This window comes from Calypte anna, chromosome 6, assembly GCF_003957555.1.
Source record: "Calypte anna isolate BGI_N300 chromosome 6, bCalAnn1_v1.p, whole genome shotgun sequence".
NCBI classification, from domain to species: domain Eukaryota; kingdom Metazoa; phylum Chordata; class Aves; order Apodiformes; family Trochilidae; genus Calypte; species Calypte anna.
Window position 1 is genome coordinate 10,369,839 of NC_044252.1, and position 144,179 is coordinate 10,514,017.

The following is a 144,179-nucleotide window of genomic DNA, read 5'->3' on the forward strand; positions in this document are numbered from 1 at the left end:
GGCACAGCCCTTGGCAGGCAACACACCCTGTCCTGGTGCACACCATGAGTTTGGTTTGCACCATGAGCTGTGTTTGGGAGCAATCATTGCTCGCTGAACTGCATTAACCACTACTGATAACTCTGCTGCCATTTAATAACTGATGATATGTAATGCAAGAAACTCTTGTAAACTGAGGGCGTTGCATCATGACTTAGGAATTACCTTCTTCATGAAGGTCTCCCTTTGCAGGGCTTACTAAAACCTGCTGGGGACAGTATTTCAGTGTCCAGGTACAAATATTTTGGGAAGAAAAAAACCAGACAGGAAAGTAAAGCACAGCAAGTGTGCAACAATGTTATTGTGAGCTCAGACGATGTTAAATGAATTAACTCAATTCATTCTTAAATTTAACTGGCAAGATTTAATGGTTCACATTGAAAGCATGAATAACTATTTTGTTCTGTGAATGACCATAGTTTAGTGACTCTTGATGTCACTGTATTTTGCCCAGGGTAAAACTTGCTATATGAATTATTCACTGCTGGGTGGATGGAATGAATGGGGCCATGCTCATAGACAGGATGCCAACTATGGTTATTTGACTTGACAGGGCACACTCGATGCTGACAAAGGACAATAGTTAATTTACAGTGTGGTACTAGGGCTCAGTCATTCTCCTTAAGATCTTTATAGAAAGCATGGCACTTTTTGTCATGTACTCCACATTAAGATGGATTCCGTGTGCCAAAAACACTGAAGCATAGCTCACTTTTAAAAATGTTCAGTCGTTTAAAGGCAAAAACCTCCTCTACCTTCCTGTCCTGTTTGGCTGAAACATTGCTCCAAAGAAAATGTGTTTAAGAGCAACTTAAAAACGAATGGAGGAACACATCTATATATCACTTGAGCATCTTGTCATAGATGCAGTAGTTGATAGCTGCTAGGACCTCTCTTTGATAGAAAGGATTTGGCAGGCTCTCACAGAACGGGGTCTCAGGCTGGAAATAATAGCACTTTTACCTAAGCTTTTCGTTCCAAAGCTGAGAGAGAAGAGACTGGGCAAAGTTTCTGCACTAAAGTATTTACAATGAGCAATTGGAGTAGGACATTTTCCCAGCCTTCTTAAAAAGCTTTTGCTTTAATGCAAGCCATTTGTAATCTGGAAAGACAGGATGCAATTCAGCTTCATCTGACAAATGGGCAACAAAAGTTACTTATGCATAATAATGATTCATTCATCTTTACTTTACACTTCCCAACTGCAAGCTTATTGCAAACATCTGTGTTGCTGAAACGACTGGCATTACAACTCATTTGTATGATTTAAAAATAGTGATATGTGAAAGCCAGGAGGGGGAGGGGCATGAGGCACTTTTCCACCTGAATTTCACAAATATTTAGTTTCATCTTTGAGCATTTTTCTGTGAATGGACTGAGTCAGTGCCCTGGTGTGTGCAGAAATAACTTCATGGGTAACTTTCAAACTATCAACACAGCACAAACTTTGTGTTCATCAGTACTGCACTGATACTACACCTAAGATTTAGAAAAAAAGGATAAAGGAAAGATGATGAAAAGGTGATTTTGATTTGCACTCCATGTCACATGTGTCGTACCATCCACTGGCAGGAGAGGCTCTGTAGGGCAGCAGCTCTCTTCAGACAGCAGCTCAGTAGGTAGGTCTTACCCACCTACATCACTAGTAAAGCAGCTCAGTTCTTAATGCTATCCCCAAATTCAAGTATTTTCTTGCCTTTTTCAAAAAACAGCATACTTGCTGTCAGATTAGTGTGCTAGAGATGGTGCCTACCTCAGACACAAGCCTGCCTGAACCTTTTATTCCCTCCTGGCATAAATACTGCCTAAAAGGCAGCTTGCACAGTAAACAATGAAATGGGATATTTCTCCTTGGCTCCCAGCTTTGTCGAGTACTGCATGTATTTGCTTTTTGACCAGATGGCACCTTCACTTTGTATCTGAAAAGTATTGAATTTCTATGCTCGCATTTGGCAAGCACGTAACTTCTCTGGTGATCCCAGATACAGGTTGGCATACCAAAATGGCTCCCAAGTAGTCATAAGTGGCTTTCTGCCCTCAGACACCTCAGTATTAGTATTTCAGTGCCTTTATTTAGTATCTCAGTACACATGATATTGTGTACTCTTCATAGTAATGTGGAACATCCATGTTGGCTGATGGGCAGCTACATGTGAGCATTTGAAGCCCTTGCCATAAACCACTACATAGCTAAGTTCTTTAAATCAGCTCATGTCTGGCTCGATTGTTTTGGTGAATCTCATAATTTACAGAAAAATTGGCAGCTCTGGGTATTCATACCAAGATAATAGAAGATGGTAAGTCAATTTCAATCACTATATATGATCTCTCTTTCTAATAGTGTTTGCAGGCTACTCTGACACAACACTCCCAGTAAGGTGAACTGGAGATGCTGAGATCACATGCTAAGCAGGGTAAAAAAATCTCCAGTGGCTTATAAATGATTCCCATTTACACAATTCCCTTTCTCAAAAACACAGGTCAGACTTTTCACCTGAACCATTCTACAAGGAATTTCACTTCATCACTTCTTTGCTTAATTTGCTAAGGATTTAGCACCAAACTAAGGGCCATCTCTGCCTGAAGCAGCAATGCCTTGAGTCTCACAGGACTGTGCTGCTTGCTGTGGGGGCTACTCTCCAGCTAATAGACCAGCTTCATACCAAACTCGTGCTGATTTGGCACCACTCCTCTGTGCTCTGTATCTATTAGTGCCACATGAATCATCAAGAAACTTGGATAAACTTGGCCAAGTGAATTTCATATCCCAAGAGCAGGCAAACTGAGTTCTTATTTTCACATGTGGGTACTTGGTGATTGATTTTGTGCATTGGGTGTTGGCTCATAGGGGAAAACCAAGCACTTCACCAAAGCTACTGCAGCAATTTCTTCCCTGCACATCAGCTCCTGAACTAACAAGACCAGTCTCCCAGGCTGGACCTGTGGTCATCTCAATTATACACTTATGTTTGACATGATTGCATTACACTCATGTATAGCTTTATTAACTAAAACAACGAGAATAAAGAAATAAAGAAATAAATTAATCACTACGAAAAGTAAGAAGTGGGAGCATATTTTGCAGATAACTGTTCTGGCAGCCTCAGATACACTCCTCAGCTCAGCATGTCAGACAGCACATGGGGCTTACCAGCTCAGTTCTGAGTTGCCATATTTCACTCATCATTTCCTTGCACATCCTCCTTCTAGGTATGGGGGTGGAAATAAGGAGAAAGACATTCGTACACTTGGAATACCACTGCCCACCCTCCTAGCTCCAGTAGGCATCAGCCAGTCAGGATGGTGCCTGAGGCTGAGCGTACCACCCCAGGGAGAGAGGCACTTCACAGGGACACTGAAAGGACTGCAGGTACCTACAGCAGCCCCAGCAGCCCCCAGGCCCAGGGCACACTGAGCTCCCCCTCCAGCACTTTTCTGCCTATAGGTTTGAAGAAGGCAAGGGGGAAGGAAAAAGGAAAAAAAAAAGGCAAAGAACTAAGAGTAAGCAAAGTAAAAAATTCCAGCCCATTCCCCTGATTATTCCTGGTCTTTGCAGTCTCCAGAAAAGGCTGGATGGTGTAGCAAAGCAGGGTGTGTGGCTGCATTGGAAGGAATATGTGAATGAAATTTTGTCTCACTGCCACCTTCTTATGAACATGCTCTGCAAATACATCTCACTTGTAAAAGAGATGAACAAGTGCAACCTGTTGTGGCACTCACACAATGGCACGACTGGAGGGTGCACAAGGAGAACTGGCTCTGCTTAGCCCTATCAAAAAGCAGAGCCTATGTTGTGATGAAGCCTACAGTTCAGAAGCTACTAACTTGAGGTATGCTTTGTTATTTTCAGGGCTCACTGCTGCAGCCTGGAGAATGTTTCCTAAATCTTCTCTCTTTCTGTACATTCTGAATGTTTATTTCGCGTAGGCATTTGTCCAATTTCAAATAATTTCATGTATAGAATGTCCACATAAGTCAGTGTGTGGGACTGTCATAAAGTAAAAACAAGCATTGCAGAAATTGCATCTTCATCCTGAGGACTTTTCACAGAGAAGATTTGTGTCTTGGTGTATGCATGCTACTGACAAAGATTTACTGCAAGCAATAGATCTGGATTTTGTTTGTTTGTTACAATTTCTATCAAGTGTACAATCTGTCATGCACAGAAAATTCATCTCATTAGGAAAAATGAGAGTGACAGAGTTCTTCACTGCTTGCTTTATCATCCCTCTGGTTTCAGGTACATTACCAATGAATAATATCCTATAATAAAACACAAAGATTGCAGTAATTGGACATGCTAAATATTGGTGATGTATTTGGCCTCTAGATTGCTAAGCAGTAATTCAACAGCACCCTCTTGAAGCAGAAGCATGCTGAACTATGCCATTCCCTGATGCTTCGACTCCTACTGCCATTGACTATCTCTCTACAAAGCACAGTTGGATGAAATGTAAAGAAAAAGGTTAAAAAGTGCCCCTTGCCATCTGTGCACACTCAAGTACCAATCAGCTAAAGGCCATTTATGAACAGAAGGACATATCTATAATATTCCACAGTCCATGCTGCCATTGCTACGAAGGGATTTTTTGAAAACACACATGCAAAATGCATCCTGTCACTTAAACTGGCTTTGTTTTTATTCACCAAATTAAAAATGAACACTGCCCTTTCCATACACAGCTCCATTAGGTCTGAGCAGGCAGATAATCAAACCAGAACTGGTTTTTCTTTAGAGGTTTGCTGAATTAATGGACACATCAAGCTAAGAGTGGGTTACCACCCGCCTTGCTCATAGCACCCTCTGCTTGCCCCTCTGGCACAGCTGCAGTGAGCGAGTCCTTCCTTGCAGCAAGAGCTGGGGCCTGCCTGCCTCTGGCTCATAGCTTTTCCATTTGTTGGCAATTCAATTCCAGCTACAATCCTTGCAAAAGTACCAGGCTCCAATCTGAGGATCAGACAAGCTCTTTTGAAGTTTTCATCATGCTAAGAAGTTCCTCTAAATAATAAAGGAATGAATATCCAACATGTGATGTTTTACTCAATGGAAAGCTCATAGGATAATTGAATTAAAAACCAAAATACTCTTGAGAATTCCTCCTCTTTGATCCCCATATGACATTCCCCTATTAAGTGCACTATTGCCCACATCCCTTAGGAAAAGATCCTTGGCTAAGCAGGAGCCAAATACCTGGGCATAGACAGCATCTCCTCCTTGCTATCATTCTCCATGGAGGAGTTTGGCTTCAGCTGTTAGCAAAGCACTCAGAGACGTGCCTCTGCACATCCTTATTCTAGCACTGGGATGTCTGTTTATTTTGGAGAAATGACCCCCATGGGGCCAGTGCTGCAATTCTGTGTATCCTTGGCCTGCCTCTGGTCACTGTGAAAGTCATCAGCTGAGCTGCGTACCAAGAGGGCAGAGAAGCCTATGGAGGTGCCAAAGCAAAGGTCCTGGAGCTGAAGTCCTGTGTATGCACACAAACCCCCCAAAATACATCTATTCCTGTCACCCAGATTTGGCGTTTCACTTGCTTTTCTATGAGATGAGAAGACTGAGAGAGGGGACCTGCTTTTCACAAGTGTCTCAGTTTTCCTTATTTGTCTGCAAGTGCCACAAGTCCCTTGGATAACCATCACCACCTTTCTCCATGCATCTGCCTGGAGCATGAATGCCAAAACAAACATTCTAGATATGGAGGCATTTCTCAGGCTATTACAGAGCCTGTTTTAACAGATGACTTATGTCTGTGGAGTAATGCATGTGGGAAACAGATACACTTCACACTTTTATGAAGCTTAGAAAATTGTGATACTTCTAGGAATACAAATGGCATAGGTTTAAGTACATTGAAGAATCTCTATTATCAGCATGTTTAATTTCCTAGCTCCTGGATTTCAATTCAGTTTATATACTAGTACCACTTAAATGGCTAATTGAAAAAAAAAAAATCTTCAATTATATTCATGAACATAGATCATCCCCGGATTCTGTTGCACAGGATTTTGTTTACACAGGCAATGGAAAGTTTGTTGTGGTTCACATACACAGAAAATATTTCAGCTGTAAACACCAGTTGGTGAAGTTGTGCATCACTCATTCAGTATGGTCTTTGGGTGCAATGGTTATGTTTAAGCACCCACAGCCTCTCTCAGGAAAATCTACCAGCTAGTTTTCCATTATTTTTTATTTAACAGGAGGTAAGTGATCAGCTATAGAAGGGAGATTTGCAAGTGTGAAAGCAGATGAAACTGTGGGGGAGGGAAAAGCAGGGAGGATGACAAATGCTTTACTGAAGATCTCAGCAAAATATTGTTACTAGATAGCATTTGTCTCAACAAAACAACTCAAACAGAAGGGCCACATCAGGGAAGACATAGACAAAGCCCCGGGATGTTGTGGATCTGGGCTGCTTGGGAGTACCACACAATGGGCAGTACAATCATGGTCTACTTTTCGACACCCACAAATCAACATACTGCCCACATTTGGTGAAATCTAATAATCTAGTTCTTGTCACTTGTAACTATTGGAGTTCAGGAACTGAAATAATATTTGGTTAAATGAGCACTATCTATTTCTATAGAAGTCCTTCTCCACTCTTGCTACTTTGAGACCAAAATTTGAAGTCTGCCTGTACAGACAGATGACACTCAGCTCCACTGTATCTTATAGCCATAGGCAGAGATGACCTATACTGAAAAGCCATCAAAATAGAAAGAATAAGTCTCTGGAACAGCCTGAAAGAGAAAAAGCAGCCAGGGTTGTTCTCTCCTATAAATGAGGGGTGCAACATAAAAAAAAAATCAAATGTCACATGGGTTGAGACTTGCAGGAGGTGAAAAGAAGTATTCTCCAAAGGACATATTTTTGGACCTGCTGCTGGAAATCTCTCTGCAGGCAGATCTTGCTGTGGGGGAAGCTCACACACTGCCATGAGGGAGGACTGGCCCATTTGGAGCACAGGATAAACACTTGGCAGGAAAACAAGCTCCATCAAGGATCTGTATCAGGACTGGGCACGTCAGTCCTGCAAAGATTAACACATATGCTGGGCTCTCTGCACATGAACGCTCCCACTCTAATTCATGGGTGCAAACATATGTATGTGCATAGAATCAGGACCTTGGTGCCTTTCTTCGCTACATCACATGGAGGTTTTTCTGACTATAAGCATGTAGCAATGCTTCTGAGCAGAGTTAACTGAACAGCCTCTGCTGCTGGTTGGAATGGTTGGTGGCCATGCAGTCAGAAATATGAGTGGTCCCTACAGCTTATTGCTGTGAGATTCCCTCAGCAGAAGTGCCCCTGATAACCAAGACCTATTTGGTTTATTTTTTTGATCTAATTTTTTGATGGCTGCCAAACTTGTTTCTCATCTTAAATGTACCTTTACATAATGGTGAATTAGCATTCATCTAGGATCAGCTGCAGGTTAGTTTGTGGTGTATGTGAGCCACATAAAGCTAATCTGAGTAGTTATTTATTTTATTACAGGTTTTTTTCCAAATTACTTAGGATTGTTCACACTTTCAAGGGAGCTCTTGTCTATGTATTCCTCAGTAAGCCAGTTCTTCAACACTGGATCAGATTTATCAGTGATCTTCTCCAGAAGATTCAGGACAGTTAAAATCAGTGGACTGTTACATCTATTATGAGCTTTTTTATTTGTATTCTTCTGATTATGACATTAACTTGTCTAACCCCATTTTGTTATACCCTGTCTTATCTGCTGATGAGGTGCTGGAACTGGACTTTTGAAGCAAAATTATTAAATGAGATGTAGTCAGAACAGTCAGCTCTTTAAGCAGCAATCGTCGTGATATTCAGATCAAATATTTACTGTAGTTCACCAAAGGCTTTCCTTTATAAAAGGATAAATTGTATGCTATTGGACCAATGCATTGTCTGCAATCATAAAAGGAAAAGCAGTTAATGTACAGCAGGAATTAATCCTTCTGGGTCTCAGCTGACCAAAAGCATTTCTATGGTGTTGGGAAACTGAGGTTTCTTCATCAATTACTGCTGCCTTTTTGTAATCAAAGGTGGGGGAGAACTTTTAGCCTTGGATTCTACTGATTATTTGATTGAATCATGAGTAAATCAAATGGGAAGATGAAAAGAATTCCTGAGAAAGTATTTATAAACCCACAGGACTGAACGACAAGCATCCAAGATTGCTAACAGAGCTAATAGAGGGAAGAGCAATACCTTGAGCAGTGATTTTTGAAAGTTCATGGAGAACAGATGCCAGAGGATTTCAGAGCCACAAATTACAGCACTCAACTGAGTTATAAAAAGGGACATCCAGGAATTTACTAAGCAATTAATTTAGCTTCAATAGCAAGTAAACTACGTAAGGAGTCATAAAGGAGCCATTATGAGAACTTAGAGCAACCCAGAATCATAAATAATTGGGTGGGAAAGGGCTTTAAGAGGTCATCTAGTAATCTCATCAGAAATCTCATAAGAGTAAACATTCAGCAAAATATGGTTCTCAGCTACACACATTTCAGCTGTCCTTTTCTACAGATCCAAGAATATTCAACCCTTGCCTGGGAAGGGGGAACATTCCTTGAACACAGCCCATTTTAAACAAGGTCTTTCTTGCTTTTTCTGTATGGTTTTATCTCAGTATTGAGTGAAAATCCCCAGAGGTGACAGGAGAAATTACAGCAGCTGGCACAGGAAAGGAAAGCTGTTAAACTTGATGATCCTCTTTTTCAAATTAATATATCCTGGACAGAGACTCAAGTAACAGATTATCTGGGGGGCAAACTGATAACATAGGTAGCTAATGCCAGGGCAGAGGGGCTGTGAGGGAGAGCACTCTGGTGAAGGCAGGTTGTACAAGAAAGCCTCTCCTGCTGACACTGTAGGGCAACGGAGAGGTCAGGCTGCCTTGCTGGAGAAGCAGGAATGGTCACAGCCAGCACCAGGGGGTGCTTCCAAAACCCCCACCTCAGCCCGGGGTAAGGAGCTAGACATAGAAGGGTGGATTCATGATCAGCTTTCCCTTGCCTTAAGCTGGGTATTTTCTAAGCTGCCTGGGGCAATGGATGGAGGGCCTCATGGACAAAGCATGGTTCCCACAGCAGGGAGGTGTCCACACCTTAGGGATGGGCATCACCGGGGCAACCAAGGCACTTGCCAGCAACTGGGGTTGTGGATAGACCAGGTCCATCACCACCTCAGGGCGGCCAGCAAGGGGACCTCTGATATCAATAGGGACAAGGGCAAAAGTTATTTGCCTTTAGGACTTGGAAGGCTCTTTATCCATTAATTGGAAACTTTAAAAAACTTTTTTTTCAACTCCTCCTTCTGTGAATTTTATGTAGTTTAAATCCTTCACTACAAGGTTAAATGGTGACTTCTAGGTACTGAGTGCTGTTCTGAGTTTAACAGACCAGCCCAGGATATCCAGGGAAATACTGAGTGACATGGATTAGGAAACCAGGATGACGCCTCTGGCATTCACCTTAGAATGCTGAATTGCAACCCGATCTTGACAGAAAACCACTAACCCTGAAGTACCAATCTGCTGGCTTAGTACAAGAGCTTCACCTCCAATCCTGGGCCCTTTCTTTAGCTCACACACAGCTACTCAGCAAAGACAACCATCCAACCTGGCTGAATTCAGGCTGAAGTAGTGATCTGCAACAGCAAAACTTACCTAGGACTTTGCCCAGACATGTATATTTTCCCCTTAAATGCAAAATGACATGAGGGCATTTAGAAAGGAATGGAAAAACAAAAAAGAACCACAGAAGTTTACTTACCATTAGATATAGATAGTAATAAGCAAAAGCAATAACCAAACCATGTAAGGAAACTGAATACAGACAAACTGCTATGCTAGATGAGAGAGGAGCACCAATTATGTGCAACAGAGCTCTTATTATATGGCATTCTGATTACCTTAAATTATATTTTTAACAGACATCCGTTTTTATTTTTGCTTCTAAAATAGGTGAAGTTCTTTTCAAGTATTGACGTCAGCTAGCCTCATCAATTGTTCCTGTAATAGCTCAACTACCACTACAGCCACAAATGCTATGAAAGAGCTAAGTACTCCTTGCACAAAGGGTTCGGTTCGGTCACTGCCACAGTGTGTATGCATGGCCTCATCTTTTACAGTGTAGTAATTGATACTGATTTTGTGTGGTAGAGGACCCTCCCTCTATGCACTAGTCTTTATTTAAAATAATAATAAGAAAGAAAAGTAAGTTAAAGACATCACAATCCATCTTAAAAATAACTCCAATTTTTTTCTTCTTTAAAAAATGCAGTGAATTTAGTAGTCATCAGATGTGCTGGACTGAGTCCATGGCAAACCTCCAGCATGGTCTGTAGAAGAGCAATCTCCACGTGGGCCTGCCTGTGCCTCTTGCCTGTGCTTTTGAGTGCCCTGTTGGGCCAGCATAGCAGCACAACATGGACCCCCCACTCAGAGGCTGTGTGACAATCCATGCTCTTTCAGACATCAGCTGGCAAGGTGCTGCCAGTTTGATGTCCCTGGTCACATCCAACCCCTACTGTGTCCTGTCTCCTCTCCACCATTATTTCCTGTTAGGCTTTGCTTTATGTTTTGACCCTTAATTATTCCTAAGGCTGCATCCTTTTCTCTCACGGGAGTCCTGGATTGGACTATTTATTTATGGTTGCTCTTATTTTGGTTTCAAAAGGCATCCACAACTTAGCAGGGAGGGAGACTGTGGAAGCTACAATGAACGCCTGGTGATGGTTCAATAGAAAACACTTCAAGCTGTGCCAGGCTAAACAAAGACGACCACAAGAGCTGCAGAGGACAGCTGAGTCCAAGGGAGCACTTGAACCGTCCAGGGAAGGATGGAAATCTACTGAAAACACCAAAATGACACTTCTGCTTCCTTCCTGTTAATCAAATGAAACACTGGGGTTTTACTTCCAGATGTGAACAAGGTTTCTACCAACAGGTGATTTCACACAGCACCATGGAGGGAAGGCAGGAGGCTGCCAGCCCGCTGGCCACCACCCTCTGAATCCCAAGGGCCAGCAGCATGGGGTGCCAAGTGTTTGCTGCACTGCAGCTCCCCAAAGCCACACAGAACCACTTCTAACAAACTGCACATGGCTGCTGCTGAAACCTGAACCCCTGGGTTCATTCACTCCTCCTCTGAACCTTGAGGAGGATTTCACATTCACTGAAACACCTTCAGTGGTACAGATTTCAAGTGCCTTTGGGTGCAGTTTTTGTTTAGCTACCACGTACCTTTCACAAGCACAAGCATTCCTGTTTCAGCTAACTGAAGGACAAACACCAGTGTCAGAAACTCAGAAGGCAGCTGACTTCTACCAAAGTCTATGTCTAAAAACAAATGGTTTTGAATGTCTGTGGAAGTGTGCTGTCCTAAAAGATGTCCAGCACCTCTTGCTGCAGCCTGGGCTAAAAATACTACAAGTATAGTTTGGGCTTTTGTCGTTCCCACTGCCCATGGGAGCAGGATGTGCAGAGGCAGATGATCAGAGGATGTAGAAAGTTGATTCAGGAGTCCATGTTTTTTATATTCTTAAAGTGACCCCAAGCACTGTAAGCTTCCCATTCAGTTTTGACTGTAAAGTTTAGCTTTTTCCTGACCTTCCACCAGCCAGTTGGAAGCAGGAGTCAGAGACCAGGCCATCACTTTGAAGCTGCTTTTCTGCAACTGTGAGAGCTCTCCTGATTCCTGAGCTCTCCCTTGTTTCTGTCCAGCAGAGTTGAACATCCCTACAGCACCTGTGCACCAAGCTCAGCAGCAGGGCCACTGCTGGCTGAGACTCACAGCAGCCTTCATCCACCTCTTGCTAGTGCCGTGTTCTCTGCCAGAGCAAGGCTAGCACAGAATGAACTCCCAGCTGCACCTGGTGGTAGCAGCATAGTTTGTGTCCCACAACATAAATAGTCAGGCAAACTGGACCTATTGCATCTTCCCAGGATCTCTCAGATTTAGGTCAGTCTATGAACTGAGCCTAGCTCCTCTGAGAAGGCTATAAAGATTTTACAGTTCTTCTTCCTGCTCATTTTTCTCTATCTATGATTAAGTGTTACTTTCTGAAACCAGAAATCTTGCTGATAACCCTAAAGTCCTAATAGAAGTGGTGGTGTGATTTGGAAAGAAGTGGTCACCATGTATATGAGATGGAGAAGATACAGAGGTTTCATTTCCTACAAACTAATTCTCCACAAGCTGTGTAAACTTTCCCTAATATAAACAAAGTCTTTGCAGACCAAGATGTTAGGGTTTTTTCCCCTTTCAGTTATTTAGAGAAAAAACAGAAATGTGATTTTGCTGTCCAGGCATTCAGCACAGCACCAGCAGATTGAGAGCTGCTCTTGTTGCCTTCCGCAGTGCACTTCCTCATGCTTCTGACTATAAAACAAATGTAAATAAACTTGCAATGAAACAACCTTGTGCAGCCGGATATTACTAAGCAGTTTCAGGTTTCTACACTAGACTGACACCAATTTGTAGTTACCCTCCAATACAAATGCCACAATCTCTTACTACAAATGAGCAACATGTTATGAAGCCAACACAACTGCACAGTGTCACCTTCTGTGCCGTTTCTTTGGGGAGACTCAAAAATTCAACTCTAAAATTGCATAAAACAGTAATTCTGCAAAAGAGGGAGTAATCAACAGAACCAGTTTGGTGGCCCAGCTGTGGTTTATGTGTTTGTTCTCCACTGCCTGTATGTGCACAGCATGTTCCATCCTGCCATGCAGGGAGGGAGGGGAGCAGCCCATTTGCTCTGTTCTCACTGTTACACCTTGGGTCTGATGGAGCCTCCTGGGAGGAGAGGGAAGTTGTCCCTCTTAACAGAGCTCAGGACACCCTCAGTTTGTGGGGGAATGTGAGAGGGGCAGAGAGGACTGCAATGCCCAGGAGCTTGTCATGCCTCCTGGGAAGTGGGGGCAGCATCCTGGAGCCAGTCTTGGTGATGGTAGAGAGATGATGGCTTGGCTGGGGACATGGGGGAGCTGGTTTGGGGATGTAACACAAGAAGCACTGGGGTCAAAAAACAAAACTTGGGGAAGGACTTGCCTTCCAAGGGCACAAAAAGAGCCCTTTGCTTTAACCTGAGATTTTGTTTCTGCTTCAGTAAGTTACCCTATTGAAGCCTACTTTCTCAGAAAATACAGAGCTGGGGTGTCCCTGGGAGTCTCCTCACAGGCACACTTTCAGGAGACAAACAGAGGGTCTACCAAGGGGCCTGACTGGCAGGCCCATTAGACATGGGTTTGACAAATAGATAAACAAGTCATTATGGACAAATATAAAAGTACCATTAGAAAGCAGCAGCCGTCTTTTAAAAATATACCAGAGCACTTCATTCCCACACGTATTCAAATTTATGTAGGACCAATTAGAAATGTTATTTGCTGTTATTTGTTTTCCTTCATTGTATTCTTTCACATTAGTACATCACATATCATTTAAGAGGAAGAGTGCTTTCATACATCAGAAAGACATTTTTGTCTCATTAATGCCCCATGCCTAAAAATAAATCCAGAAGATTTAAAATGAATGCTAGTGATATTTGCCTACCCTTCAAAAAAATGATCTCCATGCCTAAAGATGCAAGTTCCTGCAGAAGAAGTGGACACCTCCTCAGAATGATACTATTTTGCACAAATAAGGCAAAGAACAGTTGCTGTTACTCATGGCTCCCCACGTGGATATAATCTGTACCTTCCAATGTTTTTGCACAATCCTCTGGGGAGCTTCCCTGCTGTGTTGCCCAGGGCTGAGCAGTCAGGCTCAGGTGCTGTGAGTAGCAATGCTGCAGGAAGGCCCTGCTTCTGCCTGCAGGACTGACCAGGGGCGGTCATGGGTACGGACATTACATGGTAATGTCATGCTTCTCTCTGCCTTGTTCTGGAGCACTTGATTCTTTCTGGAGGGAACAATTTCAGAGCAGCAACTTCTAGAGAAGATGGTTAGCATTCAGAATAAAATAACCAGGATATTTTAAGTAAGCCCATCTGTACTTCTCTAAAACAATCTCATCTGAAATTACTGTTACCCTGTCCTCCCTCTGCTGCTGCTGTGTGTGTCATGCCTCACGTGAAGGCAGGGCTACCTCCTTCTGTCACTGCTGCCTGCAGCCACTGCTTCTCAGGACAGATACAAACATTCTGCAGCAGTGCACAACAGTTTTCTTTTTCCCCCTGTCTCTCCCCAGTGACTGTACTACCTGTTCCTGACAGTACCAGTGGTCTGACTTTGCGGCTTCCACTGGAAAAAAAATACTAGCAGGGAGAATAGATGCCTTGGTACTGCTGCTCCTTAAGTTAATAAAGCCAAATACGTATTCAAATCTGATTTCTCACTTTCTTAGGTATTTTATCATTTTAACCATTCTCCAGTCTGATTTGTTTTGACAAGATAAAGCAATTATATGCTCAAACATGATTGCACTGTAAAACTCCTGCCTGTGATACCATGGCCCCATGACAGACAGGGCTTTGTGATACTGTGGCTAGGAAAAACAGAGCTGTTGCTGTTACGCATGACACCTGAGGAAGGCAGTGACTGAGGGCCTGTACTATCCCTCTGGTCTGCTGCTTCCCAAATCTTCCCAGAGCAGCACAGCACCCAAAACAGGGAGAGACTGCCACTAGGTCTGCCACAGAAGGAGGCTGAGTCACAGGTCCAAATATTATTCAGATAGAATTGACTGTGTTGGAAAGGACCTCTCTGAGATCATCAAGTCCAACCCTTAATCCACTACCAATGTGGTTACCAGACCATGGCACTGAGTGCCACATCAGTCTCTTCTTAAAAACTTCCAGGGATGGAGAATCCACCTGGGCAGCCCATTCCAATGCCCGATCATCCCCTCTGTAAACAATTTCTTCCTAATACCCAACCCAAACCTCCCCTAGCAGAGCTTAAGTCCATGCCCTCTTGTCTTACTGGGAGAAGAGGCTGACACACACACAACCCCTCCCCAGCTCCAACCTCCTTTCAGGGAGTTGTAGAGAGTGATGAGGTCTCCCCTGAGCCTCCTCTTCTCCAGACTGAACACCCCCAGCTCCCTCAGCCTCACCTCACAGGACTTGTGCTGGATCCCTTCACAGCCTCCTTGCTCTTCTCTGGACCTGCTCCAGCACCTCAATCTCCTTCCTGAACTGAGGGGCCCAGAACTGGACACAGGACTTGAGGTGTGGCCTCACCAGGGCTGAGTACAGGGGCAGAATCCCTTCCCTGGACCTGTTGGCCACCCTCTTCCTGATCCAGGCCAGGATGCCATTGGCCTTCTTGGCCACCTGGGCACACTGCTGGCTCATGTTCAGCTTCCTGTCAATCCAGACTCCCAGGTCCCTTTCTGCCTGGCTGCTCTCAGCCACTCTGTGCCCAGCCTGGAGCTCCCCATGGGGTTGTTGTGGCCAAAGTGCAGGACCCGGCACTTGGCTGTGTTGAACCTCATCCCACTGGAATCAGCCCAACTCTCCAGGCTGTCCAGGTCCCTCTGCAGAGCCCTCCTGCCTTCCAGCTGATCCACACTCCCCCCCAGCTTGGTGTTGTCTGCGAATATGCTAATGGTGGACTCAATCCCCTCATCTGAATCATCAATGAAGATATTAAACAGAACTGGGCCCAGCACTGATCCCTGGGGGACACCACTGGTGAGCGGCCGCCAATTGGATCAGCACCATTCAGCACCATTCTCTGGGCCTGGCCCTCCAGCAGTTCCTAACCCAGCACAGAGTGCTCCTGTCTGAGCCCTGGGCTGACAGCTTTTCCAGGAGAATGCTGTGGGAGATGGTGTCAAAGGCTTTGCTGAAGTCCAGGCAGCTGCAGGCAAGAAAAGGGGGAGGATGGTAAGCCTTGAGGAAAACAGGTGAGAAAAAGGAAAGCAAATTTTTCCTTCAGGAGCTGCAAAGAGTTTTACCTGACAAAGGGAGAAGCCAGGGAGCATAGCTGCTCCCCAAATCACTATTCTGATGTGCCGCATGGCATCAACTTGCAGCCACCTGGATGCTGCAATGCACTGACCAGTTTACTGGTCCTTCAGCCAGGCCAGTGGGCTCAGGCTGTTTTCACTCAGGGTGGAGGCAGATAAACCTCCTCAGGACCCCAGCCACCAGTTCCTCACCCCAAGTGCCAGAGATAGACAGGAGGAAAGGTAGCCACTGGCCACTTGCCAGCACATCTTGCTTTGCCTTAAATATTGTGTTCCAACTACACATCCTGTCCAGTATGAAACAAACCTACAGGAGGAAATTAACAGGATTTTGCTTTTAAAAGTACTGTGTCAGGTACACTAACAGCTCTAACATACATATTACCCAGCTTGTCAGAGCGCTTGTGTTTCACTCCTGCTGTAATTGTATCAGCATCTTGCTTCAAGCATCCCCCTTGGCTTTCCTGCTACTTAATATACTTTTCTTTGCAGCCACATATTAAGCCACTACGGTGCTCTGCTGGCTGCTGAACTTCTGGAAACACATCACACTGAAGTGTTTTAGTGAGTCACCTATGGCTCTTCTTTGCAGTTTTTACCCGCACAGCAAATACCACCTCTGTGTTTATGAACTATTACTTCAGTGATTGCTCATTTTTAGCTTAGTTGCTGAGCACAGATAGTCAAGACTTCTGTGGTAGAAAAGCAGTCATTTGTCAGATTTGAACAAAATCTCTGACAGGGAGGTGGCTCGCAGAAAGCCAGGAACTACTGTCTAGTTATTAATACAATAAAGGTGAACACAAACTCAGTTGACATCCAGGGAGCAGTGAGTCATTAAGTGGGTGCTGCAGCAGGCCAGTGAGTGGTATCAGTTCAGTTCCTCCATCACCAGTGCTGGTGTGAATGTTGTTCAGGCTTTTTATCAGGAACATTATTTATTCTGTGTTATTTAATGGTGGAGTATGTGAATTTGACAGCAATCTGTGGGTGACAAGGAGCTATATCAAGTGCAGGAGCCATAAGTCATAAATGTAGATGATTTAAACAACTCAGAGATTTGTCAGAACAATAGATGTGAGCTTTAATGGACAGGGAAGGGGATGTCAGAGTGCAACGGGGGTAGGCATACGCAGGATGCAGACAACCCTGGCTCAGTTCTATGGAGCAGAAGTTGAAGGAGGATGTTGGCCACCTGTCAGTTGTGTCACAGGGACCGTGCTCTCCTGGATACGCCAGCTTCAAGAGAATGATTCTTGATTGGAGCTGGGGGATATTCAAAGTCAAGGAAGATTGAATTCTACAGCTTCAGGGAAGAGGCTGTGTAGGCCAGAGCCACATGGCCTGGACAGTACTGCTGCTGCCCCAAGGAAGAAAGCAGGGGTATATTTTTGGGTAGTTTGTAGCTTCCCTTACCTGTAGCCACTGCCATATGTGCCCTGATCCCTTCTCACAAGGCAGCTGTTACTCTGGCTCTCTACAGTACTAGCAAAGTAGGCAGCCAAGCTATAGCTCTAACTTGGGCACTCCTCTGCATTTGCCAGTGTTCAGAACTAGGCAGAAAGAGACTCTAAAGAGTAATTATTGATCCCAGAGGCTCATTACACCTGCCTTTACTCCCTCTGCAGTGATTATGAGCAGATAGAGTGTCTTAAACATCAGGATTGTGTCTACATGTCTACCAGGTGACATTTAAATGAGTTGACTAGAACTTGTGAGATGATGCATTTTTTCATTGATGGCCTTTTTTCCCTCTTTGGTAAAGAGAAAAGCAGCAAGCAGAGTTCTTCCCTCTAATATGAGTGGGTTTGTAAAAATCCCGTATCTCCCTAGTGGTCCCTCTGCACCTCACTTGTCTCCCCACCCTTGGCACATTCTGCATGGAAGTCCTCATGCAGAAAGAGAGCTGCAAGGAGAAGAGAAAGCATCCTGTTTCCTTCAAGGCTCAAAACATCTTTTTCTGACCAGTGATAATGCCAGGATCCCTGGAGGATGAACTTCCACAACCAAAATGCAAAATTCAGAACAAATTTAAACTAGCTCAAGTTTTGGGGTAAAACTGTCTACCCCGAAATCAATAATCATCCTTTAAAATGTATAAATGGCTCTTGGCCAAAGTTGGGGGACCTGACACACTTGTATCACAAGCACCCTCCATTTAGTGCTTTGAGAGTCCTCGGTGTGACAACTGGAAGAAAAAATACTCCCAGGAGCCACACTTGGTGGCACAAAACCAGCCATCTTACTGGGGAGAGATATTAAAAGTTAACCACCCCAGGGAGCCAACAGATGTTAAATAGAGTAATTAATTTAGTTTGAAATGGGAGAGCCCTGTCATCAGAGAACTCCTGTCCTGTAAGGAGGGGACAGACATCAGCTTGATGAGGTGTCTAAGAAAATGCTTTTCATCAGGAGAAGATGCATGAGAATTAAAGAAGAGGTGAGAATATCACTCAGGAAAGACAGTCATCTCTAGCTGCACTCAATGCTGTTTACAACAAGCAAATCCCTGGAAAGAGGTAAATGCAGTCTCAGTTGGAATGACTGCAAGGGGTCCAGTTATGAACCCAAAAAGCAAGCAGGATGCATGGGGGGGAGCGGGGAGGAACATATGTACAGCAATGATCCTTGTAGCTAAATGAGGGAAGGTGAACTGTGCCAATAGGCTGTGACAGACAAGTATGGAGCCAGGAGCCCGTTGCTGCCTCCATGCAGCCTGCCCATCACACAGGCAGGTGCTGCCCACTACTGCTGGTCACCTGGTGCCAAAAAGACATTGCTTCAACCCAGCCCCATCCATGAGATGTGATTCACACCCTGCACTAATCTTTACCAATGGTAGGGACCACAGATGGGAATGCTCCCTGGGGTCTGTCCCAAGGGATGGGTGGGAAAGCATCTGGGAATAGACCCTGTGTGGGTTCTTGAGGGCCAATTCATAGTAACAAAACATCTCATGAGAATCTCGTGGAAAAAAAATAAGGAGCCCTTCCCCCCTCAATTCTGGCAGTTTCCAGACGGGAAACTGAAATGAAACTTGTTTTGAAATGTTCAGAAACCTTTTGAACCTCATTAGTTTTCATTTCGTGTGGCTCTGCACAGAAAAAGTATATAAACCTGCAGCTCTTTTAGATGAAATGATGTAATGTTCAGATTATATCAATGAGTGGGGAGGGGAGCATTCATCAGTAATATTTTAACAAAAGAAGTCATTTTATGCAGCCTTTACAATGCTTTCTTATTTCAAGGGTCATGGGAGCTGCATAACACCAGGTCTTCACAGCCTCAGAAACCAAATTACTTAATTCTGAGGAAACAATACCTGCATGCAATTAAGCTCTTAACTTTACTCATGTGAGTAGTTTGAATTAGTGCATGGAGAATACTTGCAGGTTTTCAATTGCACACATATAAGTTTTGCCAGGGCTTGGCTCTTAACAGTGTTAATCTTGAAGCCTTGCTTTCTTTGTTTTCAGCAGCAAACCTAGCAAAACTATAAATACACTACCCACTTTGAAAGTCCTGTAAAATCGATTTTGGAGACTTCAAGGAAATCAAAGGAACTGTGATAAAATTAAAATGCTCCCACATAAATAAAATTTTATTTCCCTTCCAGTAACATAGAATATTTAACTAAGAGTTTTAATACATTCAGTAAAATATGAGCTTATTATTAACCTCTTCAAAACGACATGATTCACTGTAAAGTCATTACCATTCTGTTCACTCATGTCTGGCCTCTTTGTTTCAAGTCTGTTTTCCCAGCTTACAGTATCAGGTCAACGGACTCCAACATAAATGAGTAATACATCTGGAATTCTTCATTGCAACACCAAACCTCAAACCAAGTGCAGGCAGAAGGGCCACGCTGTGAATAGGATGAGAAGTGGCTTCAGCTGTACCTCTTCTCTCCTTCTCCATCCCATCCTGCTTTCCCTTGCAAGAGACTCCTACATGGGCTGCTGTCTGTCCCTGACTTAATTTCCTCCTCTAACAGCTCTCAGAAACAGCATCTGGACTTCTGGAAGTCCAAAAGCACCCTTTCTCAGGGTAGAGTAGACAAAAATATTTCTGCATTTCCTATGTCCTCTTTCAAAATCTGCAACAGTGACCTTGGAAGTCCAGAGACAAAATTGTTTCTTCAAGGTGGGACTGTCAGAGGGGATGGGCTCAGAAAAAAGTATTCATGGTCATTTCTGAAGTGCTGCCCAAGGTTAAACCAGTGAAGCAAAGCTGTGCTCTGCTTCATTCTGCTATGTGCCCCAGCTGGAAATGAGCACCATGCAATCAGCCAAACTTTGTTGACAGTGCAGAAAGTGTCACAGCACAGGCCAGGGATGTTTCTTTCCTCAGCACTTGAAATTTCTATAGCCTTCAGGTTTAGGGGAAGCGAGGTGTCCTCCTGAAACTTTGTCAGTATATCTGGGTGTTTTATATGGATATAAGCAAACAAAAATTAAGTTGTATAAAAAATGTCAGTTCAATTTTTTGCCAACTAAAATATTACAGGAAATTGTATGCCTAACATATGTGGAGAACTGCAAAACTGAATCACAGATATGTAACCACTGTTATTATGAATAGTAAATACAGCTGCGGAAGTGAAACGGATTATGCCGCTGGATATTTCCTTTAATATGAATTCCAGCTACAGTGTTGCTTTGCATATGAAGGTGAATAGAAGATCCTTAGACAACTTGGATTGCAGAATTGCATTCTTACAAATCATTTACGTATTTTATTTATCTAGTTTCTCAGTACACTAATGGGAAAACAAATATATTATGGTACTTGGTTTCTAAACTAACAGTTTCTGAATGCAGCAATTCCATAAACGCACCAAGAGCTTTCATAGGAAGGACTCTAATACACAAACCAAGCAAGAAAAAAAAATAGAGCTGCTAATTCCATAAGCCTGGAATCCAGATGAACTGAAGCCAGTCACACCCCAGATCTGAATCATAAGCTCAGGTCTCCCTTGGGATGCTCTGGAAAGCCCCGTGCAGAAATGGCAGCTCTGCTGAGCTGTGTCCAGAAGCTGCTGTGCTAGGAAGGTGGGACACTGAGGACTCCAAACACATCCACACAGCCCCCTCCTCTGTCTGAGTAATCTTGCAAGAAGGGAGTCTTAAAAACAGTTGCCAATATTTTTATTTATTTGAAGAGTTCTGGAAGCTTTCTGTTTGTTCTTAGAAACCATTCATTTTCCTAAACAGCCCTAAAGAAACATCAGGCTTCTTTCCACAATTCTGAGGCTCAGTGTAAATATTTTTCACGCTTTTTCCCAGGAAATGCTGCAGTTATTCCAACAGGTAAACCTCCCCTTTCCAGTTACCAGTTCTGCCAAGGCCAGCAGAGAGGTTTCATGTGGAACAGATCACTCGCCTGGGAGACAGGCAAGCCACTCAACCCTTCCACTGTCTTTTAAACAAGGTAGAACAAATTAGAAGCAAATACTATTTATACCTCAGAGTTCAATCAAACCAGCATCCCAAGTGAAGGGAGTACCACTCTTAGATTCCCTGCCAAAAACACACTGTATGACATGGACCCATAGGGGTGAATTTCTTTATGAGTTTCAATTTTTTAAGCAAAGAAATACTAACTCTCTGCAAAAGCAGGGTTTCAAGCATCTTTAAGAGGAGGGAGAAAGGGGAATGGAGGCAGTATATACCAATAGTTATCTACAAAGATTTTCCTTCCAAGTTCCAATTACCCTATTCACAGGGATGGAGCAATGCCAAGTGCTGATAGCACACAGGCAGTGACCACAGCTGGGAATTGGCTACTCCTCATGGCCAGCCTACAGTCTTTGCTCTTTTGGTATTAAGCTCATACTCAAACTGATGATCACACAAAAGAACCTACCTGTGCAAAACCAGAGTGCCCAGAAACCTGTCAGCCACCACTGACACCAGCACCTCAGTAAGCCTCCAGCCCACAAAACGCTGCCAAGTCTGTGGGTATCCACATGGTGCTGGGACAAGGACACTCTCTCCAAAATACATCTAGGGGAAGGCTCCCAACATACTCAAGGTGGAGGGCTACTAATCTAATTTCTTCTCAGACTGGTAATTTGTGACTCACAGGCACACATCTATTTTTAGGGATGGATTCAGCCAGCTCCAGATGGAAGCACAACAGACTGCAGCCTCCAGTGATCGCAGTGGCTGCCCCAGCCCAGCTCCCACACGGGGCCCTGCAGAGCTCTGGCCCGTGCCACACACCAGGGCTGGGCAGGATTGTAATTACAAATTTCACCCAGCGGGTCCCCCACCACACAGGTTATTTTGAACTATGTGAGGAGTGCCTTGGCTTTGCACTGTTTTTCCTTTCCCTGCCCCCTCAAAAACAAGCCGGGAGCCTTTCTCAAACCACCCGTCCCCACGCAGTGTCTTCCAGCACGAACTGTCTGATATCCTCTGAGTCAGCCATGTCCGACGAGCCACAGCTGGCCTGGAGCTGGGCCAAAGACTTTTCCCTTCAGTCTTGTTGCACAATGTGATCTAAATAACCGGTCCCATCTAATTTGTTTCCTCCATGGATCTAAGGAAACTGTATTTCACCTCATGAGGTCTGAAGTTGGGGAAACATTGTAAGGTCAGTGTCCAAAACCAATTCAGACAGCAATACAAATAAACATCAAATGGAAAAAGAGACACAGCCAGGGGAAAAAATTAAAAAAAAAAACAAAAACAAACCAAACGAAACTTTTGTGACTAGACTATCACTTTCATTATCATCATGCTTTGGAATTTAAGTGTCATTTGCTTCTATGAAAAATATGAACAAAGCAATGTATAACCAGGGAATGAATTCCCCTTGACCGAGTAACCTTTTCCTTCTTTTAAATTTGTCAAGTCTTTTACACAAACTGGTTTTCAAAAAATACAAAATTTTTGGAGTGAAACTGAGTGACAAACTCTTTAAAGGGCGCACTGGTAACATTTAGAAGTCAGTTGCAGCAGAGACTGCATTAAGAAGTAGCCCAATATATATTTTTGGTTATCTTTATTTTTACTTTATCCAGACAAATAGTCAAACAGCACTTCTTTGAAAAAGCTAGTATACTTAAATAATGTCTATTTTAAAACTTTAAAAACTGTAGGGTAGTCTAAAAATGAAATTTGATTATCCAGTGACAATTTTTTAAAAAAATCAGCTCAGCCAAAGAAAGAAAAAACTATAGGATGATAAATTAATTTCCTTTTTGGATCAAAATTTTGAGGCAAGTTTTTAATGCATGCATGTATATATGTGTATGTTTATTTTCTAGTATTCTGTTCATAGTCTAACAATGTCTTGCATTTTGGGGGACAGTATCTAAATTATTTTTAGATGTAAATTTTATTAGAAGGGGGGGATCTATGGTGTGATTCTGGTAATAGAACAAGCAATTCACATTGTTTTGAAGTTCATGTGCTTGCAAACATCCCTGAAATTACACCCAAATACAGGGTAGAAAACAAACAAAAGGTCTGGGTTCTGACATCACACATCTGCAGGATAGCTGCACCTGTCCTGAGTGGCAGAAATGTCCCCCTAACAAAAAGGCCCCTGCCTCAGCTTGCTGCCCTCATGCCTAGCAGCCCAAACATGAGCAAAGGCCAGAGGAGTATGCAAGGCTGCTGCATGGTATCAGTGTTTCTCATCGTTTTCTGGAGTGCTCTCATCTGGTTTTTGGCGCCTACGTCCTGCCCAGTACACTCCTGCTCCATAGCTGGGTGTGGGAGCACACTGTCTGCACGGAGTGACCCAGAGCTGCTGTCCATAAGATGCCCTGTGCAGCATCCCAGCCCACAGGGCAGGTCCTCTCTGTCCCACTCCATAGGACTTAAATGACACCATCTAAATTGTCTATTTTACTTTATGCCCCCTTTCCAAGATGCCCTTTGGAAACTGTTAATTAATGCAACAAACAACTTGTGGCCTTAAAACTGGTGTCCCTGGTGTGAGGAGAACAGCACTACGGAGAGATGCTCTGATGGCAGAGCACTAGATGGCAGCTTCTGATGCAAGATAAAGGCTACAAACTGAGCACACCTTCCTCATCTTGAGCAGCCTTGTGAATACCCACAAGGAGCTGGGTGAGAACTTCTATGACTCTGTGAAGGCTCTCTGCCTGTCTCCATCTTCCTTTTCTGCTCAACTTGGAAGCTTTTATGTGAGCTGCCCTCAAAGGAGCAGATACCATCCCCTTTCTCCAGGATTACTGCTGAACCATAGCCATCAGGGTAAGAGGTTTCCATCCAGCACAGATCTTCAACCAATGGCCAGAAAGAGAAGAAATGCTAACAGCAAATCCTCCTACCAGGAGTTTCAAAACCCAGCAGATTCCACACCAGGGTGGAGAGCTAGTTTGCAGTCTGACTGGTCCTTATTTATTTGTTTAAGGGCTACCCCAGCAGTGAGCAGGGAAGAATTCCTTACCCATGTAGGAGTGTTCTGCCAAGTTCCTCTGACTTGAAATAAGATTCACAAACATTTCCTGGTTCTCTCCATTCCTGAATGCTAGCAAGAAGCCTATTCAATGCCTCACAGCAAACAACAAGGTCTTTTATATCTCAAAGGCATAATTTAAATATGGGAAACAAATTTACCTTTTTATTGAAAGCCCTATTTTGAGTATAGCCAGCTGAACATATTTCCACATATACTGGCAATAAATGGAGAGGAGGAACTCACAAAGAAAGAGAAGTACTAATTTGCCTGTGCTCAAATCAAAGCCATTACTGGCTGCTAGCACTGGGGCAGCAGCATGCACAGACACACGTTGTTCAAATGGCATCCCTATCACAAAAATAAAAGCTTGCACACGGTGAAAATGAGGTACAAAATCTAACATTCTCTTCTTCATTAGCACAGTGGGACAATAATATCAGAGGTGTTAACTGGCAGGTGTGTTTGTAGATAATCACACACACCTGTTGCACAGTACAGCAGAGACCAGAAATCAGGTTTAAAAGCTATCAGGTACCTGGTTGCTTTTCACTGAGGTTGGGTCCTATGGTCATAAGGTATTAATGTGGATAATACATGTTGTTCAATAGCTCTGCAAAGCCTTTCCTCATGGATTTTAACTCTTGCAGAGGCACAATATGATTTCTAGAGGTGAAATTCAGTCTTCAGAATAAGGGGCAAAGGTGACAAAGTCACCACAGCTTGAAGCACCATGTTTACTATGCAGAGTAGCAGTCAGTACACACATGCAGCAGGTCTCACTCACACCCCCAGGACTTCCTATCACATCCCCAGGCTGTACTGAAAACATGGGTGTGCACTGCCAAATCCAGAACCTTGCATCCCAACAACAGAAATAAGGCAAGAAACAATTTAAGAAGTTCCTGGAGATTTCTCCAGGACTGCGGGCGTTGAAAACCTTAGGATCCAAAGGCTCAGAGTTCAGAGGCTCCACAGCACCCAGTGGAGATAACCATGGTGATCTCATCACTCTTGGTAACCTGTCTCAAGGGCTGGCCCATTTGATTTTCCCTCTGGATGAATCACTTTTCAGACAGCCCATCAAACACAAATCTGTCTTGTTTACCTGAGTCCAGAATTTACCAATTAATAAAAATAACAAGAAATTAACAAGCCCAGTGACCAGCCCCAGAAACAATCAGGTACACTGACTGTGGCTTTTCCTCTTTCATCCATTTGTGGATAAGGTGTGACTATTCCAAGTAGTAAACACCAGCCTTGCAGATGCTGCCATGGTCAGGCTTATTTCAAACTATTTTCCTTACAATATACAACTTTTCATCCCTTGTTCCCACCTTAATAAGTTTTTCTCTTCAAACAGGAAATAATCTACTATATTATAAAAAGAATATTAACTATTACATAATAATATAATAATTATTATATAGATATATTATAAAAAGAAATTATATAAAAGAATATTGCTTTCACAACCTATATGTGCTCAGCATTGAGTGGATAGAGTGCTTCATCTTAAAGCACTTTTACTGTCTATTTTGTTGCAGACCTTTGAAAGCAACCAGTTCTTCAAATAGTGTAACAGAAATTGTTGCCAAATTGGGAGTCCCTGACACCAGCAGCAGAGCCTGACTCCAGAGCTTTAAAGAAAATTGGCAGGGGTGCAGTGGGGACTACCTTGGATTTCTAAATGTCAGGATCACACCAAGCAGCAGGCTGTTGTCACCCACCTTCAGCCAGCTCCTGCCCTGCCTGAGATGGGTCACTGCTCACATCAGGAGCTGAACTGGACCTTATGCTCTCTCCTTCACATTTTGGCCGAGTGAGGAATGTTTTCAATCAGGGTGGGATGGGAAAAAATTAAGAGGCTTTTAAAAATGGCATATCCTGAGTTTCCAGAAGCTGTCTAGGTCAGCCCAAAGTCTAGCCAACCAGTGCACTCATCCCCAGTATTTACACTGACAGTGGAAACCAACCTGGAACAGCTGCAAACGATTACACCTCTGACCCTCTCACAGCAAAGCCCTGTAACGCAGGATACTTCCCCTCACCCTGTACATGGCAGCAGCTAATTTTCACTTCCGTATGAAAACATCCACACTAACCTTATTTCATTATGGTTAATTGGTACCCAATTGAATTCTTTTAAAAGGTGTGCTTTGCAATATCTGTCATCTGAAAGCTTCCCTTACCAAGAGGAAACATCTGTCTTCCTTGCAGTGGGCTGAAAGTGAAGGTTTTGTTTCGACATTGTATCTGCCCCAGAGAGCGTCAGAAAAGATTAAACCAGGGGTTGAAATTGCAGTGTGCTCTACTACTGCCCACAGCTCTGAATACTATTGCCAAGGGGCTCTCACCCATCTCCAAGCTCTTTTCCCACCACTCTCATCCTCCCAAAATCCACCCCTAGACCTGTGTCTACCCTCACTACAGCATCTGCCCAAACCAAAGTTCCAACCTCAAGTCATACCCACACGCTGGGACCTCTGCCTCCTTCCTCTCCTTCCTTATCCCCATCCCATCTCTGCTCCCACAGAACCTACTTCTGCATTACTACCCCAGGACTCCTCACTTGCTCTCAGCACAACCTGGTTGCTCACTGCCCAAATCTGCTTCTGTCCTGGGCCAGGAAGTTCACACCCTGCCAATGCCCACAGGCATAGCTGCAGGCAGCAGTGAGAGCTTCTCCCAGCTGTACCACTTTGAAAAAACCTGCAGACACTTCTGGAGTGAAAACCACTAAGGCCCAGGCCTGGCATCCACTTCTGATCTCTTTCTCCCTCCTCTACTACTCTAGCTGTGCAAACCAAAGAAAGTACTGTCATGAATTCCCTCAGCATGAGTGGATTCTCAACTGTCATGGAAAGGATTGCTTTCATCTCAAAATAATTCCAGGCCATGGAGCGTACAGCAAGGTGTTTTAGGAACAGAAAAACAGAAACCCGCAGCCCTGCTGGAATGACAGAAGGCATCAAATGCCAAGTTTTTTCATATTTATGGACTCATACAGTTTATGGGCTTAACCAAATATTTCAGTAAGAAAAAAGGAATAAATAGTGGAGTGATCAATTTACAGTCCTTGAGACTAATGGAAAGAATGACTGGACCGCAACAGTGAAGCTGTGCTCTGATCTTTCTGGCCTAATTTTTGGATCTTTCCCTCTTTTTAAAGCAGCGTTTAGATTAAACTATCTCACACAGAGAAAGCCTGAAGCACTGCTTGTAAAAATACATGGAATTGAACAGTCCAATAGCCCTGGACTTTGCCTGAGCCAGCAATTGGGCAGCCACCATTTCACCGTGGTCCTTGATGGGCAGAGAACAGACATTCATACAAGTGCTATTGTTTGCCCTTCCTGGAAGAGAATCGAGTAATGAAAAAAGAAACAGCACATAAAGCAACTTTGGCTCTTCTGATGACTGAACTGAAAAGTTTTCTTCCGAGGGATTTGATAATTGAGAAAGCAGATTACAAAAAAAGTGGCATAAAATATTACTGTAATCTCTCTGAGACTACAAAATGTATTACACTGACTAATAGGCAACAGGAAGAGACTTTACATTTCCCTTAACACTTGCATTCCCAAATGCAATTTCTTCTTACAGAAGAAATTATTAGGAGGTTATTTTCTTTCTGGACTCTCAATGGAGAAGACAGAAAACAGAAGAATGCAGAGAGTTTGAACATGAGGATAAAATACAGGAAAAGATGCCATTTTGCCAATGGCAGAATGGGAGGCCAAGATCACACTTCACTGCCCTCTACCATGTGAGGGAAACTCACTGCAAATTGTTATTCCCCTTCAAGGACATTGTTTGTGAGGTGAGCAGCAGACAGGCACAGTCATTGAAACAGCAATGAGCAAGAGCTGTGTAGCACAAATTCACACCTGCCAGGTCACCTTTTGACCGTGGGTTTTCTGAACAGAGTCTTTGTAAGGGCCTGGGCTACTGCTCCATATTATTCAGAAATACAAACAGCATACCTCTTAGCAAAATGTCACTGGAATAACAAGTAGTAAGTACCCCAGCAAAACAGTTCATTCTGGTACTAAAAGAGCAAATGCAAACCCCTTAAAGGCAATAAAAGCACTCATTTAGCTGGGGCAAAATACTATCCCCCGGCACTTATTGGAGATACAGCTTCTTCCCCACCAGATTACAGTGGAAAGGTTGTGAATCCCAGAGTAGTGGGTAAGCAGTCCAGGGTGTACTGCAAAGGCACACTGCAGTGCCTTTTATGTTCAGTGTGAATTCCTTGCGTGGCAGGCTTTCCCTGAGCCTAGCAGGAGCCTAGCCAGCTTGTGATTAATTAGTTAAAAGAAACTGTACCAATTTCACGCAATAGATTGAAAAGAACAAATGTCAGTGTGTCAAATGTCTGCAAAGTGAAGTTTTGAATTCACACTAGACTACCTGTTTGAATCAAAACATATACCTAGTTTTGGTATTAGTGAAAAGGGCAACTGATTTGTCATTCAGTTGATTGTTCTGGTGTTTAACCACTGATATTGGGATTTTACATGCAAGTTCAGGTCCTGCTGCTCATGAGGTTTGAGCTTTTGGGTGTATTAAGTGAAAGACTGCTGAGTCCTGCTCATTTTCACCCATTACTCATCAAAATTAATGACAGCTAGATCAATATTACTTGGCTTGACACTATGACAAGCAAACTCTCTTCAGGCTGTAGTTTGCTGCTCAGGCTTTGCATTAAGGATAGAAAAATACAAACAGGTGGAAAAAATGAGACACTGGCCTTTCAAGGCATCAAGAGCCAGGAGGCAAGACAGATGCGACTGTCAGTATCTTGGAGGATAGGTTTGGACTTAACTTTTTTGACTGCTTGCAGAAATGCTCTGGGAAAAAAAATCAATAGGGAAAATTGAAAGATGACTCTGCCAGGAAGGAAGAATCAGCTTCCCAACTATGGAAGGAAAATAACTTGTCCAGACGGTAGCTCTGCAGAGAAGAATCTGAAGGTGGATGGGTCACAGGACTCAGTTGCATCACCATACTGCAGAAATTCAGGCACATCACTGCCACAAATAGAGCGATCTAGAAGACTGCACTGCTCATGAAGTCACCCATCTAGCACACACAGCACTGTTCCCAAGGTCCCATCTTGTCCACACTGCTTTTTAGGCATAATATGGGAAGAACTGGAAAGGACCCAGAGAGCAAGAATAATTTTCTACACATAATGAAAATGTGCACGTATTGCTTTTAAAAAGTAGCCAAATGCCATAGCTAGATGTGTAAATAAAATGTCACTTGCCTTGCACAGACACAGGACACAGCACAAAGGTACCCACAAAAATCACAAAAAGTGAAAAGAGTGATCTGCTGCTGCTAGAGAAGGAACTCTGTTTTAGAATTATTTTTCACTGGCACACAAATCATCTGAGACCTAATATATCAAGCCACCCTTTCACTTTTGGCATACACACAATAGGAGCTGAGACACACATGGCTGAGACTCAACAACACTACCCCCAAGAGATACCACTTAGCTCTCACAACTGCCTTTTCTCTAGCATACCATGTGCTAAAGTCTGAGGCATTCCCACTACAGACTTGTGCAGCAGTGCAAGGTTACTGGTTTAGTTTTGATCCAAAGGTGTTTACATTTTTCCTGCACAGTCCACTGGTTTCTTAAAAACATACCCTGAGCTTGTATTTGCCAAAAAAATAGATTCAGCCTTGTTTTCATTTATGTTTTATTTGTGAAGCATTTAGTTAAGAAAAATTTGCATAATGATTTAGGAAGAGGTAAATGTAGGCAATAAGAAAATACTGAACATGCTAAATGTGCATATTATTGCCTTTTACAGAGCAATTTACCTTGGTAAAATACTGTGTTATCTTGAAAGAAATGGAGCTGAATCACAAACTCTTACAGTGTTATCTTCTACACACTTCCACACTTCTGTTCCTAAGCACTTAATTTTCCTACAGTATGAGCTCAGAGAAAGTTGGAATTACTTGGAGTGCTGTCAGCTGGGCTGGAAGTATCACACTGAATGACAGCAGCCAACACATCTGGATCTACTGCTGTGCATCACGTTTAGTGAACACCTCCCCCCGTGTATTATACTGATGCTTCTCATCACATCTGCAAACTGCTAAATGCACTACAGACTAGAGCATACAGCATGTAGGAACAATTAAATACATAGTGCCACAAGATAGCAAGATAGAGCTACTCATGTCACTTTGGCCCCTTTTCACTAGAGTTATTCAGATTTTTATTTAAAGTCATCTCTAGTGTATCACCAATACAATAACAACTGTTCCATACATGGTATGCATGGTCTTAGCTTTAAGCTTTTTTCTTTTCATTTTTTTGTTTGTTTTGGTTTTTTGGTTGGTTGGTTTTTGGTGGTTTTTTGGTGGTTTTTTTTTTGGTAAGTACAAATGCCTTGTATTTGAAAAATGAAAAATAAGTAACATAATGAAGCTGTGTTAATATTAGGAGTTGTGCATCAGAGGTTCATATTGAATGGGTATCGGCATTATGTTCACTGGTGCTAGGATACCATGGTGATGGGCCCTGAAGAATTACCAAAAATAGATTAAATGCATGTGGCAAGTGATAATAAGCACAAAATGTTTTCCATACAGTAAAAATACTGCAGGGAGGCAGAATAACACACTCTATAAATCAGCTCAACAGATCAACTTTCCAGCAGAATACTTGGATATTCTGAATACGTAGTCAGAGCTGAACTCCTAAACCCAAAATTGCCAAGAAACAAAGTTTGGCAATAGTGTCTGCACCTAAAGATATTCAGACCAAGAAGACTGGCACGGGATCTGCTGTTGCTAGCAAAAATGTATGAAAGGAGATGAAAGGCTTGGATTTGAAGTAAGAAACATTTATCACTAGGTAACACCTACGACAGTAACTGTATCTATGCAAGCTGCTGGAGTCTCATCCTTTTTTTGAACTGAGTCAATCAAAATATAAAAAATGTCATTCTTTGAAGCTGTCCTGAGCCAGGCTGCTTGTTAACTGCTGTACAAAACAGATCACTCAAAAGAGTCTCACTGAAACTGCCCACTGATTCAGCAGTATGCTTGTACACAGACTGACACGTGCAAGTACCAGCAGCCTTCGTCCAGAAGTGACAGGAGGTGGCACAACCACACCCCAATTCCTCATCAGCAACCCCTGCGCTGCATTACCACAAAGCCAGTGACATCAAAGGGACACAAAACATCTGAAAAGGCACCAATGCATGCTCACAAGTGTCAGCACCACTTTCCCCAAACCATTCCTTATGGAGATACATGCACAGCAGAAACAGTTGTTTAGGAAAACAACAGCTACCTAAAAGCCACACTGAAAATTCATTAACTGGGATGAATTCCTTAACTACCGCTATGCAGGCAACTCTCTGTATGCAGACATGTATATAAATATTTGGGTTGCTACTCCAGATGTTAAGCCACCATCAACCCCAAGTGACAAGAGTTTCTAAAGCAAAATTTCTCACTATTCACAGCTTGCAAGAGCTCCCACTGAAGGGTGGGTCACAAGCAAGAGGTACCAGAAAGCCATTGGGAAGGGATACCCCATCACATAGCAGCACTCCAGACGCATTCAGATGAAAGTATGTGAAGCTGCCTGACAAACACTGGAGGAAAGGATGCCAAATACAGCTACTTGGGGAGAACACATGTGGGATTTCCACAGCTCTGGAACACTGGTGTTATTGGTGTCAATACAAAACACTCCGTTCTAATCAGCAGAGCAGCTCCTCTAAGAGAGACAACAGAGGTCAGTAAGATTTTTTTTAATGTGCACAAGCAACAGAGAGATTTAATTGCAAAGACTGTTACTAGGTGATACACCAAGTCCTGACAGACCATACTGGATGCTAATTTGATATACTGGCAAACTCTGCGTCAGAAATCCATCTTCCACCATCTCTACCCTCTGATTCCTTGGGGGGGCTGAGAAACAGGGGGCTTCAGAGCACATATACTGAGAGAACTCTTCCAAAGGCCAACAGGTTAAGGACTCAAAACCTCCTGGTCCTCTCAGGCTTTTCTGTAGGAAATGAATTAAAACCATGAAAACTGCTAAGATATTTTTCTCCAAAAGCATTTCCACCTCCTGCTAGCAAACAGGAAAAGAGACTGAAGTATGTGCAGCAAAAACAACCCCCCAAAACCCACCCAAAAGCCAGGCTATCATATAGGAAATTAATTTGTCCCATTAAAAAGATGGCCCACAGCACTTCATGTATCTTTTTGGAGCATGGAAACACTGAGATGATAAGCATCATGAGCCATCAATGTGCACTTGCAGCCTAGAAAGCCAACTAGGTCCTGGTATGAATCAGAAGCATAGCCAGCCAGTCGAGAGAGGTGATTCTCCCCCTCTACTCTGTTCTTGTGAGACCCCACCTGGAGCACTGTGTCCAGTTCTGGAGTCCCCAACGTAAGAAGGACACAGAGCTCCTTGAGTGTGTCCAGAGGAGAGCCACAGAAGTGATCAGGGGGCTGGAGCACATCCCCTGTGAAGACAGGCTGAGGAAGTTGGGGTTGTTCAGCCTGGAGAAGGGGAGGCTCCAAGGTGACCTTAGAGCAACCTTCCAGTATCTGAAGGGGGCCTACAAGAAAGCTGGGGTAGGGCTTTTTGTACAGGCATATAGCATAAGGACAAGGGGCACTGGTTTAAAACTTGAAGAGGGGGGATTTAGATTAGATATTAGGAGAAAATTCTTTACTATGATGGTGGTGAGACACTGAAACAAGCTGCCCAGGGTAATTATGGATGCTCCTACCCTCGAAGTGTTCAAGGCCAGGCTGAATGGGGCTTTGAGCAACCTTATCTAGTGGGAGGTGTCCCTGCCTCTGACAGGAGGGTTAGAACTAGGAGGTCTTTAGGGTCCCTTCCAACCTTAGCCCTTCTGTGATTCTACTCTGAGCAAAGCCTTCCACATTGTGTCTTTAAAACACATGTGTGTTGACTGAAAGCTTCCACAAATACTGAAGTATATCAAAATATCAGCAAAAAACACAGGACTGCAACCAAGTCAGGGCCTCTAGCTGTATCACTTGATGTTCAGGACCTCTTTTCTTCCCTTGCCCCTGCTGACCCAGCACTGCCACACAGTTCAGCCAGGGATGCTGCAGCAGAGCACATCACCACAATATTTTTCTCTGGTGCAACAGAAGTATTTGATATCACAGATGAGGTAGTACCCACTTATAAGTCTTCTCTTGGGCCTGCAAGTTACCTTCATGTGCTGCTGTACTAGTGGTCTGTTCACAGTATCAGTGTCCTTGTAGTACAGCAAGTACAGTGAAAGTACAAGTGCCCAACACATGAAGCTACACCTGGCAGCTGCAGCTCCAGACCACCAAATGCATTGGTGAATAATGGACAGATGATTAGTGCAGTGCTATAGAAATGCACCAACATTGCTTTATGATAAGCTCTGAAGGGGATGTTCGACTTGGGCTTCCAAATTCCCCCACACTTGGGCCTTAATATGCTCAAGATAGTGTTTCACAAAGTAAAAGTCGTTTACTTTTGTTATCACAAAACACTGCTGAGGTGATAGGACTTGGTTTCACTTTCTTATAATCTTCAGAAGCATAAAAGATTACACATGCAAATTTTGGTATTCGACATTAAAGTTAAATTTGGAGACATTAAAAGAAGAAAAGATTTCAGAAAATCAGTGTGAAAAATACTCCCGACCACATGCTACCTAAATTAGCAAATCCAGAATTTTGGGATAGGTAGAAGAGTGGTTTGCAGTAAGGAATTTAGATCATTCGTTATTGTTCAGCCAGGCCTGACCTGCTCACTTGCAGTATGCGATGTCTCCTGAGAGCTCTCTAGGACTCTCCTTCCATTGGTTTATCTTTACAGGAATTTGAGGTTTCAGGGTGCTGTTTCCTTACTAGAGGAAAGCTCTCTGCTGACAGGATTTGATTCTGAGTTGCTGGGGGCAAGGAGCCATCCAGCAAAGGGGTTTCGACTGAAATCCCACTACCCAGCAGTGGCCTCTCTTTGTTGTCCGGAGCGATTTAACCGAGATTTAAAATTTCAGCCGGTTTCTATCCCTTCCCGCACACCCGAAGCCTCAACGTGAGGGCTCGGGGCCGAGAGAGGGCGCTGGAGCCTCGGGCAGCGGCGGAGCCGGGATGTCCCGGGTGGCTCCGACCCGGGACCCTCGCTGCCTTACCTGCCTGTCTGTCTGTCTGCCTACCTACTCGCCTGCCTGCCTGCCCGCCTACCTGCCTGCCCGCTGCCACCTGTGGAGGACCAAAGAGCGGCCACACACTCGGAAGCATCTCGCATGCCCCTGCTCTGAAAGATTCCCGGGGCCAGGTGTGTTCACAGCTCCTCCTGGGTTTCAGATCCTCGGGGAAATAGCCAGAGATGGGAAAGTGGAAGTTGGAGAAGTAGCTCTGCTGTTTTGTTTTAAAAAAAAAAAAAAAAAAATGTGTACACAAAAGTCTTTCAGGGCTTTGAAGAGCTAAATTCTCATAGGAAATTGCACATATTGTAAAAAAAAAAAAAAAAAAAAAAAAAAATTGGGTAAAAATCCAAGATGTATAGGAAAAGACAACAAAAAAGTCATTTTCAAAGCACAGTTGTTCACCATTTGTTTACATCTAGTCTTGAGACACTGAAAACAGTTTCCAAAAGAATTTTCTCCTTCTGCGTAACGTGCTCTCTTGCAACTAGAAAGCTGTCAGCCAGCTCTGCCTGCTCAAGGCCTCTCCCTTCAGCCAAGGGGATTCAGAGAAGGCAGCTCCTCGGGCAGGACACACACCTCCTGCCACAGTGGGTCACAGTCTGTGGGTCCTAGATGGCACTGTTGGTGAAATGGACATCCATTTGGAGATAAGGAAGACACCATAGAAGTAGAGATTTCCAAGCCACACTGCAGAGTTCATCTTTTCTATTGAGTTAGTCTCTTCAGTTTCACATGAAGAACATTCAATAGTTTTTACTTCATATAATACATGTATAGCTATCATGTATAGATAATGAACTGATTTTAGGAAGTTCTGCAAGCTAAAAAGAAGTCTGTTCTCCATACACTAACCTTACTACTTACTATTGCACATGAAAAGCATTGTTTGTTCTGCTCTGTTGTCTAATTTGCAATCAGGAGTTCTCCTCACACAGGTCTCCAACGGAGGTGACAGAGGCAGGACTGTATCTCACATTAGCAAATATTTCATAGCTGAATCAAGAACGGATGGATTTCAGTAGTCTGCAATAATTCTTTTGAAATTTTCCCAATATCTCTAGATCACAACCTAAACAAAATGTTATGATGGCTTCCAAGTAATTTTTGGCTGAAATATATTGCTGATGTGGTGTTCAGAGCAGGATCAGATTTGTTACTCAATTTCAAAATAATCAAGATTAATTAAGGCTTTCACCACAAAACTGATACTGTAGGATCAAAAACCATTGAAAGGTGTTGAATATCCCCTGAGACAAGATTAGGTGCCTGCTCTCTCAGTCATCTTCTGTCCTCCATCCCAAGACATATTCCTAGGCTGATTCCAGATTAGGGATAGAGCTAGAGTTTTGTTGAGGAGAACCAAGACTTACCAAATTTTACATGTCCCACAGGAAACATGAAGGGCTGGTGGCAGTAGACTTTCCCTCAAATTTTTCAACTGAAACACTTTTCTACTTCATTGCCTACATTAGCATGAGGGTTCCCAGAAACAGAGGCTACAAGAGTCATGATCAGACTGAAAATTATCAGTAGATTCAATCATCGTATGCTTCATTTTAGCCTCAGCTGCCCTCCTTATCTACCTGGATAAGACTCATGATGGGTTACAAACAAGAAGCACAGCTGGAATTGTTCCTGAACTTCACACACCCCAAAGAGGTAACCTCAGGGAAACAACAGCCAACTCTTATGTATCAGTGCTTTCTAATGAGTACAGATACTTTTCCCAGCCCACAGACCTGCCGTGGTTTGACAGGAGTTGAAAGAATCACAGAAAGCTGAAGATGGCCTTTGGTAAACTAAAGTATTTTCCACTTAGCTTTGCCCTGGACTCCTATCTGTTTTCAGTCTCCCAGATTCACTCCTCCTGAACAGATACAGCAGAGCCATGATTATTACTCCAAGAGTTCAGAAGCAACCTAAAATTTCCAGTGAAGATGGGCTCCTAGTCCACAGAGTATACAATGCTTAAGTTCAGCCAAATAGAAAGCACAAAGCCAAAATTAAGAAATACTTCTGCCATTCTAGAAGATTGGCTTATGGCCATCACTTGAAAATTCAAAAGTCTGTGGTCTAAAGCAAGTTTCCAGGGTGCTGTTCAGAGGTGTAGGACTCGGGGTCTGCAGAGGAGAAGCTGTGGAGCCAAGACAACTGCATTGTCTTAGCAAATCTGTGAGAGTTAAACTGACATTGATACGTGAAGACTTTAAAGTCTTTTTCTTAACTTTGGCTCTGCCCTTTAGCTCTGTTGTCCAGACTGAATGGCTAAATAGGTTCAGAAGCCACAGTCAGGACTATGAGTAGGTTTTTACATTTTCTGTAGGGATGGTGGAGGGCTGACACTCTGGTTGTAAGGGAACAGCCTCCTGGTTCCTCACTGACCTAACCCTGAGCCAGTGCTTCATGCTGGCTCAGACATCTCTATCTATATGCTGGAGTGTTTCACTCCAGGCTCCTGGGAAGACCTCAAAGCTTGGTGACAATTGACAGGAATAAACATCAGTAGCTGCTTCTTAGCATTGGGGCAAGGGGGCCTTGTGACAGCAAGGCCACAGGGCACAATTAGGACCATTTCCACACAAGTGGGTCTTGCCATTGTCTTACTTTATCACTCATTATCTCATCTGTGGAGGTTTCAAAAACTAGTAAGTGGGTTCACCACCAGGTTGTACCCAATCTTGCAGCCAACTTTTACTCCAACCTTACCCACAGACCATACCCAGCTCAGACTATATAAAAAACAGTCAATCACTGGCATTGAAGGCTCAGCAAGATAGCTGCAGTGGAGAGGAGGATGTAAAGAGGTTTGATCTGGAGAACAGAAAAGCCCCAGTGAGGGGAAAAAACCAGGGAGGAAATGAGCTCAGTACTTCCCAGCATTATCAGCAGGCCTAGACACCATCAGTAGGAGCAAGAAGGAAAGTAAGATTTGGTAAGACATGTATGAAAGGGAAACTTGGTGGATAAGGGGACTGAAAGGAACAGAAAAAGCAAGAGCAGGTTGATTTGGTGGTTTGGTTTTTAAAAAAAAAGAAAAAAAATAAAAAAGTAAAAAGAAAAAATAAAAAGAAGGAAAAAAAAATGAGAAAAAAAGAAAGGAAAAAAAGAAGAAAAAGAAAAAAGAAAAGAAAAAGAAAAGGGGGAGCAAGAGGAAGGGCAGGAACCAGGACTATATCTGTCACTTGCCTCTCCCCACCCACTCAGATGCTTCAAAAGAGATATGGAAAGAGAAAGGAAAAAAAAAAACGGCTGTCAGATATTACTGTTCCAGCCACTGAGTCATGGCAGGAAACTACTGATACTGTAAACTACTGCTGTAAGGTCAGAGACTAGTTGATTTTTACCAAGGCTCACTGCAAAAGGAACAAATATTCAGTGGTTAGGATTTGTCTCTTTTGAGAGTCTTGGTGTCCCTGTAGAACCACTTCAGCAAGTATGTTAATAAAAAAAAAAAAAAAAAAAAAGCTGCCTTTTATTTTAACATTTCACATGAGTGCAGACGGTTCTTCTCCTCCTGCATCTTTGTTTTTATTGCAACAGAAGCTTATTAAGAGAAGGATGTAAAGAAAGAGAAGAAAAAAACTCCAGTCTTTGGGTGCTACTGGATATTTGGCCTACTCCAACTCCCCTAATTGCTGTGCCACAGAAAAATCATTTTATTATGATCGTCTTATTGTTCCATCAAATTAGTCACTGACAGTTGTCACCATCCATGTGGCCTTTTCTGACACTCACCAGTATCATCTGTGCAGCAAAAGTGCAATTGATGGAATTACTTCCATCAGGATGGCACAGCCATCCTCATTTCCACAGGAACATAGTAAACACAAAAAGTGGGAATTTGGTGTTGTGGGGAGGGTGCAGCAGCCTGTAGGATAGCACCCTTACACTCCTTGCACTGCCTGCTCCTAGCAGCCTTTTTGCTCTCCACCAAGAAGTGAGAGCCCCACAGGATTCCCAGCTGCTAATCTAGAGGTTGGCCATCCAGACAAATTACATTTTTCCGCTGAGAAGCCCTTTGGAAATATAAGATGCCACCTAGCCCCAAAGTGCTTTAGAAAGGAAGCAGCAGGCTCCGGGCTTAGAGGTAACAGGAGAAGGGGCAATACAGCATGAAAAATGGATTACTGTGAAACTGCTTGCTCTGTCCAGTTATTTGCTAATTAAAGTTTTAATGACCCACGTCAGTTTTGCTCCTGTTGCCTGGGCAAACCCTCTGTGGCTCTGCAGCCACCCATGACAGCAGACACTGCTAAGAGGCTCTTGTCCCACTTCAGGGGTTAAGGCACTACGCAACCAACTAAGCAACCTTCCAACTTGGTCATCCTAAGCTAATTGTTTCCATAATTCCTGAGGGTCTGCATCCAGCTCATCTGAGTCACGAAACCAAGCCGGAACCAACCTCAGTCCAGTACAGTTCAGCAGCAGGACACGTTCTCAAAAATAGCCCAGTGCTAGTAAAGCCTGCCAAATCAGGGAAGTTGGTCATACTAGGGAAAGACACTGGTGACCCTGGCAACCTGTTCCCTTCTTCCTCCACCAAGAAAACAAAGCAAAGCAGAACTTGCCACACGAGGCTGGAGGCATTTAATCTAGTACTGCACAGAATAAGGGGATGTAGCAAAGTTGTAGGGCAACATCCTGCACAATCCTATAATAAACTGGGAAGTCATGACTGGAAGCAATACATCTGCAGGCACCTGTTATTGACAGAAGCACTGAAGAGACTCAAGTGTGGAATCCCTCCACCTTTTCCTGACAGTAGCTTTAAGGACTGCTTAATAGCTTTGCTATTTTAACAAATAAAATAATTTGTGACATTACAGAGACTACCCAGATAATATATGTGGTGCATCACCAGCATGGCTGAACTTCACCATCAGAGATCACTGGCAAAACAAAACAGAACAAAAAAATTTCCCTTCTCATCTGGGCTTACAGGTACTGATAAATTTGATGACAATTTCCAGCAGGGGAACAGTATTTGTCTCAGTTTCCACACCAAAAACAGCCATAGAAAAGGGCAAATAATATGACTCAGTATTACAGGGTGGAGGCTAATTAGCAGCAGATCAGGAGCAGAGAGTGGTCTCTGGAAGAAGGTGTTTTCATGAGCAGAGCTCAATCTCACTCATCACCTGTCTTGATCAGCTGCAGAGGTTTCCATGAAACAAATGCTGAGGCTCCCATCATTGTCTAACAGTGAAAAAACGTTGGTGTTTTTTGTTTGTTTGTTTTAACAGAAGCACCCCTGTTTGGAACTTTTGCTATTCTTTCCTTCCATTTTATCCTGGCAGGGAGGAAGCCCCCCATAGTAAGCAAAATCCCACTGTACTGCAGGAGTGCTTATCCATCAGTGACTCCATCAGCTCCCTTAGTTCAGTGAAGACAGATAAAAATATTACAATTACGAAGGCAGAGCCATTCTTTCACTCAATGCAAATGAGCAATAGGGTCATTTCAGCAATTGCTTCCTAAAGGACATGCCAGTGCCCTCAGTGATTTCAGGCAACCAGTGAACTGAGAGTGCCTCACTTCTCACAGGATCAAAAACACTATAAAAACATTTTATCTAACTAGTTATCACATTACCCCATCAGCAAGGTGAATTGTATTCCTGCTGTAACTGACTTGTCATTGCTCTGTTTATCAGAAAAGCATACAGATTAAACATAAAGATAATTCTTGTCTTATAAATGGCTTAGATTTTTTTCCTCAGAATACATTGGGAAAAGCTGGCAAAACTCAGATTTTAATCTGAGTCTTCTAGTGCTCCTGCCTGTTCTTAATGAGACTCACTGAACTGCCTCCTAGTAAATTTTTTTTCTTCTGAAAAATCTGTTGCTTACTTAAGGAAGTTTAAATGCTCAAAAGCCCAAGAATTGATTTGTTTATTTTTAACTAAAATAGCAAGTGCATTTTTCAGGAGCTGATGTATGCACATCCTTATTGAAAAAGGCTTTAGCAATTAACATTTGTCTTTAGTTTTGCAGGGTTGATGGAAGGCATTGACTTCATGAAATTTGAAGCCTCCATTCCTCAGAATAAAACTAAAGGTGGGGAGAGGAACAGGGCACTTCCTGCCATACTCTGCCCTTAGCTCAGCTGGGACCACAGGAGGGTCAGTCAGGATGCCCTATGAACTAAGAGAAACTGAGATGCCCAGTGAGAACTGACCTCCCCACCAGCACAGGAGGAACCATGCAGCTCCTCAGGGGCTGGAAGGGACTCTCTCTTGAGAGTACAGACACTGCCTCAACATGATTGCTTTAAAAAAAATAAAATCAACCTAAGCAAATGTATGCCCTGTAAAATATTTTTAAGGGTTTTTACCATCATCTTGTTATTTGGTGACCAGGAGTTTGACAAGCAAAGGTACCACCCACTCACCCCAGCTGAGGTCTGAACCATGATGTCAACATGACAGTGACAAGGCCCTCTGGCTCTCTCTTGCCTTGCTGGCCCTGTCATTATAGCATTTCCTTAAGGCAGCAGGAACTCCAGAATCCCATAAATCCTCCTCTCCTAGGCAACAAGCTGGCTGACTCTCAATTTCCTACATTTCTTTGTTATTTCATTTTAAACTGCATAACTGGTAACTCCATCCACCGGGTTTTTTACTTTTGCAGCTAATGACTTTTTGACACAGCCAAGGATTTGGGAACTTAAATTTCCCTGTAAGCACTGGTTGGGTGGATTGTGACCAAAATCTGCAAGGCAAAGGCATAGAAAGCACTCACTCTGACACACCATAGCCTGGGTGAAACCCTTGAATACTCAGACAAGCTGAGATGTGCAGCAATCTGGTGGGATGGAAACAGTGATGCGCATGGAGAGATCCCTTAATTTGCCTTGAAAATACCATCCACAGTAAGCTAAACTTATTTCCTGGGCAGCCAGAACATTCATGGGACTGCAGTTTTATACTCCTGGAAGGACATGTCAGCAACAGCATCCATGAGCAGAGGCACAAACAAGAGGCAGTGGTCCCATACAGAGGACGTGCTCCCCTGAGGCAGCCCCTGTACCTCTCCTCAGAAGGTATGGCTGGTGAGAAGCATCCAAGAGCTGCTCACACTACATTGTTAGACCCATGTCCTTCAGACAGGCCTGCCAGAATTTCACACCGTGTCCAATGCTGTGCAATGACCACACAAATGTTGTCCCCATTGGTGCCTTCAGATTTTTCTCCGGGGCATGAAATCTGCTAGCTAGCTACCAAAAAATTCTCTCAGACAGATAATCTCACAATCTCAAAATGGTAATTCTGCTCTTGTAACAGCTGCAGAAATTACTATAGAGCAAACCAGTACAGTACTGAGAAAGCACCACAAGAAATGAGACACTTTCTCTCCCTGCAGTTCATCAGAAGCAAGGAGACATATAAGAGACCAAACAGCTTTCTTGGCCCTCACAGTAACCTCCCCCAGCCCACCACTGCTTGTCAAACCAGAGCCCACACACCTCTGCACAGTACCTCTTGTCAGCCTCAAACCAATGGATATTGTTGATTTGTAGATAAATTTCAATTATGTATAAAAAGCCAAAGTCATTACACCTTAAAGCATGGCACATTCAACTTAAAGTTTTCAGGCTTTTCCCTACCTTCTGCTGGCAAGAGCACTGTATTTTCTCATACATGTGAGGAAATCAGAGGGAAACGGTATTATACACATCTCTTTCTCTAGGCTGGCCAAACCTCCAAGATTGCAGCAAGTGATGCAGTAGCTAGGAAGTAGCTAAGAGACTGAGCCTGTGCTGGCTCAGTGGGAGGTACAAGAATTTCCTTGCAAGGTGTCAGCAGATGGCTGAAGGTATTTCCCTAATGACACCTGTGGGATACAGCTGGCAGAATCCTAGAATGAGGAGTAGTTGCCTAAACAATATGTCCAATGCAATTTACCCATTTCTGGACATCTGCAAGGTCTGCATGGGGCTGAGGCTGGGGCACAGGACATTTGGGAGGCCACTTCTCTTCAGCAGTAGCTGGAGTTCTGCATGCATGGGCACCTCGAATGGCACTGCTCCTCTGCATTTACACACCTGAAGCATTTCTCTAGAAATCAGGCTAGAAGCAACTGGAAAAGCTGACAGCCACATGAAAACAATTATAGCTCTCCTGTCTTGCACTGTTACAATTAGAGTTTAGGGTCTGATGTGTGAATATCATGATCTAATAATGATTACCAGGAAAATACCAACCTAAAGGGCAGTGACACACCCTCCCTGCTCTGTTTACAAATGTCATGGTCATATGAGATACTAGTCAAACACACTAGGAGACTAAAAATAAACCACAATAGGATATGTTGATAAATACTTATTTCAAAACAGCATAGCCTTTTACATGACTAATGTTAATGTGATTTCAGACTGAGAAGAAAATAACCCATGTTGGTTGCATGCTAACTGTATTCAGAGGGGTGAAACAGGTAACTACCATCAGCCTTTGCATTTTATTCTATTAGGAAATGTCTGCAGGTATCTCAGTCAGTGCTATTATTCTTTTTAATATCCCAGTGAGCACTAGCACAGGACACAACCATAAGGCCCACGGATATCATCTTAGAAGAGGACCAACCTTTTGCAAGGAACAGGGTTCATTCTTTCAGGACTGTGAGGGCTGGTTTCATGCACCAGCCAACAGATTCTGTATCACAAAGAGGTTAGAAAATGTTTGCCTGGACCTTTAAGAGGATTTTTTAGCCAATTAGAACACCACCAAACCATTTTCACAATAACATCTGCCAGTGAACTGTTGCTAATTAGTCAGTCCCTCCTTCAGTGAGGGAGGAAGATATGACAGCAAAGATGGAATTATTTTTTAAAAATGGCCCAAAAAGCCCCAATAAGGATTGCAGCATTTTGTGGCCTACAGCATGTTTGTCACAGGGTAGAGAGAGGCAATCTGCATATCACAGCATGTTGCAATCACTGCGGAAACATCTCTCTCCTTGCTTCCTCTCCACCCTTGCTCAGAAAGTTAAGGTAAGATGGAAAAGCAGCTGGAGTTTTCAGGACATCCCACCCAGGGACCCAGGACAGCAGTGACAGTGCTCCTTCAGTATGCTCTGTAGCCTCAGTTGCTCTCTTTGGCTTTTTTACTGTCATCTCTGTGAGCATCACTTCTCTAACTGTTGTTAGCAGCACAAAGAAAGTTAATGTAAGACACTGAACTGGATGGTGTTGTAATAGGAGCTGCACAACAGAGCATGCAGCCCAAGATCTCTGAAGCAAATGGTTATGTGTTGGGAGAGAGCAAGGCAGCAAGAGAGAACTGGACGAAGTGACTTGACTTGGGAAGAGGGATTCACAGCTCTATGGAAGATGATTATTCTAACACTTAAATAAAGTGTGTTTTCTACTCTGTGCACCACAACCTCCAAGTGGAAAAGCAGAGCTCTTCCAGGAATGAGTTTAGCAGCTGAAATGTCCATAGGGAGAAGTGCTGGAGCTCTGGGAGTGCTGAAGTCTGCATTTGGCTCTTTGACCTCACAGAGATGTCTGGACTGATAAAGGCTCTTTATCTAAGTGTATGAACAGCTTCATTGGAATTGCTTGCCCACTGTTCTCCCAAGAATATGGGCAGGGAAAGCGATTGTGTGGTTGGGTATTTCTGCAGTTCCTCAGTGAGGACTGGAACATGTGATTTGAGAACCTTGGACAGAGTTTTCCAAAGAGCAAGAGAGGTGAGTTTCAAATGAAACTCCCACCTTCTCTGGGATGATGGCACAGTGCAAGGGGCTGCTCTGCTGGTTCCCTGGAGACAGGAAAGCCTGGGTGTGAATGGCAGGGACTCTGTCTCCTCCCTCGTGCCTCCTTCCAAACAGAGAAGGCTCTGCAGCACTAAGGGGGACTGCTCCTTGTAGTAACAACCCACACACTATGGCAGCCTCATCCATCTGGAGATCCACAGAGTATTACTCAGGCTACTTGCCCTCTGCAGCATCTGCCCATTCCTCACACTACAAGGGTGTCCTAGAAACACTGAGCATACTGATCCAAGAGATAATTTTTGTTCCATCTCAGACCACAATGACACCAGCACTGTGTCCACTCTCCTAAATGCACCAAGCTCAGCAATCCTCCAAAAACACTTGGAATTTGAAGGGCCAACAATGAAATAGGGTACCAATGCTAAAAACCCAAATTTTTGCTGTCAAAGATGAGAGCTACAGAAAGTGAAACATCTCAGCACACCTACTTATTCTACTGTTCTGTCACCCATCTAAGTTGCTCTAATCTGCAAATTTTCTCTACAATTAGCCACTTTCATAAAATAAATATTATTTCATAAAATAAATATGTATAATATAGATATATATAATATATATATATATTACTTTTCATGCCCAACACTGTGCATCATTCACACAGAATGGTAAAGCAGCTAGAGGAGTTGGAAAGGGTCCTCTTATGAATGCTGAAGAACCCATGATCAGATAAAAGTTACATTCACTTCCTAAGTATTAAGAAATAAACATAAAAAGGAGACGTCCCACCAGTATGTCAGAAAGCTCAAACTAATGGGGGAGGGAATGGGCAGCCATGGATATTCTTGCATATATTTCTTGAGAGCTCTTCCAAGAGGATGTAATGTCAAACATTACCCCCATGCCAGGACTTTGCCTGATCCACAAATAAATTTCTTATTCTTTGACAAAGCTATGCACTTTGGAGAGACTGTCTGGTGGGCAGCCTGCTAATATTTTATTATTCAGTACTCTTTTTACACAGAACATGTGAAAAAAACCACAGCTGTACAGTAAGGTAGACTGAACCAAAACCAGCAGCAGAAAACCTTTCAGAAAAAGACATTCTTTCCACACACTTTTTATTCTCTTAGTAATTGTACAAGTTCAGAAATTATCGTACCACTGTGAAGCATTACCTCGAGAAATACACATACCTTGGCACTTGTGCTGTTTCTGTATAGAGGATTGCTGAAAGCTCATGCACTTCCTGAAATGTGCCAGCAAACCCACAGCATAAATCTCTGCTTCATTTGTGTTCCATTTTTCAGTATGGGAAACTAAACCCAAGATTTAGCACCCTACAAAGCTGAGTATATGATAATCACCAAGTGGAAACTTTCCATGTTTGGGAATCCAAGACATATCCCTTCCTTCCTAAGACATCCTTTGCTTGATACTGGCCAGACATGGAATCTCAGAGAAATGTATATGGTCTCACTTGTCAACCAGTCAATAACCACACAAAAAAGTCAACGTCCTTTTTTGCCTCATTTGTTTCCCACAAGCTTCTTTTATAACCTTTCCCTTCCACACACCAAATATGGAAAACCACAGACTTCCTGTGCTGTTGGACTTTTTGGGGTTTGCAATGTCCTCTAGTGTGAAAATGTTTCATAATATTCTAAAATAAATTAACAGCTTTGGCCAGTTCCCTTCAGTATGTGTTTGCTTTCCTTGTGTCACTGACATTAATTTAAATAGACGATTCAACAAAATGGGAAAAATTATTTCCTAGTAAGGCATTAAAAAGCTGGTAGAAGCAGAGTTACCATAGCATGTTGATTTTTAGTTACATTCTGTATGTGTTCATTTCAGACATGCTGGGAACAGAGGAATTACTCAATATTTCAACTTTGGCAAATATATTCCAGCAAATATATTCCTAAGAAAGTGCCACAAATGTATACCTCAGAATCAAAGCCATCAGCTAAAAGGGAGGCAGTAGATACTAAGCCACCTATTTCAAAATAGCTATTATAACCCTAGCTATTTCAAAATGTGACCCCAACTATGTCATCCTTAGTATGAGCTTATAAACATTCAATATAGTCTTCCTGAATCTGTAGAAAGCCTAACCAAACACTCCAAAGAAGCAGATAAATACTATTTCATACAAAAAAAAAAAAAGGCTCACTTTGAAAACCAGCTATAATAATTTGAACATTAACACTGACAACTATATTCACATTCTGGAACTGATTTGTGCTCACAGTTTCCAGATTCAGCATAAAGGCTGCAGGAGGATCACCATTGCTTTGGAACAGCAAAGTGCAGGAATTAATAATCCAAGCCCTTGGGCTTCAGGATTTAGACTTCAAGTCCCACCAGCCCAAGAGCACCAAGACAAAAGGAAAAGAAAGAGAAGACACACTGGAAACTTCTTTCAAATCTTGAATTTAACAACTGCAACCCAACTCAAATGTTTTCCAGAATGGCAGATCCATCTAACCACATCCACCACACTTGCTCATCCAGCTCCAAAACACAAAGTCAGTTCTGTTCAATGAACCTGCATAACACTTAGCCTCTGGAAAAGACTGTATCTGCGTATAGCATAAAACTGAATTCACTGTCAAGTATACAGACATAGGAGCAAGATGCTTCCAAGTTCTGTGCTTTCCATGGCAAAATATTAACTTCTGTGCTTACCTGTAGCTGCCATACAGCCTGGAACTCATTGCAGATTCGTAATTGTCCTCACATTTCCATTACAGAGGTTGACAGGTACAAATGCTGCTCTTTCTGGGGGAAGACGAAAGACAGAGACAATTTGTACCAATTTATTGAACATACATTTCAATTATTTAACTGAAAACCAGAGGAAAGGAGAAGGAAATGGGAAAACAAAGCCAGTTTCAAACCAGCTTAATTATCTCCTAGCCCATCTGTCCACACTTATGCATACGTAAGGAAGCCATGCTGGCAGTAAGTGGTGGACAAATCAATATACAGTCCACATCTACATGAGTAAAGTCTCAAGGAACCGGCCTGCTTGTCTCAAATGTTTTGTTGCCCTGATAAAACAGCTGACACTCAAGACTACAATGACATGGAAAACATCTGACCTAGTTTGGGTTTAGCCTTGGTAATAGACCTTTATCAGCAGCACAGCAAGCCATAATAAAAGATCCATATTTAAGGGAGAAAACAAGTATATTCCTGCTGGTCTGTTTAGCAGTTTCTTTATGATGGCACTAAGTTTAAACTTAGGATTTTCATGTGCTAAAAACAAGTCTTGTTCATTGAGGTTGCTGCAGAGCACTGAGGAGCCAGTGACACCAGAGGTTTGCAAGGCCCAGCACCACACCCCACGTCTGGAGCTCACTGCTGGGTTGTTTATCCAAAGGCAGAATCCCTCCCTTTTATGCTCATGTGCAACTCTGGGAGCTCTTTTCCACCCCTCTGCAAGTGAACTTGCATTCAGAAACACAGTTTATGCTATTTTAGCTCCCAGTGTCTCCTCAGCAAGGTCCCTGTGGGAAGGAAATGCTGGTGAGGCACTCAGACTCTGCCTCATGCCAGCAGCCTGCCTAAGGTGAAGAGAAGGGGCAAGCATCTCCTCAGCAACCCCCCCAGGGCAGGCAGAAGGACAGCCAAAAGCTCATTAAGAGAATCAAACCTACATTTTCAGAACGAAGGGTTGGGAAGAGTCACAGATCCACGTACACTGCGGGGCCTCCACCTGTGCCACACCTACCCAGTACTCTGAGCTCTGCCAGCGGCCCCGAGGTAGCTGCAGCCCGGCAGCCATTTCCCCACTGCCCCCCCAGTCGCCATTTTTCACGAACAGCTCCGCCTACGGGGCAGACGCAGCCGCACACATCCCACGGCAGCGGGGCAGGAGGCCCAGAGCCAGCTCACCATGAGCCTGCCGTTCCCCAGCCCACTGTGGCCCGGCAGCCACGGAGCTGCAGAATTCTGCCCCCCACATTCCTTCTGGGAGTGATCAAAGTCAGGTTGGATGGGCCTTTGAGCAACCTGGTCTGGTGAGAGGTATTCCAGCCCACACTGGGGTGTTGGAGCTAGATGATTTTTGAGATCCTTTCCAGCTCAAACCGTTCTGTCACTGAAAATAGAAATTAACTGCTCTGCAAGTGCTTCAGGGAATAAAACAGTCCGTGTATTAACTGGAAAAGGGGCATTGCCCAAATACACAGGAGACACTGCTAGGAACATCTCAGCTCCAACTGAACACTGGCAGGGGAAAAAAATTATATATATATATATATATGCTTTTATATATATATATATATATATGTATAAAATGGAACCTGCAAAAATGTGAAGGTTTGGTCCCAAGCCAGTCTCTGGCAAGTGGACCCCTCCTGGCTGTAGGAGAAGTGGGGAGACCGCAGCACAGCAGCTCCATCTGTGATAAAATGGCTGTGCTCAGGCTGTGGTGGTGCTGGCAGAGCCCGGTGGTGCTGCAGAAACAGAGGCCAGAAAAGAGAATTGATAGCCATGGAGGGGCTCTGCAAAGCTGCCTTCCCCACAGGCTGGCAGCCTCCAGCTGCTGGCTCAGCCTGGCACAACTGCTCCCTGCGGCTGAAACACCCAGAAAGGGTGACAAGGACCTGACATGGGCAGGGGCTGTGTGGGCACAGAGTCAACCGTGGACCCAGGGCACCCGCCCTTCTCCACAGCCCTCAGAATGCCTCAGTTGAAGCTTTCACCCCATCCTCCCTGCCAGCACTAGGCTGCCCCTGCAGTGCACCCTCCCAGCGGGCTGGGGGAGCCTGGGGGCCATGACCACCCTTCCTTGTTGACATTCCCATCCCTAGGTAGGTTTTCACCACAGAGGCCATATCTCTCATTCATCTCTCATCACAGGAGAAGCAACTTTATGAGGCTCCAACTTCTGCCTATTAGCTCAAGCCAAAGTGTATTCATATAAACTCGGAATAAATACTAATTAACCTGAATCTTTCTTTATATCATCATCTGAAACAGCCACTATATCTATCTTTAACTTTAGGCTGCTTTGAGATGCACCCTCTATCCACAGCAGGAAAAATAAGATTCTTTCTTTTGATAAAGTTATCTGTGGGCCTCAACAGGACACAATTCTTGACAATGCTGTGCTCTTACCTTTAGTTACTGCGACCTCAGAGGAGTGTATACTCAGGCCGTATATTTTGAGTGTCTCCAATAAAACAAGCTTCATGATCAAGGAGAATTTAATGCAGCAACTTCCCCACGTTCTGCTGGAAGAGGAGGTGCAGTGAAGGTGAGTTACTTCTCCCAGCAAGGACAGCTTTGGCAGCTTACACAGCACTGAAAGGAGGCTGTCCCACAAAACCCAGCTGAAGGTCCCAGGGAAGGATGGCCAAGATTTACCCACCCAGCACAGGGCAGACTGAAGGGTGGAAGCCCCATGCCATCTCCTGTTGAGCTGGCTGAAATCAATAGTGCTTTATATGGGTTTTAGTATCAGAGAGAGGGAATAATAGAACTGGATTAAAAATGAATATTTATTTCCCTGAATATATCAACATTTTCAAAGCTGCTTTGTTTTGCTATTTTCCTTTGTTGGAAGTAGCTCCAATATTTTCTAACTCACGGAAAAACCACTGTTGAAAGCTTATGTAACAAAATTGTTTCTCATTATGACTGCTGGTAATTATGCAGGGAACATACATACAGGGAGGAAACGATACAAAGGAGACTTACTATAAAAGCTAAGACCTTTCATACATGAAGCTGTGTTGTCTTGTAGGAAAATAGGTTATTCTGGGGAAAATATTTTTGGATGTCAAAAACAGTGACAGGGATACCAAGCAACTCTTGCCAAGAGCTTTGCAAACCCTGCAGAGTTCCACCTCCCAAGCACCTTCTGCCCAACGTAGTCTCACACCAGCAAGGCTGGTAGCAATATTAGTGATATTGTCTTCATATCATTTCAGTGTGGACACACAAGTTTTACTAAATCTGCAGATTAAGTCATAAAATTAAGCCTCTGCCATTTTAAACTGTATAAACACTGTTTAAGTGGTTTAATAATGTGATTTATTTGTACAGCATGAACGTCACCTATATATAGCAGCACAGTGAGTCCAAAGATGTGTCCACCTGTGCCAGCTGCTCAGGTGATACCTTTCCATCCCCAGACCTTCTGCTGCAGAATACCAGGGTCCTCTCCATCTGTAGGAGACAGATCTCACTTGTGAGGCTGGAGGTTACCCACCCCTTTCTTACACAGGCATCTGAGGAACTCCTTCTGTGTCAGCACACCTGGTTAGCAATGGTGTCCTCTGAAATAGGCTGCTACTGGCTGCCCTTTGTACTTGACTACGAGTGCCACATCCACCAGCACCTACCATTGCCCCACACGGACGGCAGCACTGCAAGGCAAGGGATCTGGGTCGTGCTCATCTCCAGAAATAATTTTGTCATCTGCCAAGGGACAGATGGAGAGGCAAATGCTCTTTCTACACAGCGAGAAAGCCTTGGAGGGCTAATCCCTAATAATTTAAGTTTATTGGCTCTTGCCTGGAAATGAGAGGAAACAGTGTGCAGCTGTGAAGAGCTGGTCCAACAATAATAGTTACTTCTGATCTCCCAGAAAAAAAGGCCACAAATCTATGCTGAAGAGAAGAACTGCAACTCCATTCCAGCTGGAGAGCTGGAATAGGTATTATGGTAGCCAAAAACACTAAGGATGACAGTAGTGTTTCCATCATCTTAGTGATTCAATCACCATTTACCTCCTCTCTGTGTCTTGCGAACTGTTGTCTTGTGTTTCCAGAGGTAGTAAGGTACTAAGTGTGCAGAGAGAAGCATAAGGAATAAGTACAAGTTACCTCGTTCTTACCAAAACTGATGGGAATTATATAATCAATTTTAAAAGAACCCTGCTAAATTTAATGCCTATATTGCTCTTAAGTGTTTTTTATTTTGTCTGGCTGTAAGTCTCCAAAGGTAGTCACTAGGAACCGCTGGACAGAATTTAGGCTCCCTGAACAGAGTACCAGGTGGTCTTGTGTATTTTAGGCACATAAAACATTTAAAAGCCTGGTCAAAAGTTCTTCCCTTGAACTGAAGGCTCATATTCTTAGATGAGTCCCATAACTAAAACTGCTATCATAACAAATTGCACAGGCATCTTCTTTCCTGGATGTGGGTGGCTTTGATGCCTGTGCTGCTTATAAGAAGCAATATCCTAGAGAACATGAAATTTAGGAAGATGAGTAATGTATGAAGTGTGGAGGCAGTGAGAGATGATCCACATATTATGTGATTCTACTTAATAATTTATAAATAAATATCAGCTTTCCCCAAACTGCCCCTCAGCTTAGCAATTATATGCTAGCTGATTTCTTGTTAGTGATGTTCTTTTATAATAACTGTTCCTAAAGCCTCACAGAGAGTTAGACAATCAAAGTACTGTGAGCAATTTTCCATTTATTCATGCAGTTAACTGCAATTAAAACAACTCAAAGCCTTGTGTGTTTCTCTGAAAAAAATCCAAAAGTTTAGCTGCTACTATTAATATATACAACCTACAATAAAGAGTTAACAAAGCCCCTTTGTCTTCCTTCTTGTAGTATAGTAATTTTCTTATCCTTTTCTGTAGATATCCCGGTAGTTATCCTGTTAGTTCTTCAAAAGGCACACACTTTTCATTCAGCTGCACAGAAAGTGAAGAAATTCAGTGGGCCAGAGTCCCTCAGTGGTCAGATCCATTCATCACAGCTGCCCAGGGAAGAATCAAGGTGAAGATGCAGTGGTCTCATCAAACCTATTTAGGAGAGAAACCACCATTATAGTGGGCAGGAAAAAAATTCTGTTCAAATTTTACTGAGATATTTTACCTAAATATTTCGTATTTCTGGAAAAGCAGTGTTCTCATAGCTCTTAATATAAATTACATACCAGGTTTTATCACCATTCCTTTTTTGGTTCATGGGGTTTCACTAATGAAACCTGATGATGATCTAAATATGCCAGTTTCACAGATGAAAAAGAGAACAGAGGCTGTGTCCTGTTTCATAAGAAATTATTAGGCTATCCTAACAGAGCAGCTGTGACTGACTTCCATATGACCAAACTCTCCCAACACTGATACCCATCAGTCCAGAGCACCCTCAGAGTGTGCAGTGCTCAGAGAGCAGCAACATCTCTTCAGACCCAGGATGCCCTGTGTTTGTCCAAGTCTCACAACATTTCCAAAGCTTATGTGACCGAAGTACATCCCAACACCATCCTGAATAAAAGACTACACTACTGAAGTGCTACTATTCAGTATGTCAGTTCAGTATTTCAGCTGTAATTGTTGAGAGAGGCTTTGATTCAGCCTGTTCCTGCAACAGAATAGGAAGCCACTGACTTGGATCTGCAGTTTTAATGATTATCCCATCCACAGAAATAAGCATTTCATTTAAGCTCAGTTCCTTAAGAAAGAACTATTGTCCCTACTTTGATAAAATGGTATGAAATGTATCCAAACATTTCTCAAACTGTATGAAATCTTACTGGAGGAATATGTTCTGGCATTTTGAGAATAATGTACCAGGAAAAAGTAACACTGAAATGTGTGGCAGAGCAGAGATTCCCAAAGTCTGGTCGAAATGGAATTCACAGCTCACCTTAATTCTTTTATTCCAGTACATCACAGTACAAAAAAACCCAAAAAAACAAACAAAAAACCCAAAACAACCAAACAAACAAACAAAATGGGGATGGTAAAGCAAAAACCTAAACCCAGAATTTTTTAAAATAAATGCAGAACTCTCTGACAAACATAGCTCCAATTACAGAAACACTTCCCAGTATTTTCCTACCAGTTACTGGAGTTCTACAAATACTGTACACAGCAATGAATGACAAGGATGGCAAATCAGCAGGCAAGGTATTTATTCCAAAGTTATTCTTATTAAAAGAAATGCTAATATCATATTCCTGGCATATGACATTATGCTTGAAGAATCTTGCAATTTGCATATAATCTGGGTGAAAGAAATGTAGTTAAAAGACCATATCTTTCACTGTTGAGGAATGTTTCCAGCAAGTCTAAGGAAAAAAAAAACAAAAACCCAACCATCTCTGCTTGGCACATGTTTTACCCAATGTGTTTTCTTAGATTTAGTTACTATAACAGAGATAACAGAAGGCAGATAGCAACTGTATGTATTCTGTAATAAGAATTTCAGGGCAACTGGATTTCTAACAATCTTCATTAAAAGTTCAACATTTCATCAATGTATACCAAAGATCATGCTATTACAATAACTATATACAGTAAGGCACCGTGCATGAAATCAAAGAGATACTTCATATCACTGTAATATACTGACATTATCAAGCAACTTATAAATACCAGTAACATTTGCATTACCATCTACACTTAGCCTTCTTTGTGCTTTCAAGTGCCTTTATGTCCAATACCTAAAAACATGCAATTCAGTTCCACAAAGTCCAAAAATCACATCAAGGAAGTTCTTTATTGGTTTCTCTCAATGACTTCCAGATTAAATCTGCTCTTCTATAAGCACAATAAAGGTTTTCTGTAAGTGTCTACTCTAAAAACACACGGTTGAAGTTAGTAGATCTTTTCAATCCAGCAACAAAGGACCATGCAACTGGAACACAGCTAATAACTCTGCTGATGTCACACATACCAGAACAAAAATCAGTGCCCAGACCCCTAGTATCAGAGGAATAAAACCATATTTAAAAACTAAAATAAGACCATGGAGCACACAAAAGGAACAGGTTTATATATTAAAATATCTGCCTTGTACCTACTCACCCTTCAGACATTTAACTTCATTAAATTCCCAAGTATCAGTGCAAGAATGAGCATAAATGCCAGAGTGCTAAGGTGAGGAACAGGCAGACATTGTAAATCTGTTCACAGAAGTGTTCCAGATTGGTGCTAAAATAAGAGTTCTGAGCTACATTCATTTCAAATAAATTTAAGAATATCTATACTCATTTCAGGCCTTCTTTAGTCATCATTGGCTTGGGAAGAAAGAAATAAATCAGAGCTTCTACAGAGCAGCATTCATTTTTCTCAGTGACAGAAAGTAAAAGGGAACAAACTCTGGCCCTTCTTGAGTTGAAGTCAAGGAGAGTTACATGTGTGAATCCCTGAGGGTGGCACCTGTCCAGCCTAAAATGGCCACACTTAGACACACTGTGAGCTCCCAGATCAAAAAGCAGTCAGCTCAAGTCTCTGGAATAAGAAACTTCTCACACAATGAGAACCTCAAGCAGAGGTTGGGTGCACAAGCTTATAATCTCTCCTTGACACAAAAGCTTTTTTCCTTAGTGTTTGCTAGGAGACATGATCAATACCTGTCACACCAGAAGAGCAACAGAAACTTACAGTGACCTTTCCAGCCCATGCCTCTCCAGTAATTTCTGTGGAGTGGACGAGTGCTTCTCCAGGTCTCTTAGAACAGGGAAACAAAGAAGAGCAAGAGAAACCCAGGAATCCTCCAGAACATCAGCATTTCCATCTACCTTTCCATTTAAGTGTTTCTACCCTTGGTTATTGATATTATACAAACCCATGGATGCACTGAAAAGTAACAAATGAACAGTTGCTACTAAAATTAAACTAAGCCGGACAACATTGCTGTATTGAACAAAATAGATTCTTACCTTAAACAGCAAGGACAAGAGCAGACAGAAAAGCAGCAGATGTGTGGTGACAGAGACTTTCAGCTGGGAAGAAAAACGGGGTAGGCCTTGGCAGTTGTGTAAACTGTGGTTTGGTCCTGAAGGTTGTGGCTTCAGCCCCAAGTCCCAATTCCTTACCACAAACCACCGGAGAGCTCTGTCTAAGTAAATGCAAGGCTAGCTTTTTCTCAGCAGAGCCCCATCAAATTTAAATATCATCCATGCAAAGGGCCTCTGGCTTAAGCATCCTGCCATAGGCATGGTTATTCAGCACAGCAATATGTAGGCATGAATCAGATGGATTTGTGGGAGAGCTGAGACCCATTCAGCCTGACAACCAGGGAAAGTCCCCTGACCACCTCCCATCCCCTGGCTGCCTGCCCTGTTGGACAGTCCATGGGGAGCAAAACTCAGCTTCCTTCTCTGAAAGAAACACAGAGGACTGCAGATGACTTAATGTTGCCCATACTGCAGGAGCATCCTGGGGACCTGAATCATGGTCCTCAGCCATGCTCTGATAGGCACATCCATGCACAAGGCAAAAGGCAGACTCTGCAAACCAGGACTGGCCTAAGGAAAGACTGCCTGCCTGCAGCAGCATTCCCAGAGCAGCAGCTTCAGAACCAGTCCACGCTGTGGGATGGACATCATTCCCAACATCTACACACAGATGTTTGGTTTTGAACACTGGGAATGAGGGAAACCACCAGTGGTAAAAGCTGCCCAGCCTGCTGGCACTGGAGCTAGACAGATGAAAGCCACACGTGGGGCAGCCCTGCTTTGCATTTTGGTGCAGATGTACACAGAGAAAGGAGGGAGGGCACAGATGAGACAGTAGGAAGCTTGGTGAGGAGGTGGGTGTCTATTACTTGAAATCACTCTAAAGCACATTACAAATCTGTTAAATCATTGTGGGTTACCCTGTATTTCAGAGTAAATTAGTAACTTTTCAGAGGGAGTGAAGAAACTACCACTCCACTTTTAAATAATGAAAATGCTAAAAAACCTACACTTAACAGCTCTAAAACTGCAGCAAGTCACCCACCAACACCCACTCCTCTTGTCAGCAGTTTTTTTTCAGCTTTGCCTATTATTTGTGTCAAGCCAGAGATGTTTAATGTTTGCCACACTTATGTGCTCAACTTTAAGGAGCCCCAGATGTTCTAACAGTGCCTGTGCCACTGACCTCTTTCTTCATGGCATTTTGATCTAAATAAGTAAGAAACAGTTTTCAAAGTCATTTGGATTCACTGGCTCTGAGTGCATAGCTGCAAAAAAATCTGCTTTAACATTAACATCCAATTTTATTCATGCCTGAGGCTTCACCACAGTATCTATTTTTGTAAGATTAACAGCAAGATCCCAGTTCTCTAGAAATGTAAAGAGTAACAGCCAATTGTAAAAGCAAGGTGATGTTTCCTAACCTGCCCTGCTCACATCCAGGAGGGTACAATTTCCTCGCCCCTTCCATGGTGGGTGTAATTTCCATTTGCATTTTTGCACCCACAACATGGAGCATGTGTATTAGTCCTTCTGCCTCCCATTTGCTGAGATGCATCTCTGATGAAACTGTGGGTGCCAAAAAATACTAACACAAACCTCACATGTGCAAAGTGTCCCCTGAAAGACAGCTTTTACTCTGGAGGAGTTAAGAAACAGCCATCTTCCTGTACCTTGCACAACAGCATTTTGAATCATCTAACTTGAAAATACAAGTGTAGAAAATGGGCACTTGATATTTCAGCTAATTCATTTGAAACAAATATACACAAAAACACTTATTCTTGAACATGGCAATCAGAGGACAAATTGAGGGCCATTTTTTAACCCAAGCAGCAAAAAACATATTTGTTTTAAATACTGCCTTTGGTATCTGTCAATTAGAGCTATCGTATTGCTGTCAACTTACACTCCTTCTTTAGTTACAGGTTTGCTCCATCCTACACAGATCTGTGCAAATCATTTGTCTCTTGCAAATATGCACTAACCACTGGAAAGTGAAATTAATAAAGTGGGAGAAAATCTGCCTCATAAAGTTGACACTCCTGAGCACAGTAGCTCAGGAGTCTGCTCCAGCTGCGTCTCTCCCCTCCAGCAAGCTGTCTGAGATAGGCAGGCAAAGTGTGGTAAAAGATTATCAAATTGCAGCTGTCATTCCTGACAAAATGCATCTCAATGCTGGAAGGAATTTTAGGTTTTAAGCTAAAACACCACCCCAAAGGGTTCCTCAGAGCCTGTCAATATCAGCACCTTGGATGGAAAGCTACCACTGAGCGCAGTGTGTCCAACATATAGAACCTGCCACGAAATGAAGTTCTTCATAAGAAAGCTCATCTCAGTCTTGGTTGGTAACAATAACAAGGAGACAAGATGAAACCATCAGTCTCAATTGTGAAGACAATGTTTTCCTCCCATATTATTCTGTCTGTCATGTTCCCTTCAGGTTCCAAAGGAATCCCTGTCTCATACATCACTATTTCCCACAAAGCTTGAAAGCCTTCAGGGGGGGTTTCTTCCTGCCCACTGTACCAGCCTTGATGTCTGACTACCTTCAGAACAGTGACAGAGGCCTCTGCCAGCAAGAAAGGGGAACATCTGCATACCAATTAAACTGCTGAGAGCTGAAGAGTTAAAAAAAGAAAAAAGGAAAAAAAAAAAAAAAAGGGTGGGGGAGAATCTTTGGAAGTAAATGAAGTAAATCTGAACCATGTTCTAATTAATGCCCTAGGCCCTGGATTCACCACAGCACTTAGACATGTAGTTAACTTTAAACATGTATTTAGTTCCATTGAAGTCAAAAGACAGCATTGAAGAGGCAAACTACATTAGCACAATTTAATACTCTTTGGGCTAATTAATCAGCCATAAAAATTAACTATGAGAACTATAATCCTTATTTCCCTTGCTATGACATTTCCAGTTGAAAATACTTGTATGTGGCTGGAATAAGCAAAAAGCAGGTCCTTATTCAGGCCACTAACTCCTACAACAGTGAAGACCAATCCCTAAGAGCAGCTGAAGGTGCTAAGCTCTCTGCAAATCACAGCCTAATGTCTGTTTCCTATATGTGGTGGCAGCACAGGCCCAAAAGGTGCAGTCCTTGTCCTGAGGACAGTAACCTAAGTAACAAAAAGAACTGGCAACAGATAAGCAAAGCCAACAGGCAATGGATGGCACATCAGAGACATCTTTCCTTTTCTCTGTTATGTGGCATTTGCTCTGTGTAACGGGAGGTGGCAAGGAAGGGCAGCAGACAGGGCTGGGGAGATAAGGGAGGCTGAGCATAGGTGTGAGTTTGGAGAACCAGTTTGGTTTACCAGAACTGGTAAAGCTACCAAGAGAAGCATCCTCAGGCAGAGCTCAGAGGAAGAGGAGCAGTGCTGATGCCTAAAGGGTAGGCATGCTGGAGTCTGGTCCAGCCTCACTTGTGGGCAAGGGCTAAACTCAGCTTGATTTCAGTAGAGCAGGACAGAACTCTAAAAGAGAAACCCTGCATGCAATCTCCAGATAGATGAATAATCCCTGATGCATCCAAACCTTTTTTCCACTTTCTGAATGGCTGCCAGAACTGTACCAACAATTTGGCCTGAACATGGTCTCCAAAGACCCAATACAACCAGCTTTTGAACTCCTGTCTTCTCTAAGGCATGTATACAACTAATCATTTTGCAAATCAGGGTGCAAGGAAAAAAGCTTGCTGATAAGGGTCTTTTTGCTAGGATTTATGCAAAAATGAAGCCACAAAAAGTTTGCCAAAGTATCATTAATGTTTTTCATGTACCTATAAAACACTAGGAAACTGAGAGCAGAGAATGCCTGGCTGATGCCACTTAGTTATCTCATGCATTATCAAAATAAAAAAGAACAAAAACAACCCTCCAAAAATTAGAACATCATGATCATAAAAGAAAGTACCAGCACAGCTTTGTAGATTAACTTTGAATTTCCTTGCTTTCATTGGTTTAAGGGCTCTGTTGTTACTGTAGTTTTTTCAATTGCAGATACTAAAAATTCTTTTATCTTTCGAAGTCCTTAAAGACTGTTATATAAATACGTAATTAAAGCCGCTTTCAACCGGGTATAATTTACTCTACAGTTTACAACAGCTGCACTAGAGCTATTACAGTTTATCATTTCAAAGCCTAATTGGGGGCTTCTTAATTAGTGGATCCTTCAGTCACTAGACTGTGACTGTGTAAAAGATGCTTGGCAGCTATCGCGTGTTACAAATCTGCATGAAACGTTTGCATGACAATAGGGTGTGTACAAGCCCAAAAGGACATTGGCTGTCCCTGCAGGTCAGCCCATCAGAATACGCAAACCTCCCCACTACAACTACACTCTCCTACAACTACACAGCTGGTCTGCTCACACAGCCCTCCCCTCACAGACACATTGTTGGGAAGCACCAGCACATCCCAAGGCAAGCCCCCAGCCTAGCTGAGCTGACCTGCAGCTTGCAGCCCAGAACACCAACCACATCCTGGGCTGCATCGAAAGAAGTGTGGCCAGCAGGTTGAGAGAGGTGATTCTCCCCCTCTACTCTGCTTTTGTGAACCCCCCCCCTTGCAGTACTGTGTCCAGTTCTGGTGTCCTCAGTACAGGAAAGACCTGTTGGAGCAAATCCAGAGGAGGGCCAGCAAGATGATCAGAGGGCTGAAGCATCTCTCCTATGAAGACAGCCTGAGAGAGTTGGGATTGCTCAGCTTGGAGAATAGAGGGCTCCAGGGAGACCTTAGAGCACCTTCCTGAAGCTGGGGAGGAACTTTTTACAAGTCTGTGTAGTGACAGGACAACGGGCAACAGTTTTAAACTGGAAGAGGAGAGATGTAGGTTAGACATTAAGAAGAAATTCTTCAGTGACTGTGCTGAGATGATGAAACAGGTTGCCCCAAGAAGCTGTGGCAGGTTGCTCCTGGAAATGTTTGAGGCTGGGTTGGATTGGGCTTTGAGCAATCTGGCCTAGAGGAAGGTGTCCCTGCCTATGGCAGGGGATTGGAACTAGATGATCTTTAAGGTCCCTTCTAATACAAACTATGATGGCATTCCACTCTGATGAGACCATTCTCATATTCAAACACAACTAAAAGAGAGGATGGGACTGTGCCCACTGATGGCTCAGGCTGGTTCTCATACAGTGTCAAACACTTTCTTCAGCAAACACAACTTGCTGCTCTCAGGAGCTCTGTACCATGCTGGATTCAGTGGGCACTTCCTCTCTGGCACTACAAGTACTCACATCACTAGATGCAGGAAGACAGGATCCTGTTACTACCTCTCATTTATAGCCAAGAACATGGATTTCTTGTTAGTCACCACTAAATTAGCAGTCACTGGTATTTAAAGGCAATATTTGCAGAGGGAAGGAGGGACTATACCTTCCTGATCCTTCCCCACATGTGGGACCATGTAGAGAGAAACTGGGGGAGCCAGAGCTCATCTTCACAGGAACAGCTCACTGGAATGAGCCTCCTAGCAGCTTGGGCCTCTCAGAACCAATAACCAAAGAACTTGTCCAGACCATACCCTGTAGGACTGGTGGCATTTTGTTAAGTTTTCACCTGCTTATAACAGAGCAATTGTGTTACACGGGGTCAGATTTGGGGTCTGCCAGCATAGCTTTAAACAATACAGTGACAAAATCATGAGGTTTTATTGACTGCAGGATAATATAAATCAGCTATTGAAAACCTGTATCATTAGCACTCCTGCTTTCCAGTGGTAGATGGCTGCAGTAATGGATTGGCCTCTCCATCTCATCCTCCCACTGGAAAACAACATACACAGGAACGATCAATAACCTGATCTAAGTTACTTGTAGACATGTCAGGTGTGAATATTGCCCTTTCTCAAAGCTTTTAAAGACCAGAGAGTTTCACAAAATTCAGGCCAGCCAACAAATTGTTGTGAGTAAATTGTCATTATGGAAGAGAACATCCAGATTCACCCACATTGTTACAAGGAAGTTTTAAACACACAGGCAGTAACTTTATTACATGCATGTATTACTTTGTGGGGTCAATAGCTCAGGATGTTCCTTTTCAACAGGATAAATTTCCATTTGAGGACATTTTTTGTAATATCCATGATGCTGAGGAGCCTCTGTTTGACAGGAAATAACTAGGTTATTTCACCCCAGAGTTTACCACTGATTTCTACAACCAAAATTCTAAAAAACTTTCTAAATCAGTTCCAAAATCCACTGTCAATACTAGGGTCAGTATTGCATACTACTGTGTCACAATATATTACACACTTAATTTAGTGTTGCCAAATCTGAAGTCAATAGAAGCTCTAAAGGTCACAGCCCTGTTCCCCCATGGATCAGTGGAGAGGCTGGAGAGGTGTTTAAGGGCCTTTCCCATTTAAAGATGGCATCACTTTCACCCTAGCAGCATGATTAAATTTTGTACACTTTTCTTCCCCTTACCCTATTCTCTGTCACTTGCACAAAGGGGATATGCTTAAGATTATAAAGCAGGTTGGAGGGAAGCTGAAGCACATTTATTTCACAGGTATTATGTTAAATTCCAAGAATGTCCACAGACACACAAAAAAGTGATGCACACTGAGTCCCACTGTAGCTTCTGTGGGGAGAATGGGCAAACACTTGTTAGAACTTTCTGAAAGATGAGCTGTTACTTTATGAAGAACCTCATGGCAAACCACCTGCAGACTCAGCTGAGTACTTCACAGGACCATCGTATTTCTTTGAGCTGACCTTCCCAGAAGACTTTGCATTCCAAATGCCTAAAAATCCTAAATCAGGTAACACCCTTTTAAACGGGCCCTTGCTGTACAACACTACATTGTGTGGCCTGCATGGCACTAATGCCTTCTTTCTTCAGCGAGTTCAGTGGCATCCAAAGTGATGCCATGGAAATTATTTAATCTGATTTCATTTTGTGTTGACTTGTGTCACACAAGAGCAGGGATGGTCTGTCAGAGGAGGAAGAGGCCACAGTAGCATAGTGGCTGGGTTCAGATAGCCAAAACCATAAAGCAGAGGTAGAGGTTGAAGACAGAGAAGAAAATAACATCATGCCAATGTGCTTTATTTTCAAGAACTTCTACTCAACTTGCCTGCTGGCCCCTAGCAAGTACTGAGAACCTTCCTGTCTTTGCAGCAGGGCAGATCACAGAAATGGATCCCTCTGGCAATCAAGAGATCCATTTTTATGGGGGTAGGATCATCAATTAATATTTTGTGTAGCCCTCTGCTATTGTCCTCTCTTTTTATTTTTTTTTCCCCAGTATATGCAAACACACCAGAAGAGCTCAGCATCTTCTTTCAAAACCTCTCTGTAACACTAACTTGTTCCAACCTCCACCACAGCTCTATCCTTGTCAGCAACTGTACCACAGAATGGTACCTCTGCCCACGCACAAAGGCACTGGTTGTAGGTATGAACTGGAATCTCTCTGTTAAAGGAACAAGCAGGCATCCCGGAGACTGACACAGCTGCTATTTGCATGTAAAAGAGAGGAGAAGGTGCATGACTGAGCCCAAATTAGCATAAGCAAAGCCTCCCACCGCATTTGCAAACTCCAGCTTGCACAGTGGTGCTGATACAGGTGCACACTTCCCTCACAAAGAAAGGGTTCTACCTCAGCTATAAAGAAACTTGGGTAACAGTAGTTCACAGAATTTAGCATCACATGAACTTGTAAATCCCTGTTTCCCTAAAAGTTATAGAGCACTAGAGAGAGAGAAGCAGTGGATGTGGGCTGAGCTGGGTATGCCCAGGTTAAATTGTATCTCCACTTTCAGCTTGATTCCTGAAGCTGACTCCCTCAGCTAAAGCCATATTTTATGGGGTCTCCATCACTTCTGTACCCCAAGATTCTTGAATGTCCAGAAATAATCACAGTGCTCAGTACATCTTAAAATGAAAACCAAAATAAGCAAGGCAAATGCAGTTCTAAACATCCTTGTGTCATTGCCATCTTTTGAGAAATGAGGACTGTTAATCTTTTTCAGCATCAGCCGTCCCTAATAGATGCTTTGGGGATTCATTTATGGCTGCAAACTTTTGCTGAAGACACTCATTTCATAAATTATATGAGTTCTGGATTTAACATGATCTTTGTCTCCTTCTCTGGCAATCTTCACATGTACCTAAGCATCTATGCTTGTTCACATACCTACTTTGCTATAAAAAGAGAATTAGATGTCTTAGTAGACTATTTAAGCACTGTAATTTTATTAAGAACTGTCCCCCCCAAACCATACTGCATTTTGAAATCTTGTTGCAGATAAGTTATAGGCTGTTTTCACTTTAGCATCATACTTTCATGGAAGCTGTTGCAACAATTCAGTGCCTCTGCTATTTCCACAGTAGGTTTAACTCATCTGAGAGACTAGAAAGAACACTGAATACAGACATTAATGGTAATAAAATCAAAGCTAAACCCTACATGAAGAGAAACAAATTCCAAAATGAAAAATTCGATTACACAGTACCTGTCTCCTGTCTTGACTTCCTCATTATACATAGAAATTAACCCTGTCATTAAGTACTTTGATCAGGCCATACATAAACAGCTTATAACAGCATGAAATCTACCCCAGCAAGCAGACAAATGAACAAGGGGAGAGATACTGACATTTGGGGCTGCTGTCAGACACCAAGTGCTCCTATTCCCTCAGGGCCAAACTGCTAGAGTAAATGGGGTTACTCCAAGGATTAATTGCTCCCTCCTGGTTTGCACTACTTCCAGAAAGTTTCAGTAATAATATCTAAGAGACTACCATTTAGAGATTGGTAGCATCTTTAAGAACTTTGAGAAATTTCTAAGTTGTGCTGTTACAACTGCTCTTACGCTAAAGCTCGGTACAAAAATTCCCAGCCCATGACTGAGCTGAAGCTGCATGTGGCCAAACTGGTCCATGTTTGCATTGCTTAGAAATGAGCTGGGGTACCATTTCACATGCTCCAGCTCCAAACATTTGACACTTAAATTTGGAGAATTTCCAAGCACTAATACATATCATAAGCAACATTTCTGGGCAATTGAGGGGTCTGGGTTTTTTTCTGGTTGGTTTGTTTGTCAGAATTTTGGAGCAGAAGTTGCTTTCTTCTGGGATGCATTTAACTCAATGCAACTTCACTTAATTGTGATACTACCTGGATTCCTTTCACATACAGACTGCTACACAACCAGAGGTGGCCAGGACAACAGGGTCTCTTCCCAGCTCTGCCCATGGCCTGCAGTGAGTCCCTTACCAACTCCAATGTCTCTTTTCAAACAGCTCTTTCCTTTTGGCTCTTCCCACCTCTTTGTTTAAGAGAGCTTGTTCAGGTACAACATACAGCCCTGAGCATGGCCTGGGGGCACCCTCTTTTGTTTAGAAAGTATAGCTCAGATGCTTGTTCCTCTCCTCCCTGAGCTGTGATGGCGTTTCTGGTGATTTTCCAGTTGCAGCAAGAACAGATATAAGGGAGAAACCCTGACTCAAGAGAGGCAAAGGCAGAGTTTCCCACTGGCTTCAAGATGGTCAAGATTTTACCTTTAACATTCTAATAATAGCTTGGAAAAACAGTAGGCAACCCCCAGACTGTTTCTGCATGCATTGCTAAACAGACTACTGAAAAGACATTTTATTATTCCCAGAAAGATTGAAGTGCAGTATTTCCTCTGCTTCTCAGAATTCATTTTTTATCTAATTGCTATAATCAGCTCCAGGACATTACAGCAAGATACTGTTCAAAATGGTTATCACCACAATTTAGAAAAACTCAGTTCCAGATCACAATAGCTCAAAGAAAAAATGACAGGTACCATGGAGCTTCTCAGCATACTGTTCTTACTCATGTCCCATATACCAGATATGTGTACACAAAAATGGTCCTTTCCAGATCCACAAACGCTCAGACACTCCTTTGTGTAGAGTCATGCAAAGAGGAAAAACATGCCCTGACAATATGGCTACACACCAGACAAAAACCACTGCAGATCTGGATAGACTTGGAAGCTTTGACCTCAGCTGCAGAAGGCATGGGCCCTTTGAGGTAAAGGTCTGTAAAGCTGAGAGGATGAGCAGTCTCAGCAGCCGAGCAGGGATCAGAAGGCTGGCAGGAGAGGACAGTGGAGGGGAACAGCAGTTTGCCAGGGGTGGGGCTAGCTGGAGGCAGCATTTTTGCATCTGGCTCTAATGAACCAGACCAAACTCCTTCAGCACATGTGTAGTCCCAGCAGTAATGCAAATTAGACATTTCGCCTGAATTTGCAGTTCCTTTTCAAATTCATTTACTTGGGTATTATGAGCATTAAATATAATACTGAGTATTTTGACAACAGTCAAATTTGTAGTAAGAGTGTACATGAGATTTCTAGCAAACATATATCTCTAAACAATCCAGGCTGCAAATGCACATGACATATACCAACTACCATATCATTATTGCTTGACACTTTTACAATATGTCATCTTCCTTCCTAAAAATATTTCACTATTAAAAGCAATTTTGTGTAACAAGCAGCATGCCAGGGATTTCTCACAGATCCCACCTCTGAAGAATCCCCAAATTCAGCGAGACGATCAAATCTCATCTGCAAAGTCTTCTAGAGATTATTCTCTTCCATTCTCCTTTTCAGGGGTCTGGAGTTTGCTCTTGCTCCCACTGCACCCAGGGACCAAATACAGCCTTCCTGGTGAATAGCAGTATGCAGAGCAGATTAAGGGCTCCAGACCTGACCAAGCAAGACAATTTTTTAAGCATGTCTTACCTGTAAGTGTATGTGTTGCTTTAGCCAACTCAATTACTAAATCTTTGTTTCTGCTGTTAAACTGCATTTAAAGCAGTGTGGTTACTTTATTCCACTACTAAAAAATCCCAGCCAAGGAGAACAGCATGTGTCCAAACACAGTTGGATCTGCCAGGTAGAAACACCTGGCTGCAGAGTAAGGAGCTACAGTGTGGTGGCTTCCCTGGGTGGAGGTGAGGCCAGATAGAACCAGGGTTACTAATGGGAATTGCTGGTACTCAGCACCACTGAGGCTTTGTCTCTAGGAGAGAAACTTAGGGTTTATCATGGGGTTGTTGACTGCAGCAGGAGCCCATCACAAAGCCACACCATTGAAAGGATCTTAAGTTTTCAGTCCTTCCCCTGGAGTACAGGTACACCGATGGGTTTCCCTATATAAGATGTAATCTGAACCACAGCCACGCATCAAAGATGTGGGTGTCTCAGTACACCCCCAGCAATCCCATCAGGGAAAATCTCACTAGACAGCTGCTGGTTAAACTTAGGTCACACGCTGGGAGAACATAACTTTGTGAGCTCCAAGCCTTCCTGGCAGCAGGCTGGGGCTTGTGGCTAGAGGGACATAGGACTATTGAAAAACATGCTAATTGCAGTTGCCATTAGGAGAAGAGAAAGTGGTACACCAAGCATTTCCAGACCTGAGTCAGAGAACAAAAGTATGAAACTCCATAGTACAAGGTCTAACTCCTTTTATATCTGTTGGTCTCAGAGGTGCTGTCAGGTAAAGGGGTATCTACAACATCCCTTTTTAGCAGTCTTTATCCTATCACCCTACCATTGCTCCACTGTTAAACATCCATAAAGCCACAGAGAAATATTTCTTCGTCATTTTATCTCCACATTCTCTCCAGAGATGAAATAGTAAAGAAAGCAGAAAGGAAAATATTACCACTTTCAGCAGCCTGTCCCTGTTACAGAAGTTCTCACTTCTTTACAAAAAGCATCCTAGTGCACCTGCCCAGCTGCTTCCATTCAGAGTCATCTCTGCTGAGGTGTCTACTCAAAGATGGAGGAATCCTCTGGAAATGGGGCCTGGTTGTTCTCTCATTTTCCCTGCAGTCTGTATTTGCATTCAGACTCCTTAATTTCTGATTGCTGGTTAGGAAGAGCTGATAATGCCATGCCTCAGCTTTCTGAACAAAATAAGACAATCTTTCCCGTTGGAAGTCTCTCCCTGTTCTCTTCTGCTCTAAAGAGGCATCATTGCTAGTATTAGATCTTCAGTGGCTGTAAATGGGCAGTGCTCTGTTGAATTTCTTGGGTTGGCAGTAATTTACACCAACCAAAGATCCTGCATACCATCTGAGCTTCTACTTTGCATACTGTGCCTTGTTTTCCTCAATGACATTAGGAATTATGAGATACACAATCAGAGAACAAGTCAGTAAGAGTCAGTATACATACAAAAGTCAGTAAGAATATAGTTTTAAATTGAGCATCTTGGCTTCCAAGATATAAAAATTATTTTTGCCTTGGGCACTCGGTTCCCAAGTAAGCAGCCTGAAGAGGCTATGGAGGGCAAAAACCAGAAACTGATCTTCCTTTTTGTGGAATGGGATGGGAAATGATGGTACCTCTACAAAGGACTCTTCCTTTTTTTCCAGCTGTTGCAATGAGCTCAGCACTTCTAAAGAAACAGCTCTTGAAGCCTACTGGAATTACTTGTGAACCACATATTAATTATATCAAATTACTATGTTTGTGGTCTTTTTAGCTAAGTGCATTTGTTGACCATAATCACAAACTCTAACAAGTGGAATAACGACAGCAATAAAGTATGCATCAAAGATTACAGTGGAACAATTATTGCTGGTTGCCAACAGCTTTGATCAAGTCAGTGAGCCTAGAAGCACGAGCCTCTCCTGCCTGGCCACTGCCACCATCAGCACCACTTCCTGCACAGCATCACTTTATGCAGCAGACAACTCCCTCCTCATCAGCTGTTTAAATCTGGCCAAAATGAATCACTTAGGAAGAGCAGCTGCAGGTGCCACAACTGACAGTGGTCACTTCAATGAAGTTTTCTGTTGGTAAGATTTCCTCTGAATAAGGAGCCTGAATATCCCATCACTAAACTTGAATGGACTGTTTCCCAGCAGAGAGGAAGATTATTTCTGCTTCCAGGCAGCAGCCACAAGGCTGGTGGTATAAAAGGAACAGTAGTCCAGATAACACTGTAGTAGTTGAAATATTAACTAAATTGTAGTTAACTGATGCACAGAAGAGTAACTCTCTGTACAGCCCCACCCTTACCTGCTTTATCATCATCACTAACCAAAAACATATCCAGGTAATTTTTGTCATTCATTCCAAGCTAAAAGAGAAACTACATACTGTGCTGACCTGAAATTGATTGTGCTTAGCATTTAAAAAGCTCTTCAGAAAGCACATGACAAATTAATTACTTCATCTTTAAAGTAAACTTGTTTTTGGAGGAAGTCAGAGGAACGATCAAGTGGTTGGTGGAACAGATGTGCTCATAATTTTCCCAGGAAATATGAGAAAATTAATTAAATAGCAAAAGGAGCAGCAGACCACTGCAGCCAGGTGCATTATCCATAGGTGTGCAAAGGTTGGATTCCTTGTTACAAAGAAGGCACAAGCCATGGCTGACTTCTCCCTCTACCTGACATGGTCATAATATTTTTCTTCCAAGTGCCTCTCTCCACAGCCTCTCCTCTCCTGGGCTTATCTGCATTTTCTTCTCTAACTCTTCATATGTAATTTCATTGAATTTGGTCAAAAAGATATTTCCAGCCACCAAACGTGGATGAAACTAGTCAGGGTATCCAAAGCTACACAGGAGGAAGGGCACGCTTGCATCCCCCAACTGCTCACCACCTGCTGCAAGCCTGAAGAAAAGCTTCATCATCACACCCCCACAGTACCAGATGTTCTGAGGTGAGAACACCATAGAAATGAGCATGGTCCTGGCAAATCCTGTGTCATAGAGATGGCCTCAGCTTCCACCCACTGCTCCAGAGCACCTGCATACTCCAGAGGCAGCTGCTCCAAGCAGTGGTGTGGGAAGAATCATCTCCTGCAAAGGAAGGCCCATGTCTCACCAGAGCAGTGGCCTGAAAGCAAGGCACAGGGCACTTTCAGATGGATTAAGCTCAGGATGGCATTCCCATCCTTCCTTTTAATGCCAACATGCAAAACCCAGCTACCTGGGAGAAGATGAGGCTTCATCTAAGAGGTCCCTTACTTATACCTTCCACTGTACAGCCAGCACATTAAATGAATTTCAACATGGGCAAGCAGGAGGAGAGGCACAAGACTAGAAGTAAAGGGGTTTATTTCTCACTGACCAGCTTGATAGCAGAAGTGCCATGGTCATTCGTTCTAATTTCAGAGACCTTTTAATAAAGTTCCACTTCAGAAGCCAAGCATGAAAGGAGAGGAATGAAAACTCTTTGATAGATAAGATATTACAGGAGACTGTCAGAAGCCTGGTAGGAGAATGAAATAACACTCTGGATACTGTCATTGAAAACAATAATGAAAGAGTACACCATTTTCTTAACTGAAGTACTATGAAATCTATGTTACTGCCACACAACATATTTTTCCTCCAAAGGTGCCAATTTCAAGCTATGAATATTGATCTCTATCTAACACTCAAAATTAACTGCACTACTAAGGAAAAGTGGCACCAAATCGTTTGAGAACATCAAACAGTAAAAAGCCAATGGGGTCAAATCAAGGTCAGAATTTGATGAGTAGGGTGTCAGAAATTTAATCCATTTTGTCTAAGATAATGTATAGAGCCAGCATCGGATTTTTTTCCCTGTCTTTTCTGTAATTTTTTTAAGCCAGCTTCTTTCAAAAATATCACAACCCCAGACCTCAACTTTTTTTATTAACTTTTTTCCATGACCAGAGAGAGAAAAGATTAAACGGACTGAAACACAGATGGCAATTATGCCGCTGTTTATTTCATAATGAGTCACAAGTTTATTTTTTGCCTTCTGCCACATCATTTCAGAATACAAGAAAACCTTAACTTGAGGAAGACTTGAGGAGTCAAAACAACACTGTTAAAAGTCCCAGACCAGCAAGATGCTTAAGTACACTTACAGAAATACCCAACCTTTAACCACAAGTCCCATTCACTTAAATTGAGAAGCTATGGATAAATCTTTTCCACCAACTGGTGAATGTGGTGGGTATCAAATTCATTAGTAGTCTTATGAAAGAATATCCAACAGCTCATAGTGACATGGTACAGTTACATCTCAACATTTGGAGAAAATCAAGGCCAGAACTATGGCTAGAAAAGGCTTCCCCCCTGCTTCCCCACAAGAACCTGTGACACCTGTGCCCTCCTCCCATTTGAGTCCAAATCTCCCTTTGCCTGCCCAGGATATCTCCCAGACTTGCACCCAGACCCAGCAGCCTGGCTCCCCCCTGCACCAGAGGCAATGCTGTGACCAGGACACTGCCCTAGCCCTGCCTGGGCTCTCCAACTTGGCTGTGGCCACTTTCTTTTAAAACCCAGGTTGAGTAACTGAGTGGCAACACTGTCTGCTTCTCATATTGCAGTCTCGTAATTAGCACACTCTTGAAAGGAAGCAGAAGATATGTGTTCATCAGTTTAAACCCATGTCTCTCACCTCCTTAGAAGCTGCCTTAAGTACAGGGCTTTGGATAGGGGACTCCCCTATTATCCTATTGAAATCATGCAACAAAAATTTAGGCTTTGATCCTAAAAGGGCTGAATCTTCAGCCCAGTGATTAGAAGACATTATCTGGAAAAGATTAATCCTTTATCTGAGGACTCCTCGTATGTTTTAGGTAGAAACTGGGGGTGGATAATGTGAATTTGGACCTTGTCAGGAAGAATCTGAGTGTGACCTCCCATTTCCTACCAGAACACACGATATGCAAAAGAGGATCCATTTTAATGAGACAGCAAGACATGCACTGCTCTCTGAAAAAGCACTGCTTCATTGCTGGAACACACTTGCTTTCTGCAGTGGTAGGTAAAGACATCTCTACTCAGGAGAAACACCCAAGTCCTCAGGATATTTCTGTTTCCTGGCTCTAGGGGTTTCCCCTTCAGCATCTGGGGATTCCTTCAGGCATTAGGGAGCCTCAGGCTTCTCTATCCCAAGGAACTTCAAAGGCATGCACAATTGGTGTGGTAAAGATAGGGCACAGTTAGGTTGAATAATTTGTTACCTAAAAATGCCTCTGACAGATGGCAAGGTTGTTTTGGAGCACCATGAACATAACAGATTTTGGACAGGGTGCTGAAGAAAACTGATTCTAGTGAGAAGTCGGATTTTTATAAAAAATTACCTTTTTTTTTTACTCCAAGTGCTGGCTTTGCATACAAGATTGCAAAGAAATTTCCAAAATTTGATACAAAATAGAACAACCCCAAGACTTACTGGAGTTATGGCTTGGGTGTCATTCTCCTCCATGGACCACCACCTGCAGCTGGGCTTCAGGTCCAACATGCATCATTGGCAGATGTTCTCATGATGCATCACAACAGGACAAGACAACAGAAAACCATTATTCACATTAGAAATGCTCTGAATTTATGGATTTATGGAAGAGAATGGGTTATTAGCCCTGAAGCATTCCAAGTTCCTGAATCTGATGTGAAAAACAGTCATGTCTGTCCTGCTTTCTTTCCTCCTCAAAAAACCCTAGTTTTCCAAAAGAAGTAAAATATTCTAAATCCTTTCTGATTACCAATGCATCCTCAGGCTACATTCCTGAAGAAATGAGGCAGAGTTGTTGACACTATGTGTCCATTTATCTTCCCAACCATCAGTTTTGAGTCCCATCCCTTCCCTTCCTGTCTTCTCAATGCCTTTAGACACTGTCTGGCAGCCAGGGAAGGGGGAAGGAGTGCTGGGTGGGAAGGAAGAGTTGATCTAAAAATCTGTAGTTCAGTTTTGATACTTTGCAACCATGGCAGATCAGAACGTCTCTGAGGTTTGAGAGAAAACACTGCCAAAAGAAAGTGGAGGTTTTTTTCATTAAAGGAAAAAAAAAAAATTAAAAGAGCTTATTACTAGGTGTTGTAGTGCATCTGAAACATGAAACTTGCAGTTTCAGTACTTAATTGTGTGACATATATACCAAGTGGAGAAGGGTCTTACTAAAATCTTCCAGGATGAAAACCTTCATGCTAACCAGTCTAGACATTTTCTAGCAAATACAAAAGTGGGATTGGATGGTGCTATTCTGACTCAAATGAATATAAAAATTCATTAAAAGAAATGCAGTCCTTGGGAAAAAAACAGGTAAATGTTAGCTAAAAACAAGTTTAGTTTGAGATAGTGAAATGCTACGACATAGCTTATTAAGATAAATCCATTAATATTCCAAGCACTTTATAAAGCATGCTCAAAGGATGGAATAAAGTATATCCTTGTTTGTCTTGCAACAATGTAGAATTTTTTTAAGAACCTAATTTACCTTTCTAAATTAGAGTGGAAACCAGTCTCACTGGCTCCTACTTGGTACTCACTTTTCTCCATATTTAGCCAGTAAAATAAGAGCTTACTGAATTTGTAGTGTCTACTTCTTAGCTTACCCTAGAATCCTCACTTAAGTGAGATGAAAACCATTGATTACTGATGCTTTACTGTACAGATAGGAAAAACAGGGAATGTGGCACAGCCTAAGGGAGATACTTGAGTTTACTTACACACATCCGCCACATTGTTTTTCAATTTGTTTTGGAATAATCTTTTAATTGATATTCTTTTTTTCCCCCCGATTCCTGGTAATTCTCTCTTAGTTTTACATACTATTCCACAGAAGAGGTAAAGGTTACTGATGTATTAATATTACTTCTGTGTGATGCTGTATGTTTTCAATTAGGCTCACTCCCACAATGATTTCCATATCTAGCCACTTGCTCTTCTTATTTCTTGATAAGTGATGGCTCCTATCAGGAAGTCGGGGGTGAGTCTGTTACTGCTTTGAGTAAACAGCCTAAAGGTCATTTTAGATGTTGGCTTTGACACTCTTGGTTCAGTAGCCACCCACCATAGCTGTCACCAGTAAGCTGAAGTTTACCTTATGGAAAAATAGCCTTTCAGTGGGCCCTGTTGTCCCACCAATAGAACAACCCACCAGTGGGCATTTTATGGTGGAATGAGGGAAATCCTATCAAATTCCCCTAACACCTGACAAAGGCATTTGGTCTGAGGTCAGGATCCAAGTGCTGTAGGTCCTCTAAGAGGTCCTTGAGCTAACGGGGTCTCTGAGTCCCAGTGTGTCCACATGGGTGACACAGTTCTCCTAGCCAGTGCTCAAGGTCCTGAGCAGAAAATAGCAGGAACCAAAGCAGCAGAAGGGATCCCAGCTACATGCAAACAACCAACTTCTTCAGGCATGGCTATGTATGCTAGAATAAGAAGGGGTGAAATCCATGGCTAGCACTGCCCCCTGCTTTAGGTGACTACCAGCACAGCTGCCACACACATAACATTGTCCCCCAGTGTAGCCTTCTGCAAGTATTGGTTCTGTTCTTCTGCTCCCACAAGTTTAATCACAGCTTTGCCAAAACAGATGCATCCATTGCTGGAGTGTGTTGCCAGGACACACCACCAGTGAGCCTACATCAGTAAAAGGTTGTTCCTGACATGCCTGCCCACCTTCTCCCACACACCTCTTCAGCATGAAAGCAGGAAAAACCCAGCAAGCAGGTCTAAAAATACTCCCATCCTGCAAAAGGAGAAAAGTCACATAACTAGACCTAAGATTCAGAGCAAAGGCCAAAGCACCCACAGAGTTGATACAGCAAATATGCCTCACTCACACTGACCCCCCCTACAGATTGAAATACACATATCCCACAAGAGACACCACTACTGGTACTCAGCACCTTTCTAACACTAGTACATGTGTTCTTAAATTTCTACATGAAGTACACCTTGTATCATCTTTGTCTCACATCTGTGTAGCTATAAAGAACCCAGAACCCTAAGAAACACCTGAAAGAAACAGTAAAAATATGGATATTCTTCAAAAATGCTGCTGTCTTTTCAGAGCCAGACATCAGCCCCTTTGCTTCAGGACACACACAAGACAGTAGCTACTGGAACATCCTGTTCTTTTCCACCACGCTTTGTGGGATCCAGCTGTAGCCACTGTAACCTCCAGTGCTTCCCTTACATCCAGCACGGGCTGTTCTGCTGCTCCTAAAGATGAAATTTCTGGCTTTCAGAAGTCATTCCTAGCACAACAATTCACTTCGAGTGGCATTAACATGCAGGTGCATCTATTAAGATAAAAACTACTGAGGACACATCCCATTGCTCTTATTCCCTCCCTCCACTTGACAGCAAACAGACCTCAAGGCTTCAAAAAATCAGTCAAGCCTGAGTTCCACAGAGCCCTGTATGGTATGGTACAGGCAGAGTCCTGGCTGTTTTCTGCAGACATGGGGCTCCATTTTCCAGTACATCATTTTTGCTCTGCGCTAAACAGACAACAGAGTGTGAAAAACTCCCTTTTTTGGGTTTGACGTTATCATACATACAAGAAAACCATCTGCAGTTTTCAGCTTCAGCTTTTGCTCCAAGTTGGGATCTTTCTGTTACTTTTCCCAATAAGTTTACCAGCCCAGGCACTAATTCAGTCTACTCCCTGCTCCAGCCGCTCTCCCCCTCTGTAAGCAACATCTGCTTTCTAGATTGATGCAAGGGTCACCAAAGAGCACCTGAGCAGAGTGATTATGATCCCAGGATGCCATATGACAAAGCAAGCTCCTTGAATCCAGGACTTACCCAAAAAGGACACGTGCATGACAGCTGCACAGCCCCAGCACTGCTCACTCACAAGGGGTGGAAGAGCACAGGTGGGACTTCACTGCAGTCTGATATCACAGCCTGTCACATCTTCCTGGTTAAAGGAATCTGGGTAAAGAAAACACAAGCTGTATTTAAGCAATAATGCCTTCTGGGAATGCCTAGTGACAACAAGTGTTCTGAGGAAGGAGCTGTGCCTCTGGCCCTTACCCTCTGCAGTCAACAACTCCCAAGCTGAGTTAAAATATCTGGCTTAAAAGTCATAATTGCTATTCTCAGCAGTAAAATACAAAATGTGTTGTTTGAATGCACCTTTTAGCATTCTGCAAATTTAAACATGGCTTACATGTTGCCATGGATATAATTTCATGTTTGAAAGACTGGTCTTTCCTGGCAGCTAAATGCCTGTATGGGAACAAATAGTAGAGCAAGATTTTGCCTGGCATTTTGCTCTGTTGATGATAACAGCAAATTGCTTTTTTCTATTAACAAGCTTTAGATATTACTGAAGCTTCTTTAGGAACAGAGTTCATCTCATTGGCATTAAGCACATTAACACTGGATCCTCCAATCTGTGTGAGCAGAACCCTGAACACAGTGGCACTGCTCATGAGAACCAGAGCTACTGGATCAAGCCCCAGCACACTGAAATATCTGCCACACCTGATATCAGTATATAGTATATATCCTATATTTATATATTAGGCAAACATCTCTGCCTAATGAAGAGTCCACTCCAAACCCAGAGTGAAGGGTGGAGTGAGAATTAGTTTTTTATTCAGAGTGAAAACAAGATAAATTCTGAATAAATGCAGGCAGTAAAGTTAGGTTTTCATTTGAGGAGAGGGGCAGTTTTATTCCACAAAGTCCCAGGAAAAAATCTCCAAAATGGAATTTATAAGTTCATCCATACCAACTCGAAATCAGCTGCATTCAAGAAAGGCTAACATGGAGTAAGAATAAAATCCAGACTGGCAGGAAAGTTAGTGTTACCGGTGTGGAACACCAAGTCTAAATGATTCCTTCACATCTATACCTAATTACTCATGCCCACATCTATTTCAAAAACGGTGGATGTATTTGCCACTGAATGACTTCTGTGGCAAAAGTCATCTGGTCTTCAGCTGGACAACACTTCACCCCTCAGCGAATAAGCCCAGGAATAGCTTTGGCTGCTGGTTGGTAACGTGTAGGATTGTAACAACTCAGCTGCTACTGCTAGATCTGAAAATAAGATGTAATTGCACAGACAAATCCAGGGATTACACCACATCATGTCCCTCCAAATCACACAGCCGGAGTGTTTACCTTTGTCTGTGTGTTGCTGTCATGAGAGGTTCAGTACCTATTTCAGTATCAGAGATGCATATCAGCCAAACTTCAGCTTTTGAAGTGGGTGGAGAGCAACACCACCCCTTTCCTGTACTGAAGTCTGCAACAAAACTGCATTTTACTCACAAACATATCTGTAGTTCTGTTGTGTTCTGACTTTTAAAAAAAATAATCTCATTGGACAGACACCACCAGCAAGTTTCTCCACTCTGTGGAGTGTCTTCACAGCCCTCCCACACAGTTGAAATGACTCAGACAAAACTACTAAATTTAGGGCATTGGTATTCTACGTGTTACGCTGGTGTTCATACAAGTAATGCCTTAAACAGTAAATTTCTGAATTAAGCATTCAGGCATCTTTTCTGTGCTGCATCTGCTACTGAAACAGAATGGCAAGGAAGGTGGGCTGAGGAGGAGGTTATTTGGAGCGTGATTCAGGTTCTGTTTTGGCTAGAGCTAAATGTGAATTTCAATGAGGTTTACTTGTACATTTAGAAATATCTATTGACCTGATATCATGATGTTTGATCTCAAGTGATAAGATCGTGCAAGATTAACTGCCCTTGGGAGATTCTCTTCATCTCAGGCAAGAGACTGCAGGCTTTGACTCATAGACAGTGATGATTTCTATTGGGATGACTAGACTGATTCCTATTTCTTAGCATCCAACTCAATCATCTCTCTGAGGTTTCCCTCCTGCAAAGATGGCTCATGAAGCAGCTGCTAAACTGCTGGTAACAAATCCATACAGTCAATTGAACTGGTACTTCTGCAACTCAATATGAAAGTACATAGAATTATTGCAATTTTATAATTTGCAAATCACCCCTTGGTTCGCAAGCAACAGCCATCTCTGTAGCAAGGGCAAGGTACTCTGGAAGAAAGAAGTAGGGCCAATTAAAGGCAAGAGGTTTTATGGCTATCACTCACAAGTCAGTTTTTTTCTAGAGAGATTGGTCATGTGGTCACCACCCAAAAAAATGGGGACAGCAAGACCCTGGCCATGAGGGAAGCTGAAGCTGCATGGAGAGGGATGAAACAAGAAGGGGAAAGGAAGAAAGAAGGGTACTAAAGCACCTGTGTGGCTAAGGCAGACTTTCCTCTCTGCTTGCCTAAAATCACCAACAAATCAGTGTGAGATCAAAGTCAGGCCAGAGCCAGGCCAAGAGACCTCACTCTCCTCCAGGCTGACCGCACCACCTGCTGAAGCCAGCAAGTTTTCTGGTGGGTATCTCAGGGAAGGACATAGAAGCAATGACTCATCTGTTAATGAATTTTTGCTTTTTATCTGTTTGCCAGATGTCTCCAGAAGGGTGTGGTTTTCTAAAATATTTTGGTCTTTTGAAACTGCTTAACAATCTTTACAAATATAGTTCATGATCTGTTACCCACTTAAGCCATAAAATCGCTCGGAGCAGTCTGAGCTGCACGTTTCCATCATGTGCCCTCCCTTAGTTCCTCATCATTGGAGTATAACTCTTGAATAAAATCAGGTTCAGTCAAAACATTTTGAGATAATCAACCTTATCTGGCAGAAACACTTACACTGGTCTGCTGTGCAGTATTTCAACCTGGGAAGTTGTCACATTCAGGTCCTCCTTAGCAAGACTCAGCTAAAATAAGTCCCTAATAACTTCTACCTTGTGAAGCAGTGTTGCCTCAACATAACCCAAGATGATGACCCACGGAGGCTTTTTACCTCGAATATTGCCTTTCCAAGCAATATCTAGATAAAGTGTCCACTGCTACTGAGCACTTCTAAGGATCACTCCAAAACATCTTCCCACTCCTCCCAGGGAGGTGGCTTAAACTACACCCCCTGTCAAAGAGGGACTGCTCTTTCTCTCTGACTTCATCCAGACAAATCTGTCCCTCATTTATTCCACAACTTTGGAACAAACATGGATAATGCTTTGCCATTTCTCCAAGCCTGCCCTTCCAGCATGAGCTGTACAAATAGTCCCGTCCTGTGATTTACCACAGCAGATTTCTAGCATGCCTACTAAGGATTTAATATGATTCTGTGCCACAATGTCAGGTCCTTTCCATTTTTCCACTATTTGTATTGCCATTGCCCTGTTAACCTTCCAAAGATGCTGCTGTAATATTCACTCTTTTAAAATTTCCAATGTTTTTCTTCTATATGTTTATTAATTTTTACTTACTTGAATAACTTTCACACTGGCCTCTTCAAGCCAAGCATAAAACTTTCTTGACACTAGGCTGCTGTATGGTGCAATGTGATGGACTCCTATTTCTTCATTACCTAAGTGCCACCTCTCCCCCAGAAGAAGATCTGGTTTTATGTGGGAGGGCAGAGCTCCTGTAAAAATCACCTGTGAAATTCATACCCTTATCTTCAATATATGACTTTATCAAGTGCCAAATCCTTTATTTCAAAGTTTTGATGAAAAAATGAAGTGGTTTGGTATTGATGAATTGAAACATTTCATTCCCATGAATTGAACCAAAGCAAAATATTTCTGTTTGATGCAGTTCGACATCAGTTTATCTCATCCAAACAGAGTGAGGCTCCCTGACCAAGATTTTTGCTATGGTCCAGCACTACTGTAGATAAGAAGGGAAACTGCAATGCACCCTTGGTTAGGCAATGCAGAGGTGGGGATGGATGTAAGAAATAATCACGATACAATGAAACCTGTTGCAAAAATACCACAGCAGTTCAGGCAGATGGCTCAGAGTTAATATTAAGTAACACACTGCAATCCAGATCAACAAACTCTTTTGAAATGGATCAAACTGACTCAGAGCAAAATATTTCAGTTATACCTTCCTGGTGAGTACTTCTTAAATCTCAGATTCACAGAAACTTTGCATAAAAGTCACTTCAACACCAAGTATTTTTTAACATAATATAATTAGCAACTGTAGAAATAGATCAGTCATCATGACTTGCTGCACAGGAAGATCAGAATACTGATTCATACATCATATACATCAAGTTGCTTCAGGAACTCAGTACTTTTACAGCTTCATAACTGTTCAGAAGGAAGTCTTTGCTCTTCAATGGTTTGCACATGATGGGAAGTGATGCTAATCATGAGAACAACCAGAAAATTCTTCTGAGCCAATTAGATGGTACCAGTCACAATTACATTAGTCATCTGCTCCTCAATCTGAGGAGAAGGAACCAAAATTACCATTCATCTACTCCTGACGCTGCAAAAGACATGAGGGAAGTGTACTATTTCCCATTCTTATTGCAATCATCATCACACAAAGTGACACAAGCTGCTATTTTCTGCTCTAATACTAGACGAATGGTGGTTAATCTCTGAGCAGGTTGCAAAAGAGAGACTTTGATCCCATTTAACTACTTTGTTCTCCTTCTCCTGTCCTTGCCTGATCAACACATGGCTAAGAAAGGGAACAGGACCAGAAAATGCTACACAATAAGAACATCAGCCATTAGCCTCTGCAGCTTTCAAAGGGCAAGATGACTGAGATGTGACTGCTGGCTAACAATGACAGTGAGAGAGGATGGAGTTGTCATATATGGTGCCACGACTGCACACCAGTGAGAATAACAGGAAAAGTGTAAGGACTGGTAACAGATGTGTCGAAAAGTTCACACACAAGGAAAATTTCCAAAAAAGTTGATAGCGAAGCATAAGGAGAGGTTAACTGTGGAGGGTTCAAAGTGAAGGACTTAAAGACCAGATCCAGAAATAACACTGGAACAGGGGCAGATCCAGAAGTAGCACTGGAACAGAAAGATAGACTGTGTTGGAGTAGCTAAGTTAACAAATCACACACCAAAGTCTTCACAGTGCTGCGATCAGTGAAATATATACCACTTATCTCAGTGAGCTGAAGGGTAGGGAAACTGAGAAGGAAATGACAGGCAGAAGAGACTGACTAGACCCTATGTCTCCACAGCAAGATGGTTTGGGCATTTCAGACACACTGGTGTAGCAATCTAGCTCACTTCCACCCACAGCCAGAAGAGCAGTTTACCCATTAGCCCTGCTGAGCACAGAGACCTTTGTATATGATGTTGTCCCAACGTGAGAGGCAGCCTTGAAACATTCAGCTTCATACATCCCCAAGGCACAGACCAGCTCTGGATGTATCAGCTCTTGAAGTCCCTTCAACACTTTGCTACTGGAAGACAGAGGAAGTGAAAGAGGAAACATCTCGGAAACATCAACCCTTCTGGCAGAGGGGTAAACAGACCAAGTTAACAGTAAATATTCTAGAGGAGTCACAGAAAGACCTGTGGCTTGGGAAGCCTGGGTGCATCTAACACGTCTGGGCAAACTGTCAAGGTTTTCATGATAATTGCTCTGTTTTATGGGGTAGATCCTCAGCCAGAGTAACCAATGCCATTGCTTTCTAGCAGCATGGCAACTCTGAGCAGGAGATAGCTATGCACCAGGTCTCAGACTGACAGGGAGATTTTTTTCAGGGGAGTGTTATCCACAGCATGAAACTCCAATTCAACAAACAAATGTGAAGCTGACTTTAGAAGAAGTCATATTAACAGATGGTACAAAATCCAAGTGACAAAGATCATAATTACTTCTTTGAATTTCACATTTTATCTTTGATGTGTGTGTATATGTGTGCTTCAGCCTCAGAGAAACAGACTATGACTTAAGATCTGAAGCTAATAAAACAGTAATATACCAAAAGGAGATTTGGCTGTGTTGATAAATCTGGAGTGTGGTACAGCAAGATACTGCTCTGTAAACACTGAGCCACTTCCCCGGGATTTATCATAATTATAAAATAACTCAGATTATCTCCAGAGTAGTCTTAGATTTGAATGCCAACACTAGAACTAAAGCATGCCTGAGCTAGATAAATCAGATAATCTAAGATGGCGTTTATATACTTATAAGATAATGAAGAGGGACAACTGGAACAGTAACTGTATGCTGCAGTTGCTGCTGAATCCAGTTTCATTCACTTTGAAAAACAGCATTTAAACCCCCCGATATGTTTTTCACACTGTGCACTAGAAGCAACTTGACCATGGTAGAATAAGACTCACAGCAGCCCTCTCTTTCCCAGAGAGATCTCCCATTAACTGTAAAGATATATTTTTAATTATTCCCCAGTGCTCATTTATACCAAATGCCTGTTTGCACCATACTAGCAACGTAAAAGGTCTCTTAACTTTGAGGTGGCTGCTGCTTTGCCTGGTATGAGCAAAACATAAAGTATGATCTAAGACGCACAAATTGTCAATGCATCACACCAGTACACTTTTTTTTTAATCTTCCCAAGGGGAAATGTGTTTCACTATAGTAAACTCCAGCCTCTAACTGATCTAGATATCAGGAAACCAGGAGTGAGGTTTCTGACAGAGGAACTCAGACTACTTTCTACCAGACTTCAAGGTATTTCCAGCCTAGGTGTTTGTGAACATCCTGCCAGAAGTTACAGCTGCCCTTGCTGAGTCAGCAAAAGCAAACCTCTGTGTCTCATCACACTCACAAGAGATGCTCACTGAAGATGTGGCAAGAAGGAGCTCTGGGCACATAAAGAATACTCAAGCACCTGCAGCACATTCATCTGTCTGTGGGCAATAGGTGCCTTTGCAGACACAGAGCACTCCAGGCTATTTTATGTTAATTTGCATCTAAACACTGCTAATTGGAAATTAAACTCACACTTCCCTGTCTCCAAGCAAGAAATGCATGCAAGTTTAGCCTAAAGGTAATGCCTAGTATAGGCTAACCACTCCAGCTCTCTCCATCATCAGCAAAGACAACAGCCTGAATTGCTCTGGCTACCTTCAGTGACCAGAGAGCAATACAGAGTGCCCATACACTTGACTTAGGCTTGACACCCAGCCTCCAGAGGGCTCAACTGGGATAAGATTTATGTGACCTCAATGTTTGTTTCTTTTCAATGTGTCCAGTAGTGAAGATAGATGAAAAAGGAACTCAGACTGTGGCTTCTTGACTCAATAACCACATAAAAGTATAATGAAAGCAATAATCAAACAGCACAAATATTAATGACAATAACACAAAAGGTAGTTCTTGTAGAAGTCAACATCTGCTCTAGATGAAACTCAAGTGTGCCACAGCCTACCTGTGTGTAGGTCTATACCAAACACATGTCCAATGTGAAGGCCACTGCTAAACCATGTGCTCTGTATCCTTTCAAACAGAGAAGAAAAGAAGCCATCGTCCAAGGGCTTGGACACCCTTTTGCATGGTCTTGGTGCCCGTGCTGTCCAGACAAACACCTTTAACCCTGTCCTTTCAACACAGCTTTGATTGATCTCCATGGCTTAGTTTCTGCACTGTTTTTAACCCTTCCATAGAGAATCTGCTTGGGCCCAAGCTGCATAGCTAGGGAATCAATCATAGGATGGTTTGGGTTGGAATGGACCTTAAAGAGCATCTAGTTCCAACCCCCCTGCATGGGCAGGGACACCTCCCACTAGATCAGGTTGCTCAAGAAGTGGCAGGGAATAACAAGGCTCAACTGGTATGAGGGCAGCCAGACCCTCTCCTGCTGGTTCCAAAGCTCTTGCTGGTGCACACCAGGCAGGGCAGGCTGCCAGGCTTCTCTTGCCAACAGCAGCATTGTCAGGAAGCACAAATGACCCAAGGGATCCCCAAAAACAGAGGTACAAGATTTGCATGCAGTGCCCTTGTGTTGCATGCAGTGTTCTTGGAGCAGCTGCCCATTTTGCAGTGGGGTTTCTGCCATGTACATGAGAGGGTGGTTCAGGCTCCAATGGAACAGGCCCAGGGACTGGATTGAGTTAGACTGGTTCTGAAACACCCAGCTGCATGGAGTGACATGGCCCATCATCTCCTTGCAGGGACCATTGGGGTGTTGTGCATTTTCATTCCAAACACATAAAGCAGGCAGCCAGATGAAATATGGCACAGTCGGGCTCTGAAAAGGCTTCTTGTAGGTGTGATGACTGCCAGAGACATACATCATTCTTCATTTAACACTTCAGTGACCACTGACTTGTGGATTGTTCTCCCTCTGAAAAATTCTAACTATCCTTTATAAATGGAATTTTGCCCACAGTACTGGAGATGTTGTTAAACATAGATTAGGCATAGAGACTACAATGGCAGTGAGATACTGACCTGGCTGGGCTTGTACCTGTGGCTGAGGCAGAACAGCAAATGCCTATGTCAGCCACAGCTGGAAAGAAATAGGGTTTCTGTCTGAGTCAGCACAGGCATCAGGCAGTGGCTGCTCCACTTTACTTCCCAGGCTTGGGAGAGCGTCAACCAACTTTTAAAAAATCAGTCAAATATGTGCCACCAACTGAAATATTCCCCTATGAAATATAAAGCAAACACCTAGAAAGCACAACTTACAGCAGTTTATCCTGCACAACTCCTTTAGGATCCTGTTTCCAAGGCTTATAAATAAGTGAGGCTGTCCAGACCAAGTTCTGTATGTGCTGTAGATGGATACACCACAAAGCCAGGGAAGCAGGAGGACACTGTCTCTTCCCTGCAAAGATGTCATAAATAATAAAAAAAACCAATCCAAGTATGAAAGATGGGAGAAGAATACGAAGTGTGTGCAACATTCATGACTCACACCTTGCACATTGTGCAAACACAACAATTGAGTTTCTTTTCACTTGGTCCACATTTGACCTTGCAATGTTTATTCAAGTAACAGAACACTTCAACTAAAAAGTCATCTTTCAAATAACATTTTTCAATTGATAATATGCTCCTACACTTCTAACTACCCTTTATCCTAATTTTTCATACAGGTATAATACCAGAACGCTAGGGAAAAGAAAATATTATAAATGTAATATAACCATGTATTTTGACAGCACAAGTCAAAGTCAATAAATCATAGAGCCCAGGCAATGCAATGCAGAGCATGTTTTCGTTCCATGTTATTGGTTTCTTAATTTAGCAAACAGAAGATTTTTTACTGCATTTAAAGAGGAAATCAGCAAATCAATACTGTATTTTCCACAGAAGGGAGAAGCATAGAATTATTCAGGTTACCACAGAAATAATTAGACACAAAGAAGAATTAAATCTGTTCCAAAATCATTGATCAATCATACTATGTCAAGTTTGGGGCATAAATATTTATTATGTTGCAGCTCCTATTCCTTCAAAACTTAGATTAATTTTATTCATGCCTTTTGAATAAAGGGCAACTGAGGTGAGTCCAAGCTGCAAACAGTGAGACAATAATCTTACACTTGAGTGTCCCTTGAGAAGAGAGCATGTTTTACATCAAATTATTCCACACACATGGAAAACTGCCATACTGGGTACTTACGAACTCACCACAGATTACAGGATTAGACTCCTGTGTATACCCTGGAGCAGTCTAATAAACTTAAACTAAACTGGCATCAAAGAGACAGGGACAGTGGTTTTAGTCTTGCCCTAGACTACAGCAAGAAATGCATTGTGCCATGTAACTGCCTTATAACTGAGTTGTTCCTGCCAAGAAGCAAGGTTTCCTAAGTACCAGCAGCAGACAGAGAACTCTGAAGGTGTAAATCCTGATACACTTTTAGATGGACACCAGCAAGAACTACTTCTTCAGTAACACACAGTGCAAAGGGTTGGTGTTTTCACTTCAAAGCTCTGATCTGATAAGAAGCCAAGACTTGAGCCAAATCTCAGCAAAAAGAGAAAGAAAAAATAGGGTATCTTCCTTTTTTTTTTTTTTGCTTTTTCTTTTTTTTAACATTCCCATACCTCTACACAAAACATTACCAATCTGGCCTCTAGTGTAAATTCATCTCACAGAAATAATTCTTGAAAGCCTATTGGCAAAGAGTCTGCTTCCTTCTCCTTTCAGGTTGAAAAAGAAAGTTTCTGTGAGTTTACTGTAATGGAGTGTTTGTTTGTATCAGGAACAGCCTGACCTCTCCAGCCACAAGACAAAATACCAGCAGCCCACTCTGTCACTAGTTCACTATTAGGAAATCACATGGGAGGAAAGACACAACACAAAATTCAGAGTTGGGGGGGGAGGGGGGAGGAAGAAAGAAAAAAAAGAGAGAAAAAAAGACATCAGCAGTGGTGTGAGTGAGTGAACAAATTTAACAACAAAGCCAGTAAAAAGGAAAATACCCTCAGGCCAATGGATAATAAAAGGTTACTTGAGGCCTCAGGTGAGATCCTGAGCAGTGTAAAGTGGCCCAGCTTCTCCAGCCTCAGCAAAACAACAGTGATTTATAGCAGCTGAAAAAAGCCCCAGGAGACAGAAAACCCCAGCTACAGAAATTGAAGTGGTGGCCCACATTTTGAGAAGCTTCCACTCACTTTTAGCACCAGACTGAGGTACAGAGGTGACTCTGAGGGTTTGTTTCTGTGGGGGAGTTCCTGTGAAGTAAGCTGAAGTGTGAATTTACACTGCATTTACTGCTGGGTCTTTAAGTAGGCTGCAAATTCATACCCTAGCCTATTTTGCGGGGATTTCCCCAGGCAGATAAACCCTGAATTGGCCTCCTCATCATGGAAGCAAACTAAATAAATAGATGTTATCAAAACTTAAGACCCATAAAGGAATTTCTCTATAGCTTGCAGGGGCAAGTAGATACCAGATAGTATAGATTGTATGATAGTTCTGCAAGCGTATGGTGCCCTGCTTTCCCCCATTGGACTCCCAAAGCCCCCTCCAATAATCTCTCTCAGCAGCCCTCCAGGTTAAGAAACATCTTTGAAGGCCCTGGTGCTGGCCCAGCTTCACACCAGATTTCCATACCTTGGCTCCTGGCTCTACCCTTCCCCATTCCAGTTCCACATCTGGAAGTCATTGTTCCCCTTACCCACTTTTGCCTGACCTTCAAAAGGGAGCAAAAGTGTCTTCAAAAGTGTCTCCTCCTACCAGTTCCTTCCTTCTGAACCAACCTAACCATGTCCTGTCCATTCATGCCTCACACATTCTCTACAGCACTGCATCCTTGGGGTAATGGATGCCCTTTATAATGCCCTTCAGAAACAGAAAGTTAACTCATTTTCAGACAAATGCCAAGAAGCTGGGTAAGATTACTCATCCTTTGTTGGCTGAAAGATGTTTTTACATGCAACCAAATGGGAGGACAGAGGCGTTCAGCAAGAGACAGAGGGAGAATGGTCACAGCTCCACAAGGGTCCTCAGGCCAGGCAGTTTGATCTTTAGTTGGCTAGGGCGAGCATCTTGAACCTCATGAGACCTGTGCTGTTTCTCTGAGAGCTGCAATGAGGCAAAACATTGACACCTTGGCTAATCTGGGACCCTGAACTGGGTCCTGCTGCACTGGCTCAGTCACTCACTGCATGTCAGCCTGTGGCCATACTGCTCTAGCACAGTGACAGCATGGTGTCCTGAAAGATCCTTTTCAAGAAGTCAATTTAGTAGTATCCTCTGTCACCTGATGCAAATATCAGGTTTCTTAAAAGCAGCTTGGAACAGTCCTTGAGGAAATCGCTGATGTGATAAGGCATGAAAAAGAAAATCAACACTTAGAAGTCTGAACTCTAAGATATGGAAAGCAGAAAAAGGCATAAAACCCCCTTTTAATATCAGTGGAAGAAAGCAGCTACAGTGAACTGTCATCACATACACTACAGTATTCCATACTGTCCTTACCTGTTGGAGCAGGATAACAGTCTGAAGAACAGGAACCACTTGCTTATTAACAGGTACAAGGCTGAGATAACTCCCTGCATCTCACAGATCTCACAGAGCAGTTCTCCCTGCTGAACAACAAGAAGACACAAGGCATGAAGGGAGTAATGCTATGTTTTCATGGAGGTAAACTGCAGCAGGTTTCCATTGTAGATCTCAATACTGTGTTACAGCAAAATTGTGTTTACTTATATGATGCAGAAGCTCAGCATGAGCCAGCAATGTGTGCTTGCAGCCCAGAAAGACAACCATATCCTGGGCTGCATCAAAACAAGTGTGGACAGTAGGTTTGGAGAAGTGATTCTCCCCCTTTACTCCACTCTTGTAAGACCCCACCTGCAGTGCTGTGTCCAGGTCTGGAGCCCCCAACACAGAAAGGACGTGGAGCTGTTGGAGCAAGTCCACGAGGATGATCAGAGGGCTGGAGAAACTCTCCTCTGAAAATAGGCTCAGAGAGTTGGGATTGTCCAGCCTGGAGAAGAGAGGGCTCTGAGCAGACCTTATAGTGGCCTTTCAGTACCTGAAGGGACTACAGAAAAGCTGGAGAGGGACTTTTTACACGGCTGTGTAGTGATAGGACAAGTGGCAACAGCTTTAAACTGGAAGAGGGGAGATTTAGGATAGATGTTAAGAAATTCTTAAGTGTGAGGGTGCTGAGACACTGAACAGGTTGCCAAGGGAGGCTGTGGGTGCTCCCTGCAAGGGTTCAAGGCCGGGTTGGATGGGGCTTTAAACAACCTCCTCTAGTGGGAGGTGTCCCTGCCCATGCAGGGGAGTTAGAGGTAGGTGATCTTTAAGGTCCCTTTCAACCAAAACCATTCTATGAATCTGTGATAATGCATCTATATAAATATTAACATTTATACGTTTTAAGTTTTTAACTTTTAGGGTACAATTTCTTTCATCTGTAGCTTTCACAGGTCATTAATTTCCTGTTTGGCATCTGTCTCTTGGTGTTTAATACTCCAGAGCCAAGCTACTCTCAGCCCTTACTGAGCCTACCATTTATATGACAAGAGGGCTAACCACCAGTATATTCCTTGAAAAGGGTGACCCAAAAAATCCAGTCATCCAAAAGGCATCCAGCAAGGCAAATGAAAATGGCCCTTCAAATTATTTAACAACCTACTATTCCCTCCAATCACTGTCAATACTATCACTTTATCTAGCAACTTCATAAATGCATATGAGTTTCCTATGAAATAGCACACAGATTAAACCTTAGAACACTTCAGGCAGGGCATATTTCTCAAATAAAATGAGACCTCATTAAGCCTCAAAGGAAATTCCACATAAACACAGCATCAAAAAGCCAGGATCATGTAAGAATTTGGTCTTATTTTTAGTCAAAATTCAGCGATTCCTTTTCAACTGCTTCAGCTGCAATGTTTTCAGAAGCAGAGAGAACTGTCCCTTGAGAGCTAACCAGTAAAAAGAGCACAGCTCCTTCTTACACCGTCACGTAGTAGGGAGGCCTTTATGCTCTGCTGAATATAAAATATTTTAGAAAAACAAAAGCAGGAAACAAATTGAGACTTGGTCAAGAGTTCAGGCTGGCTGAATCACTGTGGTGTGGAAACCACCAGCTCTAAAGATGGAAAGTCCAAAGGCATTCATTCCCTTAAAGAAATAAAGAAAAATTTAAAAAAAGGGGCACTAAAGACCCATTCCCATTTGGCTTTCTAATAAGTTCCCCTAGCACCTGAAACATGGGAAAGGCTACCTATAGATGTAGACCCGCTATAGATGGGTGCCTTGACCTTTTTCCTCCTCATCTTTCTCTGAGCACTGCCAGCAATTTGATCTGCATCACAGTTTCTCATATTGGGTGCAGTGAGAATTGTTTAAATGTCACTCCCTGACTCAACACACAGAAATGCTGTAGGGTCATGGCACTGCTTCTTCCATCCACATCCTGCACCTATTGCCCTCTTCTGCCTTTCCCCAGAGAAAAAAAAAAATAATCTACATTACAGATTGAACATGGCCAGTTTCTAAGTAGAGATATGTTCAGACTTCTCTGGATTGCCTTTTGTTATCCGAGAGCTTCCAAGGAAATACTGCTCAGAAGCAATGAAGATCAACTGCTCTTGGACAAAGACATCCAACAAACACCTTATTTAGTGAGGCAATAGTCATTTTTAAAGAGACCTGGAAAATCCTAACATTCTTAGAATTTATCTTCACAACTGCTGACAAGATCTAGTAAAGATACTTACGGTCTGCTCCCACATTTCATCATCTTTCATAAGCCAAAATCTTATCAGCAAAAAATTCTAGCAAAGTTCAAAAGCCAAACTGTTGTGCATGGCCAATGCTTGTAGCAAGGGTAACAGCTCTTGACCTAGACCTGCTGTCCATACATTTTGGCTTTCCTTCTGTTCAGAGTCCTGGCATATATAAACACGCTTTACTTGGTCACTGAACATATTCTTCTCGGTTGATCATCACACTGTCTGACATAATCCTGTCACTAAAGAATCCTCTGAGCTATCTGCTAACATTCAGACACACCTGATGGCTGTACCTGCAGCAGCCTTTTGAGCTGTGCTGGATGGGATGACCAAGAGCCACAGCAAGAAAAACATTTATTTAACTGGGATGCAAATCAGAGAAGAGCTACTCCAGTGGATAAACACTGCAAGATAAGGAAACCCAAGATCAGTTCTGTACCATGTTTCCTTACACAGATTCATCTACATAATTTCTCCTCTCTGTGCCTCCGCTCTGTAATATGGTACTTTTATGTAACAGGCTCAGTGAGAATAAATACAGCATGAAGTGGCACACTGACAGGGAACGTGGAAATACCTCTGAATCTATGATAACTCCCCATTACCAATCAGTCATTTTTAACACTAAAAATGAATGATTCCAGAAAATGTTACAGTGGAAGTGACTCACTAAAGACTGAAGAATAAACACTGTTTCTTGAACTGAATTCAGTTTTCTGAGTTTAAGTTTAAAAGGGTTCATTTACCATCGTGATTCCATTTGGAAAGCAGTCTTTGAAAATTAGAGGTAGCTGACAGCAATGAGATTTCCTAGCACTGGTCACAATGACCAAGAAAGCTTCTCAGCAAGGTAAAGCGTGGTCCAGGATGTATTGAGAAAAAGATCTACAAAAATTGCCCATTGAATACCTGGGACTCTGGTGCATTAGTTTTGCACAGCTCTGAATGCAGCTGGTGCTACAAAGTGTTTCCAGCCCTACCTGACAAAATGTCATTGGCAATACATCAGGAGGCAATACGTTAATATCCTGAAATATTAAATTACATTACCTACATTACATTACATGCCTACATCATAGGCACCAACTTCCCTGAGGATTTCATTATCCTGAAGAGAAGGCAGATTCTGCAAAGCTTTGGTTAACTTCACTAGCACCTTGCATACATCTAAGAGGCACTTTTGTCCCTTCTGGAGTGAACTTACTCGTTCAACAACGTTGCCTCATTGGACAAAACCATTCCACAATCCTTCTTCTAAGATGGATGTTAAGGGGAATGCATGATTTTTATCTATAAAGAAATCATCTCTTCTTATTTTTCAGTTACCTGCATCATGGTCTTTTTCTTTGTGGGCCAACCCAGAAGCCTCAGAACTGAATGAAGAAACCTCAGCTGACTGCAACAGGCAGTCCCCTAAATCCACTTAATAAAGTCATTCAGACAACTAGAACTATTTATGTTACATTTCATGACTATATGACATTCAGGGATAACCATGTGTGTTTTGTGTCTTTTGCAAACACATTTTTCCTATTATACAATCTGAAAAAATACTGGGTTTGTTCTAATGTAATTGTAAGAATCAAATTTATATACAAGACCTTTAGAAAACAGAGACCCACCTCTAAATGCAAAGAACAAACATTTGCATTACCTATTTATGTTAAAATATGCAGAAATTTCCAAAGTATTCAGTCAACTTATAAATTTTTATAACTTCTTCAAATTGTTAACATTTTTTTAACACACAGCATTATTTCAGCTTTGTGGAAGGCTCAATAACAATCTTTCTGGTCTCGAAAAAAGGAAAGAACATTATAATAAAGAATGCAGAATAAATAAAAACAAAACAGTACAAGCCGTACATCCACACATACAAAGACAACTTTCATGGTGAGCTATAAGCAATTATAATAACACAATGTGCTGCATGTTGATTTCACCAGTGAAAAGAATTTCTCCAGTGACTGAAGACTTTCCTGGCAGAATTTCAGAAAAGAAAATTCTGACATTCTCCCAATATGACTTCTGTGCAATGCAAGTCATGCACATTTTAAGCATCGATGAATAATACTGCCTTTCTTCTGTGAACTGTTAACAGCTGTAGAAACTATTATAGACTGCTTAAAATCATGTCTCTATAGTCAATACTCTCCAGACACTTAGCAATACTAAAGCTATTCCTGGGGCTAAACTACAATTGCTTTGTGAGTACAAAGTTTGATTTATGTTGAAATGAAACAACAAACATCTGATCTTTCCCTTTTTAAATAGCCATTCATATAAACACAAGTATCAGCTGCATAACTAGAAAGAGATGTACTGAATTTACAGAAATTAGACAAAGGAAGACCACCCACAGCTACCGTCAAGAAGAAAAGATTTTTCAGAGGGTGAAAGACTGCTGGTGAAGGTACTTTGCACAGTTGTGGCTGCCCTAATGTCCTCATGGAAAAGCTGTGCTTTATGAGGTTGTTGTTTCACTAATATAGTTTTTCAAGTCTTCTGAAAGACACAAAATTGGTCAGCAGACCAGTGCCTTTTCTTGGTGATGTTCATCATCAGCTGCTCTCAGACTGATCACAGGCACAGTGGACTGCCTAATAAAATCATCCAGGCTCATCCAAGAGGAAGCCAAGGTCTCCATGCTAACATTACTCTTTTGCATCCCAAAGCACAGGGGGGAACAGGAGAAACACACAGTTGTGGTTCCTCTGAAATTTTTTAAATGCTGACTGGGAAGAGAGAGGAAAAGATGGCAGTAGAACAGGCCAGTGTCTTTAAATATATATATGAAATTTCAGCTACATTCTACAAATGCACGTTCATTAATAAAAAGTGCTGAAAATTCAGATTTGATTCTTTGCTCCAACAAACTGCCATCAAAGCTGCTTTATTTTTTAATACATCTTCACTTTTCAAGAAATGAAAACATGTAAGTAAATACAACCAGATTTGTGGAGGGTTGGTGGTCTCTAACAAAGACAGCAAATTGACCACTAACAACAATGAAGTGAGGGTTAAGGTAACTTGAAATAAGACACACTTTCTCCAGAAGAACAGGACTTTAATAACCTCAAATTACAGCTCCGACTTCTACATTTATTTTAAATCTTAATCTATTAAAGTACCTAGAAAGGTGAAAGATAAGCTAATTGTTCAGCTCATAACTAGTTTTTCTTTTGTCAGTAAATTACCTTTTATAAAGCATGACATTTGCAGCTTTTAATTAGAGATCCTTAGAGAAGTTTCAGCATGTGCCAGTGCTTCCCCATCTTGCACAGGTACATCTCCACCTTCTCCAGCAGACATGCAAGCACCAGAATCACCTGTCTGCCCTTCAGCTACCCCAGATTTCATCAAACAGCTTTCCGCACACACAGTCACTGCTTGACTGGGGAAAATGCCACCAAGGTGTGCCTATGGCAAATTCAGTGCTGTTTTCCAAAAGGCTGCTGTTGGTTCCACCAGCTGAACTTCACTCTGGAGACAACCTTTACTACCAACACATGTGGCTGGTGCAGCTTCCCAAGGACAGGAACTCACTCTCACTAAAACCTGTATTGCCCAGCACTGCTCCAATGGGATTGTGCAAGACAGGACTCCAGAGGCAAAACAAAGCCTGAAATTCAAAATGCAGACCTAAATCACAGCAGAACTGCTGCAGTTCCCTTCACTTGCAGGTCATATTCCACTTCTTGTTACGGACTCGAGGCTGCTCTCATTCTTGGGAAAACTCCCATTGACTTTGCTCAAGATCCCAGTTCACATTTATACAGCCCTATCCCAACCCCTCTGCTTTTCTTCCACCCTACTTACTCTCTCAATCCCTCTACTTTTCTTATCTTATGTGACTCCTTTTCTTCTCCGTTCTTTGAGCCTTATCCCATGTCTCCCTCTGGACTAGGATCTCTCTCCTGAGAAGGGCTTGGGATGTCATATCTCCATAGATCTAGGATAATGCTAGGATATGGGAGTAAAACTGACCCATAACATTGGGTCTCTCTTGTCAAGTATCTTCTGCCCTTTCTCCTGTTTCTTTGAACAATCTCATCCTCTCTTTATTTAGGATTTCTAATTTCAGTCCTTTCATTTCCTTAGCTGTTGGCCTACATTTCATATTGGCTGATTTTGCCATACTGAGGCTGAAAGCTCATACAGGTAGAGTACAAAGTTGTCAGATTTTTCCTTCCTTTGTCTATAAAATGGTGTGCTAGATAGAAGTGTTCCCACAGCAATGGAAAGAGATGATCAGCTTACGAGACTAAAGCACATGGAAGAAGAAGGCATGCACATAAGGAGGAAGACCCAAGACTTTCTGAATTTTAATCGGTACCTAAGAAATAGCTTACAAAAAACCCCTGACCACATAAAATGCAACAAAAAATATTGTTTAGGAAAAAAAGCGTTGAAAAAGCACCAAGGTTACTCGTGGCCATAGTATCTCTTTAGTCTGGGCATTTCAGCTGGGCTCTGATTCTTAATTCAGCACAGTCACAAGGCTAAAATGCAGCTACAATCCTCTAGGGACTGCAAAGGATTAAAAAAAAAAAAAAAAAAAAATTACCTTCAAACCAACCTGATTTCCAAGATCACACATCTGAAATGAGGGCAGCAGGGAACCAAACAGCCTCACAAAACTTACAAAATAAGTACAGTCGTGCAACTAGAAAATTCTCACAGGTATAATCCTAACACAAACTTGATTTGCTAAACTCAGCGGTCAGTACTCCCACTGAATAGAGTAAGAAAAATCAGGCTGTGGGTTACAAGGGCAGGTAATTTACCAAGGGAGGCTCACAGTGTACCCTGTGAAAAATGATGTGGCTTGGACTGCAGACAAGTACAGAGTGAAGCAGCAGTGGCTACTTTGAGAATCCCCACTGGACACAAAGCAGCATTCTGCTCAGCAGTGCTGAACAACAAACATGAAACACATTAGTGGCCAAAATGAAGGCAGGAAAAATCAAATACCTTTCAATATAGAAAACAGATTTCAAGTGATTTCATCCATCAAAAAAGAGAAATGAAATAGGAAAATCTCCAGCATGTAGGCACACTGTAAATGTGACAAGAGAGCTTCCCAGCAAAGGATCAAGAAGATCTGATCCTTGGCACTTATTCTGGAATGAGAAATCTTTTAGACAGGTTAACTCCTTACTTGCCTATGTGTAGAAAAGTCACTGATAACTGAAAAACTCTTGAGCAATCTTCTGTGCTTCTTTTCTATTACAATAATTAGACATTGGCTGCTCAGAAGGGAATGGTATTCAGTATCATTATCCTAACACATGCAGCCATCCATCCAGATATTTACACTGTGTTTCTTTTAGTGGGGAGAACATACGGGGCAAACAATACCATCTCCACTTCTCATTTTGGCTGGTATCCCTGTGTTAGTGCAGTCCACAGGCAGGTGCTGTCATTTCTGACAGCCTGTTGGGTAACAGTGACAGGAATCTGTCAGATGCTGCCCACACATGGGCCATGTCCCGCACGGCATGCTGACCTCCTCCAAAGAAGATTCATTTTAAAATTCTACTGAACATGTTACAAATACCAGCTGGCAACGTGCAATATATCACTGGGAAAGGGAAAGGCGTGAGGGTCAAGACAAACAACAGGGAAAGACTCTCCAAGGGCAGCAGTGGGCTTGTTGGAGCTTGTGCTGTGCTTGGTGGGAGAAACAGGTCAGATCTTTGTGATGGAGGGACCACTAGCTCATTAAACCAGGTTGGGGGCAAAGGCACCTCTGAACTTCCTGTTCCCTGATCCTCCCTCCATTTACCAGAAGATAAGTGCTATCATGAAGTCAACTTTAAAGCAGCCTCAGGCCTTGCTAAGAATAAAACACAAGTGCCTTTACCTGCACAAGATCGTGTTCACACCATGCACAACTCCTTTTACACCAGGAAGAAGCCCTGTGCCAATGCCTAAGAAAATGCACGTCAAAGACCTTAGTCACTGCCTCAATACAACCCCACAGCCTGACACCTGTGCTTCCCCTGGACAAGAATTCTGAGGGACTTGGTTACTCCTACTTTCTGCCTTCTTTACACCACGTGAGATGCAAAGCTGATAGAGATGAATAACCAGTTCCTAGGCAGGCAATAAAACATGGGAGTCTCTCAACTAGCAGAAGAGCCTTGACACACCTAGCCATTACAGTTCAGAGCACTTCTGCTCTTGAGGTTATTGGACTTACCACAGAGCTTTAAACTTTTAAAGGTATCAGGCTACTCACCAGAGCCTGTAAGATACACATGTACACTGCCTCTCTCCACCACTGCTGGGGAGGCATCAGGTGCACAGGGAGAAGTAGCTTCAGCTGCACAAATAGATTTGGGAGACCTCTTCTGCAGCACACTGGGAGCTTGAGTTCAGTACAACATCCAGTGAGATAATCCCAAGATTGTCTCTCTAACAAAAAGTAAAAGGTCTCTGAAATTATGACTTTTGCTTTTGGAAATTATATTAAGACCAGAGCAGAAACTGGTAGCAAAGAAGTGATTCATGAACACCAACAAAGTGAATCATCAGCTCCTCACTGGCAAGCGATATCAAAGCACCACATCTCCACAAGAATGGCAGAAGAGAAGCATTGTTTCACAGGACAGGAAAGTGCTGCTCCAAAAGAAAAGTGTTAAATCAGCAGGTGTGTATGCCAAACAAGAGAAGGGTAAATTGTCAGTGCTCTGGGCAGCAAGTCAGGTGCCCAGCACAATGACTATCAGATGCTTGTAAGCACTACTGAAGAATACAGGAATATATCAAATCTAGTCTGGGATAAATTGCAAGCTCTGAGTATATTGTACAATTACCCCCACTGCCCAAGCAGATTCTTCTCTACCTGATCCATCCTTCCTTGCTCCATCCCTTCAGCCAGAAACAGTAAAATCCCTTCTTAATTCCTGCTTAGCATCCATACAGTGAGCATGCTCCCAGCACTGTGGATCCCTGTTACATGGGTTCTCACCTTGTGGCTCACACTAAGGATAAGCTGAATGCACATGTGCAGCTGCTGGGGCAGCAGAAAGCAAGGGAAGTTTAGGTTTCAACATCTGTGGCACACATCGTCTTCAAGGGTGACAAGCTGAAGAACAGTTTTTTTCAGTTCTTAAAGCAGTGCCTCATGTTGGACACAACCATGCTCTCTGCAGTTATTCTGAGTGGCATCAGCTCGTCAGCACCACAAAGCCCTAAGCATGCTGCCCTCTTCCATGCCTCATAATTAATGCTCTGCCCCTTGCAAAGCAGGCAGCAGTAGGCTTGCAGCTACGTAACTACCAGCCTGATGATGGCAAACTGACATAGCACAGATGAAAAGGATTTTCTTTCTGTTACTCTCATTCCTTCTCCTTAGCCTGCCTTGTGTGCCAAGATGCAGAGTCCTAGCCCTCCAGTTCACCTGACAGAGATACTTCTTCCTCAGATACAAAACTCCCTTCAAACAAATATTTACAGCACCTAATGTCAGCAGCCCCAAGCATTTGAAAGGCAATAAACCCAGTGCTGCTTTCCTCCCCAGCCTGTTGCCTGGCCATGCCAGAGATGAGGGACAGTGCATTCCACCCTGCTGGGCACACACACACCACTTCATAGAAGCCATGGAGGCACAACCCAGACAGAGCAGACTGGAACAGATCGCAGACACCCATTTATCTGTTACCAAGAAAAGTGAATGGCTCAGCTCTTCTGTGTAGTAGAAAACCTCATGTACCACAGGAAGAGAAGCTTAAAGGCCAATGTAGCACTTTCACTTTGTGTGTGAATCTTCCAGTGATGTCAGCTGGATGCAAGATCCTGATTCTCAGACGGTGTAACTTTTGCCAGGAAGTATTTTAAAACATAGACCTTCAGCTCTGGGCTCACACCTATGTCCCAATAAAATTTGATGTCTCCACACCATCCACACTTGTACTGACCCTTTTACATGATAGGGGAAAAAAAGAAACAAATTTGCATGAATAAAATTTACTTTATCAAATTCTGGAGGCTCTGTTAAAGGTAAAAACACTCTTGGCCTCAGGAAAAATATTCTCTGCTCTCAGGGGTTTGAATGTGATAACTTCATATCTAGGGATAAGGACAGCTGATAACCTGTGGAGAAATTACCACAGTTTAAGAATTTAACAACACGAAGCTGGCTTGAGGCAACAGGTGTCACTTCACCACAGGGTGTGAGAGCAGAGTTCCTGAAGTTCAGCTGGTTGCTGAAGTGCAGCTGAGGAGCATGTTAAGCTACCACAACATGAATGCTTCCAATTGTCTCATATTCTGAGAGATAAACTAACTTTGTTTCAAGGAATGGGTCAAAATATTGCAAGAAATCCAGGGCACAGAGCAGAAGAAAGGTTATTTTCAACTTGTTAGGCTTCCCACAGGGTTTTCAGATTCTGCATGTAGATTTAACTAAAGTTACTATTTTGGTTACATCAGAACATCTTTATATCAAAACAATTAACTTCTTGTTATCAATTCCTTTTTTATAAAAAAAAATCTAGTTATATGCCACCCCCTTGAAGTAAAATAGCTCAGACTCACACAAAAAGATTGAGATGAGATAATGGAAATAAAAGATCAACTGGTTTTGTACACAGAAGAAGCATCTGCAATTACAAAGCAGCCAATGCACTGACTCTGCCTTGAGTTACATCACAGACTGGCCCCTTGGGTCCCAGGACTTAGAATCACCTTTGCTCTCTCTGTCACAGTTCAAGTACAGCTCAGCCAAACCAGGAGATATGAGCCAAACAGTTTGTATTTCCAACAATTAAATATTGAATTCTCCTTTTGTAAGTCAGGAGTCACGTTTGCACAATTATTTGCATACACAGCCACTTTATTTCAGCCCCAAGTACAAAAAGCTATTAACAGTTGGACAGATTCTGCTCTCATTTGCCCTGGTGGAAACACATCATTTCCACTCAGGTCAGTGGAGCCTGAGTCTTGTCCCACACGTGGGAGAGCAGAAATCCTTTTTTACTGAGGCAACTCACATTGCTGGTGAGTTGCTGTGCCTGTGGCACAAAGGGCCTGGAGACTTCCATCCCTCCTCTGCTTACCATCCTTCTAACTCTTCTGCAGTCCCATCATATCCCTTGGAGGGTTTTACTTTAAATGGATCTAATTTCAGAGACAGACCAGAGCAGGTTACTTATTCCTCTTAATTCAGTGGATTTACAAGAAGCATGCTAGCTGAGCAACACTGAACAAAAGACAAAATTGTTTCTGCAGTGTATTTACACACAGTAAAATGAACCAATCAAGCAAACTAACTGTACACAACGTCCTCTATTATTAACTGAAACCAGAAGAAATGCTCCTCAGTACTTACAAGTGCTTGTGAATGCATGCTTATGTCCTAAGTAATCTAGAACTTCCAGCAATTATTTTAGTCCTCAAAGCTTTCTGCCATGTTCTCTCCAGAGTATTTACTCCCTGGAGCTCACAGAAGGTAACAGATAAGTGCTCTCCCTCCAACCCTGTTTTTTCAGGGCTCTCTGCTCTGTGGGCAGACTCTCCTCATTCTCCCTGACCAACAGATCACCTGGTTTAACTCCTCCTGGTCTCCCTTCACTTGCTGTACATGTCTCCATCACTGTCATGCTGCCCGTGCAAGGGACAGACAGCTGGATGCCATGGGACACTGGGAACTGGGGCACTGGGAAGCAACCACACTGCTGCCAGACAGGAGGTAACTACAGTGAGTGTGAGAGCACATGGGGCAACAGGCTGAAGGAACAGAAATCCTAATCCTACTGCCCCTGCACATTCACACCTACTGGGTGAGGTGAGGAGTTACTGTTCTGCACTTCTACAGATAGGGCATTTAGAAGTTCAAAACCATTGTGCTTTTATTCCTGTTTAATAAGGCAATTTCAGTTATAAAAAAAATTACTGTGAGCAGCTGAGATGAGGTGGTTCAGAGGTACAGCCCTTGGTATCTCAGTACCATGGAGACAGTGCTGGCTGAACAAGCTCTCACTTGTCCCAGCAGGCAGCCTGGCTCAGAGGGGATTCACACCTCACCCCGTGCAGCAGCATCCTGCAGGACCCTGTCCTGTGGCAGACAGGCTTTTCTGCCACCTGGTGTGACCACATCAACAACCACACAGCCCAAGAGGCAAACTCCCCCAAATGCTTCCCCTGGCATACAGGGAAGAGTGATTTACTACACAAATACAAAGCACAGTGAATCACCTCAGCTTGACTGCCAACCCCTGTCAGAAAAGAAGTGCTAGGTTCAAGGGCCCATTTCTACCACCCCTCCGCCAAACAATTTAATTGAGGAGAAAATCTTGACACTGTATTTCTGATGCTACACACTTCACATGTGTTTTCTTCCCCTACTAGAATTCATGGAAGCAGAAGACTGTCATATTTTTCAAGTGGGAAGTGCTAAGAATCAGGTCTCAGCCCCCTGGACACCAAGGCAAGGGGCCAGCTCCTCTGTCTACAAACCCCTCAAGAAGTGTGCGGAGATGAGGCAAGAACCAGGGAACTGGGTATTCCCATTCCAATGGAGCACAGCCAGACCTGTAAACAGAAACTAGCCACTACTTTTGAAGTGGAGTAGTATCAACCCAGTAAAGCAGAAGTATGACTGTTTAAATTTTCAGAGAAAGCTTGTGAAAAAGCACATCAAATTTACAAAGCATTCCTTTGCTGCCTGATAAAGACCACTATAAGGCTTCTTGGGCAACCAAGCTTATACCTTCTTTCTTAAGGAATCAGTGGCTGGACACTGTAACATACTATTTCCCTATAATGTAGGATAGTACCAGCTTCAGACCTTTCTGTTCTGCCTCAAATACCCACATACTGACAGAGTATACATATGGTTTACATGTATGGTTTATTCAGCACGAAACAAGAAACAGCATTTAGCATTCAGTTTTAACATTGCATATACACAAACACAGATGCAGATAAACTTGAGAAATCAGGTACACATAAAAGGAGGGGTTTTTAATATTCCTCCAAATATTTCTCACTATTACTGGAATCTCTTCCCATGTCCCCTTAGTGGCATCAGCACAAGCTGAAAATCACACAGGAATGAAACCCACACGCCCCCCGCACACCAGGGAGACCTCACCCCAATGCTCTGTAATAAGGAAAATGCTTTCAGCTTTAACTCAAAAGCCACAAAGACAACAGCCCACCACAGAAAGACAGCAGAAGAGGTCAAGGGGATATTCGGAGACTTTATTGGGTGAAAAAAAGTAAAGTGCTCAGTAAACTGTTTGGTGGACTTACAGCTCTGCTGGCATCCTTGTACAGTGCAAGTATTCAAATTTCAGCATATAAATTTCAGCATATAAATAACAATACAAATTGATTACAACCCTACCATCAGTTCCATGCAAACAGCTCTTCATAAGCAATGCTAACTCCTTCTATGTGCAAGGCCTTGCCTATACAGGGCTCTGTGCAGGACTAGGAATGTAAACCATGTACATAAATGCTGGTAAAGTGTGTTTACATAATATGTAAATAAAGATAAAGAAAGGTACATTCACACCAGCTACTGAGAAAATAAAACAAATCATTTTTCTGCTGCTAAACGAACTGAATCACTTACCATCTGGTTTGGGTGGAAAAGAAGACTCAGTCCAATTTAGTTGCAAAGAAAATCCTGTCTAAAAAAAAGTAATCGCATGCTAGATCCTGGTAAGTTCAATTTCCAATCCTTTTTAATATGTAGACATAAGAGTTCTGTTTTCCATAAGGAAAAAACATCCAACCAACCAAACAACACCAGTAAGAAGTATGTGTGGCTTGTTAGGCCCTGATCCTACAAGGTCTAAATACCAAGCTAAATGGAACAGTGGAAGCCATGTGTGAGGAAAAAGCTGGGTCTCTCTATCAGTTTCTGCTGTAATGTATCCTAATTTTCTAAGAAAAATCTGCCTCATTTTTGGTACCATGCTGTGAAATGCAAAAGTAAAATCCAAATACCAAGTATCTGAACTGATTTCCCCTTATAGGTTGGCAACACCTGGCTTTTTCCTCAATCATCTGAAGATATACCTATGCACACTGTAGCATAGTGCAGAAGAGGTATGTTACTGACAAGCATATCATGATAACTGAGAAAGAGCATGTGGTCATGTAAATACCCTCAGTACTACAACACAACCAGCAAAGGTCATGTTCATAGCTCTGGCAAGCATTTGTCATTTCCACACTTCTGGCTTTTCACTTTGTCTACAGAAAACATACCATTAACATTACTTCATTTTTAAAGGAACTAAAAATGTTTGATCACCATTTCAATACACACCTCAAAGCCTAGCCTATATACAGCACTGATTTTCCAAAAGCCTTTATATGTTCTTCATTCCAAAACTATGTGTCAGGGAACCAAACTGCCCTGTTCCCTCTTAGCTTCATTCCCTGTGTGTTCATATACCAAATCCCCTCTGCTTCTCTGGAGAGAACAACCCCGACCTCTTTCACTGACATTTCATTTCACACTGATACCTCTTCTTTCCTTTTCCTCAGCATTTTCCTCTACTAATTGCCAACATTTTCTAATTGATGTTCTTGCATTTTAATACTTTTCCCTTGGAAGCAGTGAAATCCTGCTTGATACAACTCATAGAGATCAATACTGCTGTGTGGGTAACAGTCCTGTAGGGCCTGGCCTTTTTCTTCTGTGTCCACCTCCCTCATTCAAACTCTCACATAAAACTTAATTCCTTCCTCCCAGAGGCCTCAAGTTTAATACTGACCTTTTATGTGTGGGACAAAGAAGGATTTTACTAGATTTACCAACTAACCTATATCACTACAAACACCTGAAATCACTGAAAGAAGTTTGTGTCTCACTAAGTATCTTCACCACCAAATTTTACCATTCCCCTCTTTTTCTGCTGAACACTAGATCTTTCAATGAAAAAACATATGTTATTTTAAATGGAAAAACTGTTCCCTGGCTATTTCTTAAAAATTACATTCTTTCCTTTCTAAATGTAGCACTATTGATTAATCTGTATAAATCTCTACTAGGAAAAATCTGATCCCAAAGGGTTAGGGAATTGAAAAAGTCCCCTCTCTTGCCAGAGATTTTTACAATAATGTGTTACAGCCCTCATGTATAACCACAGGCAATCAAGTTTCTATGGCTGCAGGCGTTGCTGCTTATCACCTGTATGACAACCACACCCATTCTGATTCTGAAAAAGAAAGGCTTAGCTTAAAGATAGTTTGCTCTACAGCTTTTTTGGCAGCCAGGGCAGGCTATGTGTGTGCACCAAGCAGGTTGCAACTGCATGGCAGTAACTCGTTAGGCCACTGAAACAGGATTACTTCAGACCTTGCTGCTAATAAGGTTGCCTAAAAGTGGGTATGTGTGTGATCACTACAAAGCACAGAAGAAGCAGTGGTAGACCCACACCTCACACCCTCAAAAGACCTGAGAGTTAATAAACTATCCAATTCCAACTCTCAGCCTCCAAGAGAGCAGAATCACACCCTACCCTCAAATGCTCATACACTGCACCTATCTCACAGCAGCCCTAAGTAAACATGGCACCGAAGTCAGTGATAATGGGAAAACAGACACACAGTCAGCAGCCTTCCTCGTCCCTGCCCAGAAAGGAGGACTCTGCAGAGCCTTTGTATGCTGAGTGGGTCTTTCCCCTGGGTCACATCTACAAAACCTGCTCTTGGTGTTTGAAAGCCATCTGCTATAGGGAAGGCTGAAGGCCAAGGGAGCTGCTTCCAAACAGAGGTGACCTTGCAAGCTTTCTCCCACCCTCCGTACTCCCAGTTAAGTGACCTAACAGGACCCTTGGGGTTCTCTGAAAAAGTAACAGAGAAAAAAAACCCACGTAGAGTTTGGCACTGATGTAACTGTAAGAGGCTGGAGGGGTTGATGGGTCTGGCAGTCAGAGATAGAATCAGGAGGAGACACAAATTAGTGGTTTCTAAAATGGTGGAGAGGGCTCCCTGTCTCCAACAGCATGACAGGCTGTGGGTGCTCCACTTCATTGCCCGCCAGAACCTGCCAGGAGGGAGACAACCTCCTCATGCTAATAAAGCATCACAGCCCAGTCTGCCTTTCATTCTGTACCAACTATCCCGGGAACACAGATTTCAACTTCCCCAACAGGTAGTATCAGCATTTAGAGTAACAGTAACTTGTATCAATAGAATGATTAATTGTTCTTACGCATTTTGCTGCTTTTGAAAGCCCTTACGTAGAATGAATATCAAACAATTCTAATACAACCAGGAATAAAGATTTGCATGGAAGAAATCATGAGTAAACATACCACATCTTTAACTGGGTCTTTTCTGCTGTCTGAAAGTGATGGTCCAAATTACAGTGTTCTGTACATTATAAAATTACCCAATAAATTCCCATGTTCTTCTGATTACATTCTTCATAATATAGTATCCATATGAATTCCTGTTGATATGTTATTTTGAAGGTTATGTCAGTAATAAGAGTGATAATACAGCTTTTTGTGGACTCAGATTTACACTTGCAAATTGAGCTGTGGGTTTCTTTCATTTCAGTAATTATCAAAGTCTTTTATTACCATCCTGCCTGTACCTGAGCACTCAGGGTTGTGGACAGCTCAGCAATATTCCTGAATATATTTTTAAGTTTTAAGCACAAAGGTCATAATTTTCCCAGATTATATAATCAGGTTAACTTTAGAAAACTTTAAAGAAAACTGAAAAACTTAGAAAAGTCAAGTAATAACTCTTCCCACAATCACCATCAGCTCTGGCCAGAGAAGCCCCCCTGCAAACTACATGCCAAGAAGAGAGCAAGGGAAGGGAGAGCAGTTTCTAACCACAGTGGTAAACATCTTCTTCATACCCAGCATCAGTCTTAGACAGTCAGAGAGTTCAGAGGGGATAAGGCCATGACTATCCACAGTACCCACCACCACAATCTGACCTGGGTGGTGTCAGAGATCAGCACAGCTCTGATCTGCATCAGCAGGAAGCACGAAATCCATGGAGCTAAACTCCGAAACTCAGAACACAGCTCATTATCTCAGCAAATTCACATGCAGGGAGTTGCATGCTGCACTGAGTCCTTCTCTGAGTCACTTCAGCTCCTGTTCTAGGCTGTTCAGTAGCAAACTGTCAATAAAACTCATTAATGATGTGCTTTATATAGAAATAGTACATGTAACTGAGAGGCTACAACAAACGAAGAGTGCAGTGAGGGGTGAATTACGTGGTTAATGGAACACAGAATATATGTCAGTAAAGTGCTAAAGGTGGGTGGGAGTTTTAATGTTAAATAGATCTGCTTGAAGTTTGGTATGTATATGGACCTAATTGCCCTTTTGACTTCAGTACAGTTATACCTAGCAGTCCTCCAAGTTTCTACTGATATATGAATTCTCTGATAATTGATAACCAATTTTTTTTTTTTTTTTACATAAACCATTACTGGAGAACCAGAAAGTATTACAGAGAGGTTGTTTATCTTCTCTCTTTTTGGTCTTGTTCTTATCTGAATCATGTTTGGGCAGCATTCATATCTATCTCCTTGATTGGGAGCAGCTTAAAAAAAGAATAAAAATACACACCCTTGCAGAACCAGAACAGTTAGGAAAAGATGTTCTTTGACACAGTTGGGTTTTTGCTCCTGTGTAAACACACATTTGCAGCTGCTGGCAACAGTGTAACATAGGATGGTTTCTGTACTGCCAGACCGAGTTCTACACCTTGTGAAATACTCCAGGATGGTGACACAACATCACAGCTAACAACTGACCTTCTGAACAGGTGGCTGCAGTTTTTGTCCATTCAAGAGTGTTGTTCTAACTGATGGATACAGGTAGCTCTAACTTGTCAAATCAAACTAACAGGATCTGGGAAGCAACCCCTAGAAGAAGGTGAAAATGCACAAGTGACATTTCACAAACCTGGGGGAAATTGCAATACATAGCAGCAACAAAGAAGCCTGAAGCTGAAAAACTGTCAGTCCCACCAGAGACCTCAGATGGAAAGGAGGGGAGCCTAGAACTGTGGCAGGGCTGGACAGAAGATAATAGGTGAAAACACTTCTCAGAACTTTCTCTTTCTGCATGTGTGGAAAAAAAAAAATCAAACAGAAGACCAAACCCATAACCCGAGCCTGACCTCACTCACACTGATTGTATCACAAAACCATTGGGCTGAACTTTGGTCATTGCATCACCAAGGCAAAGCGGTCTCAAAGCCCAGCCAAGTAACTACACTGATGATTTTTCTTCATATGCACTCAAGATGGTAAAGGCTAACTAAAAATATAGCCTTTCAGAAGAAAAAATGTGTCAAATTACCTGTCAGTTGGCTGGACATCTTTTTTATTCTTTTGAGGTTGTTTTTTTTTAAATTAATATTGCTGCAATGAAAAACGTGGGTGTGATATAGCACATGACGTGGAATGTCAAGTTCTAAGGACATATTTCTGTCAGTATCTGTTAGAAATTGAACTCAAGAGAGTGGCTAAAAACATTGAGGATCATAAGGTGATTATGTAAAATTTAAATCTTACTACCAACGTAACATGGCACTGGGAATGCTCACATAAAGATGTTCCTAAAATCTAAATAAACACCCTTGCACACAGGACATGTGACTCATGGTTTACAGCGAGATAAGCACTTAGGGGTCAAGTAACTCACTGCATTATCACCCAGCAAGTCAGGATCTGGATGAGATGAAAACTCAGGATCCTGGTTTACCAAGCTGATCTTTCTTACAACTGCATGTTTCTTCATGTGCACCATGTCCTACCAATACCAAGCCTTTCTGTTTCCACAAAACAGCTTATTTTTGTGTTGCACAGAAAAAGAACCAGTGTCTTCAAAAGTAAGCATTCTAGCAATCACAGGATGTAATTGCTGAGGCAGTGCACAAATGGATAGCTTAAACCAACAGAGAGATAATTTACTGTTATCACTGATAACTGCCAAAAATTTCCAGTCTGCAGATGCATAATTTAACTGACCATCTCTGCAGAAAGGGACTGAATAGAAGGGCACACTGAACATGGCAGCTTCCAAATCCCTTGGTTTCTGACAAAATGCCAGTTGTCAATCAATGCAGCAGTGAGAAAGGCTCATGGGCCACAAAAACTACCTCTCAACTCCAAACATCTCCCTTCTCATCCTTACCATCCTGCCTGGCAGACCTGCTCTTGCCAGGCATAGAAATGCTCACCCACTCCTCATTCTGTGCTCCAAATACTGGAGAGAAAAATTACTTAAAACATTAACAAGAAACAGCTGAACATAGCAATATTTTGTAGATTCAGATGGAACTCAAAAGCAGCAATTTGAATGATCATCCTCTTCTTTGAAGAAGAGACAATAATGGCATGACTGAAACCTACATTTGTGCACCAAACATGTTTATGGAAGGACTAAAATAGGTTTGCAGAAATTCAAGTCACCAAACTTTGTTTACAGTATCAGTATTTCATCCCCTGCAGAGCCATCACATGCCTGCAACATCTACCTCTGAATCATGTACAATATTTCTGGCTCACATGCAATATGTAAGAATACTGAGGCTATATATATATATACGTATCTTACTTAAGCTTAATGCATATCTTAAGACTCCAGTTTGCCTTTAATCAAGAAAATGCATTGGTTTTCCTTGTTTTTGAATAATTTTTTTTAACTTGGTTGGACTGCTGCCACTGCAGTCTCATTTGACTGTGTATTATTATCACTCAGTGGTTTTCTCAGAATTCTAACCTGGGCCTCGACCTACCATGGTACTTCTGTGGTGAACATCTGCTTAAATAACTGAACTCAAGGTGGTATGAGCCTGTATATTCTTGTGATCAGAACCTAACTTGTTTAACAGATCCCAGCACTAACAGGTTAATTTCTGAATTCAAAATTTCAGTATTTTCTAGGCATAATCTGCTACGTGCAGTCATGCATGTTGGAAAGAGGGTAATAGGATCATTGCCACACGTACATAAATGACATTATGCATGTAATGCCCTGGCAGAATAAATGTTGTATACCCTTTCTGTACATCAGCCTGAAACAACCATGCGCAGGCTCCACCAGGCTGGAACTGAGCCAAAAGATTATCTCCATCCTCTCTGTCACACGTGGATTCTCCAAGGATCAGCGTCTGGAACTCCATGTGCTCATCCGATGTTAATCTGTGGTTAAAGATAATGAATTCAGATACAATCACACTCAAGAGTGACATCAAGGACAGCACGTGCCGTACAGAAAGACTTCAATCCACGATTCCGACGGGAGAGCAGCAGCCAAAAAATTAGTTGGAATCTGATAAATTTGCCAGTGGCTTAGATGTAACGAGCAATAGGTGACCAAAAAGACACTGTTTACGTACCCCGTTTTACGTCCGTGACACCGTCCATGCTCTACCGTGCTCAGTTTTACACGGCCACGCACAAAGCTCTTCCCCTGCGCCTTCTCCTCACCCTCCCGCAGCTACCCGGCACGAAACACAAGCGCAGGGAGCTCCCTTTATCACCGCAGCCTCCCAGTCACCAGCAAGGCCGGTGTTTGCGAGACCGCCTGCCCGCCGGGAGAGGAGCCCTCCCGCTGCCCGGAGCCCGGGGCCCGCAGGCAGGGTGGGCGCTGCCCGGGGCGCGGCCCTCTCCGCACCTCCCACCGCACCTCAAGCCCCGCAGCGCTAAAATGGCGGCCGCGGGCGGTCCAGCCCCACACCCACGGGAACCCTCCGGACCCGCCGCTCCTCGCACACCAAACCCGCGGGACGCAGCCCCCGCCGGCCACTCACCTCCGCCGGCCCCGATGGGAGCCGTAGTCCTCCTCCCTCTTCCTTCCTTCTTCCTTCCTCCTCTCTCTTCCGTCCTCCCTCCTTCACCGCCGCCCCCAGCCCTGTGCCGCCCGCCCGCCAGCACCAACCCCGGCATCTCCGCGCTCTCGCGGGGGCCCGAGGAGCGGGATGAGGGTACGGTGCGACTGCGGGGCACGGGGCAACTGCGGCGGGTGCGGGCAGGACTACGAGCCCCGTGGTGCACGGCGGGGCGGACGCGCCTGCGCGGCGGGGCGGGAGCAGGAGGCGGAAGCGGCGAGGGTCCCGCCTGCCGCGGCCGGGCCGGGCCGGGTGCCGCCATGCCCCGGGACAACATGGCCTCCCTGATCCAGCGGGTGGCGCGGCAGGCGCGGATCACATTCCGCAGCCCGGCGGGCCCGGCCTTCGGGGAGAACCTGCACCGGCTGCAGCAGCTGTTGGACGAGGTGCGCGCCGAGGACTTGCACTTGGCGCCGCGGGGGCCGTCGGCGGTGGCGGCGGGCGGGGGGTTGCCGTGGGCCGGCGTGGTGCCGCCCGTCAGCTATATGCACATCTGCGAGACGGAGAGCTTCAGCATGGGCGTGTTCCTGCTGCGGAGCGGCGCCTGCATCCCGCTGCACGACCACCCGGGCATGAACGGCATGCTGAAGGTGCTCTACGGCACGCTGCGTATCGCCTGCCTGGACACGCTGCCCCCCACCACCGCCGCCCCGCCGCCCGCCGCCGCCGGCGGGCCCTGCCACCGCGCCCTGTACCGCTCCCGCCAGCACTACACGCCGGCCTCCCCGCCCTGCCTCCTCTCGCCGCACACCGACAACCTCCACCAGATCGACGCCGTGGACGGGCCCGCCGCCTTCCTCGACATCCTGGCGCCGCCCTACGACCCCCAGCACGGCCGGGACTGCCACTACTACCGCCTGCTGGAGGGGCCGCCGGCTGGCGCCGAGCCGCCCGGGCTGCCGCGGGAGGTCTGGTTGATGGAGACCCCGCAGGCCGCCGACTTCTGGTGCGGGGGTGAACCCTATCCCGGGCCCCGCGTCTGCCTCTGAGGCGGCCCGGGCCCAGCGGCGGCCCGTGGGACCGATGGGACGGTTGGCGGGAGCCTTCCGCCAGCCCGGCCGCCTTCTCCCGCTCCAAGCCCCGGCGGGCAGTGCCGACTGGACCACGGCTCCGCCTTGCCCGTTGTCCCGTGTCCGGGCGGCGGGACGGGGGGTGCTGGCTGGGACTCCCCGGGAACGCTGCGATGCCTAGCCGGTCTCTTTCACAGGCCTGCCCGGCTGTGTGTCGGGGGCAGTAAAGCGCTTCTGTGCTTATCTCCTGTGGGCTGACGTGGAGGAGTAGCACGGTTAAACTTTTACTCAACTGAATGGCTGGGGGAAAATAATGCAGCATCCTGTGTAAATAGTGTGTCTGCTGTGTGTCAGCCGAGGGGGATCGGGCTCCATCAGGGAGAGCGAATGCAATAAGAATTGTCACGGGACACCCAGCCTTTTTCCACCACCAGAGCCAGCTGGCACTGGTTGGGCAAATGGAGCGTGCCCACCCAGCCTGGGTAGGGAGCTGCTCTGTCTGCAGCTTTTTGGGACTTCATCTCCAGAGCAAGTCTCAGCAAGAACCTGCTAGCAAAAACCCAAACCCAGAATAACACCTGAGGCAGGATGTGCTTGTCCAGTAAATGCCAGCGATCCCCAGGGCTGTTAAAGGAATCCCTGCTCCGAAGGGACACTATCAGGTTTAGAATTACTTAATGGTTCCTTAAATTGTTGAATGTAAGATCTTGATATTGCAACTCAGATCTACAGAGTCTATGCATCTTTCCTTCAAGTAGGAGAAGGAGACTGATCAGCTGCTAACTAACCGCACTGGGAACCTCTTGTGCAGCAGTGGCAGATGGTAGCAGAAACTGAGCATCTTAAAAGGAAAAACCAACTATCCACTGTTGTGTTGTGGAAACTACTCTAGAAACACGATGTATTTGCAAACCCTATATACAGCAGCACACATAACCTATGTACAGATAAGGTTTGACCTGATGTCTTTTCTTTCAAGCGTGGTCTGTGTTTTCATGCAGACAAGTAAACGCTTTGGGCTTCTGAAGCCTTGTGGTTTCCCTCTTTGTACTATTTATAAAGACTACTTTTTCATAACACTTTTAAAAACACGTAGCATAAAAGAGACACCACGAATTTCGCCTTGCTATGATGAAAGCACTCTGGAGATGCAGTTTGTCTACAGCAGGGGATGCAGTCTTTCTAAGAAGGGAGAAACTTTCTGTAGTTGAAATACTCTGAACTGCAAGGATTGGTCTTGTGCCTGTTTGTCCTAATGCACACTTTGTACCACAAACCCAGGCTGGGGTGGCTTGGCCCTCTTGGTCAAGATGTGGAAATTTGAATAAGAAAACACGACTTACCAACCTTTGAAGTGATGTACCAAGCCACTCCAGAAATCATTCCACAACTGGCTTTAATTTTTTGTTATGTATTTATAAAAGCAGACTTGTTTTTCCTGTACCATGGCTTGTATGTGTAAAGTTTTAAATTTTTAAATGATCCTGACACAGCATTGGGTTTTTTGTTGGTTTGTTTTTTTGTTTGTTTGTTTGTTTGTTTTTTGGTTTTTTTTTTGGCCTGTGAAAGAATGAATGTAAAACATAGTCAGTGTTATGCATGCACAAAAGATTAATTCTTTTGCAAGGAAAAAATAGTGGATATTATTTCAAGCGATCTCCATTTATTCTCGCAGCACTTTAAAGTGTCTGATATTTCTGTAGCTGGCTTACCTGTTTTTCCTGGAATTCCCCTGCAGCTTAGCATTAGTTAATGTGCAACAATTCTCTGTCGAACCTAGTCATTATAACACAATGCTTCCCTATGTTACAGGCTGTTTCCAGCTCTCTCCGATGCTAATGAAGACCATCATGTTTTTTCAGAAGTCCACAAAGATAGCGTGGTGCATGCAAGCAGCTGTACTGGAAAAACAAACTGTAACAGAGAGCATTTTTTAATCTCATCTGTTCTGTCCTCCCCTTAGGTCTTTCTGTTTGGTTATGGATTATTTTTCTCCACATGTGAAACCTAGTCAGGATGTTTAATGGGATAGGGCTTTAATGCATCTTTTCATAGAGGACAGCATGCCTCCTTACACTGCAGAGTGTTGTTAACAGTTGTGGCAAAACCTTTCTAATAAACATAGCATCAGAACATTAAAGCTGGGAAAAGTAGCAAAGAAAACCTGAGATGCATTGAAGAAAAGCCTCTTTGTGTAATTTCTTGCTTACTCAGTAACAAACTTCATATGTTCTAGATACCTGTAAGCAGAAGGTTTAAGTCTGTAATGCTGTTCCTTCTCTCTGCAGTCTGGTTATTGTGTTTTCACAACAGCAAAATTACTGTTATTGCTGAATTACAGAATAAATACAAGGTATCTCACCACTGACTAGTCATTACTTTCCTTCACAAGTACAACTGTCTTGAACCAAGTATGGTACAGAGCACAAGTGGTTTTTTGATTAAGTCCATATGGTGCTACTGGTGATGCTTAAGACTGGGTTCTGAGCCCAAACCTTCCACCAGTGCCCCATAGACAAATCCAGGCACATGTGGTAGTACCACTCTTGAAGCTGGCTCTTACTGTAAGTCAAAGGCACGGGTGTAAAACTGCTCACTGTTACATGATGGAAGGTTTCCTTGCAGCTATGTGCTAGGCATCGGCAGTTTTCATAATACAATTTGTTTTCCATTTCTGTGTTACCTTGTTTTGCTTTAATCTGGGGTTTTACTCTTGTAGCATGGATGCAGAGAGTAATTTGGAGAGTGCAAGCAGCACCTCGGATTGTGTGCTTGGGCAGCTGAGATGCCAGCTTTGCTCCCTACACTGGCTGCATCAAAGCTGCAGTTTTCTGAGGCCGTGGCAGTACCTCCAGGAACCCAGCAAGCTGAGAGCAGGGGATCCCATCCACCTTCCTGTACCACAGCCCACTGACGCTGCCCAAGGAGGCCGTGGTTCCCATGGGGTTCCATCTCTGATACCTCTCTGCCAGCAGGCCCTGAGGCTCTTTTTGGGGTCAGGGGCACACAAGTGGCAATGCTGCAGCCCACCGACAGACACTGCAGGGGAGGCAAAGGCTTACTTGTGCTGCTAAGGTGGACCTGGCCTCTCCCCTTGGCTTCTCCCTCCCATGCAGACTGGTCCATACCTGGCTTTGGAAGCCTACTTCATGTCTGATTCAAACCCGGGAACTTTGCTTCAGCTATCGATGACTGCCCTTCCCAAGCAAAGAGCGAGAGCAGCAGCTTCAAAAGCCAGTGCCAGTTCCAGAAGAACAAGGAGCAGGACGCTTCAGGCAGAGAAGGCAGGTGCTAGCGAGACAGCACAGCGAAATGCAGCAGCGGGGCAAACAGAGGCTGGGAGCGACGGGGCAAGGGCTTTGCTCTCCGCTGTGCTGGGCTGTGGTGCTGGCGGTGCGGGCTGTAGCGTACCAGGGATATCTGTGACAGCGGGGTGAGCCCACGGGGCTGGTACGGCCCGGCAATGACGGCAGCACCCGATGGTGGGCCAAGCCAGCATAACGTCTTAAAAAACAATAACAAGAATACAAGAAATGGGGAAAAAAAAAGAAAAAAAAAAAAAAAAAAAAGAAAAAAAAAAAAAAAAAAAAAAAAAAAAAGAGAGCAAAAAAAATTAAAATTAAAAAAAAAAAACGCAGTGCGATGTTGCGGCCGGATGGGTTCAGCAGAAAAAGCCCGGCTGCACGGTGGGGGTGAGGGCTGCCGCCGCCCCCGGCCCCGCGGAGCTCCCGAGAGGGGGCCGGTGCCTCCCACCCAGCCCCGCGCCTCCTACAACTGCTTTCCTCGGCCGTCGGGGCGGCGGTACCTGCTGTTCCGGAGGTGCCCACTCGTAGAGGTTGCCTGCGGCGGATCGTAACCGCGGAACAAAACAGAAAGTGAGTCAAAAAAACCCACCCTGCTCCCCGGTTAATATTAAGCCTGTCTCTCGACTCCGAGGGAAATCCCCGCCCGAGAGCTAGTGTTTGTTACGCTGGGACCGGGACCGCTGGTTTTCCGCGCCGAGGCGGTGCGCTGCGCACAGCGGAGACCGGGCCAGGCAGCCTCGAAGCCCCCCGCAGCCGGCGGCCGGCGCGGTCCGGGAACGGGAGGGAGGCACTCCCTCCCCCAGGCCGGGCCAGGCAACCTACGGAAATAAAGGTGTCAATTTAACATAATTAAGAGATTTATTTGTCGTCTTTTATAAACCTTGTAAGCACCGACCCTATTGTCGAAAAGTTTATTTACAGTGGCCAGAAAGAAACGCGCTCTCCTTCCAGCTCCCGTTAGTGGTTGTGCATTATTCGTGTTACCTGCTGCACGCCGGCTCCCGGCGGACAACGGGCAACGGTTCTAGCCAGAGTATTTACATCCCGTCCCAAGTTCTACTACAAACGTAACACTTTTAAGTCACGAAAATAAAAACCAAAAACCAAACAAACAAAAAACCCAACAAAAACAAGAAATCAACCAACCAAACAAAAACCAAAAGAAAACCAAAACCCCAAACCAGTGAGTACAAAAATATAGTCTCTAAGAAAAAAAAATCCCAATATTAATAGGCAGATATGTACAGCCATTCTAAAACCAGGGAGGGAAAACTTTCGGGTCTCGGTGTCGCCGCTGTCGTCGGAGCGGATCGGTAAGGCACCCCCCACATGCAGACAGGGGACCGGGCTCTACACCACACAAGGCACCAAGGACACCTCACCACGACGGTACTGCATGCATCCATCCAACCAACCATCCATCCTCCTGCCGCAGCCCCTATGTACACCCGCCGGCCCGGCCCAGCCTGCCCCGGCCCTGGGGGCCCCGCAGGTGCTCATTGCTTTCCGCCGGGCTCCGCGTCCCGCCGCGCTAGGCGGCCCCGCGGCTCCGCTCTGGCTCCTGCGCGCCTTCAGGGCGTCCGCGTCCGCGCTGCGCAGGGGGCCAGGGCAGCGGCGCCGCTCCCGCCGCCGGGCTGAGGGCACCCGCCGGCGGCGGCGGCAGCAGCAGCTCCTTTCCGCTCCTTCTGGCGCAGGTGGATCTTGGTGTGCCGCTTCCTCTCGTCGGAGCGGGCGAACTTCCTGCCGCAGAAGTCGCAGGCGAAGGGCTTCTCGCCGGTGTGCGTGCGGATGTGGGTGGTGAGGTGGTCGCTGCGGCTGAAGTTCCGCATGCAGATGCGGCACTGGAAGGGCTTGTGGCCCGTGTGGATGCGAATGTGCCGGGTGAGCTCGTCGGAGCGGGAGAAGCGGCGGTCGCAGCCCTCAGCGGGGCAAGGGTAGGGCCTCTCGTGGACTGGCGTCTTGCTGGGCCGGTTGGGGTATTTGCGGGGCCGCAGGATGGGCCGCAGCGGCAGGTGGTGCGGGCTGTAGGCGCCGGCGGGCAGCCGGGCTCCCGCGCCCTCGCCCCCGCCACCCCCGCCGCCGCCGGGAGCGGTGCCGGGGGCGGTGCCCGCCGGGGGTGCCCCCATGGTGAAGTTGCGGATGGTGGAGAGCGGCGTGAGGGGCGGCGGGACGCGAAGCGAGTCGAGGGGGCAGGGGAAGGGCTTGCGGTCGGGGCCGGTGTGCAGCTCCCGCTGGCACTGGGGCGGCGGGAAGAAGCCGCCGTATTCGGGGATCATGGTGAAGAGCCCGCCGTCGGCCGCCGCCGCCTTCGGGGAGGGGTAGGAGGGCGGCGGGGGGAACGGCAGCGCCCCGCCGCTGGCGGCGGGCAGGAAAGCTGAGGAGGGGTCCTGTGGGTACAGGTCGCCGCAGCCCGAGTAGGGCGGCGGCGGCGGCGAGTAGAGGTGCTCCAGGTCGGCCGGCTGGCCTTGTGCCATAGTGCAGCCGAGGGCCCCGGCCAGCGGGTTGGGGGAGGCGGCGGAGGCGGCGGTGACCGAGGAGGAGGCGGAGGAGGCGGCGGAGGGGGCGGCGGAGGCGGCGGAGGAGGGCGTGCTGACCCCCTGCAGGATCCCCGCGCTCACGATGTTGATGATGCCCTCGGGGTAGCAGCCGGCGCCGGGGTACTGCGGGTCGATGGAGAATTTGCCCATGTAGGTGAAGGTCTGGTTGCGGGAGGTCGGGGCGCTGGGCGCGAAGCCGCCGCCGTAGGGAAGGTCTAGCGCCCGCTTGTCGCCCATCTCCACGTTGATCATGCCGTCTGGGGGGGCAAGGAGCCGGTCAGCTCTCCGCACTGCGCCCACCGGGCGGCCCGGCACCGCTCCCGGTCCCGGACGCCGCCCGGCCCAGCCCGGCACGGAGCTCCGGTGCGCACATGTTGCGCTCCGAGCCGGCCCCAACTTTGCCCCCAAGCCGAGCGCGGAGGCAGGGCTGCCGTGAGGGCTGCGGGAGATCCCGGCGGGCGGCGAGAGGGCCCCGGAGGGGCCGCGGCCCCCGTCGCTATCCGCTTCCCGCTCGCCCTGCCATCCGCCGCCCCGGGTCTCCGCCGCCCTCCGCAGGCGGCCCGGCCCGCCCCTGCGCGGCCGCGCGGGCTCCGCTTACCTCCTGCCACTCCGCTCATCTGGTCAAACGGCCCTGCCAGGTCGGCATTGGGGAAGATCGCGACCGAAGTTGGCAGCGCGGCGGAGATGTCATCCGCAGGGTAAATGCCCTCGGGGAGCTGGTGCACGAACCCTCCGAGGGTCACCGGGATCTTGTCCACCGCCTTGGCGGTCATCATGGGGGCAGCGGGGCGGCCGGGGGGAGCGGCGCTCCCGGCCGGCGGTGGGCGCTCGGGGCGGGGAGGTGGGGGCAGCGAGGAGGGAGGGGGCGATTTCCCCGGCCTCCCACTACCGGCGCGGGGGGACGGCGGGGAGCGGGCGCGGGGCGCGAGGAGGCATGTGCTGAGGGGGCGGGCGGCCGCCCCGTCGCGGCGGTGCCGGTGCCCCGGGAGAGCCGCGCTCCCGCCGCAGCTCGCGCTGGAGGACACGTCTGGCGGGAAGTATTTATGGGGGCCCCCTGAATGCCCGGGACGTCACTGCCCATATAAGGACTGAGGAACGGGGCCCGGCAGTCACGTGGGTGCCCGCGTGCGGGACCCACCGCCCCGCGCCCGCCCTCATCCCCCCTTCCCTGAGCCCCCCCCCCCTTCCCCCGTTCCGCACCCCGCGGGGGCGGCCCCGACCCGCCCCGGCCCCGCGCAGCCCCAGCCGCGCCCCGCCACCGCCCAGGGGGGTATTCCGGTGGCGGAGCCCTTGTCCTAAAAAGGCGAGGATCCGGCCCCGCCCCGCTTGCCCTTTTTAGGCCTGGTTCCGGAAATTTTAAAAAGCTCGGAAAAACAGAGGAGGTCCCGGGGCCGCCCCTCCGGACCTCGCTCACTTTCTCAGCATCCCGTAACCGCAAAAAAAAAAAAAAAAAAAACAACAGTCCAGCCACAGAAGCGGAATCCGGCTGCTCCTTTCTTAAATAAAAAAATTGTCTTTTTTTTTTTTTTTTTTCCCTGAGTTACGGATGGAAAGAGACGCCGAGAAGACCGAGCGCGTCGCTGCTTTTTTTGGAAAATGTCTGATCTATATATACCGTCGCTAAAGCTGGAACCGCCTGCTCCGCCGTCGGTGGGTTGTTATTGTACCGGCGGGCGCAGTCGGTGATGGGACAGAGAGGGCGGCGGGGGGACACCCGTCCCGCCCCCCAACCCCCACCCCACTCCGGCCCGGCCTTGCCGCTCCCCCCCTGCTCGAAGAACCGACCTCTTGCTTCCACTGCCGTGTCCCACTTCTCGAGGCCCCATCCTCAGTACCACTTCCACTCCCTTTTTTGCCTTTCTTTACCTACAGTCTCCTCAATAACGAGGGTATGAAACCAAAGAGCACTTAAATTCTAGCAGGTTTTTTTTTTTTTTCTTTTTTTTTCTTTTTTTTTTTTTTTTTTTTTTTCTTTTTTCCAAAGTACTAAAAATATCCTCCCTTGTGCCTCCCTTCCCAGGAGAAGCCAATCTTTCATATGCTGTTCCCAAGCTCAGAGCTTGCAGCCCCTACCTCTTCTTGCTGATGGGGGTGTCAGATGTAATTATTTTTGAAAGCTGTATCCCATGCTGTGTTCATGTCACTAATCTCATTACATAGGAATATTTCATCTCATGGCAGTTTATTCCTGCATTTAGGCAAGCAACTCTCACATGTGGTCTGTAGCGTGCAAGGACCTTGCAGAGAAAAAAACCCATTGACAACTGAAGCAGCAGCAAGACAGGGCAATATAAAGGAGATGCTACAGAAGCATACTCACATTCCAAAGCAACAAGCCAGAGAATACATAGAAAGGCTAAATCCTTCTCACTTCCATTTTCACCTGCAGATATCATTACTTACAGGTTTCAGGACACATGTTCCTATGGCACGTGCACTTATTACCTCCTCGAGTCCCAAACACTGTCATATGCCTCTGTCTCCCAGGCCCCTCTTCTGCATACAACACTTCACACCTCACCTGTTTAAGGCTCTCTCATTTCCTCTGTTTTTGTTTCACTGCCCTTGGTGCTGTTCCGGGTTCACCAGTTGTCCAGTCACTGCAGAGCCCATGCTGGACAGGAGTGTGCCTGAAGAAGTAAAAAGGGGCATTTATCATACTTGCTAAGGAATAGTAGGCATAAACCTATTTTCCTTTATGAGTGTTCAGGGAAGTGTTCACAGAAAGTAGTAAATATATAATATTTAGTAGTTTTTAATGCTGATTTTGTTACCGGTCCTTTCTAGCTCTTAATGTGTAACCAGTACAGGTTGACAGGTGAGATTTAGTTGAAAGAAAGCTCATGTTCAGTTTCAGTAGGATTCTAGATATTTTTGTTTTAAAACCCCATCTCAATTTTAAAGTTAAATTGTGACAGAGAGAGAGAGACAGGTACTGGGAAATTTGACTGAGAAGTAGGAGCAATTGTATTGTATCTTTCCATTACAGCTAAGCTATAATTGGTCTAATCACTACTATGAAAGAACAAAATATTGTAATCTGTTGTGCAGTGGGACAAGTTACTTCACATGAATTTGAGAAACAGGTAGCTCTAAGTGCGCTACCTCCTTACTGCAAAATGTCACAGACATATCAGACACAGGTTTTAGGCAGGCTTTACAATGTCTTCCTCTGTTATTTGAAGATACCCAGTGCCTGCTGATGACACTAAATCATGCTGCACACAGGAGAAGGAAGAATCAAGGTTTCACATCCCACCCATGTCTCAGTTCTACCTTTGAACTCACTTGGTGAGCTTAATGTTCTTCCACTATGGAGAAGGACTCAGTGAAAGACTTACACAAACAAAAACTAACATACCTCCTCGCTAACTTCACCAAAGGACTACTACTATTAGTTGACTTTGTTGGTTAATGTTGAAAGGCTTTTCAAGAGTGGGGTAAACTGGGGGGGTCTGATTTCTGGCATTTACACAGACACAGACAGTAAAGTCACTCAACTTCTCTCAATGAGAGCCTTGTGTGAGTGGCAACAAAATCCAGTGCAGGGCAACATGGAAACATAGTTAATGCTTGGTCTTCATGAAGATGTTGACAGATGATACTCAAATGTTTCTGGTTCCTTTCCAGATGTTCTTGCTGTAGTGCTTCATATGTGCTTTGCGCCTTTGATCCCTGTATGGCTGATTATCCCAGACTCCGAGGATAGATTGTCCAACTCAGACTGACGTCAATGAGCCTTACACGCAAAAAATCCTGCTGATTCCTGTGGTTCCTATAAACCACGTGGTTTCATATGATGGACAGATTGCTCGTGTGAATTGCTGAAGCCCCACTGACACCAAGCAGAGCTGCACCTCATACACACATGATCTGTCTGGCTGGCTATAACACTGATAGAGGGGGGTTCAGAGCTGAAGGGTGGAACATCTCTTGGGTATTCCAAATTTCTTGAAACTGACTCCCTATGGACTTATTATATTCACTCTAATCAAGGTGCTAGCTGATGGTGCACTGGGTATATTTTTCTGCAGTCAATTTTGTACAAGTACTTGAGATAGGAGTTTTAGAAATAAAATTGTCCTTTCCTCCATTACCTGAGCTTGAGAGTGTCTGAGTACAAAAAGGCAGCTCATCATCTGTGGAGCTGGCAGCACAGTTTAACTAGCTTAACATTACACATTTGAGTCATCTCTGCAGGGGACTACTGTGCTTTTGTAGCAAAACACAACTGACCTAATGGGCTAACAGCAGCAATGCTAGCAGGCCTGCTTCGGAAACACACCCTGTGACTTCCACTGTGCACCCCACTGCTTTCAAGAATGTTAGGGTGGCCTCAGCTCAGCAGGTGCCCTTGGGAGTGGGGACCAGATTGGGAGCAGGGACTTGCTCTGGATGGGAGGTTTGTGGCCCTATCCTCTGAAAACAGCACAGCAAGGAACATCTGTCTTGGTCTTGGCTAGATTCAGGTTGTGGTTTGTGGGGTATTTTTATATTTCATATAATGACGTTTCATATTTAAAAATAAATAAATAATAGATAAAAATTCCTTCTCTGTAGCTGTATTTCAGTTTCCTAAATTTGCTACTTTTCCATGGAGGTAGAGAGAGCTGTCATGTCCTCACAGGAGGAAGTGCTGGTTTACTGATACCCTTTGTTTTACCAGGGGTATCTTCTGGATTCCCAGACACTTCCCTCAAATCCACCCTGCCCTCACAGGCCTGGTTCAGGCTCAGCCTGTGCTGGCTGGGCACTGAAACCTGGTCCACAGCCAGGGAAACCTGCTGGAAACCTGAACATACAGAAACCAGCTGCCTGACTGCTGGCATGTTAGAGGAAGGGGAATGGTTAAAGAGTAGAGGAGTAGGCATCCCAGTCTGCCCTTAATTACAGTACCTTGAAACCACACTGTGGTTTTCAGCCAAGGCTGCTTGTTGTCTTAGGGTAAATGCCTGTAAATTTGAAATGAGTAAATGACTTTATTGTGAGGATTTGGCTCTGGAGAGCTGTAGTAGCATCCCAAAGGGTTATTTAAATGTCAATAACATTTTCTAATTCGGGCTATAGGAATTCAACAAGCCCATGTGGAATCAGCAAGTCGCTAGTTTAAGTTTGTGTGGCTGTAAACAAGTGTGTGTAACAGTGAAAGCTTTCCAGTCAAATGAGAAAAACAACAAACTCGTTTCCCCCAAACCTATTCTCGTTATTAAACACACATTACATATCCTGGATATTCCTGTGGTCGGTCTCTAACGTGTGTATTGAATCCATAGTCCTACCTCTGCTCACCCCTGTCGTTCCTCAAGTAACAACCGAGGGAAGGGCTGTTCCCGCAGCCAGCGGGAGGGGAGCGGGAGCGTGTGCGGGCTCCACTGCCCTCTCCTGGGGGAAGACGCTCCCGGGAGCCGGGGAGGACACGGCAGCCGAGCCGTAAGCGGTGCGCTGGGCTGCGGGGACTGGTGTGTCACCCCATAACAGGACCCCTAAAGCTTTATATCACAGACGTCCTACCTATAGGAACAACAAAGTATAGCCATGTCGAGTCAGAGATCCCGTCCAGGGCAGCTGGGCTGCCTGATGACTGTCCCACAGGCTGTGACCCCCATAGCACCAAAGGTGTCAGGACAGAGACCACACATCCCAGAGGTACTGGGAGTAAGTCACAGAGGGGGCATCCCTGAGGAACAGCTAAAATATCAGCTCTGCATGATGCTCGCTGGGGGAAAATAATACATAATTTTCTTCTCATAATAGGGAAAATAACTTGGATACACGTATCATCCATGTGACAGGACTCAAAATAATGATGACTTTGTTTCTGAATAACAGTAGTCTCACTGCTAAGCTCTAGTTTAGTCCTTTCTACTGAAAGTAGTTTCACTTAGCCTTGTATTTTTTGTTCTAACACATCTCCTTTACTTTGTGTCAATACTGCCTTGTCCCATGGCTGCACTGGGCCTTCAGTCCAGAGCGAGGCTAACTGAGCACACCCCTTAATGATGCAAGTGGTCTTCTTCCTTGGAAGACTGAAATAAAAGAAGTACAGCAAGCATCACATTTTTATTTCTCTTATTGGTCCCACTACCTAGTGTCTGAATACTTGGAAAACTTGTCAGAAGGATTTCTGGACATACGCAGTCTGTAGAAAACCTCACCCTCAGAAGGGGGTACAGCTGAGAAGTAAGGTCATGTATGGCACCTCTTGTCAGCAGACAGGAGGGAAAGCAAAACTCTGGCACCACTTTCTAAGCAGTCTTCTGAGAGAAGAAGCAGAAGAGCTCCATGGGGTTTTTCTCAGAAACTTCCCACCCCTCCAGGGAAGCTGGAGCTATTCAGAGGAGTTCTAGACTGCCAAAGACTCTTTTGTGTTTGTACTGTCTATTCTCTACTTCTCAGAACCTGTTTCCACTTATGTCTCATTTCTCTGTACTTTGGTCTTAAACCAGTCTGCCTTGAGCCTTGAAAACCTTCATCTCTTTGCTCTGGGTAAGTCAGTCTGAGTGTGGTTCTGGCTTTTCCTTGGTTTTTATCATCATTTATTTTCTGCTCCTGAGGGCATGTCTACATGCTCCAGTCTTGCCAGAAGACCATCCTGACTGTGAACTCCTGAGAAGAAGGGTATTCAGGTTCATTTTCAGCAAAGTTACCCAATGGATGGCTTTCTGTCAGGAACTGCCAGCAAAGTTTATTGGAGCAGAGAATATTTTTTAAAATTCCATAAAAGATTAAAATAAGTAACATGTTTTGCTTAGAATTTCTAGGGCCAAATCTTCAAGCAGTGTAAATTAGCATATATTTTCTGATGCTATAACCCCTACAATCTGAGTGAAAGTCAAAATTGGACACCACTTTATTTCAAGTTTTGTTACTTTTTAAGGCTAAAACTCTAACTTCTCTTGAGGGTGGGCATGGTCCTTTTCGTTCTGCATTTGGGCTGCTTCCACCTTTATTGCCAGAGGTTTTTTCCTATCTTTGATTTGTTTTCTCTGCTGTGATGTGTTGTCCTCGTTCTTTCACCTCCTCCTTCATTCATGTCTCTCTCTTTACTATGTATTGTCCAACCTTTTCAGGTCTCTTTTCTCTCTCACCCCTCCTGCTTTTCCTCTTCCTTGGTAGTTCCTTTTCCTTCCCCCTTATCTCAGCAATTGCTGCCAACAGCTATATTTGGAATAGAGTGGGAACAAGCTATTCTTGTGACTTTACTTTGAAATAACTGAGAGGAGCAGATGATTTTCTTTGAACAAATAGAGGATATATTGAGGAGAGGGAAGGCTAGTAAAGTCATAACGAGACTGTTAGGGAATACCTGTCCAGCAGGTTTGCCTTTCTGAACTCACGGGATAAATTAACCAGATATCAATTCTTGTTTGCTCTGTTTTAGCTTTATATGTTTGTTTTGTGCAAAATTTCCTCTCTCTCCATGATAGTAACCCGTGTCCTAACAAGGCTCATCACCACAATGTCTGGGCTTTCACACATCAAGGGGAATGATTGCCACCTAAAATCTCAGATGCCAGAATTATCTGAAACAGGATATATACTCGTTTAACACTTGCACTCAGTGCTGTTGTATCTTCTAGTGTCGTCACAGGATACTTCTACAGAGTCCCACTTGTATGGGCTAACACAGAAATATGCTGGGAGGAAAAATTTCCTATTGAGCAACCTCCATGTCCTCTCACATTAATTCCTTCTCATCACCACCTGTTCCTCATCACACCTGCCATTTATACTGCTGTAAGCAATAAATCAATAAAGCCATGGAGAAACGGATCTATACAAACAGGACAGCACAGAATGCATTCCTTCTTATCCCCCATATTTTTGTGTTTATACGATTAACTCCCACACTGGCAAACCAAACAAGAAATGAGGCCAAATGAGAAATTCAGCATCACAGCTTAGTGTCTTGTGTCTGTGCCAGAAGAAGACCCAAGACTATTTGTTGGCTCTCAAGTGAAGCTGGTCCTATTAAAACTGTAGATGTGGTTGTGCTTGAAATTGCATCACACAGGGAAAGGCACATGAAACTACATACAGAGAGATGCAGGGACACTATTTTTCCTTACACTTTAAATATTGAAAGGAGGAACAGGCTTGATGATCTTCGAGGTCCTTTCTCAACCTTAATGACTCTGATGGCCACTAAATGTTATATGAGAAGCTAGAAGGAAATTATTCTTCCATCCATCAATGCCTCCCTGGGATTTTAAAAAGTAGGTAATACAAATGGCCATGCTGACATGAAGCTTCCACAGTTGTCTCTGCAATATTTGTTAATTAGCTCTGTTTACCAACAGAATACACATCAACAGCAGTATATTAGGAGAGCAAGGCTTACAGAGCTCTAACATTTTTCTATCAGACCATATAATAGGAAAACAGATCAGTCTACAAGCAAACTGATTCTTTTCCATGTCCCCTCTACTACTGTTGCCTCCATACTGCAGATCTTGAATGTGCCATGTCAAAGAGAGGCTAAGCAAAGGGAAAAAGGAGCAATGCAGGCTAAGAAGCAACATATACTTTCAGCACTATCCCTAATCCCCAGCAGAGACTGCCAAATGTCTCTTTGGGCTCTGTCCCTTAAAACTGAGCAGGAGGGAATTTGGTGTATATGCTGCAGGCATAATATATTTCATAGTGAACTAAACACAAGTGCAATAACTAAGCACATTTAATCAGTATTATATGTTTTTTGCAATTTTATGCTGCCACAGAAACTGAATATATTTTATTTACATGTTCCCAGCCTCAGGTCAACAGTCAAATGAACTTTGAAGAAATTTGGAGAACACTATTAAATCCATGGTGAAATTTGAGAGGATTTAGCTCTGCCTTGTTATGTCTCATCCCCTGTCCCATCCTCACTATAGTGACAACTTGCAGCTTTCTTCTCAGGTTCCTCAACTCCACATGCTCAGTACAGCTGAATAGCACAACTGCAAAGAGCATCTGAAAAGCAAGCTTTTGGGTCAGGACTCCCAGGGTACTACACAGTGCACAGATCCTGGCCACTTTGCTGAAGTGGGAGCTAGCCCATAGTGATGTGGCCATGATCAAGTCTGCACTCACTGGCCCAGGAACCTGAAACTGCTTCCCAGGCTCTCAGGAGTGCAGATGTGCCTTTGCTTTTTGTTATTGAGGAGAGGCAGACGTGAGTAAAGTTTGGCTGCACCTAAGCTGTAACTAAACCCCATTGAGATCTGCAAAGTAGGATTTTCTCACCCTCTGTGATCTGGACCAGCTGAGAAGATGTGCATTTTTGGAGCCTTTCTACCATCACCCAAAATGGAGAGAATTTTTATACCCAGACTTGCCCACAGTGTGTGACATGCTGGATTCAACCCTCTTTTCTGCCTCAATGCAGGTGAGCCCATTTCTCCCATCTTGTAGGGTGGCACCCAAAACCATGTGTCAGAGTCTCTCTGTGGTCTGCCTGTGTCTTTCTGACACAGGCTTTGAACTTTACATGAAGTGAGCCAGCTCCACAGTGGGAGTCAGAGTACCTGCCTGGAAGAAGAGGTGAGATCCAGTAGGAAGATACAGCTGGTGTCCCAAATTCTGCACTCTAGCTTTAAGCAGGTCATGAGGAGCTGACAGGCCATGCATCTGGAGTAGGGTTAATGAGAAAACTTTTCAGGGCTGCATTACAAGTATCCATTTGCAGTTACAACCACGACCTGCAAGTACTTTCCAGGCGTCCAGGATGGGATAATCACTGTTGCATAAATCTACAAAGGACATGGAAAGATAAGGTGTGAAGAAAGAGTAGCACCAAACAGATGATGTTTTTCACTTTTATCAACAAGAAATATCAGGAACAGGAAGTATTCACTCTGTGATGTACAATAGACCCTTCTTAAAACTAGGCTGCATAGACAACCTTTTGTAAACCCTGTCCTGTGATTCAGGATGGAGTACACCAAGAACACCAGGTCTGCAGCACACCCAGAGAGGATGATCAGAGCTGCCATGGACTTTGCAGACTTCTGATAAGCACACTTATTGTAAAATGATTTAAAGTTGACAACATGTCTAAAAACACACACAATGTCAGAGAAGGAATGAAATGTTGCTTCCCTCTCTTCCTCCCCAACCTCATTACAGGCTAAAGAAAAATAATGTGTGGAGAATAATACTTCACCATCTAAAGAGTTTTTCTGGTTTCTAAATCTAGTGAAGAGTCATTGTATATTTTGACAGAAAAATGAATCAAAATAATAAAGTGAATACAAAATTATATTGCTGTCAATAATTTAATTTACACAAAATAGCATTGTGACATGGTAATTGTTATATATGATGCAGCATTCAGTGTAATATTTGGAGAATGCATTATAGAAAGTCAACATTTAACTACTAAAATCAACTTACATAATCAAAGCTGTCAGGGAATCTTTACAGTTTTATATTAATTTGAATGTAATATACTATAGAGGTGTCATTCTTAGAGGTGCTTACAATAGTTAATGATCTCTGAATTTCCATTAAAAATCCTATTTTCAAAGGTTTATAACTTGCTCTTAAGAACTTTCAGCCCTCTGGCATATTTTCCTTTTCTTTACAAAAACCGTGTTAGAGGTTTTAAACTTTTTTCTCAGAGTAGAAAGTGTGGTTACTTTCAAAATTCATCCTGAGCATTTGCTAATTTGTTGCTTGCTACCCAGGGATTTTGGAAAATGAAAGGTTCTTCACAGCAAAAGGCATTACAGTCATGTTATTTTCTTCTACTTTTCTGAGTATTTTACCCATCAGACCATTTTCCTTTCAAGTTTCTAAGCATCTTCCAATATTGCATCCAATGCTCTGCATCGTTCCAGCTCTCCCTTCTATGTTGCTGCCATTAAGCTTTCTTCCAGGTTCTTCTCATCTCAGACCTTGAATCCTAGCTCTCTTCTCTGTCTTCTCACAGATGTCCATACTTTGCCTGGCTATTGCAACTTACATCACATCCATTGGCTGATGGGCTCTCTGGGCTGCACACTTCCTCAGCCTCACTCCTTTTTTCAAGCTGCAGCCCTAATTCACTTTTCCAGCTCATCAGAAATCCAACAATTAGTTGTGCTTCAGCAAGTACCTTTCTCTCCCTGATCTTACAGCTTTCATTCATACCAGATATCAGGTATCAGCCCACCTAGACCTGCTCTGTTGGCTGTTCAGTGATTTTCAGTTTACCAGCCACAGGAACCACACAGCCCTGAGGCACTGAAGCTCTTTCACCCCCATCCCAGGCTTTCTGCCCAGGAGGCAGGACACTGCAAACCAATTGTTCACAAACACATTGTTACAGGTCATTTCCAAAAAGAGAATTTGAAAGGCAAAGTGTCCACACAAAGATATTATCCATAATAAAAGCAAAGCAAATAATTACCTTGTCTGCTTTGTCAGACCTGCTTCAGATCCCGGGTCGTTTTCCCAAATCCTGCTCAGATTCACTTTTTTCATCCAGGTCAGTTGGCTGTCTTTGTGGATCCCCAGCTTTCTGTAACCTTTGTGTTATCAGACCAGACATGCTTGAGCCAACATGCACAACTGTATCAAAATCTAAATCATAATCACCATGTAAACATCTATATTTATATGGAAGTAGCCTAGTCTCTTGTCCAGAATCTCTATTTTCCGTGTGAAAGAGCTTTTTAAAGTATTTGTGTTGCTCTGTTCTAGCTTATTCTGTCTTTATATGGTCACTTTTGTCCAATGCCAACACTTAGCTGAAGCACTTCCTTCCCTTTCTCTGTCATTGCCATTTTCCCTGTTTGAAAAAAATTAATGTATTACTTTCTAATATTCAGTGATGTCACAAATAAGATGAGAATCTCTTTCCTCTTACACATACTGAGAACAGATCTGCAGTTTCATACAAAAAAAATCTTGCTTAAATATCACACTACTGGAGCTGGAAAGAAAAATTATTCTTCAGGCATGATTTCTTGATGATGGACTTGATTCAAGAAAAATGTGGTCATATTTAGACTGGACAGAACTGGTGACTGAATCAGCAAGATGGCTTAACACTACAGCTAGGGCAGATAACAGTGAGAAAGACAACACTGGGACTATTCTGTTTGATCCTTCAGATTCAGAATTTAGTGGTACAAAGGAACTCTAGAAATCTCTTCTGTTTTGGGGTGGTTTTTTTTTCCCAGTGGGTATTCAGCTAGACACAAACAGGGCGAATGTTTGGATAAATTATATTCTACAGAAGCATTTGGAACACTTCATATCTCTATTCTGGTTTTGGAAAAAAATACTAAAAGCCTGGTTATAGTAAAATCTACTGGATGAAAGTTTCTGGACGTTATTTCATCATTTTGTGTTGAGAAAACAACTAGAAGCTGAAATTTTAAAATTATCAGAGAGATCAGGGAAGTATGGATCTCTTCTCTCACAGAATGAATGGGACCTGACAGGCATAAGACATTAGAGGATGTCCTTACAGACTGCCTGATGATTCTTGCACTTTCACTGTCCCTCATAAAAAACCCCCACCAGACTGGTTTATCTCCATTCAATATTTTTACTCCTTGAATCTCAATGAAGAGGTTTTTCTCTGATGTAGGTAGGGCTGCCCACTCTCCCGAGGTTGACGCCCACTTCATTCAAGTGTTCCTAGTGCAGCAGGGATGTTCGCGGCTACTGGCTTGCAGCCAACATCCCACACATTTCCTCCACAGCAAAAATGCCTTAATTCTGACCCACCGCCTTTCAAGTAGATGGGGGGGGGGGGGGGAAATCAGTCACAAAGAGCTTTGCTTTTATCTATCTTTCTCCTTCAGAAAGATCAGGGAGGAAAAAAAAAAAAAAAAGAAAGAAAAAGAAAAAAAGTTGTCCTTTTCTTTTTCAAGGTCTGTGGTCAGCAAGGGTGAGGTTTGATACTGCTGTTACAGCTTGAGCCCAAAAAGAAGTTAAAGGCATTCATGCAGTGGTGCTTACAGATTTGGGTAAAGGGAGTTTGTAAGTAGGGTAACTGCAGGGGGGTGGCTGCTCTTGTGCCAGCTGATAATCCAGTGCCTTTCCCACTCAGCAGCTCTTCTGTGCACTGGTCCTTCTGAATCAGTTCAACCATCACCTACTGTAGGAGCTTATATTTTTCTGACAGGGTACTGAAAAAAAGATCAGAAGGGACAGTAACCTTTGGCTCCCAGATGAAGTTTTCCATCCTCAGCACAAATATGAGGAACAGTGCTGATGTTACCTGATAAGTGCAGGGCAGTATGTTCCCAGCCCAGCATCTGTACAGGCAAGAAGAAAATGTACACACTTACAAACTGGGAACTTTACAGACCTGGCACAGCCACTACTGATGAATTTGAGTTGTGACAAATTATGCAATACACCTCTACCCTTAAAGCTGCAAAGGCCAAACACATACATGATTTTATAACCAGTGCATGGAAAAAAAGGACATAGTGGAGCAAAGCTGCCCATTTTGTAACTCCATGGCACATAATCCTAAGGGAAAACAGCACAGATGAACAAGTCTTCTATTTGTTAATCTAGCCAGGCAGAGGTAAGGAAAGGTACAGTCATCTCACAGGGGAATGTGGAGACCAAGACTGAAATCTGATATGCTAGGAGGGCTAGAATCAGAAGTCAGGGAGAAGAAAAAAGTTGGCAGAGCATTTAATTGATTTCCAATGGTACTGTCAGGGTGAAAGAATGATAAACTGCCCTCCAAGTAAACGAGTATAAGGAAAGAAAACCTCAAAGACAATGACAGCCTAGGGAAAAACACCAAGAAGAGCAAAATAGATGGCAAAATCTTGTGGCACAGGTAGAAAGTTTGTTTCATTCACTAGAACAAGAAAGTCTGCGTGAGTAGGAATAGGAAAGATAAAGAAAATTGAAGCAAAGGATAATTAAAGAAATACTTACACTGACATTTCATAAATAAAGTTTAAAAGATTGCACACTTTTCACTCCTTCATACCAGAGATAAAGGTAGAATTTGAATGGAGATTAGATGTATTTGTACTGGTCCATCTCCATATTGGAAAAATTTAATGGAAAGCGGTGCTGTAATATGCCAAATTTAAGGAGAATCACAAAATGTAAAGATGAATTTCAGGAACAAAACTAAAATAGTAAGAACATAGATTAAAATACAAGCTGCAGAAAACTGACAGCAGGAACTATTTCAGAAAAGAAGAGGATAGGTAAATTGGATAAAACAGAGGAAAAGGCTGGCACCCATCAATGCCATGACTCTTGTGTTACATCTCACTTCTAAGTGCAGAGTCCAATTTGGGAGAAGGCAAGAAGCAGAATATTTTCTTTCTGAAGGAAAAAAAAAGGCTTCTTTCTTTTGCAAGTTCCTGTGTCAGTAGCCATTTTATGGGGCTGCCAATCATGGCAAATCAACTGAAAAACCAGATCATTTTCTAAAGCATCTACCTTCCTGGGGAATGATTTTAATGTTGACTGTGTACAATCCAGCTGCTGCTTTTAATCTTTCCCTGACAACAGTAGTTGTTTTATTACTTTGACAGTCATTTTTAGCCCATGAATAGTACCACAGTACTTGTTAGATAGGGAAAATCTTTTGATCTACAGTTTCATAAGGTGGACAAAGGATTTTTCTGGTATACTTGATCACACACTTGCTGAAGTTTAGGCTTGGAGCCAATAAAAAGGCACTGAGCTAACCATTTGCAGAAACACAAAAATCCTGTTTGATGAAAAATGAGTGCCAGAAAAAAAAGTTATTATAAAAATACTACCTATTAATAGAAAATTACGAATGAGGTTACTCCTGTAATAACTTGAATGCACCGCCAAAATTACTTTTAACTTTCACGCTGTTTTCCTATAGTCTGATCTAGAGAACAGAAATACAGATGGAAGATAAGCGTTGTATACAAGCACAAAAAAGGAAGGCATTTCTAACTGTCTGTAATAACTAAGAGAAACTGGGAGAAGACTCAGGCAGATACAGAGCAGTTTTCCAGCATAATGGCTTGTTCTATTTGCTCTGTGAATAAGAACTGCATGTTTTGTGCAGTCAGAAATACTGCATAAAGTCTAAAATGAAATATATGAAAAGCCATTCATCCACCATTCTGAGTGAAGAAGTAATTGAAAATTATCAAATCTGTAATTTTCATTAGTACAGACTGCAGTACTTCGAGCACTTACACATATGTTTAACTTCACACACATGTGCAACCCATTTTCTTGTCCTATTCAGACTGGAAGCCATTCTTTACATATAAGAAATTAAAAGAGAAGACCTTTGAGACATTAAAGGCTAAGGACAATGTTTCTACAGTAGGTATCATTTTAGCAGCTAGTCAGTTGAATAGTCGGGATAATTAGATAAATGGCTGAATTGAAGTCTGACTTCTTTAGGCTCTTTCTAAAATAAAAGTGCATCAGAGAATGTGTGTGTGTATATATGCATATATATATATATATATGTATGTATGTATTAGTAACTGAACCAATGAAGCCTGGATTGAGTTTACTTTGAAAACTGAGTCTTTTCTCATTGCCAATTTCCATAAAGAGATTCCTTTCTAAAAATCTACACCAAGCTTACAATTTAAACAGAGTAAAAAGAAACAGTTCTCTTTTTAGCTGAGTGCAGTTAGAAATCAATCATCTTGATACTTAAATGAAATTGGTCAGAAGGAAATTAAAGGACAATTAAAGAAAGAACAAGAGTTCCTCCCCCATGCCCCGCACTTCTCAATTTCACTTCTCAATACATGTAGTATTTCTTAAATTAGCTTATTTCAGAAGACAAAACCATTGGATTTCATACCTTTTGCCAGAGATATGTATCTCAAATTTTTTTTGCAAAATACCAGCCTGACTTGTACAGTCTAACATTTACAACAGAAATATTTCACTTAAATATTTTCAGATGGAGCACTGCTCTCTGGTTGCATGATATTCTTTTGACAAAACATCAGGATGTTTCTGTGCAATTATTAAAAAACCAGAAGATCTCCAGAACCAGTCAAAACTGATCTCAGTATCACTGACCTCAAGAAATCAGCTCTCATCGAAAGCAGAGATCCTCACCTCTGTTTCTCCAGTTTTCCAGTATCTCTAAATAAAGCTTTTAAAAAACCTAAATACTTAAAGTTACAATTTCAGCCTCACTGTCTGGGATAATGCACATCTCTGAGCTCTGCATACGCAAGATTTTTTTTTCCATTCTTTCCTCTAGATTATGAAGACTCAGAGGAAAGAATCTGGGCTCTGGTGTTTGTTAATTATGTTCAGAGGTTCCTACAGAACATCAGCCTCTTGCAGCAGATCTGATGTGGACTGAGCTGCTCAGAATTTGCCCACTCTACCCTTTTAAGTGAGTTATTCCCATCTCTTATTAATTCTTGGGCTTCTCCTTTGGAACCTAAGTCCACTAAAGAGGGAAAAATGGACTTACTGTGGGAAACACAGCCCCGTATTTCTAATTCTCTCCTGTGTACATCTTCAAAGTGCTTATGACAATACATTGTTCAAGAGAAATGAACAGAAATTTGAATGCACAAGCAGAATTGTGCACTGATAATATGTGCAAACTGCAGTCCATGTAGGTGTTGTCCTCTCTGAGTAGTGTAAGTAACTAAAAAGAAGTCTGTCTCTGAGCCCTACTGAAGCCAGGAGCAATCGTCCTTCAGGAAGATGCAGCCAATGAGTTCCTAGCACAGCAATGCCTGGGGAGTTCCTGCTAACCCAGACTGCCACCAGCTGCCACCATGCAGATGACAACCAGATCATTGCATGCACAAGCAGCAGCTCCATAAGGCCTGCAGGAACTCTCTGTAAATGGGACTGGCTACCCACCAGGTCTGTCTACAGCCTTGTTTATTTAACTCTTGATTTACATCAGTAAAAGCACTGACTTCTCAACAAACTTTTCAGCAGTCCACTAGCTCCACGCTTTCTGATTTCCAACACTGACTTTCTGGATATTTCATCTACTAAATCTGAAGTAGGTATGAATAAACAAACATGGCATGATACTAAGCTCATTATTATGCATCAAACTACACAGTGTTAGAAACACACACAATATTGGGAGCTCATGGAAGATGAGCCTGCAAGAGGGAAAGATTATTATCTACATGATCAGAAACCTCAGTTCACTTTTAGCTTCACCTGATTTGGATGTTTTGGCTAAGAAGGATTAATAATTTCCAAGGTGGGATTGACTGATTTAGCATATGGTATTTCTATATGATATTTCAGTGTTCACTGTACCTAAGAAGAATCGAATTAAAACCTTTCTAGTGCAGTGTTCTATCTCTGTTCATTTGTAAAATACAGCTATTCTCCCATCATTCTGTGTGGGACCAGGAAAACAACACAGTTTTTCACCTTGGAAGGGGAAGAAAGAAAGAAAAAGGAAAGTTCCCTTCTCAACAAGGAATAGAGGCCTTGATCTTTTGATACCAACACATGGACTCAGACTATCTCTTGTAGAAGGAGACAAATGTTGTCCTCTGAATTACAGTCCCAGTTGAAGCTTTTCTCCATAGCAGAGCAAAGCATAAGCATTAGGCCCTCATTAGCAGATAAAGCTTTCCCGAATAGTGCCTGGGAAATCATTTGACTCCTAGAAACTCAGAGTTTCAGTCGTGGGCACAAGACAAAAGGAAGGGAGAGGCCAAGAGATCTGGCACTAAGCTGGGCTTGCAAGACCCCTCCTGCAAAACCCCTTTCAGGCACTTGCAGGACATTAACTTCTTTGATTCAGCCTCAGCACCATTACTTCTCCTCACCTTCCTCCTTGATGTGACAGTGACTTCTGCAGCAATCACATTCTGTCACCTCTTCCTGGGGATGCTTGTTTTCTCCTGGCCCCACAAAGCAACGAATGTTCAGCACTGCTGTATCAAGGGGCTGTTGCAAACCACAAGCCAGTATTCTCCCAATCTCATGGCAATCTAAGAAGGAAAATAAGCTGACTTTAAAAAAGGGTTTAAACAACCAAAGATTGTCTCCCATAACCAATAACACCTTTGTGCTTCATTTCTCTGTCATTGTCCCATCAGTCCTGGTCTGGGTGTTGCAGCATCATTCCAACAACAGTCATGAGAACCATCAATTCTCCTTCCTCTCGGTTCCCATCTTCTCTCTCAAACTGGAAACTACTTTGTATTACTGAAGACAAGGCTGCATCCTCCCCAGGTAACAGATGCAGTATCTATAAGGAAAGGGATGAAAAATCAAAAATAAGTCTGTACCATTTGTATAGGTTATATATATAGCATTTGTACCGATCTACCTGTCATCCAAAATTTCTTACATGTAACCGAGAGAACCTTTGGTTTGTGATTTGGGGTGGGTGTTTTCTCATACAAACAGGTGAGGATGATTTGCAGATATAAATGTTTCTTTTGAACATGCAACACTGTAACACTATGAAAACATCCGTGCAAACCTCTTACGGATGCACTGGTAAACTTTGCATTTGTGTAAAACCAGCAGACTGAAGTAGTATCACCCCTGGTAAAAATCACTCATCAATTTTCTGTGAGCAGTTCTACAAACAGAGAAAGTGTCTCTATCCCTGATAAACTGAGTATCAATATGAAACAAAACCAAGTGTTTAGAAAATTTTCAACAAATGAGGTAATATTGTGATCCATATTAAGATTTCTCAGAAAGAAGAACATTCATTGCTAAAAAGCTTCCAAAGCAAGCTGTATATGCTGGATTTTTTTATCAATAAATTGTGGAGGAAATTTCCAAATTGCCCCTTAACCCTTCTTGCTGTGAGATTTCCTCACAATATATTTAAATTTAAGTTCATAAATACCCCTCGAAAGTAGAGGTTTAAAAAAAATCAAAACTACCTGGGTAAAGGTAAACTGGGTTATGTTTAGAATCACCTTTGCAGAAAGCAAAAATCTCAATAAATGCCCTGCATGGCCATTTGTGACAGAGGGTTATGTGTCTGCTCTACATTTTTTATACTAATAGTACAAGTCAGAATAAATATTATCTCTTCTCATGTGACAGACCTTTGATAAAGCAGAATTGGCCTGGTTGATTAGGACTACATGTCAAACACAGATAATGGGGGAATCCCTTTCAGCAGCAGCACACAACCTCAGCAACCATAATGAGCCCTCTGTTTTACAAGAGATATTAATTGCAGTCCTGTCACATAAGGTACTATACAAGGTAAAATAGGTAAAAAGGAGGGAAATTCTATTTTGTTCCATTTTTGTCATAGTTATAAAATTTCTTGCAGGGTCATGGACCTCCCCACTGCTGATCTAAACAGTCTGGGTGGCTGATACATGGCTGTAGAACAATGTACATGGTTATGAAGGCTGCTGAGCACTAGAAGAATGTTGGTCTTTCCATTGTGCCTTTCTGCCATTATGATTTTCATTCTATTGTAGGCAATTTTTGTTTGTTTGTTTGTCTTGTAAAAACACAAAAAGACAGCACTATTTCTGTGTATCCATCCACAAAGATGCTCCATCATCTCTCACCAGTATAATCATGATCTTACAAATGCTTCTGCAAGTGCTCCATTTGATACATCTTCAGTGAGGCTCAGAGATTCCAGATAAGCATTCCAGATAACACCCAAGTGCTGCACTGCCCTGGACTACAAATTATCTTCATACAGGTAAATCTGAACTTTCAGTTCACTGTTTCAATTGTTATATCCTCATCCAATTTCTCCTTATGATAGAATAAGTGCTTTTTGTGTATTATATAAACTTTAGTTGCCACAGCTTGTGCTCTTAGGTAGGGCTCCTTCAATCCAGGGAGAAGCTGGACCTGCCAGGTGACAAATGTTCCTGGCTGTGGCCTGGCAGTGAGGCTGCACCCTCTCTCACCTGTGGGGCAGGCTCATCACCTGTATGTGGCTGATGCTGAACAGGGGGGGCTGCCCAAGAGTGTGCTGTAGCACTGAACAAGTCTCAGCCACCAACTTGAACATCTGCTTGTCTTAGGGATTTACCACTAAAGTGAATTATAAAAAATACACTTTTGGTTCTGCAAATGTAATGTGCTTCTGGAGCAGATCTAGGGTGTCATGTAACCATGAGTGCACTTGAAATGAGTGGCTAATAAGCTCTGCCTATAATCTATTCAGCCCTAAATATTCCCAAATTATAGCAAAATGGGAGAAATTTAGAGAAATTTAGTCCTTATTCCTAATTCAGACATCAGGTTAGAAGAGTTCAGTTGGCTGAAAGATACTGCAGCTGGAGCTTTGCAGAAAGTCTTGCTGCTAAAGAGCTGAACATTAAAGCTGTTCATAAGCCTAAACTTCTTGTCCCGGCAATGCCAAGAGCTCCAAAACCACAATATATACAACCTGTGAATGTGCCAAACATCTTTGTCTCAAAAAAGTTAATTTTTTTCTCCTGACTGAGAAGGAAATAGGAAAAACAAAACAAAACAAAACAACAACAAAACCCAAAACAAACAAAAAAACCCCTGAAAGCAGGCTAATTGTTTTACAATGTTAATGGTATTCTTTTAAATTTTCATCAAGGAGCAAGGACACCTACAAAGAAAAATAATTTTGGAGGGGAAGATTTAGTACTTACACAGGGCTTTATGTGGTAGCCTGAGATCTTATCTCAAACAGTTAAGGACATTGTAACAACAGAGTCTAAAGCTGCTTGCTTATCAGGGTCCCTGTAAGCTCAGGCTCAATAGCAGAGTGATGACCTTAATGGACTTTGGGTGACATGTCAGACATCTGAGAAAACTTTCCTTTCATATTGTGATGTCAGTAGTAAAGTTCACCATTTTCTGCACAAAGCATTCACATCTGGGGAATGCTGTACTGAAATTCATCCAGACATACACATACTGTAGAATTAAAAGCAGGGTGTAATTCTGTCAGACAAATGAAAAAAAAATTGAAATATTCCCTGTTTAGTTTGCTCGTATTCAGCAAAACATTTGAATGCTCTAGAACACATCTCAGTGATAGCGGTTCTTGAATTCCCTCCTTAAGAAGTGACTCAGGGGCACATTTGACACAAAGATGTAAATATATCCTAACTTGGATCTTAGAAGTATCTTGCAGTCATAATTCTTATTTTAAAACTCCCAGCTACAGTTTATCTGTATTTTAGGAACCTCAGTAACTTTACAAACCCTGTCCAAAGAGTTTAATTTTCTCCTGAAAAAGAGGTAATTTAAATATTATAAGTATGTCATTCACAGCAGTAGAACTTCAGCATGTACTACTATACCTGTTGAACTTGAAAGCAAGTCTGACACTGGGAAGAGCAGCTCTTTACTGCTTGTATGGAAATGCTGAGATCAGTCCACATGACTCCTGCGTGGAGTTTTTTTAGGCACGACTTTCTGATTGGAAGAAAAAGCAAAAAATACATAGACGTGAGACATGAGAACATTGCCTCTGGTAAAATTATTGAATAATCATTTCACAATTTTGGGTTGGTTTTTTTTCTGTTTGTTTTTAAGATTTTCATTAATGGAAAACAAAAACAGTGCAGTATATGCTCTGCACCCTGACAATACCCTTTCTGATATTATTCTTTATTTTTTCTGTAAAGTACAATGTACTTTTCAGTATTTAATGAAGATACTTCATCAAATAGAGGAAGTTGTCTTCTAGCAAGCTCCTTCCACATTTTGAACATGGAAGAGTACACTAGAATGTTGCTAGCCCAATACCATATTTTAACACTGGGAAATACATTAGTTTTCAGGAATTGCAATGATTCATCAAGAAAGAGTAAGAAATAGAATATATCAACTTATTTTGATTGTCTTTTGTACTGTCACATCATGAACAAATAAGAACCTCATGTATGTAAAAGCAGCACTTGCTCTCTCCTGCAGGGAGATCACTTACCCGTGGAGTTGGGATGAACCCTTTTCTGTGACCTCAGTGAAAGTCACCCCCACTCCCCTGCAGTTAACACATTCTGTAGACCATTCTTTGTCTCAGTGCCTCTCATCACATACTATCAATGGACTCTGCTGCACTGAAATTAATCAAACAAACTGTGCCAAGCTTTAATCTCTTCTACAGCAGCCAGTGCAACACAAGGTGTCATCTCATGAGTCCCTTTTTCAAATGCATTCTGGGGCATAAGTATATGTGTGACATACTACTTTCTCTGGGATCAGCACACTAGTTGATATTTTTGCCTTGTTCTGTGATAGCTGCTTCCTAAACTACGCACCTGTGAGTAAATAACAGCATGGACAGATCCATCCTCATACACTGAATTTCAACAATCATGTTAAAACCTGGGAGCATCCAGAAAATCATAGAATGATAGAATATGCTGAGTTGGAAAGGACCCACCAAGACCATCAAGTCCAACTCCTGTGCCTCTGTAGGGCATTCCAAGAATCACACCCTATACCTGAGAGAATTATCCAAACGTTTCAAAACAAGCCCTCCAGTATGCAGGAAAACTACACTTCCAAACCACCAACACAGACCTGCCAGACAAACACCCAGACTTCTCAGGATCAACGCTGAAATGTGCTAGAAAGCAGTGGTCCCCCATTGCATAGCCTGGACAAGGAATGTGGGAAGGTGTCTGATTCATCCTAGCATTTTTGTATGGCTTTTCCAGGACATCCGAGACAGTTCAGGTGCCTATGTAGCTGACATCTTGATGCTTCAGTTTGCCCTCCCTGCATGGCACCAGCTCTCTAGGACTCTACAAACAGCAAAATCTCCCAGGACCCCCTGATACAAGGTGGCAGCTGCAGCACATGAAGACATCTAGTTAGAGGTTTATACAGCCCAGCTTTCCAGCAAACATCCCAAATCCACAGTTCAGGCAAAGCTCTTCCTTCCTTATTAAAGTTCAAGCAAATGATTAATGTCCAGGTCAGCGGTACAGAATGGGTCTGGTACCCTGGGGTATGAGATTTTGTGTGAGCTGGGAAGTGTGTGTGAGAAGTGTTGTTAGCTCATCTCCTCTCAGCTACCATTAGAGGAAGGTGCTTGTTGTTCCAGGGGAAATTAGAATACTTTAAGCTCACAAAGTATTTAAAATGCAACTACTTCAAAAAGACAGGCTACCACTGAAGTTTTCAGCAGCGGCTTTCAGAACCCCACCCTCAGCAAAGCAAAAATAAAAGAAATGGGAGCTCAGCATTTCTCACAAAATAGGACTGTGTAAAACCCTCAGGCCAAAAATACTCTTCAGAGATCCTCGGAGAGCATAAAAGATCAAAACTTCAACCTCAGCTCCGTGTATCTGAATTGCTAATAGATGCTCAGTACTGTTTCCATCTGCAGCATCACACAACGAGGATTAGATGTAATCACGTTTTTAAGGAGAGTTTCACATTGCCAGAAGCATCTTCAAAACTTAGCCTCAAAATTATGAAATAGCATTTTCTGTCTTTCCCTGCACAAGGTTTTGCAGTCATCAGTTTATGAACAGCTGCACCAATACTGAGCTGTTCCTATGTGCTAAGTAACAATGGGACATTGCAAAACTACAAAGGCTCGTCCTGTCCATTTAACCAGCGTGTCACATGGAGACAAAGCATAAAGCAGCCCTGTGAAAAGTCCACCCACAAACTTCATTTCACACTATAGAATGAGGCACTTCAGTTCTCTGTCTTTCTCCTCTCACATGAGTTCACACGATAGCAACTTAAACATTTTGGAGATGGCAGAATTCAGCCTTCCAAAAAGTCACCTGCTTAAAAAGATAATAATTAAAAATATTTCTTGTTCAAAGCTGTTGCGTTCAGTTTGGTTTAAAATGTAAACAAAACAACAAAATAGAGCAGTTGCTGTTGAAGGAAAAAAGTCGTGTCATCTTACCCAAACCTAACACTACAGAACTGGAATTCTCAGCACTCTGAACTGAATATAAAATGCTATTACTAGAAATAGAATGTTTTTCCTGACTGAAACATAGTGCTTTAAATTACAAGATAAAGGTTAAAAACCACAGTGGTGTTTGTCATCAAACAGGAGATACTTATTTTATCAATTTAACCCCCAACAAAACATCCATTATACTGACACAGCAACCAAAAGGACAACCCCTCTCTCTGATGCACACACACAAACACACGTTGGACTTACCCAGAGCTGGCAGAACAGCCAAAAGGAGAGGCTAAAAGAGCAACAAAACCAAACACTGTCAGAAAAAGACATCCCTCAGCACAGCTATATTTGGAAGACTGTTATGTTGTTTCCAGGGCCTGTTGATGGGACTACACAGGGAAGGTTGTGTCACAGCAGAAAGAAATTAACAGGAAGGGGTAGGGAAGAGAATTTTAAACAAGTATTTTAGGAGTCTATTTTTCCCAAGCAGAGTGGTAGAAATTTGTGAGGACTGTAGTTAAGCAATCAAATATTCCTGGAAGTAGTCCTTTATATAGACAGCTGAATCGTTCCTATTTGATTTTATTCAGATTTTATAAGCTCAAAAAGAACTCTTTCAAGCATTTAATTTTATAATTAATTAATTACTTGCACTAGGAACTACAACAAACTTGGAACAATTTTCTTAAATGAGGAGACAGCTCAGGTTTCCCAACATTGCTCATCCTTAGCCTTCCTAAGAATTCATTGACTGATTTCCCCACCAATGTCCCCATGCAGAGTGTGTAAACCACCAACAACCACGAAAAAAAATCAGAAAATATCATTCTGCAAAGCAAAGGGACACTGAGAACTTCCTGTTGAAATGACAACTGGATCCTGCAACACACTGAACATTTTCACCTTCCACAAACTCAGAGTGCTGATAGAGTGGATCGAAGGGCACAGATTAGGGACTTTTGCCTGAATACACTTCTGGATGTTACTCCAACAAGAATTATACCCAGAAACTTCTTTAACTAAGTACAATCAGTACAAATCTGTATTTCTGAATAAATCTGAAGAAGACTAAGGTCTTCTTCACTAAGAAGCCCCACTAAGGCACCTGTACCAAAGCTCACTGCCCTGTTTTGGTCATATAGTTTAAGAACAGCTCTTTTGATTTTACAAGGGTATTTGCCAGATTACAGACTGCAGAAATCAACAGACATGCCAGTCCTTACAACCAGGAGAAAGCACTCATTTGATTGTAGAGGTTAAATGAAGTCTTTAAGAGACAACTCTGACATGCCAGTGAACACAATTAAATTAGGGCACCAAACCTTGTGCAGATACAACTGGAGCAGGATGACACCCTCAGAGTCAGCTGAAAGCTGCAGAGAGCCAGATGGGAGGTCTTGCAGCCTGCACAACCACAGTCTCCTCTGAAGTTGTCAGGTGCAACTTCAAGCAGGTCCCAGTCTTCCTGAGCTGGAGACACTGAACAAAACTGCAGGAATGAAAACCAGTTTATCCTAGGTGCTTCTGAAAAGTTAAGCTAGAAGATTGTGATGGGAGCAAGATAAATGACTTTTCTGTTGCCTTCTTAGGAATTCTTTGGGGAAAAACCCAAAACAAAACAACAAAACAAAATAGTAGTAAAATAAATCAACAAGTTAATTACCATTGACTTATTTTCCTCACAATTACATGGCACACACAATTCGAGAAGGGAAAGTGTTCCTCTATAATGGGTCTGTTGTTGACTACCTTGCAAATAAGAACTCTCTCTTTGTTGCAATGGGTCTTGACATTGACATTGCCATGTTAATTTGCCAAATCCAATCCCAGTATTTGCTTGAACTGAAGCAGCAAAGAGATATGAACATCAGTCACCAGCTAAGCCCATGAAACAAAAAAGCTGCCCTTGTTTCATGGTCAGTGATATTACTCTGTATTTTTCTTTCTCTTAGCAAAATTCATGGTCAAATCCATGCAGTGCAGACTGGCTAAATTGTAAGTTATCTTCTTGTTTTAGGTGGGAAAAAAAAATTATGAAAAAAGTTCACCAAACTTAATTATTGGACAGATCACGATTCTCAAAGAAAACAAGCCAAAATGTTATCACAGCTGAAGTAATCTGGGAGAGGATTTGGGTGTAACAAAGAACCCCCTCTGAGCATGAAATTTCCCATTTTGTGAGTTCAGAGGTATACCTGCCATTGCCTCACCCCACTGGGGATGGGTTTTGAGGCCAGGGAGCAGAAGAACTGAGAGTAGCCTGTAAATGGGAACCAACATGATTTAAGGCATCCCAAACTGCTTTTTTTGAGAACACCAATGCTGCCCCACCCCACTTTCAGAAGAAAGATATGTCTTTGTTACAGACAGATTATATACATTGGTACACAAATACTGTGGCAATGCTAAGCTTTGGTTCAATCAAAGGCAGCATCCTCAGAGGGAACCGGATGGGGACATAAATAGGTTGAACTGCAGAAATACAGTAGGATTCAGCATCATGTTGTGTCTCTGGCTATGTTCACAAATAAGTGTCTCAAGAAGAAAACAAGTGGGTAATAGTAAAAGCAGCACATCACAGCAATGGACAGGAAATTTGGTTGTAGCCTGCAAATCAAACGTTAAAGGTCTTATGAGGCCATTGATCACAGGTGGACACTTAACAGAAATGTGGGACTGTGCAGCTGATAGAAAAAAGAGCTCTTAATCTCTTCTTTCACATGCATTAGTAACTCACACTGCATGTAAATGTCATATCTCTAGCAAAGGATTAATTTAAAATCATTTATGTACAGCCGAAAATGTATTTTAATGGTATTTTACTAAAGGTCAGATAATGCAAAGAAAAACAGATGAAAAGGAGACAAAAGCTTGCCCAAGTGATAATTTGAGTCTCCTACTAGATTATGTTACTAGATATGTAACATAATGGTGTTTGAAAAAAAATAAACAGTAAGAATTAACAGTAGCATGGCAGTGTCAAGAACAAGACCCAGGAAATTCCAATTAAGTCAGTTCATCTCAAGTTTACTCTGGCATAAAACAGGGTAATAGAGCTTACTCTTGAGTAGTATTGATGAGTACTCTTGAGAGCTTACTCTTGTACAGTATACAAAATGATTATAACATAAAAGTATAATATTCTCTTTCCAGGACAGGTGTGCTGAACCACAGGATTTCACTCAGATGTGATTTTCATTCCCACCGGACCATGGGAAGTGACACATCCTCTGCTTTGGCCAGATCATTTCAGGACACAAAACGAGAACTTTCCAAAACTCTCAATATTCAGAAGTCAGAGGAACTCTGAACTTACAGGACTGCCCCTAGTCTACAGCATTCCAGACAAACTTGACTTCTAAATTTGCTGTCATTGGCCCTTCCAATGTATGTGTGGCAGAACCTGCTGTCACTTGTGCCCTTATGCCTTAAACAGGCCACAGCTTCCCAAAACATGCTTGAATTTTCCCTCCATCCCTAGACAGGACAAGCAATTGCTTGCACAAACACCAGGGTACACTCAGCTTAGCAACAGAACATGAAAAGTAAAATTATTATTTGCAAGCCCCTTAAAATATCGTCCCCCAGACTTGCTAATGTCATGCTGGTGTATTCACATGCATATACATCTCAGAGAGTTTAGAATAATTTTAAGGCAAATTTTGCATCTACTGACTATTTATTAGTGTGCTTCTGACCTACAGTATCATTAATTTTAACAATCCAAAATGTTCTCTCTGGAGGAAAACAGCAAGACATGCTGAATACTGGGTACTCTTACTATCTGTGTAGTGTCTTCTCAAAGAGCAATAACTGTAATAAAGTTATCAGACCTTCCTTTTGAAGAAAAGTCTTCTCATTTGACACTCGAAATGTCTCCACCACCTCAAGTTATTGTAGTAGGTAAGAGACACAGCAAATAGTTCCAGTTTCCTAGATACAGAAATTCCCCAGATTTCCAAGAATATTCCCAAAGTGTTGGGTCTGAAAAACAAACATTTTAAAACACAAAATAAAAATAAAACCAAAGAATGCCAGTTACCTTCTTGAAGCCTAGCTAGGTTTTAAACTGTAGGAGATTTTGTATTTTGGTCCAATAGTTCCTCCCAAGAGCAAAAGGGTTGATAGGAAACCCCCAGCACTAAGGAGACCTCAGCCTCCTGCCAGAATAAGGTCAATCTCACCTAGTACCTTCCTTCTCTGGTGCCATGCACTTTACCTGACATTGTGCAGGCACTGGCTGGGTCATCCAGTGATCATGTGGCAAACACCCTGGAGACCTTCAGAGGAGGACACTGATGCATCTTTACAGCTGCCTGCACTGCATCTACAGGAGATGTCACTGCCTCTCCTAGCCTCGTCAACTCCTTGCCATGTCAGGGCTGGTCCTTGTTGTAGACTTGCAGACCTAGAGATCCATCGAATTTTGAACTTCCTTACCTTTGAGGTTCTGCCAAGAGGGACCAGCCCACAAGGTTCTTCAGTTCCCACTAATGTTTATAATACTCCCCTTCCACTTGCAACAAGCATCCAGACAACAGGAATGTGAGACAGCCAACCAGGCTGTGTGGATGAGGCTTGAGTAGCCCACAGAATGTAGATCAGTTGGGTTTCAGCCTTTTGATAAAAGGTCTTTTCCAGCTTGGTGCAGGGCCTGAGGAATGACTTGGCAATGACATGCCCCTGTCCAAGTTCACATCAGAATTAATTCAGATGTGGTGGTGTGGCAAAATAACATTGTGTCCTTCCCACCTTAGAAACTGTGAGTTTCTAAACTACTCAAGTTACACCTTCCTGCCTTCAGAGCAATCCTTCAAGTGAAGGACTCAGATGGAAAGGATTTTGTTCAGGAAAGAGCACTGGAAAGGATCAGTGGAGTCAGAAAGGCATTTCCCTCAGGCCAAGCTGCTTTTTTTCCTTTTATTGCAATCTGCTGCCACTGCAGTGACCTAGGACATTCCTGTGGCACTTTCTAATTTCATGGCTTTTGATCTTTTACACTAATGGTCTCCATTTTATTAGAGGGTGATAGAAAGTTTCCTCACTTGGGAAAAGGAAGCTGAATGGATATTTTGTGGACCAGTCTGAGCTACAGGTAGTTACCTAATCTGGTGGCCTAAAATGATACAAAAAGATATAGTTTTTAATTGATTGGACAAATGTTATGCTGAAGGATAAAATATACTTTAAAAGAACAGTCCCAGGTACTGCAGAGAGGGAAAAGCAAGTTCAGTATATAATCAAGGAGAAGGGCACTGAACCTGAAGTCATTTAAGTAAATTTACTCACAGGATCACACAAACCAGTTCCTGAGCTGTGTATTTGCAGATCACAAGCATACAACCTAAGATAGCAGTTGAAATATTCTTCCCCAAAAGGCATCATACCATCCCCATACCAAAGCCATCAAGTGTCTTAGTTCAATAAGGTTTAGGCCTATACTGACCTCTTAAAAACTGTAGTGATTAATTTCAACAAAAGGATCATATGAAGTACAGAAATTAAAGGGACAAGAAGGCTCCTAGGTTCCGATAATGCTAGGTGTAAAATCTGTTTCTCTTAGAAAAAATTCAGAGCTTTATGATTCTTAATTTCTCTGTTCACTCACCTTCTGGAGAAAGAGGCAGGAAATTAAAACCAAAGCTGATAGTAAACATACATTATGAAATATGAAGAATCATGGGACCAACTGACCACTCCAGTGATTATGAAAACTGTAAACTATTTAAAGAGAGCACTTTCCACTGCTCTTCATTAGGATCTGATTACCTCAGCCATTAACATTTGGCTCTTATTATTACGATTGTGAAATACTGTTCACACTAATGGATAAAAGAAAGTTGACGTGGCTATCTTGATTAACTCATCAATAATAATTTGGAATAATTTTTCTTCATTCACTGGATGAATCATTCACATGTCCTTTAATAATGCACATTGTTGTATAGTAAATTAGCATTAAGATTACCTACCT

At 43.3% G+C, this 144,179-nt stretch overlaps 2 protein-coding genes and 2 long non-coding RNA genes across 6 annotated transcripts; 2 read left to right on the forward strand and 2 right to left on the reverse strand.

Moving 5' to 3' along the window:
• Positions 1–51,866: 51,866 nt before the first annotated feature.
• On the reverse strand, positions 51,867–107,673 carry LOC115598525. Of its 2 annotated transcripts, none has more exons than XR_003987708.1 (3): positions 107,500–107,673; positions 106,745–106,888; positions 51,867–52,125 (listed from the first exon to the last, which is right to left on the reverse strand). It is a non-coding gene; the product is annotated as an uncharacterized LOC115598525 (long non-coding RNA). The 2 variants fall into 2 exon arrangements; XR_003987709.1 differs by lacking the exon at positions 51,867–52,125 and adding an exon at positions 99,952–100,382.
• Positions 107,674–107,828: 155 nt separating this feature from the next.
• On the forward strand, positions 107,829–110,948 carry ADO (2-aminoethanethiol dioxygenase). Its single transcript, XM_030453525.1, has one exon. The coding sequence runs from the start codon at positions 107,838–107,840 to the stop codon at positions 108,564–108,566; it is 729 nt and encodes a 242-aa protein (XP_030309385.1). The 5' UTR covers positions 107,829–107,837; the 3' UTR covers positions 108,567–110,948.
• Positions 110,949–112,755: 1,807 nt separating this feature from the next.
• On the reverse strand, positions 112,756–115,439 carry EGR2 (early growth response 2). Its single transcript, XM_030453268.1, has 2 exons — positions 115,028–115,439; positions 112,756–114,686 (listed from the first exon to the last, which is right to left on the reverse strand). Exons 1-2 carry the CDS (start codon positions 115,203–115,205, stop codon positions 113,464–113,466), a joined length of 1,401 nt encoding a protein of 466 aa, XP_030309128.1. The 5' UTR covers positions 115,206–115,439; the 3' UTR covers positions 112,756–113,463.
• On the forward strand, positions 114,490–118,513 carry LOC115598527. Of its 2 annotated transcripts, XR_003987710.1 has the most exons (4): positions 114,490–114,579; positions 115,970–116,079; positions 117,615–117,720; positions 118,060–118,513. It is a non-coding gene; the product is annotated as an uncharacterized LOC115598527 (long non-coding RNA). The 2 variants fall into 2 exon arrangements; XR_003987711.1 differs by lacking the exon at positions 117,615–117,720.
• The last annotated feature ends 25,666 nt before the right edge of the window (positions 118,514–144,179 follow it).

Bases quoted from the DNA above. Each gene is read 5' to 3' on its own strand.
- ADO (XM_030453525.1), top strand. From the start codon at position 107,838: ATGCCCCGGGACAACATGGCCTCCCTGATCCAGCGGGTGGCGCGGCAG.
- EGR2 (XM_030453268.1), bottom strand. From the start codon at position 115,205: ATGATGACCGCCAAGGCGGTGGACAAGATCCCGGTGACCCTCGGAGGG. The intron at 114,687-115,027 runs GTAAGCGGAGCC...TTGCCCCCCCAG, and splicing joins GATGAGCGGAGTGGCAGGAG to ACGGCATGATCAACGTGGAG.